General features: G+C 42.3%; 1 protein-coding gene, 1 long non-coding RNA gene, 1 other non-coding gene and 2 pseudogenes across 5 annotated transcripts; 2 read left to right on the top strand and 3 right to left on the bottom strand.

Annotated features, from left to right (window-relative positions):
• Window positions 1–59,281: 59,281 nt before the first annotated feature.
• Window positions 59,282–77,422, bottom strand: LOC142456938 (uncharacterized). Its single transcript, XR_012786118.1, has 4 exons — window positions 77,108–77,422; window positions 70,445–70,637; window positions 70,248–70,318; window positions 59,282–61,845 (listed from the first exon to the last, which is right to left on the bottom strand). It is a non-coding gene; the product is annotated as an uncharacterized LOC142456938 (long non-coding RNA).
• Window positions 61,852–68,313, bottom strand: LOC142456937 (large neutral amino acids transporter small subunit 2 pseudogene; annotated as a pseudogene).
• KLHL7 (kelch like family member 7) lies at window positions 76,486–140,790 on the top strand. Of its 3 annotated transcripts, none has more exons than XM_075558306.1 (11): window positions 76,486–76,868; window positions 97,431–97,533; window positions 99,661–99,754; window positions 100,041–100,165; window positions 111,757–111,932; window positions 117,669–117,843; window positions 123,120–123,262; window positions 134,790–135,030; window positions 136,878–137,079; window positions 138,033–138,130; window positions 139,339–140,790. In XM_075558306.1, the coding sequence occupies exons 1-11, from the start codon at window positions 76,749–76,751 to the stop codon at window positions 139,620–139,622; spliced, it is 1,761 nt and encodes a 586-aa protein (XP_075414421.1). In that variant the 5' UTR covers window positions 76,486–76,748; the 3' UTR covers window positions 139,623–140,790. The 3 variants fall into 3 exon arrangements, with proteins under 3 accessions (XP_075414421.1, XP_075414422.1, XP_075414423.1); XM_075558307.1 differs by lacking the exon at window positions 76,486–76,868 and adding an exon at window positions 77,105–77,317; XM_075558308.1 differs by lacking the exon at window positions 76,486–76,868 and adding an exon at window positions 77,105–77,432.
• On the top strand, window positions 127,757–127,864 carry LOC142457479 (U6 spliceosomal RNA). The gene has a single exon (XR_012786207.1). It is a non-coding gene; the product is annotated as a U6 spliceosomal RNA (small nuclear RNA).
• A 2,764-nt stretch (window positions 140,791–143,554) lies between the features above and the next one.
• On the bottom strand, window positions 143,555–143,709 carry LOC142457392 (U1 spliceosomal RNA; annotated as a pseudogene).
• Window positions 143,710–144,179: the final 470 nt, after the last annotated feature.

The raw sequence follows: 144,179 nt of genomic DNA, 5'->3' as shown, positions 1-144,179 counted from the left end.
AAGGAAATCTTCTGAAGTTTATTGTGGGGTGATTGTGCAACTCTTCTTGATCTGAGTGCTTTAATGAAGTCTATGGTCTGTGGACTATGTGCCAATACAACTGTTCATGACGGGGAAAAGAACAGTTTCCAATTCCACCTGGTGAAGTGTTGGGGATTTTTTTATTAAAAGATTATTTTAAGGGGGAAAAATGAGAAGCTGATGCCAGGAGCTTAGGTGGGGAGCAAATGTTTTGAGAATGACGAGGGCAATGAATGTACAAATGTGCTTTGCACAATTGATGTATGTATGGATTGTGGTAAGACTTGTATAAGCCCCTAATAAAATGATTTTTTTTAATGTTAAAAAAAAAGATTATTTTATTGGGGGCTCTTACAACAATCCATACATCAATTGTATCAAGCATATCTGTACATATGTTGCCATCATTATTTTCCAGACATTTACTTTCTATTGAGCCCTTGGTATCAGCTCCTCTTCTTGCCCTCCCTCCCCTTCCCCCATCCTCATGACTCCTTGACAAATTATAAAATTTCTTATCTTACACCGACTGTTGTCTCCCTTCCCCCATGGTTTCTGTTGTTCGTCCCTCCTGGAGGTGTGTGTGTGTGTGTGTGTGTGTGTGTGTGTGTGTATCATTGCAATGGGTTCCCCCTCCTCCCCTCCCCTCCCTACTTTCCCCCTACCCTTCTGGTATAGTTACTTCCATTCCTGTTCCTGGATTCCGTGTGTCGTGAGCTCGTATCTCTTATCTGTACTGGAGCAAATGCTCCAGTCTAGCCCGCAGTGAAAGGCAGGACTGGGGTCATGATAGTGGGGGGTGAGGAAGCCTCAAGGAACCAGAGGAATATTGTGTGTTTCATTGGTGCTTTACTGCACCCTGGTTGACTCATCCCTTCCTAGTGACCCCTCTGTGAGGGGGTGTCCCATTGTCTGCAGATGGGCTTTGGGTCTCTCCTCTGCAGATGCTGGGGCTCTGCTCTGACCCCCCTCATTCTCAGCAAACCTGTCGAAGTTTTGACCGGAAGTAGTAAGAAGGTCGGATAAGTGTCTCTTTCTCTATTTTAGGAGGGAAAGCTGTAAATGACCTTTCTCTGCATCTCAACCAAACAGACCGTGCTGCTGGACCCTCCCCTACTGCCTCTGGCAGTCTTGAGTGCACATTCCCTCATAGGAACTATCATGTTGAGATACTGTAAATGTGCGCAGGGAGAGGAGAATCTGGGGAGAGTATATAGGAAAAATAACACCCTAATACATTGATATAACTAACTGTAACAGGTAGGCACACAGTTCTGGCAGATCTGCTGCTGCTGAAATCTCACTAAAACAAAAATCCTCCAGGACAATGGGTTCCTGGGTAGGGTAAATTGCTAATTGAAGGGAGGGTCATATCTACTTCCAAAACCCCATCTGTAGAAAACTACATACCACACAGCTCTACTGTGATACAACAGCAACTAGTTTTAAAAGACAAACAGGTCTCAACGGCACAAAGGGCTAAGGAAGGTTTGAAACGCTGGACCACCTTCAAGGAAGCCACATTTCAGGAAGAGGGAGCGGTAACGAGGTCTTGGAAACAGGTGATAAAGTGGGAAGAAGGTACCTGAGGAGGAGGAGTGGGCCATGAGGTAGCTTAAAACCACGACTACCCAATGGTAGTCAATGGGACACCCCTTACTGAAGGGATGTGGGGAAGAGATGACCAGGCAGGGTGCAGGGTAGCAACGAAGAAACATATAACTTTCCTCTAGTTCTTAAATACTCCCCCCTTCCCACTATCATGATCCCAATTCTACCTTACAAATCTGGCTAGACCACAGGATGTACATAGGCACAGATAGCAACTGGAAACACAGGGAATCCAGGACAGATGACTCCTCCAGGACCAGTGGTGAGAGTCGCGATGCCTGGAGGGTGGAGAGAATGTGGGGTAGAAAGGAGAACTGATTACAAGAATATACGTATAGCCCCCTCCCTGGGGGAGGAACAGCAGAGAAGAAGGTGGAGGAAGATGTCATATAGTATAATATATAACAAAATAATAATAAGTTATGAATAATGAAGGGTTCATGAAGTAGGGAGAATGGGGAGGGAGGGGAAAATGAGCAGCAGATATTAAGGGCTCAAGTAGAAGGCAAATGTTTTGAGAATGATGATGGCAACAAATGTACATATGTTCTTGACACAATAGATGTATGTATGAATTGTGATAAGAATTGTACGAGCCCCCCAATAAAATGATTTTTTTAAAAACCACGATTAGCCATTTCCCAAGTTGTCCCTAGGCTGACCCTGAAGCACTGAAACCTACAGTCCTGCATTCCTTAAGTGTCCAAAGCCACCATCAAACCCCAGAGAACCAATCACTCATGACCCATTCGGATTACCCCACGACACACCTACAGTGCATTTGGACAGGTCAATGAGACCTCTCCTGAGAAACTAAGTTTTCAAATTGCACCCAGCTTAACTGGAGAAATACAGTTGGGCCCTAACATATCGTATTTTCATTTCCATGAAAGGCCTGCTTCATTCTGTCTGCAAGAAGTTTCTTATTCAGAGAAATGTCCCAGTGTGGCTGGCACATGTCTGCCCCGAGGTTACAAATCTGACCAAGTAGTCCTGCTGAATCTCCACTTCCTCCCAGGTTCTTGCTTTTGCTCTGGTTCCCAAGAAGCTCTGACCACACGACATGACTCACCAGGCCTCCCCTGGGATGCTTGCTGGGTTTGGAGAGGGAGAGGCTGGCGTGTGCTGGGAGCTGAAGCCTGGAGGAGTGAAAAAGGGAGCAGGCGCTCCTTAAGGAGTAAATGTTGGGTTGCTATGTTGTAAGATTGGTGGTTTGAAGCCAGCAGGCATGCCTCGGGAGCAAGATGAGGCAGTTGACTTTTGTAAAGATTTATAGCAGTTCCACTCAGCCCTGTAGGGTTACAGTAAGTTAGAATGGATCAACAACTGTTTTCTTCTGTGGTGTCCTAGGACTACAAGTTTAACTTTGGACACGCGGTCCCTCCTCCGGTTAATGACAACTCTCCTCTCCTTCCCTCCTCTTCCATTGCCTCTATCCTGGGTGTGGCTCGATATCTTGGCTGGTGCCCTTAGTCCATAGTTCCTTTGTCAAAAATCTCTTTCAAAGTTTTATCAGCACTTAATCCACATCACACAATTCAATAGTTCACTCATATCAAGAAGAGATGTACGATCATTACCACAATCAATTTTAGAACACTTTCTCCCCTCCACCCCCTGCGCCATGGTTAAAACACTTCTAAAATGAGTTGTATAATCACCATCCATTCTAGTGCTCCCCACCCCCTCTCACTCCCTCTCTCCCACCCCCACCCCTATCTCCCTACAAACCCTCCCTATCCCCACCCCTACCTCCCCTACAAACCCTTGCATCAGTTCTTATCTCTAGGCATCTACTCTTTCTGTGCTTCACAAACTGGAAAACCCAACAGAAACCATTTTTAAAAGAAACAAAATAAAGTGGTAAGGATAAAATAATAATAATCCAAAGATAAAAATACAAATTGTGAGTAAGAAAGAAAAGCCCACTGTGAATATTTAAAAGTCCAGGGAAGAGATTTTTGCCACAGAACGGTCAAGAAATACTTGGCCTTTGGGTTCGATCAAGAGCACGGTCAACTGACCAAGTATCAAGTTCGATCCAGTATAACCAAGATTACAATGATCCCTATCTGATGGTAGAGCTATCTGAGACCCTTGTCTGTCCCCTACTGGGGACCTGCCGGTGGCTTATTCTGACTACATACTCTGTTGCTGGGTTTTGGGCCCCCACTCTCTTCCATAGCTATCTATAATTTGGGTGTTTGCAATTTAGGCTCAGATACTTTTCCCTTTGTCATATTTGAATTTTGTTATTGTCGGTTTGGGATCACACAAGCTTGTGTGCTCCTTCCATGTTGACTTAGTTGACTCCTCACTTAGATGGCTGCTTGTTTGAATATAAGCCTTTAAAACCCCAGACACTATTCTGATAGATAGCTGGGCACCATCTACTGCCTTCACCACACTTTGCTGTTGCACCCTTGTCTTCAGTGATCCTTTCATGTAGGTGAGTATCAAGCAGGGTGTAAAACTATTTTGAATGCAGAATTCTGTTTTGCCTGGAATCCTGGCTGATATAAAAATACTCTCTTCAAAATGGAAGCTGACAGTTACAGAGTTTGTGAGGTAGTTTATTGTGCAACCTGGCTGATAAACACATGTGGGGTTAATTGAAGGGCGGAGGGATAAATGGCTCAGTGAGCCTCACCTTTCTAGTTCTCAGGTCTCATGCTTTCTGATGGTCGGACCAGGGTGCAGCTGCCTTAGCCAGTTCCCTGCTTGAGCTGGCAAGGCTCACTCCCTGCAAGACATCCCTGAGGAGAAGCTAGATGGACCTACCCTGATGCAGCCCTGGGTGCTCGAGCAGCCGTGTAGAGACCCCTGCCAGCGCTGAGATGCTTACACATTCACTGACTCAGCTTTCTTCCTGCAGTAGGCGTCATAGTGTGTGTTTTGTGAGATGGAGGAGGACTTTGTGGATTGGTGTCGGACACATGGGTTAATGTTGGGCTTGTGGGCTTGGGCAGCACTGGGTTGGGATATTTTCTTGATGTGCACTTAACCTTGATATAAAACTCTCTCTTACACATGAGTTTCTATGATTTGTTTCTCTCGTGTACATTCACAAAATGGTAGGTTATATTTAGTGAGAACAAAGGCATGTAGAGTTGAAGGGTTTCCCTTTCTCTCGTTCCTTCTTTTTTCTTCCTTCCTTTGCTTCTCTTCTTTCTTTAACATTGCTTAAAACCAAAAGAAACCAGTTGCCATTGAGTTGTTTCTGAATGCTGGTAAATCCCTGTGTTTCCTTATAGGACTGTACTCGATAGAAGTTTCACGATGATGAAGCAGATCGCCAGGAATTTCTTCTGTGGCACGTCTAGGTGGGTCTGGATCACCAATCATTTGATGGGTACCTGTGTGCTTAGCCATATGCACTCCGCTGTCCTGTTTCTAACTAGACTTTCCCATTACAATAGCTCACACCAGTGTGCAGCTACAGACTGTACATACACAAAACTCCGGGTTTAGAGCAGTTATATGGTATTATCAATGGTAAAACCAATCATCCAGATTCCAAAGACCAGTTCCTCCCTCACCACACTTCCTCCAGATAAGATGATTTAATTTGGCTTTGAAACGTGACCAAGCTAAGCAGGCAGTGTCCAAGTTTCCTCTTTCACTTTGTATCCAGAACAGACATGATCCACGGCTGTAAATCCAATAAATTTCATTTCAGTCAGGAGCTGGCAACTTTTCGGAGTGACCATGCCAAGTTTTCATTTATTTACTGAAATTTGTGCATCCATTGCTGGCTATCACCTTCCTTCCTGTCTCCTCTTCTCCCTTCATCTCCCCTGCCTCTCCACCCCTAAAGGGTGAGCTGAAGACACTATATCATCCAAGAACTAGAAATACAAGGCACTAACCATCTACTATAGAAGTCCTGTTACAAAGGATTGTCTGTGAAGTCTGAAACTGGATGCATTGACAGGAAGACTGGCAGGCCAGGCAGGCTGCTATTGTCTGGAAGAAAATGCGGGCTTTCAGAGCACTAAAGAGTTTGGAAGTAGAAGGAAGACTAAAGACTCTTTTAAGAGCGAAGATGGTCAAAGTGTTTGTCATAGAATTCTAGCACTGTAAGCTCTCCGACATAGGTGAAAGGGGTTTATTCGTGGTTAAAAATTTTGGAGAAATAATTCTTCTTGTTGGAGAGTCCCGATGCATATTAAAGCCACTGAGAACTCCTGTGGGAAAAAGAATCCTACTGAATGGTTTAATTCCTTCCAAGTATTTAGCTGTGGGGGAAAAACTGGGATGGGTGGGGAATAGAAAAGATCAAAACTTGTTATTGGACCCTTACAAAACTGACTTATAGACTTTATAGTCTGCTGACTTACATTTTCTGAAAGAGAACCAAATGTTTCTGCCATAATAAAATGACCTTTGATACACCAAAGTCTTGCTTGGAAGTGTATCAGAATCACAGATCATGAATGTTGCTTGCAAACATTCGTAAACAACAAAGGCATGCTTCTGTGGCCAAGAGGTGAAGTGATCGTATTAGGGTGTATCTCAGAGGTGTTGTGTCATTGTAGGTCAGTTGCGGTACATGTTTTTCTGTTTTCTTGTATATGAAATTCAGGATTGGTGAACCTATAGGGACAGCTAGTAGAACAAGGGTTTTGGGGGCTAGGGGGCACAGTAGTGAGGGTGAGGGGGGGAAAGGGAGATGATGTCAGAGTCCAAGAAGAAAAAACGTGTTTGGAAACTGTGGTGACGATTGCACAGCTCTGATTGTCATGATTGAACTATGGAATGATATGATAGATGTATCAACTTCCATTTAATCATTTTTAAAGTTTTTAATTAACAATGTGAACTGAAATATATTGAAAGTAATTTCTTTCATTTCTGCTCTCACCTGGACTTATAAAAAAAGGTTGTAACACACTGTCAAATGTTAAAATTATGTGGATCGACTTCCTTAGAAGGAATTTATCTTGTCTAAGAATTTCAAGGTTTTTCTAATTGGAGTATGTTTTTCACTGTCAACTACTAACTAATCACATAAAATATTTTGAAAGAGGATTGTTATTCCTGCCCAAATCTGATTAAGAATAAGTTCAAAAACCTATAATACGGCCATGGTGTTCAAAACAACCTGGTATAGGTATGATGATAGACAGATAGTCCAATGGTACAGAATTGAGAATCAAGAAATAAATTCACTCATCTAAGAACAGCTGATCTTGGACAAAGGGTCAAAGTCTATTAAATAGGGGAGAAGAGATCTCTTTAACAAATGGTGCTGGCAAAATTGGATGAACATTTGCAAAACATCCAAACATGATACATACATTGTACCATCCACAAAAACTGACTTGAGACCTAAATGATCAGCCTAATACTTTAAAGTTCATGGTAGAAAATAGGGACAACCTCGAAGCCCTAATTCCTTGTCCAAGTAGACTATTAAACATAACTGAAAATGCACAAACAGCAGAATATAAACTAGATAACTGGAACCTCCTAAAATTAAATATTTATCCTCATCAAAAGACTTCACAAAGAGCATATAGACAGGAAAAAATGTGGGGTGACAACATAGCTCTGACAAGGGCCTCCTTTGAAAACTGTATAGAAAACTTCAGGCTTCAGCAACAAAAAGACAAACGATCCTTTTCTTTTTCTCTTAGTGGGCCAAGACCATGAGTGGGCAATTCACTGAAGAAGACAGTCAGGTGGCTAACGAGGACGTGAGAGATACTTTCCATTGACTCTGACTCCTAGTGACCCCATAACAGAGTAGCATTATCCTCTAGGGCAGTGGTTCTCAACCTTCCCAATACCACGACCCTTTAATACAGTTCCTTATGTGGTGATGGCCCCCCAACCATAAAATTATTTTGTTGCTACTTCATAACGGTCATTTTTCTACTTCTATTAATTGGGCAAAACCTTTGAAAGGATCATTTGACCCCCAAAGGGGTTCGACCCCCAGGTTGAGAACCGCTGCCCTAGGGCTTGGGAGGCAGCTGGAGGGTTTGAAGCATCAGCCTTGGGGTTAACAGCTCAATGTGGAATCTACTACTCACCAGAGGTCGGTCATTCATTAGCCACTAGAGAGTTGCCAATCAAGGCCACCATGTGTTATTATCTCACTTTGGCAATATTGGCATTGGTCAAGAACATTTAAAAAGGAAAATAACAAATGCTCACGCTGCTATGAAACATTGGAACACTGAGACATTGCTGAGGGGATCAGCAAAGTGGCTCAACCACTACAGACAACAGTGCGTTTCTTTGACATGCTGTAACTAGGAATCCCATGTGATCCAGCAATCCCTCGGTGTAGATCTTAAGGAAACAAAACTGCTACACCAACAGACATATACGCATCTGTACTAGAATCTGTGAAAAACGCAGAACAAAAATCAAGCTCCTAAAAGAAGACCAGGCTTACTGGTCTGACAGAAGTTGGTGGAACCCGCAATACTATTGCCCTAAGTCACTCTTCTCACCTGGAATTGAAGCCACTCCCAGATATCATCTCTCCACCATTTCCTGAACTGGTGGAGGTCTGTAAAATAAACAATAACATCCATGAGGACAAAGGAAACAGGGAGCACAGACACAATGCAGGGGTTCCAACCCATGTCAGGGAACCATTTGTGTATGAATTATTGAATGGACAATGAACTTGCTAATGCACAATAAAATGTTCAAAACCAATTTTTTAAAAAATCATTTTATTGGGGACTCATCCAGCTCTTATCACAATCCATACATACATCAATTGTGTCGAGCACATTTGTACATTCCTTGCCCTCATCATACTCAAAACATATGTTCTCCACTTAAGCCCTTGGCATCAGCTCATTTTCCCCTTCCCTCCCCACTCCCCCATGAACCCTTGATAATTTATAAATTATTATTTTGTCATATCGTACCAAAACCAATTTTTTTAAAGAACATTCAGGGTTTAGAAAGAACGGTTCACCCTGACGAACAGTAGCAGGTAAGGTTGGAAACAATTGTTGGATCAATTCCTGAAGAATCTTGAGGAGGATTTGGCACAAAGGAACGTTGTCGGTACTCTCTTTCTTTAACTACCCACTGCGGTGGAGTCATTGAGACCCTACAGGCAGAGTAGAATTGTCCCATAGAATTTCCAAAGCTTGTAAATCGTTACAAAAGTGGACTACCTCAACTTTCTCCTGCAGAGCTGCTAGTGGATTTGAACCACTGGTCCTTCAGTTAGCAGGCCCATGATTTACACCCTGCACCACCAGGGCTCCACGTTCTATACAGTGCTGTAGTGAATAAATGAACTTCATTTAACCCATCTTTTTTTCAGACTTACAAGCCCATGGAACCCCCCCTTTTCCTAATAGAACCTGACAGATTATCATTTGATTAGCATGTACTTTAATAAATCCCTGTCTTAATCCATTATCAAGAAACCTTTGTGGAGCAATGGGCTAGGTTAGGCTGTTCATTGAAAGTTTGGCAGTTTGAGCCCACCAGTCACTCTGACAGAGAAAGTTGAGGTTGTCTGCTCCTGTAAACATTTACAGTCTCGGAAACCCTATATAGGGTTAGGATGAGTCACAATTGGCAGGGGTTCGGGAGTTTCTCAGTCTATTATGTAATAAAATAATCTATTAAATAGAATAGGACTAGATGATGCCCAGTTACCACTACTAGCTGTTCTAATCAAGATCACAAATGATAGCCACTAGCCAGAAGTAACAGAGCCTCAAATTCTTAAAACAAACAAACACAAAATAGATCTATTAGACTGGTTGACACCAGAGGACACCCTGAAACTATCCTGGGTTGATCTTCAAATCTTGAAACAAAACTGACCTCTGAGGTCACCTGGTAGCTAGATTTCAAAAATTGGCTTAAAAAATACTATCACCTGTTAAGTTCTGCGCTCCTTTAGAGAATCACCTGTAAGAGGTCAGTCAACAATGATTTTAAAACAAAGATGAGGATGTAAAGAGGCAGGAAGCTAGATGGAGGGAAATGAGCATCCAGAAAGGAAATAATGAGGTGTTGACTCGTTGCGAAGGAAGTAAGCAACGTCACTGGAAGTCATCACTAGTACAAAGATGGGGGTGTAAGGGATTTTTGGAAACTACTCATTAGAAAGAATATAACCAATGGCACCGAACAATTTCTGTAGAAACTGCTCAATGGGAACCTCAACTGCTGGGTAAACCTCTATCAAAAACACAATAAAATATTATTTAAGAAAAATACAAGAATAGGGCCCTACAGTCTTATGGCTTAAAGTGCATAAATAGATTTTATTTATGTGCTGCATATATTACCCCACTGCTGAAAGGTAAAATTGTCAGGTTTTTATGGGATCTATGAGTGGATCATGGATCTCTATTCAGGCTGAATGGGTGAGGGAGTATACTCACAAAACACACAGGCTTGACAAAGGATCTTCTATATGTGTATTAACGATAGAATGTGGTGGTGCACACAGAGAAAAGTTATGAAACTTCTCAGACATGATCAAGCACCTTGAGGGAATGAATTGCTGTGTTCAAAGCCTACAAGTGCTTTGAACACTGCATTCGTTTGTTGAAACACTTCAATGGGTATTCTGGCCCTTCCTGGAGCGTTGTTTTCAACAGCGCAGCTTGAACTTTTTCATTCAGTGCCATTAGTTCGTGATCATCTGCTGCCTCTTAAAAGTGCTGGTTATCAGTCGGTTCTTTTCGGCAGGTACAGTGACTCTGTGTTCCTTTCATGTCCTTCTGGTGATTCCTGCATCATTCAATGTTAGGCTCATAAATCTTTCTATGTTAGATCTTGAGGCTTAAGATTTTTTTTTTCTTTTCATCTCTTTCAGCTTAAGTTATGCTGAGAGTGCGCTTCCCTTTTGGTTTTTAACTGCAGATCTTGGCATATTTCATTATAATGCTTTACTTTGTTTTCTTCAACTGTTCTTTGAAATGTTCTGTTCGGCTCTTTTACTTCATCATTTCTTCCATCAGGATAGCTACTCTGAATCTTAGGAGCATGTTTCAGCATCTCTTCTGACATGCAGTGTTTCCTTTCCTGCCTTCTTCATCACCGTTTGCGCGCTCCATGTATGATATACTTGATATCATCCCGTAACTTATCTAGCCTTTAGCCTTAAGTCTTCAAGGCAGCAAATCTGTTCTTGAGATGGTCTCTAAAGTCAGGAACATACACAAGATTCGATTGTATTTTGGTTCTTGTGGCCTTGTTTTCATTCTCTTTTGCTTCAACCTGAACTTGCATATGAGCAATTGTTGGTCTGTTCAGATTTGACCTTTGACCTTGTCCTGTCTGATGATACTGTGCTTCGTCATCATTTCTTCCCACAGATGTAGACAGTGTGATTCCTTTGTATTCCATCTGGTAAGATCCATGTGTAAAGTGGCCATTTGGGTTGTTGAGAAAGGTATTTGCAATGAAAAAGTCCTTGGTCTTGCAAAATTCTACCATACAATTGCCGACTTTGTTTCTATCACCAAGGCCATATTTTCTAACTACCAATTCTTCCTCTTTGTTTCACCTCTTGCATTACAATCACTAGCTGATGGCATGTTTGAATAAAGCCAGACTGAAGAAGTTGGCAAAATTCACCAATTTATTTATTATTGGCTTTATTGGTTGGTCCATAAATTTGAATAAATTACTCAGCAGGCTTCTGGTAATTAAAAACGTTTGTATCAGAGGCCATAATCCAGGATAAAGTACAGTTATCTAATTTTTCAGCCTTCTCCCTCCCCTCACCCCAGATCATTCCAGCATCCCCAGGGGACATTATCACCCAACTTGAGAAACACTGAAATAGGCATATAGATATAATATCCTATCACCAAAATTGTCCTTCAAGATAGATCTTGAACTGTTGTTTTTGATGATGAATGTGACATCATTCCTAGCACAGTAAACCACATGATTGTCAGATTCATTATGGCCCAGGTCAGTTCATTTCAGTTCACTATTAAAACCTAGGACAAAATTTTTTTTTTAATTTTTATTTAATAAATCTTTTTATTGGGACTCATACAACTCTTATCACAATCCATACATGCATCAATTGAGTAAAGCACCCTTATACACTCGGTGCCCTCGTCATTCTCAAAATTCGCCTTCCACTTAGGTTCCTGGAATCAGCTCATTTTCCTTTTTTTCCCCTCTCCCTCCCTCCCCACTCCCCCCTTCCCCTGAACTCTTAATAATTAATAAATAATTATTTTATCTTATCTTATACTGCCCGGCGTCTCCCCTCACCCACCTTCCCGTTGCCCATCCCCCAGAGAGGAGGTTACAGGTAGATCCCCAAGATCGGTTCTCCCTTTCTACACCCCCTTCCCTCCAGGTGTCGCCACTCTCACCTCTGGTCCTGAGGGGTTCATCCATCCTAGATTCCCTGTGGTTCCAGATCCCTACTGCACCTCTGTGCATCCTCTGGTCTAACCAGGTCCGCAAGGTAGAATTGGGATCATGATAACTGGTGGGGAGGAAGCGTTCAAGAACTAGAGGAAGGTTTTGAGTTTCATTGTTGCTACACTGACCCCTGAGTGACTCATCTCTTCCCCACTACCTCTCTGCAAGGGAAGCCTAAGACAAAATTTTAATGGCTTCTAATTTTCCTAGATTCAGACCTCATGCACGTCACATTCTGATGATTAATAGATATTTATAGCTGGTTTTTCTTATTTTGAGCCAGCCCACCAGTAAATGAGGGTAACCAAAAGCTTTGCCCCACCCACATCCTTAAGGTCAACACTACCTTAAAGAAGCAGTTCTTCCCATTCCCATTCTGAGTGCTTTCCAACCAGAGGGACTCTTCCAGCACTGTATCAGACAATGTTCTGCTGATATGTATAAAATAGTTATTAACTAATCCCTCAGAGGTGGGCCATCTCTTTCTTCTTCTCAGTCTATTCTTAGTCTGGAAGCTCTGCTGAAACATGTTCACTGTGGGTGACCTGAGTGGTATTTGAAATAATGGTGGAATAGATTCCAGCATCACAGCAACGTTCAGTCCACCACAGTACCACAGACTTACAGATGAGTGGGGCATGTAGTTACAAAAGTAAGAAAGCTCAAATTCTGTGGGTCAGGTTTCAGGTTGGAAGCTTATCCTGACACAGAGCTTCAGGAACTGAAAATCAGCAAGTCAGACTACTGGCTGCAGAGGTGAATGAATCCAAGGTTTGCAGGAAAGATGGCAGCGTGCTGAATCACAGGATACAAAATTAGTAGGCAATCTGGCAAGCTATTCGCTCCTCAAGGCCAAAGAACTAGAAGTCAGATGATAAGTCAGATGCAGGGTTCAGATCCAGTGAAAAGCAAGAAAATTTTGCCAGGACATCCTTGGCACATATATTAAAAGCAATCTACACCCCACAAGGACTACACCTTTCAATTGATTGGCTATTCTTAGCAGGTCTCATCACGACAGATAATGGCCCAGCCATGTTGACACACAACCTTAAACATCAACATGAATCGAATCCCTAAATATAGAGATTGATCCAATCCTGATTTTCACACTTCTCAAGCATTTCTGTTACTATCTTCCAACACTGCACACTCACTGGTACCCTAACCACCTATAGTTAGGGAAGTTCTCACATCCCTTAGAAAGATAATAGGCACATACCAACCATCAGTTTGGGAGTCCACACAACTTCCTCACTAACGGACCCCACTTCTCTTTTGGGCTCAATCATTAACTGGAACAACTTACCCAGCTCATAGGGTATGTGTGTGTATATATTTAAATTAAAAGATAATTTTATTGGGGGCAATCCACACATCAATTGTATCAAGCATATGTGTACATATGTTGCTATCATTAGTTTCTAAACATTTACTTTTTATTTGAGACCTTTGCACCAGCTCTTCTTTTTCCCCTCCTCCCCCATTATATATTTAGTATAGCATAAAGATACTAATGAAAAGGAAAAGGTGCACAAGCGAGGTCTGCATGGTGGGGTCCCCAGAGCAAAGCTTTCATGTCTCAAAGAGGGTGCATCACCCTTCCCTAAATGACCAAGAAGCTTTCTGAGCCTTTAGGCTCCAGTCTTTTATTGGCCAGTCTTGCATTATAGGCTGAAATATAACATCTGAGGCTAGTTAAACTCCTTAGTGAATCTTTCTTGGTCGGGATTGCCAGTACACATTCTGTAGTGTGGTCAAGAAGTCCCAGACCATGGTACCACAATTGCTCCAAGGGTTTCTCAGGAACCAAAGGCAAAGGCCCCTTTAAATGATTTACTCAACACTGTGGTTCCCAGGAAAATAATTATCCCTTTGAAGCAGTCACAAAAATTAGGAAGGAACGATTTCACTTTACAAGCTCAAAATGGTGTGTGTTCTGAATGTTTCATGACTCGCTGCGATGAGTTTTAAAGGATTGTTTAGGAAAATTGGTTTTATGACTCTATCCTCACATCATTTTTAATGCTAAAAATGCATAATATTAGGAAACAGTCCTTCAAAGTAAGAAATTCCTATGCTGGCTTTTAATTTAAGTGTTATATTTTAAAGATTTATGTTATAGTTGGTTGTCCACTATCTAATTTTGCTGTCTTGAAGAATAACAGAGTCTGTGGGGTACATTAGCAATAAATAGTTTCTGAAGTTGGTTTATGCTTGTCCTTTCTCACAACATGATTCAAGAGTGGACATTTATGGCCTTAGATTTTCCAAGGTTATGACCAATGTCCCTTACAGTCATATTTTAAAGCAAGTATCTGACATCAAATAATTCATCCAGAGAACAACCCTCTAAAATATCCTTTATTGGAGCCAGAAGGCAATAATAGATAAAAAAAGATGGATGTAAGTTACTATGCCTTTAGATGATACTAAAATAAAAGATAAAACCATGTTTTATGGCTTCTCTTTACCTAATACAAGGCCAAGAAGGCCCATGGGCATGTATCTTATGTCTTCGTGAGCAAAGGAGAATATTAAATTGAGGAAAAAATCCACAGGTATAATACTGGAAGTCACCCTTAAGAATTTAATTCTAAGTACCACCATAAGGTTGTCCTGAGTCAGAATTGACTCAATAGCACATAGCAGTGATTTGGAGGGTTGGGAGTGTTGGTACAACCATTGTGGAAAGTGATATGGCACTACCTAGAGCAACTGGGAATAGAAATTTGAAATATCCAGCAATATGTCTGCTGGGTAGATACCCAACAAAAGTAAGAGACTTAACATGAACAGACACATGCACTCCCATGGTCATCACAGGACTTTTCACCGTAGGAATAAGTTGAAAACAGCCCAAATGCCTATCAGTAGATGGATGATAAAGAAATTTTGGTACATACACACAGTGGAATACTTCACTTATAAAGAGTGGAATACTTCACTAAAAACAAGGATTAAACCATGAAGCACCTCATGACATGAATGGATCTGGAGCTATTTATGTTGAATTAAATTAGTTCATCACACAAGAATAAGTACTGTATCATACCAGTACTATGCGGATAAAAGTCAATATAGAGACTTGAATACCGAAAGGAAAGACTTTAGAGCTTACTAAGATTAAGCAGTGGACTAGAGCAGGCGTGTCAAACTGGTGGCCCACGGGCCGCATGCAGCCCCCAAGGTAATTTTTTGTGGTCCACAATGCTCTGAAATAAAATGTAGCAAGGGAATTGTGTGTATGGTATTGCCTCAATCTCCCCTAAGTGCTATTTTCTTCATAACAATTTTTTTATATTTTCATTTTATTTCAGAGCATCGTGTGCCACAAAAAAATTACCTGGGGGCCACATGCAGCCCGTGGGCCACCAGTTTGACACCCCTGGACTAGAGGGTTGACAAATGTTGACTTGGGTGAAAAGGAGAATGGAGGACCACAAGAGGGACAAAAGAAATCAGAGGCAGTAGGTAGAATACAAAGGGAGGTGTTGAGTGGTTTGAACAACTGAATGCAGAGTTGACGGTCTGAAATATAAACTCCCCACTCAATTCATAATTTTTAAAAGAATTTAACTCTATAATTGGACCAAGTTTCCTTATTCAATGATTTTTACTGTAATATATATTTTATATATGTAAAATACATTTTATATGTACTATATTACATATACATGTAATATATTATATAATATGTATATAACATATACAGTTCTATTGCTACTGTGTGGATATATGTTTTTAAATACTAACAAGAAAAGCTAGGTTAATAGTCATGGATCTTGAAACTCGTTGAGATGAAATTCAAGCATTAGCCCTATTTACAAGCTCCCTAGGTGATTACAATGTACAGGAAGAATTGAGAAATCCATGTACTCATCCAGTCGGCTGTACCAACTATATATGAACATGTTTTCTTGAGTTCACTGAGAGTACCTAATGGACTCCTACTAGTCCATTAGACGGTAATAATACCGTCTTCTAAATACAGAGAAATTCAAGGGCGTTGGTACCAGCTTCCTGTCTATTCTCGTCTCTACATTTTACTTCTTCAATTTCTAGGGGTGTGTGTGTGTGTGTGTGTGTGTGTGTGTGTGTGTGTGTGTGTGTGTTTTGCAGTAGTGGTAGTAGCAGAAGCAAAGATCTTTGCTCTTTTCCAATTGAAATATCCTTCAGACTCAACAAGTGAAATAGAAATGGAGTGATGAAGGCCTGAGCCCAACCTCTTCTCTTGCCCTTCTGTGATAGTTAGGTCTATTGTGCCAACTGGGCCAATGGGAACATGTGGGCAGAGTTTAAGCAGGTCACAGCTTGATTGAAGGCAACAAAATAAATGGCTTCCAAGGCCTGGTCCCCCTCTTTCTTTCTCTCTGGTGATCAGACCAGAGCTTTGCTGCCTGAGCTAGTCCTTTGTCTCAACAATGTTCTGTGCTACTGTGGGCCAAGCCAACCCGTGGATCCTGTTGCCTTGCTGTGCAATGCTGAGATTCCATCGAGACCTGCTTCGCCATGCTGCTAGTGTGTACATCGCTTGAGCTAGAGGCTGGTGGATCATATCACCATGCATATATCTTGAGACCCCATCGAGTCTGCTTCTAGTCCTGAGCATTGAGTCCTGCACTACTGACCATTGCTGCTCCAGCCTGCTGTCTGCTGCCTGTGGGCCAACTTTGCCTGTGTTGCACTAGGGCAGACTCCATTGTCTGTTTCCTTGACCTTGGACTGGCAGCCCGAGTGAGTTGAAGGACCTTCAGTATATTGACTGTTCCATAAAAGTGAGTTGAAATGAGCCCCCTGTACTGGCTGTGTGGACTAGCCCTTATATTCCTTCTCACTGTATAAACATATCCTTATATATACAATATATATAAACAATCCAGGTATCTGTGTGTGTATCTCCTGGGTTTTTGTTCTCCAGAGAACCCTAACACACCTTCCTTGCTCATCATTGGAAACCCAGAACTTCTCAGAACACCATTTTAAAATCTGTCTCTCAGGGACTCAAAACTATGTTGTCTCACTGAGTAGTAGACAAGAGATGACTTAATTCAAATGTGATGGGACAGTCCCCAGAACTACCTGCTCAGCTAGCACAATAAACACCTCCATTGAGGTGATCCTGGCTCTATTTCCACGTATCCATGGCTATGCTCTAAACAGCAATGCTTGCGGAAATCTAGAAGATTGGGCTCCTCCAAACCTGTTTGTGCTACACATAGTCTTTTCTAATGTCTTGTGGAATAGAGTACATCATAATGTCCGTCTCAAAGGACCTAAGAGAGGAAACCTGTCATGAAAGGGTAATGTATAAGCTGAAGGAGATGTGTGAAATAAGAGAGATCAATGCTGCCTGCTTTGCTTCGGTGATTTAGAGAAGGGGTTGTGGCTCGATGACACGACTCCTGGTCTTGGCTGAAAACAAAGCAAAGAAAGGCTGGTTGCGAGGCTGTCCTCCCTCTGGCCACCATTAGTCTTTCTACCATCAAGTGTTTCTCCCTCTCAGGGTTGGGGACCTGGGATTTGTGATTCGTCATCCAAAGGATGATGTCTGGAGCACACACCTACATCTGTCCCTTTCAACAATTCAATGATCAATCTCATTATGCTTCATAAGTCAATAAAATTAACCAACTCGGCCCAGTCAGTCAGAAAGTGGTGTAAATGGGATTCTAGTCCACACAGGGCAGATTCTTCCACTGGGAGTCTGTACAAGTAATGAAGAGCATTTTCACAAAAGACAGGCTTCTCCTTGGTTTACTCACGCACAGAAGTGAAATCACCTTCTCAGAGACAGGCATATCATACCCCGCCCCCTGCCTCCTGTGGTCATGAATTTCCATTAAAATGCACTGAACACCACTGTCGGAGTATCTATTAATGTGGGGTGACTGTGGGGGAAATGCTATGTGGCAGGAGCTAACTTTGTCTTGCCCCACCACCCTCAACCCCAAGTGAAAAACTGACCACAGCTGAGGTGAGGCCTTTTCTGAAGAAGTAGTTTTAAAGAAGTACAAACAAAAAGGAGAAACAAATGGGTCATAAGCATTAGGCAAACACACCACCATATTGCTTTGGAGATTGGATTAAAAGATTATGTGACCTGAGATCAAATGCCTGTTTTTGTCTTGGTGTTTATCCTTATAGTACAATATTTGTCTTTTGTGCTTGACTCATTCATTTAGCATAATGTTCTCCAGGTCTGTCTAGGTCATACGGTGTTTCATGGTCTCATCAGCACTTTTTAGCAACGCATATTATCCCAAAGCTTCCTTATCCATTTTTATATTGATGGGCTTTGGGCTGTTTCCAACTTGTGGCTATTGTGAACAGTGCTGTGAGGAACACGGGATTGCATGCATCAGTTCACGTTGTCTCTTACTTCCTTACGGTTTATACCCAGCAGAAGTATTGCTGGATTGTATGGGATTTCTATTCCCAGTTGTTTTAGTACCATATCACTTTCCACAAGGTTGTACATGTTTACAGTTCTGCCAGCAGTGTGTGAGAGTTCCAGTCTCTCTGCACTCTCTCCAGCATTTGTTTTTTAATCATTTTACTGGGGGCACATACAACTCATATCACAATCCATCCATCCATCCATTGTGTCAAGCACATTTGTATATTTGATGCCCTCATCATTCTCAAAGCATTTGTTTTCTACTTGAGCCCTTGGTCTCAGCTTCTCAGTTTTCCCATCCCTTCCCATACCCCTTCCCTCATGTACCCTTGATAATTTATAAATTATTATTATTTTGTCATGTCCTACACTGTCCGACATCTCCCTTCACCCACTTTTCTGTTGTCTGTCCCCAAAGGAGGGGGTTACATGCAGATCCTTGTTATCGGTTCCCCCTTTTTACCCCACCTTCCCTCCACCCTCCCAGTATCGTCACTCTAACCACTGGTCCTGAGGGGATCATCTGTCCTGGAGTCCCTGTGTTTCCAGTTCCTATCTGTACCAGTGTATATTCTCTGGTCTAGCCAAATTTGTAAGGCAGAATTGGGATCATGATAGTGTGGGGAAGGAAGCATTTAAGAACTAGAGGAAAGTTGTATGGTTTTTTTTTTTAAACAAACATTTTATTAGGGGCTCATATAACTTTTATCACAGTCCATACATACATCAATTGTGTAAAGCACATCTGAAAGTTGTATGTTTCATCATTGCTACACTGCACCTTGACTAGTTCGTCTCCTCCCTGAGACCCTTCTGTAAGGGGATGTCCAGTTGTTTACAGATGGGTTTTGGGTTCCGACTCGCACTGCCCCTCATTCACAGCGATATAATTTTTTGTTCTTTGATGCTTGATACCTGATCCCGTAGACACCTGATGATCACACAGGCTGGAGTACTTCTTCCATGTGGGCATTATTGCTTCTGAGTTAGATGGATGCTTTTTTATCTTCAAGCATTTAAGACCCCAGACACTATATCTTTTGATAGCCAGTCACCATCAGCTTTCTTCACCATATTTACTTATGCACCCGCTTTGTCTTCAGCAGTTGTGTCGTGAAGGTGAGCATAATGGAATGCCAGTTTAATAGAACAAAGTGTTCGTGTATTGAGGGAGTACTTGAGTGGAGACCCAATGTCCATCTGCTACCTTAACACTAAACCTATAAATAGATGCACATAGATATATTTCCCCATAATCATATATAAATATATTTACATATGTAGATGCCTGTATTTAGATATCTATAAATGCCCTTTGCCTCCTAGTTCCTTCCTCCATTTCCTTTCACTTTCCTCTTGTCCCACTATCATGCTCAGCCTTCATTTGAGTTTCAGTAATTTCTCTCAGTTACATTGCCCTTGATCAAGCCCTATCAGGCCTCTTACACCCTCTTCGTCGCCAATTTTGGATCACTTGTTGTTCCCTTGTCCCTTGGTTTATTAACACCATTTCCTTTCCCCCACTTCTTCCTCTCCCATGTCCCTCCGGAACAGTCGGTCCTGTTGTTTTCTCCTCCAGATTGCTTATCCCACCTATTTTATCTAGATGGAGCTGAAGAGACAATAATATGCACAAAAACAAGACAGTGCAAAATAAAGCAACAAAAGAAAACAAAAATGACCCAAAAAAGAAGTCTGTAAATAGTTCAAGGTCTGTTTGTTGACCTTTAGGAGTGTTTTCCCGTCCAGTCTAATGGGGTGCCATGCCCTGGCCCCAAAGTCTATTTTTGGTAGTCCCTTGGGATTTCCTTGCTCTGTTCCCCTTGCTATTCTGTTGCACACCCTTAGTGTTTTGATTCAGTGTGGTGGGGTCAGGTCTGGTGCAATTCCCACACTGAGTCTCCAGTGTTGTCCCCTATAGGGCTATGGGTCAGTGAGGGGTGTCATGTCTCATAGCGGGGCCGGCCATGTGGTCTTCTCTGTCGATTGGCTGCTCGGAGAGGGAATATCATCCTCAAGACTTGTTGGGCCAGAATGTGCTCCACTCTCTCTTCCTCCCCCTTCATTTGCTGCCGTGTGCTCTGATCAGACATGTCCCTCTCCCTGAGCTGCAGCTTCCGTGCTGTCCTCTGAAGTAAATTCTTTTGGGGGAGGGGCGACTGTCCACATAATTGGGACTGGGCCCGGCCCCTCAGACCTCTCTACTGTTTCCCTGCTTCATGCCGGTATGTTGCATTCACATCTTGGAGCACCAGGTTGAAGTCTGGTCCATCTTTCCCTGTGGAGATATTAAAAAATACCCTCCCTTTGGGTGGGTTAGTACCCTGTTTCCCCACTACCCATTCCTATTTTTTTTCTTTTTCTCCACGACTTTTTAGTTGGCTACCATATGTATCCCTCAATTTGGTCTGGCCCCTGTCATACTACCTGGACCTCACCCCAGAAAATTTGTATACATTAGCTTTTTCCCCATGCCCCTTTTGTATTTTTTTCAAGCTTACCTCAGCAGACTTATGTTGTGCTTGTCCTTTTGGGCTTGACTTACTTCGCTTAGCCTAATTCCCTCCAGTTCTTCCCATGCAGCGATGTGCTTTATGCATTCACCACTCCTTTTTAGCGATGCGTAGTACTACATTGCATGTATGAACCAGTTTTTTAATCCATTCATCTGCTGATGGAAATTTGGGTTGTTTCAACTCTTTGCAATTGTGAACTGTGCTGCGATGAGCATTGGAGCACAGATGTCTGGCTGTGGTTTGTTTCTTGCCTCTTCTGGGTATATGTGCAGTAGGTGGATTGCTGGGTCATATGGTAGCTAGTTTTCCATCTGTTTTAGATATCGCCAAATTGATTTCCATAATGGCTCTACATACCTACAGGTCCACTAGCAGTGGATGAGAGTTCCTATCTCACCACAGCTCCTCCAACACTTGTTGCTTTCTGATTTTTTGAATTGGACTATCTTTGAGGGTGTTAGGTGGTATCTCATTGTTGGTTTAATTTGTATTTCTCTTACGGCTTATGATCAGGAACATTTTCTCATATGTTTATTGGCCATTTGGATTTCTCCCCTTGTGAAACTTCTGTTCAGGTATTTCACCCACCTCTTCAGTGGGCAATTAGTTTTATGTTTTGTTTTGTTTTTTTGGAAGCTAGTATTGTAGATTTTAGTAATAAGGCCTTTGATGTGTCATTGCTAATGATGTTTTCCCAGTCCATGGGCTCTCTTTTTACTTTCTTGGTGAATTCTTTAGACATACATAGGTGTTTTATCTTCAGTATATACCACTTGTCAATTTGTGACTCCTCCGTATTTGTTTCCTTCCCTATTTCTGATATCCTATGTATATTCCCTGTGCCAAAGTTCTCAGGTTGGTCCCGAATTCCCCAATAGTTTAGGGTTTTACGTTGAGTTCTGTGCGTTTAGTCTTGTGCATGGAATGAGATAAGGGTCTTGGTCCATTTTTCTGCAGATAGATATCCGATTTTTCCAGCACCACTTGTAGAAGAGCGCATCTGCTTCCCATTGGATATTTTTGGGGCCTTTATCAAAGATCAGTAGTCTGTATGCTGATGATTTTACTTCTGGGTTTTCAGTTCTTTTCCATTGGTCTGAATATCTGTCATGATACCAATACCGTGTGGTTTTGACAACTGTGGCTGTATAGTATGTGGCTCTATAATATGTGCTAAAGTCAGGTAAAGCAAGCTCTCCCACTGTGTACTTCTTCTTGAGGAGGTCTCTGGGCTTCTTCCCTCTCCATATGAAGTTGATAATCAGTTTTTCTATTTCTCTGCAGAAAGATGAGCGTAATTGTATCAGGATTGCATTAAACTTATATAGTGCCTTTGATAGAACTGACATCTTTACTATAGTGAGTCTTCTAATCCATGAGCATGGGATATTCTTCCATTTGTTGAGGTAACTCTTGGTTTCTTATACTAGTGTTCTGTAGTTTTCCCAATATAGATCTTTTGTTCTTTTAGTCAGGTATATCCCTAGATATTTTCATTTGTGCTTGGCTATTTTGTAGGGTACCAACTTTTTTATCTCCTCTTCTATGGACTTACATGATGTGTATAGCAGTCTGATAGACATCTGTTTGTTGATATTGCATCCTGCCACTCTGCCATATTCCACTATTGCTTCCAATACTCCCCTTGTGGAGCTTTTGGGATTTTCCATATATAAAATCAAATCATCTGCATATACCTTTGTTTCACCTCTTCCTTCCCCAGGTGAATAACTTTGATGTATTTCCTTTGCCTTATGCTGTTAGCTAAAACCTCCTGTACTATGCTAAATAAGAGTGGGGACAAGAGATATCCTTGTCTGGTCCCCTTTTTCATTGGGATTGTGTTAAATTTTTCTCCATTGGCTGTTGGCTTTTCATTTGTAGCTTGTATTATCTTGAGGAATTTTCCTTCCATTCCTATCTTCTTGAGTGTCTTAAACAGGAATTAGTGTTGGATTTTGTCAAATGCTTTTTCCGCATCTATTGATATTATCATGTGGTTCTTATAGTTTTTCATGTCAATGTGGCGAATGATCCTAATGGTCTTTCGTATATTGAACCATCTCTGCATCCCCAGTATGAATCCCACTTGCATGGTGAATTATTTGTTTTATATACTTTTGTATTCTATGAGCAATATTTTGTTAAGGATTTTTGCATCGATGTTCATTAGGGGTATGGGTCTCAATTTCGTAGTTGTAGTTCTCAATTTCATAGGATCCTTACATGGTTTTGGTATCAGAGTTATATTAGTTTCATAGAAAGAATTTGGGAGTTTGCTGTTTTTTTCTATGTTCTGGAAGAATGTGTGTCGGATTGGTGTTAGTTCTTCCCTGAATGCTTGGTAGAATTCTGTGAAGCCATCTGGTCCAAGGGATGTTTTTGTTGGTAATCCCTTGATGACCTTGTCTATTTCTTCTTTTTTTTTCTTTTCTATTTCTTCTATTGCTATGGGTCTGTTGAGATTCTTGATGTCCTTTGGGGATAGTCTAGGGAGGGATTGGTTTTCCAAAAATTTGTCCATGTCTTCCAGGTTGTTGAATTCATTGGAGTACAGTCCTTCATGCAGTACTGTATAATTATTGTTTTGATTTCATTAGAGTCTGTTGTAATGCTCCCTCTTTCATCCCTCACCCTTGCTATTGATATTTGTTCGCTCCTTTCTTTGGTTAGATTTCCCATTGGTCTGTTGATTCTGTTTATCCTTTCAAAGAATCAACTTTTAGCAGCATTAATTTTTCCATAGTTTTCTTATTTCCCAGCCGTGATTTTTATTTCATTTCTTTTTATATTAGTAGGATTGTCCTGTTGACTCTGCTCTAGTTGCTGTAAATTTGTGCCTGCATATCAATTATAAGTCTCTCTTCCTTTTTCATGTGTGTATGTATTGCTATTAAACTTCCTCTGATAACTGCCTTTCCTGTTCCCCATAAGTTTTGTTATGTCATGTGCTCATTCTCATTGGTTTCTAGAAATTTCCTAATTTCATCTCTGATCTGTGCCAGTACACACTCCTTTTGCAATACAGAGTTATTAAACCTCCAATTGTTTGATCTTGAATTCTTCATCCTTCTTTTGTTGATTTCCAGCCTTATAACACAGTGGTCAGAGAGAGAGAGAGAGAGAGGTCTGTATGATATCAGTGTCCTTAAATTTATACCAATTCACCTTATGCCCCAACATGTGGTCTATCTTCAAATATGTGCCATGGGGGCTTAAAAAGAATGTGATTTTTTTTGGTATTTGGATGAAAAAGTCTGTAAGTATCTATCAGGTCAAATTGTCTAATTGTAGTGTTTAGATCTCTAGCCTCCTTGTTGAGTTTCTTTCCCTGTGATCTATCTTTCTCAGAGAGCGATGTATTAAAGTCACCTACTATAATTGTTGAGGCTGTTATTTCTTTTTTCATCTTTTGGAGTGTTCGGTTCACATATTTAGCAGGTTTGGGGAATATATGTTTACAATGCTTAGTGGTTCTTAGTCTACCGTTCTTTTGAGCATTATATAGTGTCCCTCCTTATCTCTTTTTATGGTTTGTACTTTGAGGTCAATTTTATCTGAGATTTGTATTGCAACTCCTGCTTTTTTTTTTTTAATTGCTGTTAGCGTGGTATGCTTTTCCCCAGCCTTTGAATCTCAGCCTATTTTTGTATGTAGTCTTGAGATGTGCCTCCTGCAGGCAGCAGATTGATGGGTTGGGTTTTCTAAGCCAGTCTGCTAGCCTCAGTATTTTAATGCCTGAGTTCAATGCATTGATATTCAGGGTTATTATCTCCATCCGTGGACTCTGTTATGTCATCTTATATATTTTATGTTGGGTGTTTTCCTACCTTCCTTTCTTATCAGTGTTTTGTGTGTGTGTGTGTAGTTCATTACTGACTTCTTTCCACCCTTAAAGTACTGCTATCTTGAATGCTGTTTTCTCTTTGTTGCCCTCTGGGTGGGGTTGTTCTATGTGGTGGTCTCTTGTTTATGCGTGGTGAGTGCTGTTCTTCTGCCCATACTGGGTGGGCAAGGATGTTTTGTAGGGCTGGGTTTCTTTTATAGTATTCTTTGAGCTTTTCCTTGTCTGGGAAGACTCTTACTTCTCCATCTATCTTGATCGATAATTTGGCTGGGTAGAGTATTCTTGGTTTCGTGTTATTTTCCTTCAATTGTGGGAATATATTAATCCACTCTCTCCACTACTTCATAGTGTCTGCTGATAGGTCTGAGCATACTCTTATCTGGGAAACTTTATATGTGATTGTTTGCTTTTCCCTAGCTGCTCTCATGATTTTCTCCTTTTCCTCAAAGATAGATAGTTCAACTATTATGTGCCTTGGTGATTTCTTCGTGTGATTAAGTCTAGCTGGTGTTCTTTCAGCCTCCTGCATGGTTGCCTGGTTTTCATTCATTAATCGGGGGGAAGTCTTCCTCCAAGAATTCTCTCACTATTGTTGCAGATGGCCTCTTTGTTGTGTCTTCCTTTGATAGTCCAATTACTCTTATGTTCCTCTTCATAGCATCAGACATAGCTCTTATGTTTTCTTCAGCTTATCTGATGATCTTATTAAATTTTTGTTCACATTTGTTAGTCTGCTTGGCTGTCCTCTAGGTCACTGGTACAGTTCTCTGTACCCTCCAGTCAATTGGCATATGAGTCTGCTACTAGTTTTTGTTATCTTGTCCCTATGCTCTTGTATTTCTCTTTGATGTATGGCCTTTATCTCCACTATCATTTCATCCTTTTTCTGTATTGTTTCCCTCATATCCTGCATGATTCCAAGCAGCTTTCTGAAAATTTTTTTCTGTGAAAGATCAATGTCTTCTTCTATGCACATAATTAGGTTCAGGACATCTTCTGCCATTGCCTTTTGTTTGTCCTTTTTCTTCATTGAGATCATTGGCGCTGTTTGCTCTTTCTGTTGCATTGTTTTAGAGGAGTCAGATGCCATCTTCCAGGGAGTCAAAGAACACTGGCTCTCTCTGGCATTCTCATAAGAATGCTTCTTCGAACTGACTGCAGCTAATTTCACTATGGAATTGGCCTACCACTTTATCCTCCTGTGCCTTCACTTTTCCTAGTTAACTAGTATTCTGTCATATGGAGGGCAATTTGGATGGTCCTCTCAGGGGATGCTGTTTAGGTTGTGCGTACCCATGAGGATGATGCTGTACTAGGTAATCTCACAAGAAGCCATGCTGGTGTGGCCCACGGCAGCTTGGGGTGCCACAGAGGGTGTGTAGGGGTTCCCACTGCAACTGGAGTGCCACAGAAGGGTGGTGGGTTGCCTGCTTTGGTGGAGATCACTGTGAATTGTGGGCGGACTTGCTCTGGTCAGGTAGATCACTGTGGAGGTAGGGCAGAGACTTCTGCAGCAGCATGGAATGTTTTCATGTGTTGGGTGAACAACCTTAGGCTGTGTGAGGCACTACAGCAGGCAGGAAGAAATTCCCTCAGTCATGTGGGACCACAGAGGATGGATAAGACCTCCCCCAGCCACGCAGGCAGGATTTCCCCTGAAGAAGGTGGACAGGTTTTCCCCAACCATGTGTTAAGCACTGCAAAGGGTGGCAGGAGGAATTTTCCTGGGAAGAAGTTGGACAGGATATCCCCTGGTGGAGTGTGGGTGGGCTTTTCCCAACCTTGGGTTATGCTGCAGAGGGTGGAGCTCTCCCAGCTGGGTGGAGGGCAGGAGTAAATGCCCTAGGCTAAGGAGAGTGGTCTGGAGATCAGCAGTGGCATGTAAGAGAAAAAGGAAGAGAAAAATAAAAATTAAGGAAAAAAATACTAAGCCTGCTGAGACTACGGGGGGATAGAGAGAAGAGAGGGAAACAAAAGTTAACAATATAGCTGAGCCCCGATCCCTGACCAAGGGGATGGAGAAGTTTAATCCCTGTCCCGAGGTGGTGGCCAGCTGTGACTGTGTTGAGATAAAGCCCATGTGTGGCTCCATATGATCTTGCTCCAGATGAGAAAATGGCGGGGCTAAGGTCAAACCCTAGCCAGCGTCCATTGAGGTAAGCCAAAAGCCCCCAACTCCTCAAAACCTCGTGGATCTGTGCCTACTTATATTTATGATGCTTCTCCTGTGACCTGAAAGCATGGAATTTCCCTCTCAGTTGCTCTACTGCACTGATTTCTGTGGAGTCCCTCTGGTATGTGCTTTCAGTCACCATCTTCTTGGAAGTCTCTGCATTTTTTATTTGAATTGACTACTTATTTCTGTACAATAATAGCATTGTGTTTAATTGTAATTTTTCTCAAGAATATGTATGTTTTAAATATACATATATCTATCAAGATGATTATAGATTAAGCAATATAATGTCTGGGATTTGCTGAAAATTAATGCAATGGTAGAGTAAGGGAGCAAAGAAAAAAATAGACGGGTAGAATTGGAATAAGATAGACCTAAACAAAATAAAACGAAGTGCCATCAAGTCAATGCTAATTCATAGAGACCCTAGAGCACAGGGTAGAATGCCCCAGGGTAAAGCTGCCCCATAAGAGTTTCCAAGACTGTAAACCCTAAGGTGTTAAACAAAATACATCTTTATCTCTGGGAGGAGCTAGGAGTTACCAACAGCTGACCTTGTGGTTAACAGCCCAATAAGTAACCACTATGCCACCAAGGCTCCTGGGAGATGAAGGAAACATGTTTATTATACTATGCCCTCTCCTTTTGAGTATTTTAAAATTTCTATTGAATATTATTTTTAAATATATATATATACACCTCTAATTGGTATCACATAATGGAAATTTCAAGGGCTTTGGAATCAGGTAGACCTGAGTATAAATACCATTTTACCCCCACTGATCAGTTATGAATTGAATTGTGCCCCCCACCCCCAAAAAAATATATGCTGTAAATACTAACCTCTCTCTGTTTGTAGTTATAATCCCACTTGGGAATGGGTTGTCTTTACTATGTTAATGAGGTAGAAGTGCTGTAGGATGTATTTTAAGGCAGTCTCTTTTAAATTATAAAAGGGATTAAATGGCAAGCAAAAGAAGCAGACCTGGGGGAAGAGATTCCAAGTCACTTGAAGGTCACTCAGTAACATTAGCCAACCAGGAAACTAACTAGTAAAAGAAGCCAAAGCAAGATTATTGAAGTCATGGAGAATTTAGTTTCTCATTTTTAAAATGGTGACAGCAATTTATACCCCACAGGGTGCTGAAAATTATAAGAAATAATATCTCTAAAGCATCTAGCACAGTCTCTGATGTTGCTATTTGCAGAAGATATTAAAGATATTGACACTTCAAAGAAATTTGAGACAGCACATTTTGAGAGTTCACTGAAAACCTCAGAGCAGAATGATGTGAGTGGCACCTTTTTATTGAGAGTTTGAAACTAGAACTTAGCATCCTAGGCAACAAGGCAATTATTTCAAACACAAAAGGAAACAACTTTCTATTTATCTAATTTCTAAGGTAACCATTGTGCTGGTAATGAAACAGCTGAGGGCCTGGATTGGCCATGATCTGCAAGATCGGAGACTCTACTCCATTTCAGGGTTTGAATGAGAAGCAAAGAAATATGCCCTCAGCTGGCAAAGTCGAGAAGAGAGTCAAGGTTGTATATCTATTTTCCCTAATTTAAATGTGTGCTGTTTTTATAGCCTTGTGATAGAACAGGTGGTTTCTTATTGGAGAAATAATCTGTTCTTTCCTCTATAATAACTTAATTCAGTTCATGGCTTTACCATCCAGTTACCAAAGCAAGACATTGACATATACCTTTACTTCTCTTTCTCCTAACATTTTTTTCAGTTAAACCATGTCCATCAGTTCCACTTCTGATTCCTCTTGAAAGTATCCCCTAGTCTATTTACTGTCATTACCTAAAATCAGTTCCCCAGCATCCCACACTTAAATTCCTGAAGCTATCAACATAATTGGTTTTCTTGTCTGTCATTTTCCTTCATCAAAACATATTCCAAAACGCTGATAAAACAATCACTGTATCTGAGTATCAGAAAGAATAGTGTCTGGGATCTTAAAGGCTTGTCTTCAAACAAGCAGCCATCTAAGTGAGGCATCAACTAAGTCCACATGGAAGAAGCACACCAACCTGTATGATCTAAGGACTGAAAAAAATTTCAAATCTGAAGGAGGAAATAGTATCAGAACTTAAATTGTAGCCACCCAATGTAGGAGACTGTGGAGGACAGTGGAAGCCCAAAATCCAAGTACACGGTCCCCACAGGGATTAAGCCTCCAGTGAGTCCCCTCTGACCACAGTAGAGGGGGCAGACAGCCTTGCTATCAGACAGAGGGCATTGTAAAGCCGACTGTGGCAGATGGAGTTAGCTTAAAATGCAATATTTTGTCACTGGATCTCACTTTTGGTCAATTTTAAAGTTGTTTTAGTGTTTAATATTTTCTCCTTTCTTTTTTATTGAAGTTTGCCTTCTGTTTCATTTAACTGTTCTTGTCGGGGTTTTGTTTGTTTGATTGCTTGCTTGCTTCCTGTTCATGCTTTGTATGATTTCCTGTATATGAAATCCAGAAAGAAGCAGACCTATATGGAGCAGTGGTTCTCAGCCTTCCTAAGGCTGCAACCCTTTAACACATACAGTTCCTCATGTGGTGGTGACCCCCAACCATAACATTTTTTGTTGCTACTTCATAACTGTCATTTTGCTACTGTTATGAATAGGGCAACCCCAGTGAAAGGGTCATTGAACCTCCAAAGTGGTTGTTACCCACAGGTTGAGAACCGCTGATATAGACAGCAACTAGATTGATAAGTGCCTAGAGATATGGTAGGGGAAGGGAGGGGGAATTGGAAAGCCAACAATTAGTATGAGAAGAAAATGTCCTGAAATTGATTGTGGTGTTGATTGTGCCAATCTTAATATGATCAAATGATCAAATTGTATGATATGTGAAGTATGTGCCAATAAAACTATTCAAAATAAATAAGTAAAGCTTTTAAAACAACAGCACTTTAAAATCTGATCACATCATTGTAGTGGGTGAAACATTTGAAGCGGTCCCAGTGTCTTTCATGCTCACGCTCACTGCCATCGAGTCACTGCCAACTCATACCCACCCTGTAAGAAAAGGTGGAAACCCCCTTCCCCCCCGTTTGTTCCTGAGACTAACTCTTCACAGGAGCGGAAGCTTTGTCTTTCTCCTGAGTCCCAATGTCCAGCAGCTGAGTTCTTTCAGCAGGCCTAAGATGGAAGCAAGGATGATGAGATTTCAGTTCCAGGGGAGACCGGGACCTGGAAAAGGAACCATGCTTGGCTAAGCAGAAGGTTGGCAAAAAGAAGACCATCACGGGGATGGACTGATGCAGTGGCTGCAACATAACATAAAACAAGGGCTTCAAACATAGCCACGATCGTGCGGAGGGTAAAGTACTGGGCAGTGTTTTGTTCTGTGGTGCTAGTTAGAACCAGCTTACAACACCTAACAACACTAGGCATGTTCCCCTTGTTCACTTTTTCTAACCTCATCTCTTCAACCATTCACTCCAGTGCACCTTGGGCCTTACTCTCTAGTCATGGTAAACCATTTGTCATTTTTCCCAAATGCCATGTGTTCTCCCCATGTTGTGGTTTTGCATATACTTGCTTAATGTTCTACCTTTGTCTATTTGATACTCTTAGTTCAAATGCCTTCTGTAAAATTAGACCTTTCACGGCCATAACTGCTATATGAGAATAAGAAAATATTCTTACTAGGGTTCAAATTCATATATGCATGAATGGGTTTATGATAACCAACAAAATATGTTTAGACATTATGTTAGGTCCTGTTGACTAGAGAAACAAATCCAGGGACACTCATATATGTGTAATGACGAGCTTCATATCAAGAGGTCATTGTATATCAAAAGAACATCCCACCCCAGTCCAACTCAAGTCCACATGTCCAATACTAGTCCCTAAGTCCAATACAAGTTCATAAACCCCTCTTCAGACTCATGAAGCCATGTGCAAGGATGCAAAAAGCAGGAACATAACTTGCCAGTGGGTGAAAAGTCCCATGAATCCAATGGCCGTGGCTCTGGCAGCTCTCTGAGTGACTCAATAGCAAGAAGATGAAGGCAGGGTGGTGGTGGTGGGGTGTGTGTTAGATTTCTAGGACCCTCTTTATGAGGAGGTCATGCCCACAGGAGGCACCATCAGGCTGTGACCTGATTGACAAGCTGGACTCCACCCCTACACTTCAAGTTGACACGAAAGTATGTAACTACCCTAGACATATCTCTGTGATAGGTGGATGACTGCAGATGAGTTCTTTCAGTAAGGCACTGCTCACTGTCTCGTTAAGGCACCTTCAGAAGAAAGGTCCAATCAAAACAGTGCCTTCTCCAGCTAAATTCAAGGCAGAGTGGTCAGCTCGAAAGGTTATGGAGACTTTTTTGTTCTTTTGAATTATAGATTTTCTAGAAAGACACAGATGGTCATAAAGACTTGTTATGAAGAAGTTTTCCAAAAAATGAAAACTGCATTGGTTAAAGAAAGCCCAGAAAAGTTGGGCTGAGGAATTGTTTTTTCCATTACGATGATGCACCTGCGCATTATCCAAGGGCCACTCGTACAGCAAGAGTTGTCCTGTGAGGATTACATTGGGAAATGTTACCCTATCCGTTCACACCCTGATTTTACCCCCTTAGACTTCTTTTTGTTCCTCAAACTCAAAGAACATTGAAAAACGGAACACGATTTGAGCCCCTCCAGAATGCCAAAACGGTTGCTTTGACGTGGTATAAATTCAATAGAGAATTATCTGAGGAAGGTTCAAAGCGATGGGAACACTTCCTTCAAAAGTGTATGGGCCTAGACTGAGGATACATGGGAAAACAGGAGCATCACACTTTGGTATTTTTGTTTAATACAGGTTTACATCCATGGCCATGCTTTTCAGCTTTCCCTCATATGTCATCATAAGGCTACACTTTAAGTCATTTACTGTTACTCAAAGCATTCCATTGTCTCTGTGTTGACTAGAGAAAAATCCAAAGAAACTCATGTGCATAAGGAAGAGCTTTATAGAAAGAGTAATTGTGTATATTAAGAAACCATTTCAGCCCAGTCCAGATCAAGCTCATAAGTGTGATATTAGTCCATATGTCCAGTACCAGTCTGTAAATTCCTCTTCCGACTCACATAACACATGAAATGATGCCAAGTGCAGGAAGATCACAGGCCAGTGGGTGGAAAGTCTTATGGGTCTAGTCTTATGGGTGGAAGTGTCATAGCACTGGCATGAGTCTCCATGTGGCTCCTCCAGCTCCAAGGCTCTGGCTGCCATCAGCATAACTCCATGCGGCTTGTCAGAGAGTGTGGGTCTGGACTCTAGTGAGCTGTCTATCTCTTTAGAGGCTCCAAATGAGATCATCAAGCTGTGAGCTGATTAGCAGGTTAAACTTCACCCCTTCCCTCTTAATAGTCTCGAGTTGACACCAGATTATGTAACTACCACAGTTTTACAGGAGAAAAATGAGATGATATTAAAAACAGGCAAGATTTTTATGTGTTTTTTTAATAGAGAGAGGTTTCGTTAAACCTCAAAGTCATTGCAAATGCTCAAAATCCAGTTGCCAGCTCCATGATCTATTGGGTTATAATACAGGAGCTGTCCATATTTATTTGGTAGAAATATTTTGAGTGAGGGTCAAAAGTTTCCCTCTACTTTAAAAATAACCACAATGTGATACTCCGGGCAGCCCTATATCTGAGACAGTGAGGGAATAAATAAATAAAACTACATGATCTCCTTTTAGCATGTAGTTCATGCACCAAGGCAAAACCAAACAAAAAGAAATATCTACCCCAAGCCCATCTGTAGACAACAGGACATCCCTTCACAGAAGGGTCACAGGGAAGGGATGAGTCAACCAGGGTGCAGTGTAGCACCAGTGAAACACAATATTCCTCTGGTTCTTTGAAGCTTCCTCACTTCCCACTATCCTGCCTTTTCGCTCTGGCTAGACTGGAGCATGTACACTGGTACAGATAAGAGCTCATGACACATGGAATCCAGGTCAGATAAACCCCTCAGGAACAGAAATGAGAGGAGCGATACCAGGAAGGGAGGGAGAAAGATGAGGGTCTGGTGCCAAGGGCTCATATAGAAAGTCCGTGTTTAGAAAATGATGATGGCAACATAAATGTACAAATATGCTCGATACAATTGATATATGGAATGTTCTAAGAGTTGTAAGAGCCCCAAAAAATTATTTTTAAGAAAGAAACAAGTGTCTAGATTCCATGTTTCTAGGCTCTCTGCTAGCATTAGCTGTCCTAGTGCAGGATGACATCACTGGTATACATAGGACAAACAGTCACGGGGAATCTTCAAATTGGCAGTGCGACATTTAGACCTTCCTCTTTAATTACTGGCTGATGATAGACATTTCATGAACCTCTTCACCTTGGTGTTTGATAAAACTCTTTTAAATTATAACAATAAAAGGAAACGCTCCTGTTTCCAGAAACATCCCCGTGTGTGCCCATGTGAAGGAAGACACCGTTTTACACAGAATTTCATAGCATCCCGAAGTTCATCTGTCAACTCCAGGTTAAGAATCATCCCCTCCCTACCCTCAGTCCAGGAGGCAGCCACTTTAATGTACATGTAGGCCCATCAGACACCAACGAGTTTACATTCAAGTCTGTGTCTCTGCTCCAATCTCAAAAGGCAGGTATTCTATGACAGGGGTTTATAAATGTCCGTGGAATCCAGTCATGTGAACAGAAGGGTATGTTGCTATTATGAGCCCAAAGGGGGAAAAGGCTTTTTACTTAATCCTTGGGTTGATGAAATTAAACACTTGATTTTGGTGTGCTTTTCATTTTGACGTCCCTTAGGACTGAGAATTGCCTGTCTCATAAAGCGCTGTAAATTGACTGTGAATTGCTAAGATGATAGAGGGAAAGAGGACAATTCTATTGCAGCCTCTGCCAGGAGCTTTCAGGCACATCCAGCCTACTGCTGCCAAGAAATGTAGAGTGTGGCGGGGAAGTCTACTCCCTGGGTCCTTGTGTGTGTGTGTGGGGGGGGGGGGGGGAATGCTTTTGGTTTGTCAGTTCAGTTGTAAAACTCTTAGGCTTTAAAATTGATTACCATTTTATCCCAGAAAGCAGAGCAACAGCCAGCAAATCAGGATCCCGATAGCTCCTCATCTGAACCCTCAGAGTTTACCAGTTCTGAACGTCTTTTTTTAGTTATCTCTGAATTGCTCAAAGGGGTAGGGACATTTGGACATGACTCTGAGAAATTTCACAATCCCAATTCGTCTTTCGGTTTGAGTTATTTAGAGATTGGATCTGTTATAATAAACCCCTCATAATCGGGACAATTTGCCTTCACTCCTGAGTACTGCTGGACAAGCTGAACCTTAGCTATCAGAAAGAACAACCTTAATAGTTGTAAACTATTCATGCTATCCAGGTCCAAAGACATTGTTTAGATTCAACGCAATGAAATGGGCTTGACGTGTGCCTAAGGAAAGGCTCTGGCCCCAAGTGAAGACAAGATGCCAAAGGAAGTGAATCTTAGCACCTAACCGGGCTTCTACCTTGTATCTGCTTTGCTGGGGGCATGACGTAGGCGTTCCTCAGTCCCTGGTAACCACTTTTGTCTGTATGCATTTATTTAGATTTGCTTTTTTTAATCATTAAACCAAGCTGTTCCAGACATTAGAAAACCCAACCTGTATATGAAGCACAGAGAGCCCAGCAGTTTAGCCCAGGTCACACAGTTGGTAGGAAGCAGAACCAACCCCCACTGGTCTACATCCTTCCAATGACTCATTAAATGCTAACCACTCACTTTAATTGCCTTATATTGTCATTTGTTCTTGACATTGGCTCTGTGGCATAGGTACCTACTCTCCCTATTTTACACATGAAAGCACTGAGGCAGGGAAGTTTAAATAATTTGCCCACATTCACACAGCTCCCTCGCTGCCAGGGAGTCAATATCAACTCTAAGACAGAGTAGGACTGGCGCCCTGTTGGTTTCAGAGGCTATCGATCTTTATGAGAGCAGATTTCTCCCTCATCTGTCTCCCTCTGAGCAGCAGGAGGGAGCTTATAATCAAGGACTGGAACAAAATGCGTATGAATTGTAGAATGGAAAACCAATTTGCTCTGTGAGATAGTTACAGTTGATTGCGCCAACCTGGCCAATAAACACACGTGGGATTAATAGAAGGGCAGAAAGATGAATGGCTCGGTGAGCCTCACCTTTCTAGATCTCTTGTCTCTTGCTCTCTGATGGTCGGACCAGTGTGCAGCTGCCTTAGCTAGTTCTCTGCCTCAGCTGGCAAGGCTCACTTCCTGTGAGGCAGCCCTGAAGAGAACCACATGGACCTACCCTGATGCAGCCCTGGGTGCTGGCAAAGCCGTGTGGAGACCCCTGGCAGTGCTGAGATGCTTACATCACCACTGAATTCAAAGACCCACTAGCCTGTGATCCTCCTGCATTTGGCATCATTGTGTGTGTTTTGTGAGTTTAAGGAGGACTTTGTAGATCATTGACAAATATATGGGCTAAGTGCGACTTATGGGCTTGGACTGGATGGGGTTAGATGCTTTCTGAATGTACACTTACCTTTTATATAAAACTCTCTTATACATAGGAGTTTCTGTGGATTTGTTTCCCTAGTTTACCCAGACTAACACACTCTGTGTATCTTCACTCAATTCACAACAAAAGTTATAGCACACACACACACACACACACGCACCGTGTACCAATGAATGACAGAGACTTCTCACACGTGGAAAGTCAAAAACTTGAACCCAACTTTTTGCATTATTCCATGAGGCAGGAGTGACAGGGAGGTAGCACAATTGAAGGAAGTCTGCTCCAGCTCTTAGGCGCAGTGACTCAGCCACCCAGGTCCAACGTGGTGAACCTCAGGCCCAGAATCCGGCAGTAGATTCTGGCTCCAGCTGCCATCCTTGCCCACTGTGTTACTATCAGAGAGTGCCAGATGTGTCCAGGTAACAGCAGAACTGCAAAGAGAACCCAGGCCCGCTCCTGGGGACTGCCCTCGTTGTTTCAATTGAAACATGGCACTCACAATACCTTTGTTAGTCATCAGTTTAAGGCGAAGAGTGTGACCCAGTCAAGACATTGGTCAGTGTAAGACATGGAAAAATAATAAAAATTTATAAATTATCAAGGGTTTATAAGGGAAGGAGGGATGGAGGGAGGGAGGAAGGGAGGGGAGAAATGAGGAGCTGATACCAAGGGCTCAAGTAAAAAGAAAGTGTTTTGAAAATGATGATGGCAAATGTAAAAATGTGCCTGATACAATGTGCTTGACACAATGGATGGATGGATTGATTGTGATAAGAGCTGTACTAGCCCCCGATAAAATGATTTTTTTAAAGAGTGTGGCTCAATCAATGTCAATTTACTATAAGGGAAAATATACTGGGCATTCCCGGTGAAAGTTCCCTTCATCCTTGCTGTTCAGTATTCTTCAGAGGTCTTGTGCAGCACATTACCCTAATGCAGCATGTCTTTTGATTTCCTGGCTGCTGCTTCCACGAGCACTGATTGGGGATCCAAGCAAGAAAATATCCTTGCCAACTTCCACCTTTTCTCCATCTATCATGATGTTACCTATTAGTCCAGTTGTGAGGATTTGGGTCTTCCTTATATTGAGTTGTAATCCACACTTGAAGATTACTATAATCCTTGATCTTTATCAGCGAGGGATTCAAGTCCTCCCTGTCAGCAAGCAAGATTGTGTTCGCTGCATATCACAGGGTGTTCACAAGTCTTCCTCCAGTCCTGATGCTGCGCTCTTCTCCATCTAAGCCAGCCTCTCTGACGACTCGCTCAGCGCACACATGGAACAAGGATGGTGACAGGATACAACCCTGGCGCACACCTTTCCTGATTTTAAACCACGCAGCATGCCCTGGTTCTGGTCACACAACTGCACAAGCACAAGGAACTGTTGTGGAATGTCCATGCTTCTCAGAGTTATCCACAGTTTCTTATGATCCGCACAGTCAAGTGGAACACGAGGAAACCTCTTTCTGCTACTTTTCGCAAGATCCATCTGACATCAGTATGATGTATATCACTTGTCATAGGGATTTCATCTCCTGGCTCTGGCCTGAACTTCTGGCAGTTTCCTGGACAGTCCTAAATAGAACAATCTTAAGCAAAAACATACTCGCGGGTGATATCGGTGATATTGTTCTATAGTTTGAACATTCTGTTCGGTTACCTTTCTTTGGAATGGGCACTAATATGGATCTCTTGCAGGAAGTTGGTCGAGTAGCTGTCTTCCTATCTCTTGATCATACTTACTTATAATAAATGTGAGAACCTCAATCATTTCTGAAGTTTTCTAAAGACAATAGGGTTTGTGTTTTCCAAATTAAAATTGTGATCAATTTACTGAACGACTTGACTCCAATAGGGAACAAGCAGAAAGCTATTTATTTACTTTCCCCCACTGCCTTTCCAAGTCCTGATTTATATATGTTATATGTGTGCATATAGTATATATTTGTATATTACATATATACTATATCAATATATTACATATGCTATATATATGTGTGTGTATATATATGTACATGTCCTTGGATAATATATTCTGCAGTTCCCATAGCTTTCGGGAGCCATTCTCAGATAATAAACAATGCTCTCTTTTTGCAAGTCTTCTATAATCCAGTTCAGTGAAATATCAAAATCCTGAGCACTCACCCAGTTGAAAGCGTCTCCCTTTCCTTTCACCTGGATAGAAGGAGGATTGGAGTGTGCTGCTCAGTTTCTTCTCTCTGTCTCCATCTACCCTTTCCCCTGCCCTTGAGGTATGGCTCCAATCATCTGCTTGCTTGTCTGGTGGCCAAGTTCAGCTAGCTGAGACGTTACTCATAGTAAAGGTGTGCGTTCTAGCCAAGATGAATACATGTGGAGGTTCCAGTACCTGACTGCTCTCACACAGAAGCCTGCCGAGAAAACAGGGCAGAAAGCAGGAATCTAGCAGTAGCAGTCCCGTGAATACTGCTTTGCTCTTGGCCCAAACTAATTCTAAACTGTTTGCCCCTCTCCTTTTGCCTGGATAGTCAGTCGGTTGTCAGGTGCTGTCAAGTTGCTATTCCACGCAGAGCGACCCCATGGAGCACGGCAGCACTAGTCCATGGGATTTCCTGGGCCGTAGCCTTCAGAGAGGACTGTCTTCTGGTCTTTCTCCCTTAGAGCAGCGGCTCTCAAACTGTGGGTCGCGACCCCTTTGGGAGTCAAACAACCCTTTCACAGGGGTCGTCTGGTTTATAACAGTAGCAAGATGACAGTGATGAAGCAGCAACAAAAATAATTTGATGGTTGGGGTCACCACCACATGAGGACCTGTATGAAAGGGTCGCGGCGTTAGGAAGGTTGAGAACCGCTGGACTCGCGTGTCTGGGGATGTTCGCTTGATGCTCTCAAAGGAATCTGTGATCCAGGTGTCTCCAGGTTCCAGCAGAGTAATTGAATAGAGGCCGTCGGTATGGCATTTCCCTCTCATGGGAGAACTCAGTCCCACTTCTAGATTTTAGCAAGTCCTGATGAAATTGGGGGTTGCTTGGGGGAAATTCTTTGGTGTGAAATCCTATTTTGGAGAGGATTTTACCAGCTGAACAGTATCTTTGAAGTGGGTTTTACTCCCGAAAGCCTTGAAAAGCAGTGGGCGCATTAATTCTGTGAGCTATGGCTCCTTCCGGGCTAGTGCTCCTGATCAGTGCGCTAATCTCCCCAAGTGACTGGCGTAGGCGGAAAGTAGCATCTCCTTCGTTGTGCCTGAGTCAGTCTGGAGTCTGGCCACAGAGCATGCACAGGGAACCATGATAATGCCGAAGGGACTCTTCTTTATGAAGGCGAGTGATAAACATGCCCAGGATCCCTCTGCCTAAGCCGTATGGTAGCAATTTGGAGGCGACGAGTGTATTTCGCTTCCTATTCTTGCACAATTCTCATGATCACTAGCTACTCCCAGCAATCCCTCAAAATACACACTTGCCTACAGTGAACATGGACTTCCGTGGCCCACATGTCCTTCGCTACACTGCCTAAGGAGGTTAAGGATATAAACGTGGAAACAAATTAGATTTTCTAAATTATTATTCACCTTGAGCCCCGACAAATACAAAACATCAGTGCAACAGGAGCAGTAAACTTCATGTGTTTCGCATTTTCATTTTTCCTAGCTGTGACCTTCCTTTGAAAGCATCCATCTGGGTGCCTGTTTCGGAGAGGGTGGTAATTAGGAATGAATGAGGATAATAGTCCATGAAGTAAATGAAGATTTTGCCATGAGCTAAATGTCAAGGTAAAAGAGATTTTCTTCCTCTATTTGTCTCCCACTTAGCATGCTAGCAGCCAGACTAATGTGGCTTCTAGAGGCTTGTCTCTGTTGCCAATGACACTATGCAAGAAACATCCCTGTCTGTGGAACAAAGATGTGATGGAAGAGAAGAGAAGAAAATCTTCCCCTCCTGGTCCAGGGAAAGGTGGGAGTGGAAATCAGAAACAGAAGAAGGGAAAAGTGAACCATAATTCATGCTCCAAAGTGCAGCTCTGTCGATTTGGGATTGGGGGATTTCCAGACTCCTTCCAATCCTGAGTGACTCCACCTCACGTTGGGGTGATCCAACATTGTTAGGAAGGAGAGTGGAATGCTAAGGTCTCTGGAAGATCATGAGAGATTGAGAGCCTAATCTGTAATCTGTACGTGACTGTTCCCATGTCACGTAAACAGAATTCAGAGTCAGAAACCTGGGTGGGCCTGCTGTGGCAAGAGTGATCCCACAGTAGAAGAATGTGAGGCGGACAGCTGGGCTGCGGGCGGCACAGAGGAGAGGTTCAGAAGAGTCTGTAGCCAGCGAGAACTACAGGAAGACCAAGCCAACAAGAAAGGGCAAGTGGCCCTAATTGAAATAAGAAGAAGAAGTAAAAAATAACCAGAAGACAACGTTTGCATCCCCTTTAGCTTTTGGTCAAAACCTGGGACAGCTTGGGTGGACTTCAACAGACATTAATCCCGGCGTACAATCAAAAGCCAAGGCATGACCCTGAGGACTTCCTTCCCTACTTCATTCACCAAGAATACAATACCTCAACCTCTGCCCCATGTACTTTGCAAATAAAAGGGCAGTGGGAAGTGGAAATTTGAGAATTCTGGGAATCTGAAAATCATGTCATAAAATAGCTTAAATTACTGAGATTAAACTACATCTTAAACCAGATTAAAGAAAGTTTATTTAGCGATGGCTTTTTGTTTTTAGTTTTTGTTTGTTTGATTTTTTTTTCTTTCCCACTTCCTACTAGGTAGAAAGACCAGATCACCTCTATTTTCTTAAAGGCACGAGGAAAATATCTGTCACCTAGCCCTCTCTATCAAGGACAATTGTGTAACCCTGCCAGGGACACACTAAGATGAAATGATATTGTGTTCACATCATATTGTCTGTGACCCCACAAAATAAATATTTTATTACTTGGAATTTATGATATATAAAGTCTTATTTCTGAGAGGCATTTGAATATGGAGAATGGTCACTACCACTTGTGTTTTGTTTAATATCCAATTTTTTATTTCATAGACTTATAAAGTATGATGCTTGCTCACAAATCTTCCTTCTCTCCCCTTCTCACGCAGGATTCACTGTGGTCTGAGCATTCTTCTCTCCCCACTTTGGTGTTGACATTGGCCATGTAGCTTGCTTTGGTTAATGAAATGTAGGCAGAAGAAGGGATTAAACCAGGGAATGAAGAGGCATTGCATGTTTCTACTCTCCTCTCTTATACTTCTGCCATTTTACATGAATAGAAACACATGGAACATATCGAAACCCAACTCACCGTCTGAAGGAAAGGCAGGTTAGCCTGAAATGCATAATTTGATGGCTGATCTTTGCTCATCTACACTGAAGGTTTCTGGCTGGTACATTAAGCAACTGACAGTTCTCCAAGTGTTAAATAATTAATACTATTCTATACATTCACATACGAGTCATACAATTAATGAATAACATCACAAAATTACCAAGTTAACGTTTCCCACATATTTAAGCAACAATTATACTATTGTTGGTCAACTCCCACTCATAGAGACAGTATGTACAACAAACAAAATACTGTCAGTCCTGGGCCATCATTACCCCTGTTATGCTTGAGCCCCTATTGCAGTCACTGTTTCCCTCTGTCTCGTTGCGCCCTTCTTCCTTTCCCACTGACCTGTCCTCGACTCAGCATGATGTGCTTTCCTAGGGGCTCGTCTCTCTTGGTACCTGTCCAAGGAACAGCTAAGGAAGTCACACCATCATCACTTTCAGGAGCAGTCCAGCTCGGCATCTTCCCACACAGATTTGTTTGTTCTTCTGGGAATCCACGGTAATTTAACGTCCTTCACCAACACCATAACTCACATGCCTCAATACTTTCTCTAGTCTTCCTTACTTATTGGCCAGCTTTCACGTGAATAGAGGGTGAATGAAAATGCTATACCTTGGGGCAGGCACACCTTAGTCCTCAAAGTGGCTCTGTCTACACTTTAAAGAGGTCTTGTGCAGCACATTTATCCAATGGAAGGTCCTTTGATAGCTTGACACCTGACTCTATGAAAAATGATTATAGATCCAAGTAAAATAAAATTCTTGGCAACATCAATAGTTCTCCATATGGCATGATGTTGTCTATTGGTCCAGTTGTGAGGATTTTTGGTTTCTTTACCTTGAGCTGCACTTCAGACTGAAGGCTGCAGTTTTTGATGTTCAACAGCAAATGCTTCGGCTGCTCTTTGCTTTCAGCAGGGTACGTTGTGTCAACTGCATGTTGCAGGTTGTTAACGAGCCTTCCTCCAATCCTGATGCTGTGTTGTTCATACTGTCCAGTTTCTCTAACTATTTGCTCACATGCAAACTAAATAAATATGGTGAAAAGATATAATCCGGATACACACACTTTTCCTGATTTTAAATCACCCCTTGTGCGGTTCATGTATCTGTCTCTTGGTCAATGTGTAGGTTCCACAACAGCACAATGAATTGATCTGGAATTTCCACTCTTTGCAGTGTTATCCATAGTTGATTATGATCCATGCAGTCAAATTGCCTTTACATAGTCAACAAGGCACAAGTAAATATATTTCTTGTATTCTCTCAATCTCAACCAATATCCATCTGACATCAGCAATAATAGCCCTTGTCCACATTCTGTTCTGAATCAGGCTTGAATTTCTGTCAGCTTTCTCTTGATATACTGCTTCAATCAAATCATTTCTGAATTGTCATAGGCAAAATTTTATTTGCATGTGATATGAATGGTAATTTTCAATACTTCTAAATTCTTTTGAGTCACCTTGCTTTGCCAAGGGTATAAGCATGTATCTCTTGCTGTCGGTTAGCCAGGTCTTCTAAATTTCTTGGCATAGTCTAGTGAGCACTTCCAATGCTGCATCAGTTTGTTGAAATACCTCCATTGCTATTTTATCAATACCTGGAGCCTTGGTTTTCACTAATGCCTTCAGTACAGCTTGGACTTCATCCCCTTCAATACCATCAATGCTTAATCATATGCTACCTCTTGAAATGATTAAATGTCAAATAGTTTTTTGGTATAGTAACTGTGTATTCTTTCCGTCTTCTTTTGAGACTTGTTTGGAGGTTCTACAAGGGGAGCGCAGGACAGTCCTCCTATCGGGGAAGGTTGTCCTCTTCAACAAAACACGCAGCTCCAGGAGTGATGTACATGGAGGAACGGGGCACCTGCCTAGCCAGCCAGATCAGCCAAATCAACCCTAGCGATCAATGGGGTGGCAGATGTCCCAGCCAGATCACTCTCAAATCCACCTTCCATCTTCCTTTGATACTTCCTGCATTGTTCAATATTTGCAAGACTTGAACTTTTCCCTCAGTTCTTCAGCATGAAGAACTTCACTCTCTAAAGAATTACCTAAAACCACAAACTCAATCAGATCTTGTATATGTTTTGTACAACCTATAAAAGAAACAAAATAGACACACTATTGTACTGATTACAAGCATTGCAGTATCTAGATGGCCAAATTATTATTTCTTAATTGGGTTAGGCATCTGATCACACAGTTCAAAATTATTCAATCCTAAATCACTGTCTATTAGATTGAAGCCTTGTTATAGTTGAAACACAATTTTACATATCATTCATTGCTTTTACCATAGATTTTAATATTTGGAAATTTTCCCTCTGCAAAATGATATATTCTTTCATGTTTCTATAACTGGCGGTACTTAATCAATAATCTATCTTTTCTCTCTTTTTAGGTTTATATGGATGAGAGAGCTTTTTATTCATAGTTGCTTTCTAGCTTTCTATTGTTAATCGGGTGAAAGTTTACAGAACAGATGATCGGTTTAATATCCAACAGTTCATCGATACATACTTTGGACATGTTATCAGGAGAGACCAGTCCCTAGAGAAGAACCTCCTGTTTGGTAGAGTAGAGGGGCAGGGACAAACAGGAAGGCTCTCACGGAGATGGAGTGACACGGTGGCTGCAACACTGGACTCAAGCACAGGAACAATTGTGAGGATGGCGCAGGACCCGGTAGTGTTTCATTCTCTGTGCAGGGGGTTGCTATGGGTCAGCACCGACTCAATAGCACCTAACAACAACAATCTTTACAGAAGCAGCTTGCCAGGTTTTACTGCCTTTGAACAGCCAAGTGCTTAACCAGTGTGCCACCAGGGCTTCTTGGTCGCCTCACTCAATTAGTATCTCACTCATTTAGTAGATTGGAATTTTTCAACTTTAAAGTATCAAACGTCACCTGGGAATCTTGCAAAAATAACAGTTTTGGTTTTGTAGGTCTGAGGCAGGAGTTGAGAGTCAACTAATCTCGCAGGTGATGCCGGTTCTCCTGATCCTTGAGACATACTTCGTCCGCTCCGGGTGGGATTGAACCAGTGCGTTCTAACGCTCCTCCTGGGAGATGTGACTCCTTTCATTTCTGGAACACATTCTCTTTTGGTGTGCCAGAATGTGCTGATTAACTATCAAGACCCCACCCTTCCTATCTGTTCATGTAACTGCTCGTATTGATGGGTTTTCTCATTCTTAGAAAAATACCTACTTCTTTCAAAGTTACTTGGCTTTCTCAGTTATCTGTGTTCATTCTTTTCAGACATAGAAATAAGAGCATACTTTGTAAACAAACTGCCAGGAAGAATTATGAAAAGCTTTGAAATAGGAAAAACACAAAACCAAGTGATTATTGGTTGTCTTATCTTTCATCTCTTCCCAGGCTTTTGCTGTCTTTGAGCTATTTCATAAGTGTAGAAAACTGATAATAGTGCAAAGACTTCGTAGCTATAGACCCGCAACTAAATTCTGCCCAGTGACCCTGTGGATAGACCTGTTTGTCTCTATTTGTAAATTCATCTCATCATTTCTTCTTGCCTACAAATGTGGAGTTCTTTGACGTTCTCTGGGGTCTGGTTCATTGTGGTGATGCCTGATTAATTAGCCAATTAAATACCTTTCACGTTGGATCACCTTATACTTAAATGAACAGAGCTATGTGGGTATAATATTATTTTTACAAGTTATTCTTTTTTTATTATCTAATGATCATTTTTATTTTATTGAAATCTGTTCAAATGTCCCTATTTTCATTTCTAATTTTGGATAATAGAATCTCTTCTCCTTTTCTTTTTGATAGTACATCTAAAATTTTGTGTTTTTTTTCCCCAGCCCCCTCCCTCCCCGATCCCACCCCTGGTCCCTTGATAGTTTCTAAATAATTATTATATCTTATCTTACACTCCCCGGCATCTCCCCTCACCCGCCTCCCCCTTGCCAATCTCCCAGAGAGGAGGTTACACATAGATCTCCGAGATCGGTTCTCCCTTTCTACACCCCCTTCCCTCCTGGTGTCGCCACTCCCACCGCTGGTGTTGAGAGATTCGTCTGTCCTAGATTCCCTGTGCCTCCAGATCCCCACTGCACCGCTGTACATCCTCTGGTACAACCAGGTCCGCAAGGCAAGGTAGGATTGGGGTAATGATGATTGGGAGGGGAGGAAGCGTTCAGGAACTAGAGGAAGGTTTTGAGTTTCATTGTTGTTACACTGAACCCTGAGTGGCCCATCTCCTCCTCACTACCCCTCTGGAAGGGGTGTCCAGCTGTCTACAGGTGGGCATTGGGTCCCCATCATGCACTCCCCCTCTTTCACGGTGATGTGATTCTCACCACCACCCCACCTTTGATGTTGGAGACCTGGTCTCCTCTGTCCTTCATGGTCACCTATGTTGGTGTGCTGCTTCCGTGTGGGCTCGGTTGCTTCTGGGCTAGATGGCCGCTTGTTTGCTTTCAAGCCTTTAAGTCCCCAGACGCTATATCTTTTTTTGATAGCCGGGCACCATCCGCCTTCTTCACCACACTTGCTTATGCACACTTTCGTCTTCAGCCATTATGTGAGGAAGGTGATCACACAATGATTGTTTTTGTTCCTTTGTATCTGCTACATGGTCCATTCAACACCTTGTATTCGCTTAGGCCGTGTGCTTCTTCTCTGTGGGCTTTGTTGCTTCTGAGCTAGATGGCCGCTTATTTGCCTTCAAGCCTTTAAGACCCCAGACACTATATCTTTTTTTGATAGCCGGGCACCATCAGCTTTCTTCACCACATTTGCTTACACACACGACTGTCTTCAGTGATCATGTCGGGAAGATGGGTATCCTGCAACGGCTGCTTAGCAGGGCGAGGTGCTATTGTATTGGGGGATTATGCATGAGGAGGCCCAATGTCCATCTGCTACCCTACTACTGAACCTATAAATATATGCATATAAATCTATTGCCCCCATGATCATAAATATATTTACATATGTACATGTCTGTATTTAGGCTTCTCTGTATGCACTTTGCCTCCTACTCCTTTCCTCTATTTCCTTTCGCTTTCCTCCCGACCCATTACCATGTTTAGCCTTCATTCTGGATTCAGTAGTTCCTCTCAGTTACCTTGCTCTTGGTCACTCCCTTCCAGTCCTCCCCTCCCCTCCCTCCTCTGGTTTTGAACCATTCGCTGTTCCCTTGTCCCTGTGTTGGGCGACACCTCCTCCCTCCCCCTACCTCCCATGCTCTCATGTCCCTCCAGGATCGTTGGTCCTGTTGTTTTCTTCTCACAAGTTATTCTTTAGTAAGACATAGAATTAACTAAAAAACACCCACTTTCTTTTCTTAGGGATAACTTTCACTCATAAATTAAAATCAAATAAATCCAAACCATCATGCTTTTATCTTACATCTGCCTTTTCTTCCACTTTATTCTAACTTTTCTCATTTGCACATCATCGTGAACTGAGGATAGCACACAAGCACTGGTTTGATTCTGAGCTTCCCAATGGTAGCCAATGAGCATGCCTTTAACTTGCCTTCTTTGACCTTTCAAAGCACAGCCCGGCATATATTTGGAAAGAATTCCTGTTTTCTCATAACAGAAAGATGTTCCCAGACTCATTTAGATTCTTCTTCCTTTTTCAAGTTTTGGAACAGCTACAGTTAAAGGAGTTCAGGCTCCTTCTAGTGGAGAAAAGTATCAAAGACCCAAATCTGGGCATTTTCAGTTTGCAGGAGAGTTGGCGGGGAGCAAGTGACATTGCTGCTGCTGAGCCAGGTGAGAAGCCCGGAGCTGGAACAAAAGTCTTTTTAAAGTCTTGAGTTCATATTGATTTTCCCAAGCATATCCAGTTGATCTGCCCTACTTTTCCTAAAGGCTGGAGTTTCACTGACCTCTCAGACTTTCTACTGTGCATAAGACAGAGGATGACAGGAAGCAAAACAGAAATAAAAACAGACATGCTGTTTTGCTACACAAACATTGAGGACGCTTGCACACTGGGCTACTAACCAGAAGGTCAGAAATTCAAAAGCACCAGCTGCTCATCAGGAGAAAGACTGGGCTTTCTACTCCCATAAAGGGTTAAAGCCTTGGAAACTCACAGGGACAGTTCTACCCTGTCTGATAGACTCATGATGAGTCAGCATCAACTTGATATTAGTGAATATTAATTTTTAAAAGCGCAGCAAACATTCATGTTTTAATTTGTCTCTTTGTTACCATCCTAAATATATAGTTATTTACCTAAAACCAGAAGGGAAGGCTGGAGTGGGGGGGAACCACAAGGTTATGGAAAAATCACTTTTTAAAAAGGAATTTTTTCATTGTGAATTACATGGAGGAGGTTACATTTCAGACCATCAACTCTGCATTTAACAGGCCAAGCTACTCATCACACACACACACACACACACAGACACACACACACACACACACACACACACACACACAGGATTCTATCTCACCCACCCACCCTGATTTCTCTTCTTCCCCTTTCAGATCTCTATCCTCCCTCTCACCCAAGTCCATGCCTGTCAACCTCCTAGATCAGGGGTTCTCAACCTTCCTAACGCCACGACCCTTTCATACAGTTCCTCATGTGGTGACCCCCAACCATAAAACTATTTTTGTTGCTACTTCATAACTGCCATTTTGCTGCTATTATGAATCGTCATATAAATATCTGATATGCACGATGTATTTTCATTGTTACAAATTGAACAGAATGAAGGCATAGTGACTAATCACAAAACAATATGTCATCGTAGATTGTGAAATATTTATTTCTAGTGACAAATAAATGAAATTTTGTCTTAAAGCATGGTGTAGCATGGGTAACAGTCTTCATGCCGGGTACTTGTATGTGGGCATATCTGCATGTGGGCGGACCCGCTGGAGATGGATAGAGGAGCAGTGTCTCAGTTCCTAAAACCATCAGAAATGTGTGTTTTATGATAGTCTTGGGCGACCCCTATAAAAGGGTCATTCGACCCCCAAAGGGGGTCCCTCCCGTGGGAACCTCCAAAGTCTGTTCTCGTTGGTGTGCAAGTCTTTGCCCTGGTTTTTATCCTTACAGTAGTGGTCTGATACACTACTTGTCCTTTGTCATGGACTAACTTCATCCAGCCCAGTGATCTCTAGATCCTTCCATATCACGAGTTGCGTCACAGTTGCAGCCTTTTTCAGTGGTGCATAGTATTTCATTGTGCATCTCTACCAAAGTGTCTCTATACAGTCTTCTGCTGATGGGCATTTGGACTGTTTCCAGCTTCTTGCTATTGTGAACAGAGCTGCACTGAACACGGAAGTAGATATGTCTGTTTATGTTATGTCTCTTACTTCTGTCAGGTATACACCCATCAGAGGTATTGCTGGATCATATGGGATTTCTATTCCCAGCGGTTTGAGGTTAGTGCCATATCGATTTCCTCCAGAACATTACTTTGGACTGAATGCCTTTGACCTAGAGAAATCCAACATCCTGTCCCAATCTCCCACTCCTCCTGGTTAAAACGAGACTCTGATTTTCCTGGGACAAGTAAAATATCTGCTTAATCCCCCACTTGGCAGCCTCAGAGAAGTCACATAACTGTGACCTATAATCCCCTGAGGCTACAGCAGGAAATGTCATTCTTCCCACGGAGTTTTTGGAGGTTGTTTTGGTTTTCCTATGCCTATGAGAATCAGCTAATACTTCAAAGGAGTTTGTTTTCCTCCCCCTCTGTGTAGGTTTTATCGTAAGGAAATTGCATGCTGCCACTCCCAGAGGCCTGGCACAATGACTAATGCCCAGGTTCAAGTTCAGCTGCTCCAGGCAGCGTTAACACAGTCGTGTCTGAGCTGGAGGGCTCAGGATTCCTCCTTGTCACTCACTAAGCAGCCAGAAGTCAGCGTGAGAGGACAGCTCCTGTCCCATGGATTGTCTGTGCCTGAGGGCAGAGCTCGTATATCATGGGCTCCAGTTCCCTCAAATCTAGATTGTTTCTTCTTTTTTTAATCATTTTACTTGGGGGCTCTTACAAATCTTATAACAATCCATCATTCAATTGGATTAAGCTCAGATGTTCGTATGTTGCCATCAGCATTTCCAAAACATTTTTTTTCTAATGGAGCCCTTGGTAACAGCTCCTTTTTTTCCCCTCTCCCTCCCCTCTAGATTGTTTCTTGAAGTCGATTAAACATTTATGATTTCATTCTTTGTGTGTTTCTGTTTCTCTTTCACACATTTAACATGTGAATGCATACACAAAGTAACCTAAGCTTGGCATGAGCATACAGAACCACTCAAACCAAACCACATTCACTGCCACCGAGTCAATTCTGACTCACAGCAAACCTATAGGATGGGGTAGAACTGCCCCTGTGACTCTTTATGGGAGTAGAAAGTCTCATCTCTCTCCCTTGATTGCTGGTGGGTTTTGAACTGCTGACCTCACAAAGCAGGCCAACATGCAGCCTCTAGGAAGGAGCCACTGGGCTCCATCAGGAGTCTGGGGGTGTAGTGGGGTAAAGAGAAAGAAGGGGAGGGGGAAATTTGTCCTCGAGGCTTCTCTTCATGTTGGTTTTACAAACAGTTCTCAGGGGAGCAGCAGGTAAGAATCAGCAGTTATGAAGACAGCTGGGGAAGTCAAAGGTCATTTTGTCTTAACAGAATTATAAACAAAAGAGGTTTCTGAGCAGCCAAAACAAATTTCACAAATTCCATGGCATAGTGGAGTATGCATTGGTCAGTAAGGTCAGAAGTTCAAACCCACAAGCTGCTCAGAGGGAGAAAGAGTTTGCTTTCTGCTCCCATAAAGATTTGCAATAGCACATGGGGAGCTGATATCAGGGGTTCAAGTGGGAAGAGAATGTTTAGAAAATGATGATGGTGACTTATGTGCAAATGTGCTTGGCACATTGGAAGAATGTATAGATTGTGATAAGAGATGTAAGAGCCCCCAATAAAGGTATTAAAAAATTTTACAATCTCAGAAATCCAAAAAGGAAGTTTTACTCGGTCCTTTGTGGTCACGATGAGGTGGAATGAACTTGGTGACAATGAGTTTGGTTTTGTTTCTTTGTGGATTTAATTCTGGGGGGTTTTGCTTGTTTGTTTGGTTTGGTTTGGTTTATGTTTTATTGTAGCCGGAAAACCCACTCAGATTTTAAATTGAGAATAGGACTGTATGCGAGGCTAAAATCAGAGACACTGGTTTGTAAATAGAACAGCCTGAAAACGGAGTCTAAACTTTATCTGACAGCCTTGACATGAGCCTAGAATCCACATTGAATGTTAAAGTAGTCTTTTCTAATAGTTCTCTAACCTTTGTCTTGACACAACCATATACCCTCAAGGAAATGGGTTTTGTTGTTGTTGTTGTTGTTTTTCTCTGTGGTCTGGCAGATGCAAGCCATCACAGGTTATTTCCAGGGAAGCCTTTCCACTATGGTTAAAAGATGCCGGATGTGATAGCCTATGCCCAAGGAGTCTTGACACATGGCATTGTCCATAAATCTTCTCCACAATTGACCCCCAGGACAGACATGCTTGAGGAAGCAATTTTAATAATAGATTCCCAGAAGACCCTGTCCTGCCATTGTCCTGTAACCATCCTGTAATTAACTAAAGAGCAGGCCCACTTTCAATTGTGTTCCCTTAACCAATAAATTAATCACACATACATGTTATCCACCTGTCCCTGCGCTCAGGCATCCTGCCGTCAATCCCGGTTACTATCTTTCACCTAATCAGGGAGGAGATTATATGTAGATCCTAGTAATCCATTCCCCCTTTCTACCCCACCTACCCTCCACCCTCCCGGTATCACTACTCTCACCACTGGTCCTGAAGGGATTATCTGTCCTGGATTCCCTTTGTTTCCAGTTCCCATCAGAACCAATGTACATCCTCTGGTCTAGCCAGATTTGTAAGGTAGAATTGGGATCATGATAGTGGGGGGAGGCAGCATTTAGGAACTAGAGGAAAGTTGTATGTTTCATCGTTGCTACCCTGCACCCTGACTGGCTCATCTCCTCCCCGAGACCCTTCTATAAGGGGATGTCCAGTTGCCTACAAATGGGCTTTGGGTCTCCACTCTGCACTCACCCACATTTACAATCATATGATTTTTTGTTCTTTGATGCCTGATACCTGATCCCTTCAGCTTTCTTCTTGATCCCTTCACCATCAGCTTTCTTCACCACATTTGCTTATGCACACATTTGTCTTCCGCGGTTGAATTCACAAATTTAAAAATAGTAATAATAATAAAAAGAATGCTGTTCTTTTGGCCCTGGTGATATAGTAGTTCTGAGTTGGGCTGCTAATAGCAAGGTCAGCAGTTCAAAACCACCTGCTGCTCTTTGGGAGTAAGATTGCGCTTTCTCCTCCGGTAAAGAGTTGCAGTCTCAGAAACTCACAGGGCAGTTCTACTCTGTCGTATAGGGTCGCTACCTATGAGTTGACATCAAGTTCATGGCAGTGAGTCTGGCCATGGGCACAGAAATAACTGGTGTAGCATTGGTAGTACTTATTAGCCATTTCTTTACTAGAGTGTTGTGTTGACTCAGCTGTCGTGCATGGCAACTAACTGAAAGCGTAGCACTTGTTAGGTTCCATTGAGTTTGTTCCAACTTAGGATGACCTTCTATACAACAGAAATAAACACTGCCCAGTCCTGAACCACATGTACAATCATTGCTATGTTTGATACCATTGACAATTTTTTAAAAATCATTTTATTAAGGGCTCTCACCTGGGGTCAAGACAGTGGGAGGCAGTGGAAAGAAGGAAGAAAAGGGTAGTGGGGTCATAGGGCATTAATCCACCCAAGGGGAGGGTATTGTTTATATCTCCACAGGGAAAGTGGGACCAGACTTCAACCCAGTGTCGCAAGGTGTGAACGCAATATCCCGGTGTGGAGGAGGGAACCGGTGGAGAGGTCTGGGAGGCTGGCCCCAGCACCATAAATTAAGTGGATTCCTGCCCCTCCCCCGAAAAGAATTTTTTCCAAAGGACGACATTGACTCTGCAGCTCTGGGAGATGGACATATTTGATCAGAGCACACGGGAGCAGATGAAGGGGCAGGAGGAGAGAGTGGAGCACAGCCTGGCCCACCAGGCCGTGATGATGATGTTCCAGAGTAGAGCAGCCAGTCCACAGAGAGAACAACATGGCTGGCCCCACTATGAGACATGATGCCCCTCAGTGACTAAGGGCGATACAGGGGACAGCACCGGAGACACAGTGTGGGAATTGCACCTGACCTGATCCCACCACACCGAGGCAAATCACTGGGGGAGTGCAGCGGAACAGCAAGGGAATGGAGTGGCAAGGTCCCCAGGGAATGCTGAAAGTGGACTTTGGGGCCAGGGCGTGGTGCCCCAACAGACTGGACTGGAAAACGCTCCTAAGGGCCAGCAAACCATCCCTGAACTAACTACAAGCTTTTCTCTTGTGAACTGTTTTGTTCTGTTCTTTGTCAGTGGTTTGTTTTTGTTGTTTTGTTGTCTGGTTGTATACTGTTGCTTTGTGTTCCTCTGTCTAGTTTTCGTGCATGTTAGTGACTCCACAGGTCTGTCTGAATAGGACAGGCTGGATGAACTATCTGGAGGAAAAACAACGGGACCGACAGTTTTGGGGGGACTTGGGGTGGGGGGGTAGGGGGGGTAAGGAAGTGGTGTTAACAAACCCAGGGACAAGGGAAAAACATGGGACCCCAAATGGTAGAGAAAGGGGAGTGGCAGGCCTGGTGGGAAATGATCAAGGGTAAGGTTGCTTAGAGAAGAGGTATACTCTAGCCCAGGTGGCGATGAAGCATGGTAGTAGGGCAGGAGGAAAGTCAAGGGAGATGGAGGAAAGAGCTAGGAGTCAAAGGGCATTCATGGAGGTCTAGACAAAGACATGTACATGCAAATATATATAGGAGGATGGGGAAATAGATCTATGTGTCTATATTTATAGGTCAAGTATTAAGGTGGCAGAAGGACCTTGGGCCTCTACTCAAACACTCCCTCAATGCATGAATACCTTCTTTTATTAAATTGGAACTCTATGATGCTCACTCTCCCGACACAACGGCTGGAGCCAAAGTGTGTGAACAAGTAAATGTGGTGAAGAAAGCTGATGGTGCCCGGCTATCAAAAGAGATAGTGACTGGGGTCTTAAAGGCTTGAAGATAAACAAGCGGCCATCTAGCTCAGAAGCAACAAAGTCCACATGGAAGAACACACCAGCCTGAGTGAGCGAGTGGTCCCAAAGGGATCAGTTACCAGGCATCAAAGAACAAAAAAATCATATCATTGACTGCACACTTCCATGATAGGATCGCTGAAGACAAATGGGTGCATAAGCAAATGTGGTGAAGAAAGCTGATGGTGCCCGGCTATCAAAAGAGATAGTGTCTGGGGTCTTAAAGGCTTGAAGGTGAACAAGCGGCCATCTAGCTCAGAAGCAAATAAGCCCACATGGAAGAAGCACACCGGCCAGTGCGATCACGAGGTGCCCAAGGGACCAGGTATAAGGCATCATGCAAAAAAAAAAAAAGATATAAGTGTGTGTATGTATGTGTATATATGTGTATATGTATATATGTATGTATATATATGTATATATATATCATATTAAATGAAGGGGGAAGTGCAGAGTGGAGACCCAAGGCCCAAGTGTCGACCAATGGAGATCCCCTCATAGAGGGGTTTAGAAGAGGAGATGGGTTAATTAGGGTGTGAGGTAGTATCGATGAAGAACACAGCTTTCCCCCGGATCCTGGATGCTTCCTCCCCCCAGCTACCATGATCCGAATTCTACCTTGCAGGGCTGGATAGGACAGAGGCTGTACACTGGTGCATATGAGGGTTGGAGGTACAGGGAATCCAGGGTGGATGATACCTTCAGGACCAAGGGTGTGAGGGACGATGCTGGGAGAGTGGAGGGTGAGTGGGTTGGAAAGGGGGAACTGATTACAAGGATCCACATGTGACCTCTTCCCTGGGAGAGGGACAGCAGAGAAGGGGGGAAGGGAGACTCCGGATAGGGCAAGATATGACAAAACAACGATGTATAAATTACCAAGGGCATATGAGGGAGGGGGGTATGGGGAGGGAGGAGGGGAAAAAAAAGAGGACCTGATGCAAGGGTCTTTAAGTGGAGAGCAAATGCCTTGAGAATGATTGGGGCAGGGAATGTATGGATGTGCTTTATACAATTGATGTATGTATATGTATGGATTGTGGTAAGAGTTGTATGAGTCCCTAATAAAATGTAAAAGAAGAAAAGAAAAAAAAAAAGAACTAGAGGAATGTTGTATGGTTTGCCAGTGCTATATTGCACCCTGCCTGGCTCGTCTCTTCCTTGTGAGCCTTCTGTGATAGATGTCCAATTGTTTACAGAAGGGCTTTGGGTCTCCAATCTGACCCCCTCATTCGCATCTATACGATTGTTTATTTTGGGTCTTCTGATGCCTGATACCTGATAAGGTCAACACCTCATGATCACACAGGTCAGTGTGCTTCTTCCATGTGGGTTTTGCTGCTTCTCTGCTAGATGGCTGCTTGTTTAGCTTCAAGCCTTTAAAACCCCAGACACTATATCTTGTAATAGCTGGGCACCAACTGAGCTTTCTTCATCACAATTGCTTATGTACCCATTTTGTCTTCAGTGATCATGTCGGGAAGGTGAGTTTCACAGAACGTCAGGTTATTAGAGCAAAGTGTTCTTGCATTGAGGGAGTACTTGAGTAGAGGCCCAATGTCTATCTGCTTTCTTAATACTTAACATATAAATATGTGTACATAGATCTATGCCCCTATCATTATATATAAATATATTTACATATGTACATGCCTGTATTTATACCTCTATAAATGTCCTTTGCCACCCAGTTCTTTCCTCTATTTCCTTTTACTTTCTGCCTGTCCCACTATCATGTTCAACCTTCATTCGGCTCTCAGTAATTCCTCTTTGCTACATTGCACTTGATCAAAACCTACCAGGCATTCTATGCCCTCCTTACCATTGATTTTAGATCATTTATGGTTCCTTTGTCCCTAGGTTTGTTGGCTTCCTCCTTCCTCCCCACCCTCCTCTCCTATGCCCCGCCCCCAACCATCAGTCCCATTGTTTTCTCCTCAGGATTGTAGACAATCTGCTTTTCTTATATAGATAGACATGAAAAGAAATAAGTTAAATTAATAAGCCTATAAATAGTTCCAGGTCTGTCTGCTGACCCTTATGAATGTTTTCCAATTGGGCCTGATGAGGTGCCAAGCCCTGCCCCCCAAGTCGGAAGTCTATTTGGGGGATTCCTTGGGGACTTTGTTGGTTTGCTCCCTTTGCTGCTCTGTTGCACTTCCTTCATGTTTTGCCCCAGTGTGGGGTGGTCAGACCGGGCACAATTTCCACACTTTGTCTCCAGTGCTGTCCCCCATAGCACTGTGGGTCAGTGAGGGGACATCAGGTCGCATGGTGGGGCCAGTGCTACAGTCCTCTCTGTGCATTGCCTGCTCTGAGCAGGAATGTCATCCTGGAGCACTGGTGTACCAGGATGTGGCTCTCTCTCTCTCTCTTTCTCTCTCTTACTTTGCTCCCCTGTGGTCTGGGCAGACCTCCCACTCTCCCGGGCTGTTGCTAAGAAGGACAAGCATAATATTTGTCTCCAGGGACTAGTCCATCGTGATAATATGTCTAAAGTATTTGCCATCCTCGATTTTTTTCAACTTATAAAACAATATTATTGATACACGTACAAGTAACACTTTTCTGAGGACCATCCAACATTGCAGCTGGGAGCTGCTAGAGGTTCAGGGCTGATTCAGAAGAAGAGAAACCTATTCAGATAATCTGTTACTTAGTTTTATTAGAATTTCGTAGGTTGTATGGTTCAGTGATTTGGCCCATTGAATTATGTTGTCCGTCTGTGTACCTATTTGAAATGTCCGTGGTATAAGTGATGACGGCTACCCTATCCTTGTCCCAGACAGATGTTGGTTGCTCTGGCAGTCCATGCTATATTCCGTAGTCCCCACCCACACCCAAATCACACTCATCAGTATTCTTTGGTCCTCCTTATTCACGCCCAGCTCTCCCATGACTGAGCCAATTGAAAATGCTGCAGCAGCTTGGGGCGGGCGCCTCTCGGCCCTCAAAGTGACATCTTTGCTTTTCACAGTGTAAAGAGGTCAGACATGACCTATTGCCATTTAAAACATCTCAAGATTTAACAGGTGTGAGGACCACAGATGGTTCTAAAGATATTTTTTTCAAATCTAACATGTGCCGAGTGCTTACGTTGTGCCAAGAACTGAACTTGTAATCTCCCATTTTAAGGGTGGGATGATAAGGTCCCGCTCACAGAGCTAGAAGAAGCAGCTCTGTGATTTGAGACCAATTCTAATTCCAGAGCTCAGTCCCTTGGCACCTGCCCGCCCCTCTCAATTATATTTATGTTGAATTGTTGATATTGCTTAAAACACGTGGAAGGTAAGCAAGAGACAGCAGACATGTACCTAGCATTTCTGATGTGAGAAGTGCTATAGGGAAAGTCAAGAAATAGGCTATGTTTCCTGCTCACCTCCCTTCCCCAAAGAAAGCTGAGATTCTCATCAGCAACGCCAGGCCTTGGCCTGGGAGCCAAGGGAGCCAGTGGGGGTAGTCTGTGAGTGGCAGAAACCCTCCGGTTTCTAAGAGGGTGTCTCTTCATCTGCTATCTGATCCTCCTCTTGGTGTGAATGAAAGAATGAATGAACAGGTAGAAGAAATCCGGTTGATTTTTGTCAAGCCCTGGTTCTTTGAGAGCTCTTCTAAAGGCCTGAATATCTCTTTTGTTACTTTTGCAAAGACAATTGATGAATGGAAGGTTCATTCACCTGGTGGGTGAATGCCCCAAGTGGATATAGGAAGCGGGTAATGAACCTGGAGACATTGGGATAACTCTTTTTAAGAGTTCTAGATGTGAGTTGATTGTGGAATTCTGGGTTTTGAAAATCTTTATCAATATGACAGACCAAAAAAATGATGTTTGAGGGTTAACTTAACATTGTGAACATCTTTTCATATATATCTTTTCTTTTAAATCTGGCCTCAGGTTCCAACTTCACTCCCCAGCCCCTTCCTTTTGTGAATTGCCTATGGATGTCTTTTGTTAATTTTTCATTTGGATTTTTGTGGGGTTTTGCTTGTGGATTTGTAGGTGCTCTTTATTGAGGTAGGTTTTCGGCAAAGTAAGTCTGAAGTAATGTCTCGTAAGTCACGGAGATGTAGGATGAGGTATCCATGGAAAATGCACGAGAGCAGAAGAATAGAGCAACCAAAGCTCACAGAGGAAAGGGACCCAATGGCGGCACAGAAGACATAGTCAGAAAAGCGTCCTCATAGGACCCCGACTGGTCACACTTCCTTTTCATGTGACACACTTGAGTTCGTTTTTAGTTCCCTTTGCCAAGTACGCTCTGGAAGTCTAAGCCGGCGGACTCGTATTTCTCAGGGTCGACTTGCCTCGCTCTTCTTATGACGTTTATTGTAGCGAAGCCTGAACTCAGTTCCTCTTCTGGAGGCCAAAGTATTCCACAGAGCCCTCTGATGCTAGCCCTCCAGGATGGGCAGCTGAAGCAGTCAGTGTGGACAAAGAGACCTGGTGACTTCTGCTCCCACTGCCCAGCAGCCAGCTGCCACTGCTGCTGCTGCTGCTGAGGTTGACTCTCAGCGCTGCTGTCTGCCCACCCAGGGCAGACGACAGAGCTGTGGCTCAAGTTGGGCCACCTGCTCTAATTATTGCCCTGAGGAATGTTGTGGATTTCCGTCCAGGCTTACTGGTTCATATTGTGCAGAGAATTCAGACATCTCAGTCAAACGGCCCAGCCCCTGATGATTCACACGGGTGCTTCCCGGAGGCCGTCGGGTTGTCTGGGCCATGTGGACCCAGATCTATGGATGCATTCAGACTCGAAGCTCACTTTTCCTGGATGGTCCTTCCCCTAAGCCAGTGGTTCTCAACCTTCCTAATTCCACAACTCTTTCATACAGTTCCTCATGTTGTGGTGACCCCCACAACCATAAAATTATTTTCATTGCTACTTCATAACTGTAATTTTGCTACTGTGATGAATCATAATGTAAATATCTGATCTGCAGGATATATTTTCATTGTTACAAATTGAACATCATTAAAACATAATGATTAATCACAAAAAAATATGTGATTATAGATTGTGAAATATTTATTTCTAAGGACAAATCAAATGAAGTTTTGTCTAGAAGCAGGGTGTAACATGGGTAATGGTCTTCACGCAGGGTACACCTAGGTGGGCATTGCCTGGTCTTGGCACAAGGGACTCCATTTTGAGATTGGTGCTTCCACCTTAGCTCTCAGAACTCACCCCTCGCTGGCCTCCCCACCCCTCGCTGAAAACCCACAAGTTCTGAGAACCAAACATCCCCAGAGCCAGGACGTTCTTTGAAGATATGGTCACTCCACCCGTCTCTGACATATAGATAAGATTAACGACCTTCTCCCTTCTGAAGCACCTGTGTGCGCAGACCCTCCCCAGCTTTGATCCTCCCCAGCTGTGCCTGCCAGCAGTGGGCATAAAAACGCCGCCAGGATTTTTTTCCCCGGTGCGGCTTCAATAGCTCAATACCCTGAGTTGCTGAACCCGCCCGCAAGCTTCTCAACAAAGCCTGCTTCTAAAACTTTGCCAATTGGATCTTTGGTTCTGTTTCGTGCCCCAATAAACCTTACAGGTATATCTGCATGTGGGTGGACTCCCGCCTGGAGACGGATAGAGGGGCAGTGTCTCAGTTCCCAAGATCATCAGAAGCATGTCTTCCAGTGGTATTAAGCGACCCCTGTCAAAGGGTCCTTCGACCCCCAAAGGGGTCATGACTCACAGGTTGAGAACCACTGCCCTAGGACATCTATCTTCATAGTAAATTACTTCCTGGGATCTTGTTGCTTTTTCATGGTGTCTAGCTGGGACTGGCTCATATAGTCTATCAAGTAACTGATTCATTTGAACTTCAGAGGAAAACTGACAAATTCTTATTTCCATGTCTCCCAAGAAGAGCCTGATGCATTAAGGCTCTGACCATGGCACCCTTCTTCCCAGTAGCATGCAAATTTACCGCAGCAATGAATGGAGGGGTGGAGTGGGGTGGTGGTGGGGTATCTGCTATTGCTCCATCACGAGAGCACCTTCTGCCACTCTCTGAGCCAGAGTTGACCTTAACTGCTGAGCGCTGAGGCACAGGTGGATCTATTCAAAGTAGACGAGTTCAGAGTTAAATAATATAATTTATGTTTTTATTAATAAATCTTTTTATTGGGGCTCATACAACTCTTATCACAATCCATACATACATCAATTGAGCAAAGCACCCTTATAAATTCGTTGCCCTCGCCATTCTCAAAATTCGCCTTCCACTTGGGTTCCTGGAATCAGCTCAGTTTCCTTTTTTCCCTCCCCCTCCCTCCCCGCTCCCCACTTCCCCCTTAATAGTTTATAAATAATTATTTTATCTTATCTTACACTGCCCGGCATCTCCCCTCACCCACCTTCCCATTGCCCTTCTCCCAGAGAGAAGGTTACACATAGATCCCCAAGATCGGTTCTCCCTTTCTACACCCCTTTCCCTCCCAGTGTCACCACTCCCACCGCTGGTCCTGAGGGGTTCGTCTGTCCTAGATTCCCTGTGTTTCCAGATCCCTACTGCACCGCTGTGCATCCTCTGGTCTAACCAGGTCCGCAAGGTAGAATTGGGGTCATGATAATTGGGAGGGGAGGAAGCGTTCAAGAACTAGAGGAAGGTTTTGAGTTTCATTGTTGCTACACTGAACCCTGAGTGACTCATCTCCTCCCCACTACCCCTCTGGAAGGGATGTCCAGCTGTCTACAGATGGGCATTGGGTCCCCATCATGCACTCCCCCTTATTCACAGTGATGTGATTTCCCCACCCTCCTGCCTTTGTTGTTTTGCACCCAGGCAAGAAATAAACGTTGGTGTTTGCAAACCACCAGGACTGAATTGAGTCTTCTCTCGACCTTACACTTCCATGGAGCTGCTGCTGGTTCGAACTGCCAACCCTGGAGTCACAGCTCAATACATAACCCCTATACCACCAGGGCTCCATGGACTGCTAAAGGACCAAACTGATCTGTTTTGGAAGAAGCACAGGCAAGGGTGGTTAGATTTTTTTCTTACATATTTTGGACATATTGTCAGGAGAGCCCAGTCCTTGGAGAAGGACATCATGCTTGGTGAAGTGGAGGGTCAGCGTAATGACGCCGTGGCTGCCACAGTGGACTCAGGCGCAGGAACATGCAGTGTTCCCTTCTGTTGTGCACAGGGTCGCTGGGGGTCAGAGCTGACCCAATGGCACTTAACGACAACAGAGACCATCATTCAGGAGACAGTTAGGTTTCTGCTTTTGCACACCAGAACACCACCAACAACAAAACCCAAACCCAAACTTCACAGCCATCCAGTGGGTTCCATCTCATAGTGACCAAGAACTCTCCTGAGAGTTTCCAAGACTCTTCACAGGAACAGAAAGCCTCGTCTTTCTCCCACCGACTGCTGGTGCTTTCGAACTGCTCACCTTGATGTGGGTCACGCATGGAGCGGCTAACCACAAGGTCAGCAGTTTAAACCCCCGGCCGGTCTGCAGGGGAGAGACGAGGCTTTTGGCTCAAGTAAAGAGTGACAGACTCTGAAACCCACAGGGCCAGTTCTCCCCTGGCCAGTGGGGCGCTGCGAGTGGGAACCGACTGGACTGCAGTGAGCTTGGTTTTGGAGTTTTGACCTTGATGTTTTGTTGTTGTTTTTAAAATTCACAAATAGCATAATTCTAGCTCATTGATTCTCTTAGGTCTTCCTCGTTCACTGTCTTGCTCTGCTGTGGACAATGAGGCTGTTGAAATTTCGGGGTTCATTTAGTTCTCAAACAGATATCTTTTCCTTCTTTTTTTTTCTAAATACAAACAAAAGTTTTATTTTTCTCCCCAAGACCTGCAGTTGTTTTTTTTCTTTTTCTTTTTTAAAAATCATTTTATTGGGGGCTCTTACATCTCATAACATTCCATACATCAATTGTATCAAGCATATTTGTGCATATGTTGCCATCATCATCATTTCCAGAACATTTTCTATTTGAGCCCTTGTTATCAGCTCCTCTTTTTTCCCCTCCCTCCCCCATCCTCCCACCTCATGAATCTTGATCAATTATATATTGTTCTTATTATTCTGTATCCTACACCGTTGTCTCCATTCACCCACATCTCTGTTATTCGTCCCCTTGGGCTAAGGGGCGTTTGGGGGGTGGGGGCAGCAGTGGGCGATATTGCCCAGTCTGGGAAACACCAATCTTGGAAAGCTGGTTTAGCCAGTTTGGACACAGCAGCTGGCAGGGCAAAGCTGAATGGCCCAGGACGGTTCCCAAGGCTATAAAATCTTTTCTTCTAAATTTTATTTATTACATTGTTTGTTGAGAATATACAGAGCAAAAAAAAAACCCACCAATTCACAGGGTCTCCATGTACCATGGAGTGGCCCTGATGACTCGCTCCCAGCTGTGCAACCGTTCTTGCTCCCCACCCTTGCTCTGTTCCTCCCCCGTTCACAGAAACCCGTTGTTCCCTAATATTCCCGTGTCATCTTTTTAGGTTGCTGTTATCAAGACACACAGTTCCTACAAGGGCATAGTGCCCAAGGCAGACCTCGTTTACTAGTCAAAAATACTGTTACTTGGTTCTAACATAACTTCAGGGGATAGTTTGAATTTAAAGATTATCTTAGGGCGTTGCGCCCTCCTGTGTGGCTCCAGATGTCTAGAGTTCCTGAGGACTTGAAATTCTGTTCTGCATCGACTCCCCTTTTTGGTGATGGAGTCTTTATCAGAATCCTCGGTGGTTGTTCCCATGCTGCAGGAAACACAGCCCGGAGCCAGCCTGGGAGGAACGCGTGCATGGGCTCCTCCTGCTCTGCCTGGGTCGCCGTCCTCTGCTCTGGGTGAAGCGGGACCTCCTGGTGTAACTTTGAAAGCTGCTCACAAGCTTTCAAAGCCCCATGTCCGACACAGCAAGCTGGAAGGGAGAGCCAAAACGTGAAATGTGGCCTTATTGAGTCAATGAACAGGAACATTCACGAAATCATGACTCTAAACCTGCAAATCCTATGTGAGATGTTTGGTCCTGCATAAGTGGGCTCGGCAGCTGCTCCGTTGTTGTTGCTGCGCTGTATCCATCACACAACGTTTACCAATGTAATGTTTTGCAGTTGTACAACTGATTGACAGCAATCACAATCGTCAAATGTGCAACCCAACCCAAAATCAATGAGAGTTTTTTTGTTGAAGACTATAAATGTGTACTGAAGCAGACTACCATATCAGCCTCTCCAGGAGAGGCTGGTGGGCCTCAACCAGCCAGAAGGCTCATGGTTAACAGATGAGCGCTTTAACCACTGCACTACCAAGACTCCTCTACACAGAAGATGCACTCAATGGTTGCTGAGTCTAGTAAAAGGGAAGCAATGGTTTCAACACTTAAATCCTTATTTATCAGCTTAAAACCCATCTCTTAACCATAAGTGAATGTGAGCCAGACGCTTGTGCATTTCTTTCCACACACACACATTTATAGCTATGGGTAACTTTCTTTTGTTGACTAGGATGAAGTCTTGTTAGGCAGATAAATGCAAGTACTGAATCATTTCAAAGCATTTTAGTTATGGAAACCTTGACAGCAATTTAATATTAATCTAAATGATATTGAGAGAGAGGGAGCTGACTAAATGATCACTTTCTATTGTTTGATGTTGTGATTAAACTCAATGCATTATTTATACAAAGGAAATCGCTGAGTGCTTGTTATAAATATGTGTGTGTATATATCCAGAAACATTTAACTTCCATTGGTTATTTTGTGTCACATAAAATCTCTTTTTTCCTTTATCAGATTCATTTTTTGACAGTTATATGGACAGTGATGGGTAATAGAGATGTAGTAGCTGATGAAATAGAGCAGGAGAAGGGCCACTGGACAAAGCACTCTATTTTACCCTTGGCTCCGGTAGAATAAGGAGAATGTTCATTTCCTGTCAGCCCAAGGGCAAATGGGACTAGCAGTCACTTGTTTTTCCTGAAGAAGAAGAAGGCATTGCTAAGTGATATGTGCTGATTTGTGTGCCAAATAGTGTGAGAGAGTCAGAGGGAAGTGAGGAAGCCGTGAAATGGTAGCAGTAATTACAGTAACAGCATGAGAATTTGTCTAATGCAAACGGAGATCAGCCCGAGGCTGACCATTATGCAGCAGAGGTCAAACAAACCTACCCTCTCTGACCTTCCTACCAACGGTGACACCAGGAATCCCCCTGATGACACTCTCCACTTCTCTTGTGGGTTCAATAACCCATTGCAATGGCCACGTAGAACTCACAATAGTTACGTGATTGTGAAAGGCTTTTTGTGTGTGTGCCAACATGGCACCTGTGAGAAGATCTAGGTGGAGCTTAGACTGTCAATCAATCAGGCTGCAGCTTGATGACCTCCTTTGGAGGTGTGACCGAGACAGAGTCGTGGAGATGTGTCCACCACCACTGGATCCACAAGACTTTGCACCCACTGGCCTGTGATCTTCCTGCAGTCTGCATCATTGCATGTGGCTGCGTGAGTCTGAAGGACTTATGGACTAGTATCAGACATGTGGACTAGTTTCAGACTTGGGGACTTGAGTTGGACTGGGCTGGGATGTTTGCTTGGTATATAACTACTTCTTGATATAAAGCTCTCTCTTACACATACACGAGTGTCACTGGGTTGTTTCTCTAGTCTGCCCAGCCTAGCACCGTGATTCATTAAGGAATAGAGTACAACTTGGAATCAAGATCCATAGACTCCAACTCAGAATCAGGATCAAGGTCAGGAAGCATGTAGGCGAAGTCTCCTGTCTAAAAGACAGTGCTCTCAGCTCCTGTCCGCTCTGCAGACTTCCTTTGAGCCTCCCGAGACCAGACTCCTCTCAGTCCCCTCAGGACAGGCTTCCCTGGACCGACTTCTGTCACGGCCAGCTGTGCACAGGAGCCCCTTTGGAGCTGCTTGTGGTCTTCAGGGCTGCAGTCCTTGAATGTGCTACAGAACTTTGAGGAGGTTCCTTGACAGTTCTTTCACCACTTCTTCACTCTTCCTGCTTCTTTTGCCAGGAATGACTGCTTAAATATTCAAATTCCTTGTCAAGATCATGGCATTGTATTCACCCACACCAGGGCCACAAGCTGACCAATAACTTCTTGGCAGACCATAAACACTTTATTTGCATAGTAGACCACCACTTACCTCATTTGCATAATCTATTGACCAATCCCAGCAAGGGACCTATCAATCACGGGGTAGTTTGCAGTTCAGAGCCAAGTAAAAAGTATAAACCAGTCTGTGCACAGCTAACCAGGACAAAATCAACGTGGACAAACGTTTCTAACCCTCTGGGGTGGAAGAATAGGGGGGCAGTGCCATCTCAGGATCTGGGGATAGGAGCCCCTCTCATACTGTTTTTCCAAAGCACCCAGGCCAATGGCCTGGTCAAAGCACTCATTTCACCACAGACACCTTACCACTACCCTCCTCCCTTAAAACGTCCCCAGAAAACGCTCCAGGTCTCCACGGTCCTGTGAGTGCAGTTGCCGTCCGTCTTCACAAATGTCTGCTCGCAAAATGTTCAGGATCAAAAGAAGCAAAAGCAGAACCACCCAATCCCCCAACGGATTCCAGGGAAAGGCTCAGGCCCACTCCACGAGAAGAGCCTGGAGGAGACCCGCGCCACTCTGTAAGGAGTCGCCACACTTGCCATTCGCTGTCACTATTTACCGTTTATTCCTTAGCATTCTCTCAGACCAAGGTGAACACTCGCCTCCTGCTGATCAGTTGGATCTGTATTGGCAAACATCTGGGTTTTCCCTTGGCTTTTAGGCTTTCACATGAAAACGTTGACAACTAATAAATATGTGAGAACTTTGGTTTGGGGCAGGGGAAGCTCCCTTGATAAGCCCTATTTGCATGAGGAGCAAAAATCAAAAGGGAAAAACATCCCTTTCTGAATTACTGGGCAAGAACTCAACAGACATTCAATGTAGAACTCTGGTAGAGTCATACTACAGAATGGGACAGACCAAAAAGCTAGACTCTCTGCCTTCCTCAAATCACAAATGGCTATATTAGAAGAACTTAGCTAAACATACACAACCAATGGAAGAAGCTGAACTAGATCTCCCCAACAGATCCAGGCCCTGCCAGGCATCCTTGCCTTTGTACAGAATCACACTAAGTGTGGATATTGATTTCCAAATGCATAGTGGTCCTACCCACTAGTAAACGGGCCCAGTGACTGTTGGAAACTCCTCTGTGTTACTCTGGGTTGACTAGAGAAACAAATTCATAGACACTCATATGTGTATAAGAAAGAACTTTATATCAAAGAGTAACTGCGTATTAAGAAAACATCCCAGCCTGGTCCTTATCATGTCCATAAGTCTGATATTAGCCCATATGTCTGATACCAGTCTATAAATTCCTCTTCAGACTCATGCAACACATGCAATGACACTGAATGCAGGAAGATCACAGGCCAGTAGGTGGAAAGTCTTGTGGATGCAGCGGCAGTGGAAGCATCTCAGTGCTGGAGGTGGCTCCTCCAGCTTCAGGGCTCTGGCTCCATCTGTGTAACTCATGTGTCTTGTCAACAGCAACACAAAGCAGAGAGAGTGTGTCCCACCTCCAGGGAGGAAGACAGGAGTTCTCAAAATCCTCAGGAGAAGGTCGTGCCCACACAGAGGCCTCATTGGCTATGGCTCGATTCCGCTTCACAAGGTGACAGGAGATTATGTAACTGCCACCCTCCTCCATCCTAGGGGCAAAGTTACTTCTGGAGTGAAGGGAAGGAGAATGTTTTTGAGAAAAGAACAAAAGAAACTCAATGTGCGTGCCCCAAAAGAATGGTAAGCAAAAGCATAAGCTGCAACCTGCATGCCGATGTCCATGCAGCAAATTTCACAGTAACCAACGGATGGCAACAACACAAGTCCTTCGGCAGATGAATGGACAGAAAATGTGGTTACAGACACACGATAGGATACTCGTTAGCCTTAAAGAGGAATGGAGTGGAGTCCTGATGCTTGCATGCCACATGAAACCAGTCTGCGGAGCAAAATAAGTTAGCTGCAGAAAGGCAAATTCCGTATGGTCTCACTTATACAAAATAAGCCAATATCCAGAAACCGAAGATTACTAGCAGTTAGCAGCAGTGGGAGAGAGGAGAGGAAGGGATGCTTTAATTTGGTGGGCTCCACTGAGTTTATGTTGAGGGGTGCAATATTTTGGGAAAGGGTGGCTGTGGCAGTGACACATGAAGAGTCATCAATGCCGTTGAATTCAAATGCGGAAGTTCTGCGGGTAAATGCTTAGGTGTGTATGTTTTCACCACAATAACTACAAAGCATTTTTAAAGACGCGTGTTGTATATAGACAGCACACATAGACAGCACCAATGCAGGTGAGTAAATGTTAATCTGTGATACATGAAGGGAGGAGAATAAAAAATATAGAAAATCTGGGACCATGCAGTTTGCACTGAAGTCTGATAGCACAAGTGTGAACAAACAAAAAAATAATAACTGGGAGAAGATTCTAGGTTCTGGTTTATATGTTACCCTTACAGAGTCATAAATCTAACGGGACCCAGAAGGAAAGAAGTGGGGAGAGTACCTGGATGGGATCATAACCAATAGCAAAAAACGAAACACCAATGAATGGTTGAATAGAAACCCAATTTCTAAATAAGGTGACATAAGTGATGGTGTTTTTATTCTTTCAGAGCAGTCAGAATGTATATAATCTTTCCTAATCTGTTTATTACCCTATTTTGGCCATGATTGTGGGGCTTGGTTTTCTTATGTAGCTCTTTTTACATTACACAATGAAACATTTTAGATATATAAAAAGATATATATATATAATAGATAAAACAAGTACCATGTACTTAGCAATCTACTTAAGGACAACAAAACAAATGTACGCACACAGAGGGCAGCGTTCCCACTGATTTCTTAGGTCCCAGTACCAGCTGCCAGGCCTCTCAGTGGAGTTCTTCCCTTGGACCTTGGAATGGGCAGAAAGGCGGCACTGAAGTCCAGTGCCCCCAGGAGGCAACTGGAGGGGGGCGGCGGTCAGTGTCCAGGCACTGCCCTCTAACAGCTCTGAGCAGCCCCGGTGTGGGGACCTAGGGGTAAGAGGCTGATTCTTTGGGTACAAATGTTAGTGTCTTTACCTTGTCTCCCCACGCACACCCAGACCCTTCCCGATTTGACAGGCGTGTGTGTGTGTGTGTGTGTGTGTGTGTGTGTGTGTTGGGGGAACCCCAGACAAGGAAGTAGACCAGAAAAGAGGGCACAGGCGGGAAGAGTCAGATGGGAGGGGGAATGTCCCTCAGGCCTAGAGCTGGCCCTGCTCCTCGTGGCGGCACATGGGCTGCTGCAGCTCGTGCACCTCCTCACTCAGCTCCTCTGAGGTTGAGTCCCCATCCATCTTGGGGTACACGACCACACACAGCTTCTGGCTCAGCAGGGTGAGCGACTCAATGAAACCAGTTAAGCACTTGGGCTCCTGCTGCCAGTAAACACCCAGAAAGTAGACGGGCACACCTGTCAGCATGATGGCCAGGCCGATGCCACACAACACGGGCTCCAACCACAGGCTGAAGATCAGCAGGGAGGCCCAAAACAGCAAGTAGATGATGGGGAAGATCAGGTTGATCTTGACTGGGCGGGGGATGTCAGGCTTTGTCCAGCGCAGGACGATCTGCCCAGCGATTGTGACGCCATGGAAGAGGTAGTTGATGAAGCCCACGTAGTTGATGAGTGTGTATGTGTCACTGGTGACCAGCATCAGCAGGGTGGACAAGCGTGTGGACAGCAGGGCTTGGATTGGGGTGCAGCACTTCACATGGATCATGGCCAGCAGCCTGGAAAGGTGGCCCTCCGTGGCTCCAGCGAAGAACAGCTGGGACGAGGTGAAGAGAAACCCGTTAACGCCTCCAAACGTGGACAGGGCCACCGAGCTGGGCATGATCCAGGCCATGACGCCCAGGAGCTTCTCGCCAAAGGTCACTGCAACTGTGTTGGACGCCAGCAGCTCCCGAGGGGACATTGCAGTGACGTGAGCAATATCAGCAAAGACATACACGAACGTGACCAGCGGGACCGCGATGTAGATGGCTCTGGGCAGGTTCTTGTGGGGATCCACAAGCTCCTCAGTCACGTAGTTGAGGAAATTCCAGCCTCCATAGGCAAAGGAGCCCTGGAGGAAAGCGAGGGCCACCAGGCCTAGGTCAGGCTCCTGGAAATTTTCAAAGGCATTCTTTGGCTCCAGCCAGAAGTGCTTTCCTTTGCAGATCTGCACGATGTCCATGACAATGATCAGGGCCAGGGCCAGCAGCTTCCCGGCGGTGATGATGTCCTGCACCCGGGTGGCCCATCGCACGCTGGAGCAGTTGATCCACGTGAGGAGAAACAAGCAGATGGCAGCCAGGATCCGAAGGCCGTTCTCTGGGGAAAAGCAGGTGGGGAAGAGCGGGGTAGCACGTAGTTGGAGAAGGTGAGGGCGATGACAGCCTGGTTGGTGGGGTAGATCACCAGCAGGGCAATCCACAGCCTCAGGAACCCAGCCAGTCCTCCGAAGAGATTCTTGACATAGGAGTATCACCACCGGATTCGGGGATGGTGACCCCAAGCTCGGCACAGCACAGGGCTCCCACCGCTGTGATGAGGCCCGTCACAAACCAGACAATGAGCGAGAGCCCCACGGAGCCGGCATTCTCCAGCACACCCTTTGGCGAGACGAAGATCCCAGAGCCGATGATATTCCCTTTAGAATGGGCAAACCATCTTGAGACGGAGTGTCCAAGAATCCTCTTAGAAGTACGCTAGGGAGCAGAAAGAGCTGCACACGTTTAGCCAGGAGACTTGACATGTCCCGTTTGGTCTTCTGTTGTTAGGGATTTAAATTTACTCGTATCCACGGGACACTCACGGAGGCAGCAGGCAAGATCCAAAGTATCTCATCGCAGCCTTTTCTTTTTTTTCAAACATTCTTTCTACCCCACCCCTCTCCTCCTGCTCAGACTCCCATGAGGCACACATCGGCATGCTGGACAGGGCCTCGGGGACTTCTGAGGCTCTCTCACTCTCCCCCTCCTTCGGTTTTTCTACTTCTAAAGTGGAATCATCTCAACGGATCTAACTTTGCTGTTCTTTTTTCCTTCCAGTTCAAGTCACATGTTGAGGCCATCTAGAGAAATGTTCCATTGCAGCTACTGAACTTTTCAACTTCAAAATGGTTTTTGATTTTATTTTAATTTCTAATCTCAGGATGCCCTGATGGCACGACAGTCGGTCACTAACCAAAATGTTAAGTGGTTTGAATCCACTCAACTTCTCTGTAAGAGACAGAACTGAAGCTTTACTCCTATGAAGATTACAGCCTGGAAAGCCCTATGGGGAAGTTATTCTCTGCACCTGGGGTTACTATGGGTAAAAAAAATGACTCAGCAGCATCGAATTATAATAGTCTTATCTTTTTGTGATAGTCCCTAGTTGGTAAGACATAATTCACACACTTCCTTTAATTCTTTAGTTACAGCTCCTCTCATTTTCCTTTGTTTTATTGTAGAATATGGGCTGGGATTGCTGGGAGGGGTGGATGCAGCAGGCAACCATTGTAGTGTAGTGGCTAGCATTGGATGCCCACCCACTTGAACATGCCCAAAGTGCTGCCACTCTGCTTCATGAATTTCCCAAGGACCTCTTCAACTCCTGGTCCTACATTCTTATCCAAGAAACAGAAAAATGTACCAAAGAGTAACCTGACCACCACGCCCACAGCACAACACATCACAAACCAGCGTGGTGGGACTGCCCACGGGGACCCAGGGCCACCAGCATCTCACTCATGGCGACAGTGACTCAGGTCTCCCTTGTTTGTAGGACACACCTGTGATCGTGCTGACTGAGGCCTCATCTAACAGGTCCAATGTCTGGGGCTCATCAGGCGCACTTCCAGTGGCTGCTTTTCTTCCCATGTTTGAGCCACTCTTTCCTGCTTCTTTTTGTTGAAAACTGAACACTGTAAATATGCCAACTTTAGAAATAAAGTTCTGCCTGCTCCCAGGGTTTATGTTTATTTATATGGGTTTTGTTATTATTTCTTTTGTTTACTGGACTTTCCCAGACTGACAGTGTAAAATCTGTATTCTTTATCATGTTTGGTTACTGAAATGTCTGTTCAGTTCTCTTCCAAAATCACACTCATTGCCACTGAGTCAATGTCGACTCAGAGTGACCTTAGAACTGCCTCTCTGGGTTTTTAAAACTATAACCCTCTTTAGAAATAGAAAAGCGTGTCTTTCTCCAGAGGAGTGGCTGGTGGTTTTGAAATGCTGACCTTGCAGTTGGCAGTCCAAGGTGTGCGTCACCAGCTACACCACCGGGCTTCTCAGGTTTCTTCATGATCATCTAATGAATGGACAGAGACATCCTGAAAGTATTTAAGGCAGCAATTCTCCCAGACTTTATGAAGAATCTATGCAAATGTTAGGCCATTTTCAATGCTCCAGCAGGCAGTTTCCCCCTTCACCTTACCTGTCAATACCTGGCAGGCTCTCAAAAGTCAAATAGAGGTGAGAACTCAGGGTCTTTGCAGGTTTTTCCTGGATATGAATACAGTCTGGAGACACACAAGGTCTTTTGAATTGCCAGGATTGATTATAGCAGGGATTTTTATGTCCCACTTCCCAGTTTTCCTTTGAGGTGTTTTAGTACATCTGTTCCTTATCTGAAACCAGAAAAAGGAAATAGATCCAACGCTGTCAAGTGGATAATGACTCATAAGGACCTTGCAGAACAGAGTGAGGTTTCTAAACCCATAAGGTTTCTAAGACCATCAATCTTTATGGAAGCAGACTACTGCGTCTTTCTCCTGTGCAGTGGCTAATGGGTTTGAACTGCTTCTGGTCGAGCACTTGAGCCATTGAGTCACCAGGACAGCTTAATGCTGCCTCAGTATTAAACAAATTGCTGTTGTTTCTCATAAACACCTGCTAATCGTGCTGTTCTCTGAAGACAGCTTCACCATAAGCTGCCACGCTGCTCAAACTGTGAGGACTCTCTGGGAAGGGAGGGGCTGGGGGCTTCACACCTGTTCTGTCCCCTGGCTGCCATATTTGCAAAGCTATGCACTTTCAAGGGTGCACGGAGCTTGGGAAAGGGATAGAGACTTTGGGAAAGCTAAAATGCCACGCCTTTTAGTGTTTTTATTTTAATTTTTAAACTCACTGCCATTGAGTCAATGCTGACTCATAGCGCCCCCCACCAACCCCAAGGGTTTCTGAGACTGTAACTGTTTCAGGAGTAGAAAGTCTAGTCTTTCTCTTGCAGACCTGCTGCTGGTTTTGAACTGCTGACCATACAGATGACAGCTCAACAGTCCTGGCTGTTTTTATAGACTTTCAGAGGCCCTTGCTCTACCACCCTGGAAGTTAAGGTTGCATTTATGATTTAATTCCTCTGTGATGTATTTAAATGAGAATCACAGCCTTAACTCCTAGACTGGCATTAGAAAGGGCAGAGCCCCTGAGTGGCACAAATGGTTAAGTGTTAGTCTGACTAAGAATTGAAAGGCTGGCAGGTCAGCCTCACAGGGGCACCTCTGAAGACAGCCTGGGTCCCCTGTATTCAAAAGTTGTCACAGGCTTGAAAATCCTCTGCAGCAATTCAGCTCTGTAGCTAGGGGGCGTGTGAGTTCAGATCAACTCAACAGCAAGTAAATATCCCAACATGAAACACACAATGACACAGTATGCCATTCGCATGTGACAAGTATGTTCCCTCAGTTTTGTTCTCTTTTAACTTTTTATTATCATTTGGGTGAAAGTGTACAGAACAAATTGGTTTTACATTGAACAATTTATACACATTCTGTGTCATGACATTGCAATTTCCACCACAATAACGCTCTTCCCATTCCCTCCTGGTGTACACTGCTTTCATTGGTCTTAGTTTCCTGTCCCTTCCTGCCTTCTGAGCTTGATCCTTGGGAAAATAATGCCCTTTTGGTCTCATTCAGTTGATTGCTTTAAGACATGCAGAGCTCCCTGGCGTGTCTTTTGGGTGAAAGATGAGCCACTGGGGTGAGTTCAAGTTCAGGCTTGGAAGGTCACTAAGGGCCAAAGATTCAGCAGTTCCACCAGTCTCTATCAGACAAGAAATCCAGATCTTTTTAAGTTTTGTGGATATTTTTCTCTCACTCTCTGCAGGACCCTCTATTGTAATCCTGTCCAGAGAGATCAGTAGTAGAAGCCGGGCACCACCTAGTTCCTCTAGTCTCAAGGGTTTTTCAATGTCTGACTAAGTGTCTATGAGTATGAAATCCTTCGCTTATAATTTTTCATTTCTGAGGATTGAAATAATTTCCCACAGACCAACTTCTGGCTCTCTATGTGTTTCAAGCTTGCTTCTAACCCACCGTTCATACTTCCAGTGTGGGGCACCCAAGGACATGCTATTAGAACATCTCCGGCTCTACAGCTTTGCATTACCACTACAGAGTTGGCACGGGGGGCCTAGGGGGCATTCCTGAAGCCACTCTTAGATCAGAATAGTTTCAAAATACTATATATGAAACTGTGTGCTACAAAAATAGCTTATCTATTTATTTTGATATATTTTTAATCATTTTATTAGGGGCTCATACAACTCTTATCACAATCCATACATACATCAATTGTGTAAAGCACATCTGTACATTCACTCCCTTCATCATTCTCAAAATATTTGCTCTCCACTTAAGTCCCCAGCATCAGGTCCTCCTTTTTTCCCCTCCTTACCTGCTCCCTCATGAGCCCTTGATAATTTTTTTAAATTATTATTTTGTCATATCTTGCCCTGTCCAACATCTCCCCTTCACCCACTTTTCTGCTGTCCGTCCCCCAGGGAGGAGGTCACATTAGATCCTTGTAATCAGTTCCCCTACAAAAATATCTTACTAAACCCTATCACAAAGGAATCCTAAACTCAATTTGTCCTTAGCCAGTTCCCCAAAATACTCATTGACTATTGCAATATCACCTTTAAACGTTATCAGGGAAGAGAGCAGACTCAACCTATTTTTGCCAAAATGTCTTGTGATTAATTTAAGAAAAGCAAATGACCAGGTGGACATCTTGCTAGGCCCCCAACCTGGAAATGGCCTGTTCCAGTTACAGGCCCTGAGCTTGATGTTTAGTTTTCATTCCAAATCTGTTTCTCTGCCGCCCTGTTCTCTTTTCCCACCTGGTCTTTCATGGGACGTCTTTCTGGGTACCTGATTTTGCTCCCCTCTCTACAGACTACCTTTCTTTGTCTCTCTATAAGCCCGCTGTAGTCTTTATAGGAGCAGATAGGCTAATCCTTCTCCCTCCGAGCAATTGGCGAGTTTGAACCACCAACCTTGATATTTACTAGGCAACACCCCAAGAGCTCCTTGCTCATCTATGAAGACGGCACAGAGATGGTGGTCCGAGCGCATACTTCCAGAACTACCACACACCAGCTCATCAACACCCAAGTTCAGTCTACTGAGATTCTGATAGTCTTCATCCCAGTTTACCAATCAGCTTTCTTGGTTCAGGTATTCAGCCTTAACCCATAAACAACGATCAGTAGAGATGGGGTTCCAGAGAACAAGTACAGCTTTAGGGGCTCACCCTATGAGTAGATGGAAAAGTAAATCCATCATGGACTATGGGGATGGACTCAACATCTCAAAGAGCAGTCCGTGTGTTAATTTCCTAGGGATGTCATAACAAAGTATCACAGCGTTAATGCAACAGAAATCTCTTGTTTGAAGTCCACAGAAATCTTTTATTTGAAGTATTTAAACTTCAGATATGACCCTAATTTCTTGAGTGTCGTAATCTCACATCGAAGTCCATGGGCAGGGCAGATTGCTGAGCACCAGACTATAATAATAGTATTCTGTGGAGCACATTTTGAGAAATGCTGGGTTAAATGATAAGAGCTAATATTATTGAGTCAAGTGTTTTTCTTATGATTATATGAGTTCTCCCATAGTAAGCTCTGTTACCCATATTAGAGGAATGGAAACACAAGAGAAGTGAGGCTAGCTACTTGCCCAAAGTCCCACAACTGGAAAGTGGGGGTGCTTGGCTTTGCATCCAGGCAGTTGAACTCCTGAGCCAGCTGCTTGAGCTTTGTGCTTTGGTCTCCATGGTTTCTTCGAACTCTGAATTACTTTATGAAAAAAATGTATTCTGCATCATATGAAAGGACACCCAACATCATGTACTAAGGATGCTGCCCATGTTTCTTTTACTTTTGTGGTAGTTACATAGTTTCATGTCAACTTGAAGATATATAAAAGTGTAGGGGTGGACTTTTAGCCTGTCAACCCTTGTGGACATAGCCTCTTCATAGGCAGGGTCCTAGCAACCCCCCCACACACACACACACACTCTGTTCCTTCACCTTCCTGCTGGTGAGCAACTCTGAGATCTGCTAGAACCACCACCATTAGATACACACAACTTTGCACCCACCAGCCTGTGATTTCCTGCTTTCGGCACCATTGCATGTGGCTGTGTGAGCCTGAAGTATTGGACTTAGGGACTTGAGTTGGACTGGGCTGGGATGTTTTCCTAACATATAAAGCTTCTTGATAAAAAGCTCTTTTTTAAAAATCATTTTACTGGGGGCTCGTACAACTCTTATCACAATTCATACATCCATCCATTGCGTCAAGCACATTTGTACATTTGTTGTCATCATCATTCTCAAAACATTTGCTTTCTACTTGAGCCCTTGGTATCAGCTCCTCATTTTTCCCCTCCCTCCCCACTCCTCTCCCCCATGAAACCTTGATAATTTTAAAATTATTATTATTTTGTCATATCTTACAGGGTCCGACATCTCCCTTCACCCACTTTCCTGTTGTCCATCCCCCAGGGAGGAGGTTTTATGTAGATCCTTATAATCGGTTTACCCTTTCCACCCAACCCTCCCTCCACAAAAAGCTCTTACACATATATACATGTCATTGGATTTGTTTCTGTAGTCAACCCGCCTAACACATCTTGTTATAGAAGTAGATTTTATCTCTGAATTTCTGCCTTTGAATCATGAATCCATTCTGTCTCTCAAGGGTTCCGAGTTAGCAAAAGACAGATTTCTACTTCCTTCCCCTCTACAAAAATAAATATGCTTTTACTCTTCAGTGTCTGAAGTCATTTAATCGTGCAAACTTTCCTTGTATATGTATAAGTTCATTAGGAATATATATAATCATTTTATTAAGGAATACAAATATTTTTTCAAGATTCAAACTTTTAGCTGTTAATTTTGACCTCATGTCCCGATTCTACTTCAAATCCTCACATTAATGACTTATCAAAGTAGAGGTACATTCTGAGAAGATCTAGATCAAACTGTTGACATGGAAATGCCAATTTTGTTCCTCACAACCATTTAAAATATATATTGAAATATGTACAAATTTACATAAGTATATATTTTCAAACAAATGAAATCACCATTACCTGAATAATATCTTATAAAACTTTTAAATTTTATTTCAGAGCCACAGGGATGTATCAAAAGAGCTGCATATAGGACTCTGGAGCCGTAATCTGCCGACCAATGAAAGAGGTCCATTTTATTCTTTAACAGCAGATTTCATACGTACATTGTATTATAATCTAGGGGTCCTTCTGGCGTTCAGGGTGGTTGACTACAAACCCAAGGTTGGCAGTTTAAACCCACCAGTAGCACCGTCCAGGATCGACTCAATGGCAGTGGCTGAGTCTATTACAATCTATGCTACCGAAGCACTATACTTTATGCATCATACACTGTGCAATATAGTATATGGTTTAGATACAAAGTGCATAAAGCAGAAACCGCACTCTTGACATATTAAACTATATGCCCACGATATACTATGTTACATCATATGAGCCCTGGTGGTTATGCATTGGGCTGCTAACTGCAAGGTCAACCGATCACCAGTTTGACTCTCTATTCCTGAAGTCGTTATCGGTACACAAGGGAAGAGTTAGTTTCCGAAACCTACCCGGACAGGATCAAGCAGACCTCAGGGAGTTTGGGGTTGGTTTGCTTGTGTGTGTGGTTGTTTGTTTTTGTATAAATTTTTCAGAATGTAAAAATAATGTGTCATTTCAAACAATCCTAGACTAGGAAAACGAATGTTTACAAAAAGGATCGCGGAACCCTGGGGAAACCTAAGGGAAGGCTTAAGGAGCGGGCAGCCCCTGGTTTCATGTCAAACGTTGCAAGCCGACCCACAAATCAGGTATCTCACGCCCAGGGGGCCTCCGGGGAGGGGCGTGGAGTAACCTTCGCGCGCACGTTCAGCGTGGGCTATGGTTTCACTCCCGCCAGAGATGCCTGCTGGCAGCGGCGAACACGGCACACACCCTGTCTAACGGGAGGGCACTTCCGCGTGCCCGCCGCCCGTGGTCAGCGGTGGATTTGACGGAAAGGCTTCCCTTGCTTGGACCCAGGGCCCAGGCAGCCGGAGCCGCCAGGGACAAAGAGGGCGGCGGCGGCGGCGGCCTGAGGAGCGTCGCACGGCGGTGACGTCACGCCCGGCCTCGCCACGCCCCCGGCTCCCTGCTCAGACCCCGGTCGCTCGCCGGCGCCGAGGAGTCCCAGGCCGGCCCGCCGCCGTGCTCGGCTCCCCCCGGCGCGCAGCGAGCGCTCGACGTCGCCCGGGAGCCGCTGACGGGGCCGCTGGGCCCGGTGCTTCCGCAGCGGCCGAGCCGCCGCAGTCCGCCCGCCCCCGGCGTTGGGTGAACCGAGGCTCGCGCCCGCCGGGAGCACCTCACCCTCGCCCGGCCCGGCGAGCCCCGGGCGCGCACCCGGCTCCGAGAGGATGTCAGCCTCCGGCGTGGAGAAGAGCAGCAAGAAAAAGACCGAGAAGAAACTTGCCGCTCGGGAAGAAGCGAAGCTGTTGGCGAGCTTCATGGGTGTCATGAATAACATGCGAAAACAGGTACCGCCTCCGTGGGAGGGACGGGCGGGAGGGGGAGGGGTGCGGGCGCTCGGCTCCCTCACGCCGCGGGCCGGCGCGACCCCGGGGGCCCGCTGGCTGCGCCCGGCCCTTAGTCGCAGGTTCGCGCCGGCCGCGGAGCGGGGTCGCGGGAAGTGGCTCTCGAGCCCGAGCGCCCAGCCGCCTGCTGGCGAGGGGCCGCCGGGCGCCGGTTGTGTAACCGCGCCGCGTGTCCCAGTTACCTCTCGGGGAGGCGAGCATCCTGCCGCGGACGAGGCTGTCGTCAGCTCTGGCCGCGAAGAAGGGAGCAGCGCCGCTGACCGGGGAGCAGCTTTTAAAATAAGGGACCCCCCGCCCCCCGCGCGCCGTCTGTGGGGCCGGGGTGGAGCTAGCGGAAGACGGGTCCTCCCGTGCGTGTCAATTCCGAGCAGAAACGGTCGTCCGCAGGATCGGTAGGTGTCGCGCATCTTTTCGGGGACCCTGCGCGCCCCTGCTCTTTCCAGGAGCTCTTTGTTCTGCCTTTGATGCGTGGAGCATTCATGGAAGTCTTCAGTACGTCCCAGAAAGGTGGGTTATGGAAAGAGCAGATTCTCAACGCTGGGGAACGCAGCCCGGCGTTTTCTTCACCACCCCCCAGCCCCCACCCCCTCGTTCCGTAACAGCTAATATGCCAAACATGCGAGAAACAGAACTGCCATTTGGTTGCTTTTGGAAAACAGCCGTCTGTTAGCGCTATAGAAAATAAACGACTCAGGAGATCAATGGGCATGTCTTCATTTTGTGACTCTGATCCTGTTTATTTTCCAGGAGGACAAAAGCAGTGTGGCTAGTTTATCTGGCGGTTCTGACAGGAAACTGGACCTCAGTAAAGGAATTACGAGTCTTAGAAAGAGCCTAACTTCTGGTTTCTTACAGCAGACTCTCACTGCCTGACGCCAGCCTTTGTTCCTGCACAGCGGCTGCACAGGGGCTGGTGCGCAGCAGGAATGCAGCAGAGAGCTGCAGGGATGCCTAGAGCCTTCCTCGCCCTTGTACTACAGGGAGTGTCTAAAGGCATTATGTTACGTAGCTTTATTATTGTCACTCACGCACCTTCTAGAAAAACCTTGTTTAGTTTTGCTTGCTTGTTTGATTATAATACCGATGACTTCAGATTACTGGTTAATTTAACCGGTGTCTGTAAGGAGCCCTGGTGACAGGCATAGCAATTACGCATTGGGCAGCAAACCTTCAAGGTCAGCTGTTTGAAACCACCAGCTGCTCTGAGGGAGAAAGACTTTCTATTCCATGAAGAGTTACGCTCTCAGAAACCCATAGGGGGCAGTTCAACCCTGCCCTGTAGGGTCGCCCACTCCGACAGTGAGTTTGGTTTGGTATTTAGAGCACTGTACTTCCCAGTGCTTATGCTTATTAAGCAGGCTTGATGGCAGTGGTTCTCAACCTGTGGGTCACGACCCCTTTAGGACTCGACGACCCTTTTACAGGGGTTGCCCAATTCGTAACAGTAGCAAAATGACAGTGATGAAGTAGCAACAAAAATAATTTTATGGTTGGGGATCACCACAACCTGAGGAACTATATTAAAAGGTCGATGAAGGTTAATAACTGATTTATGGTATTCTCTCTCATCCAAATATACGTTTTCATTTCTGGTCTATAGCATTCTAAAGCATTGCCTCTTAGCTGCAGCATCAACTGTCTAATAGTAAGGGACCTACAAGTTTAGTCCTTTGGGCTTAAAAATGAATCCACATCCCTTCTTAAGCTTGGCTTTCCATTGTATGTTAACAGCTGTTCATTTATTAAGATATAAATAAAAGTATCACCGTTACTGGAAAATCAGTGGGAAGGGGAATGGATTCTTGATGAGCATCAAGGGCTGCTTGTCTGTCATGGCTAACTGACCTCCATCTACTGAATTCTCCCTTGCTTGTGATTCAAGCAGTTCTTTAGCAGCACTTTCACTGGCGCCATGGAATCTGATCACGTTTGGAAAATAGTTTTATTTCAGATTGGTCACACTGTGTTCATATTATATTGTTTGGTATCATACAAGAGCCTCGCCAAGAATGACCGACAAGGGTAGTATTGTTATTGTTGTAACTTGTGTACAGCAGAACAAATTAACATCATCCAAACAAGCATTGTTTGAAACCATTATTTTGGACACTGTGTCAGTGGATCTTGTTAAAAGTCTTCCCTCTGCTTTAACAAGCTAGATGCCTCTCTCCTGGGAGTAGTCCTTCCAGATAACATGCACACATTCTGAAACTTGAAATCTTTCCATCTTTGGTTCTAAAGAGTATCCTGGCTATACTTCTTTCAAGACAGTCATTCATTCTTCTGGTGATATCAAAACTGATATTAAAGATAGCATCTTTGTCTATTCAATATTCTTACCAACACCTTAAGTCAAATGTATCAAATTATCCTTGATGTTCTTTGATTATTATCCAGATTTCACATTCATATGAGGTGATTGAAAAGTACTCTGGCTTGGGCAATTTAACCCTTAAAGTGGACTTAAACTTGGCTTTTCGAAGGCTTTAAAGAAGTCTTTTGACTGCAGATTTCCCCAGTGTAATAGGTCACTTGATTTTCTGGCTGCTGCTTCCATGGGTATTAACTGTGAGTCCACAGAAAATGAAATAGCTGGCAGCTTTCATCTTTTCTCCATTTGTCATTATGTTGCTCTTTGGCTCAGTTGTGAGAATTTGTGCTTTCTCTATGTCGAAATGTAATCCATTCTGAAGTCACTGGGCTTCATCAGTAAGCTCCTGAACTCCTCTTCACTTTCAGCCACCAAGGTTGTATTATCTGTAGTTTGCAGGTTGTTAATAAGCCTTTCTCCAGTCCTGATGCCACTTAATTCTTCATACGACTCAGCTTTGGGATTATTTGTTCAGTTTACAAATTGAATACATGTGGCGAAAAGATACAGCCCGGACACACACCTCTCCTGAGTTTAAGCCATGCAGTATTGCCGTCTGTTTGACTGACTGCCTCTTGGTCTATGTATATGTTTGCGTAAGCACAGTCAGATGTTCTGGAATTCCTATTTTGCACAGTGTGATCCATAATCTATTATGTTCCACACAGTTGTAGAATGCCTTTGCATAGTCAATTAAATAAGTAAATATTTTCTTGATATTTTCTGCTTTCAGCTAGAATCCATCTGACACCGACAGATTGTTTCACGTTCTCTTCTGAATCTGGCATTAACTGCTGGCAGTTCTCTGTGGATGCAATAGTGTTATTCCTTTGAAATTATCTTCAGCAGACTCGTGTATGTTATTGATGGTGTTTGATAATTTGCACATTCTGTTGGGTCCCTTTCTTTAGAAGAGTCACAGATCTATCTCTTGCTGTTGGCCGACCAGGTAGCTATCTTTTAAAGTTCTTGGCATAGATGAGTGAGTGCTTTCAGCATTAGATTGGTTTGTTGAAACATCTCAATTGTCAGTAGTTGATAGGAATTGGCCAAAAGAGACATTGATCTGTGCCAGAGGAATATTTGAGAGAAGACCAAGTCTATGTGTTCTTGTTCCTTGATGAAAATTTTTATGTTATGACTATTTCTTTGCTTCCTGCTGTGACCTTACTTTGAGCATCAAGGTTAAGGAGTACCTAGATGACAAGAAACATTATTAGAAGGTTTGAGAACAGTTTGTTTTGAATACCTGCGCTCCAGTCCATTAACTGGTTTTGTGATCTTAGATAACATGATTTAATTAATTTCATCTCTTTACTGTAGTGTGGTGGTCATTCTAATCCAGAGGCATGGTTCTGCCGAGCCAGGCACCTCAAGTTTTTAAGGAGCCTTTTCCTCACTCCTTTCTGTCATCACTAGTCTTTTCTTTTTAAGTAACTTTTCAATGAAATATAGGGTACACATAAGATGATACAAACTCAGTGAATTATTACAGCATGCTCACATCACCCACATCAAGAAATAGAACATTGTGTGCATAAGCAAATGAGGTGAAGAAAGCCGATGGTGCCCAGCTATCAAAAGATAAAGCGTCTAGGGTTTTAAAGGCTTGAAGATAAACAAGCAGCCCTCTAGCTCAAAAGCAACAAGCCCACATGGAAGAAGCACACCAACCTGTGTGACCACAAGGTGTCAAAGGGATCAGGTATAAGGCATCAAAGAACAAAAAAATCATATCATTGTAAATAAGGGGGTGTGTAGAGTGGAGACCCAAAGCCCATCTTTAGGCAACTGGACACCCCCTTACTGAAGGGTCGTGGGGAGGAAACAAGCCAGTCAGGTTGTAGGGTAGCAACGATGAAACATACAACTTTCCTCTAGTTCCTAAATGCTTCCTTTTCCCTATCCTCCTGCTCCCCACCCCACCCCCCCACACACACTATCATGATCCCAATTCTACCTCACAAATCTGGCTAGACCAGAGGATGTATACTGGTACAGATAGGAACTGGAAACACAGGGAATCCAGGACAGATGACTCCTTCAGGACCAGTGGTGAGAGTGGCAATGCCTGGAGGGTAGAGGGAAGGTGGGGTGTAAAGGGGGGACCGATGACAAGGATCTACATATAACCTCTTCTTTGGGGAACAGACAACAGAAAAGTGGGTGAAGGGAGAACAGTGTAAGATATGACAAAATAATAATTTATAAATTATCAAGGGTTCATGAGGGAGGGGAAAACGAGCTGATATTAAGGGTTCAAGTAGAAAGCAAATGTTTTGAGAATGATGATGGCAACCTATGTACAAATGTGCTTGACACAATGGATATATGTATGGATTGTGATAAGAATTGTACGAGCCCCAATAAAATGTTTTTTTTTAAAAGAAAGAAATAGAACATGACCAGTACTCCAGTTAGATAGTGTGCACCTTTCCCCTTTCCCATTAGGTTCTAGGTTCCTGTCTTCCTTACAGAGCCTAAAATGTTGCTCCTATGGCTGAAACTCCTTCCAACTCATAGATGCTTTTGTTTTCACTGCAACTTCCTCAGGGATCCTTTCCCAAGTGTCCTGTTCTACTCCAAGCCCTCTGTTACATACATGGCAGCACCTTCTCTGTTCCCTCATGAATTTGTCTTTCTAAAAGCACTAATCACATTGTAGTTTCCATGTCTTTGCTACTAGACTCTAAGTTCCGTAAGAGCAGAGCCTGCCTGCCCTATTCTATTTGCCAACATCTAACACATAGAATGCCTGAATTACTGAACAATAGCATTAATGTCAGATGCCAGTAACATTTTGCTAAAGGTATTTTGTAAATGGGTGCGGCTGACCCAGGCTGTTTGCTATAGACAATTAGGACTGTAGACTGTCCTTTCAAGATGCACAACATCCTCCAAAGGCCACACCAGAAGAATTCAATTCGGAAATCCCACTAAGCGAATTGGATTTTACACACCTGTTAAGCAGACTAAAGGAACTGAAATACTCCTTTGGGTTAAGGCTGAAAAGCCCCAGTGTGAGAAGAAGCCGGTGACTACTATCCCAAGGTTATGGATTTGGAAACCATTGGACTTTGGTTCCAATCTCTTGCTTTGTCTAATAAATGGGAACTCAAGACTATATATTTGCTTTTTTCATATGCTCTTTGCTTTTAAATGACAGGTCTTGGGCCAGTAGGCATAGTTTTACCTTTGTAAGTGAGCAGTATTAAAAATTTTGCCCCATCTCCAACCTTTATTGTTTGCATAAATAGTGTTCAATCCCTTAAGTACAAATCAATAATCCATATATTTTAGTCCAAAAAGCTATCATGTACATGTATACTTTCTTTTTCTCAAATTTTAAATTGTTTATCAAATTTTAAATTGTTTATCATTGGCTAAATTAATGATAACTATTAATAGAATTACCATATGCCCCTTGGGAAGAATTTATAATGTTCCCCAATACAATGATACGGATGTCTCTAAAATGAACCAGGGATATATATAAACCATAGATATATGAATGGATTTTGGGCTTGCACTTAATCATAGCTCTAATCTGAAAAAATTTCGTTCTTGTGATGTGACCCTACTCAATCCTTACCTTCATGAAGAGCTCACTGAAGATGTGGGTGCAATAGCAAAGTGTGATATAGAAATCATGGTGCCCTGCTATCAGAAAGGACAGTGTTTGGGGTCTTAAAGGTCTGTCTTAAAACAGGTGAGGTGACAGCCAATTCCACACGGAAGAAGCACACCAGTTTGTGACTCAAGGGTTGTAAATAAAATCCAAGACTAGAGGAGGGAATGCATTGGAGCTTAAATTCTGAGCACTGAGATTTCAGAGGCTATGGATGGTAGGAGGAGCTCTGGTAGCATAGTGGTTATTCATTGGGCTGTTACCCATAAGGTCAGCAGCTTTTACACCAGCCACTCCAGAAAGACCAGTAAACAGTTACAGGCCTGAAACTCTGCCCTGTCTTATAGGTTCACTGTGAGGCAGCATTGTCTAATGACAGTGAGATGCATGGCCGGGAAAGCCCAAAGTCTATTTGCAGTGTCCTGTGTGGATTAAGGCTCCAGTGAGTCCCCTCTGATCATTGACCAGGGATGTGAATAGTCTTGCTATCAGACAGAGTGAACTGGCAAGTGGATTAATACAGGTGTTGTTAGTAAATTAAAATTTAACACATTATTTACCTTCCCCTTTTTGGGGGGGTTGTGGCTGCAAATTTTATTGATAAACAAATAGCACCAAGCCCCTGGGGCTGCTCCCGTGGAGGGGACCCCCAGGCCCCCTTTTAACCCATTTTAAATTTGTTTGAACTTTCAATTTCTGCTTACTTTTGATTGGGATTTTTGTTTTGTTACTTGTTTTTCTTTATATGAAATCCAGGATAGGTAAATATACAAAAATGCTAACTGGATGAATAGTTTCTTAGGGTTATGGTTGGGGGAAAGAGAGAAATGAGTGCAAGAAAGAAAATAATTTAAAATTGATTGTGGTGGTGATGGCACAACTCTTTTAAAATGCTAAAACACTTTAATTGTGTGATGTGAATTATATTCCAATAAAACTTTTTTTTAATGGGTGCAGCACTACATCAACTGGGAGCCAACAGAAAGTCTAGCTAGTTTCAGAAGAGAATGCAGCATAGGGATATCATTGCTAATATTAAATAGATGGATTTGGGCTGAAAGTAGAAAATACCAGAAAGGTGTTTGTTTTCTTGTATTTTATTGACTGTGCAGAATCTACACGTTGACCAAAAGTCAGTCTTTTTAACAGAACGAGGGAAAACTGCATGGTTTAAAATCAGGGAAGGTGTGCTTCAAGATGAATGCTTTCACCCTCCTTATTCGCTCTATGTGCTAGGCAGGTAGCCCAAGAAGCTGGACTGTGAAGAAGAAGGCAGCATCAGGATTGGAGGAAAGCTTATATAGTCACAATCTGATGTGCTGATGATACAACCTAGCTTGCTGAAAGCAAGGAGGACTTGAAGCCCTTGGTGATAGATCAAGGAAGGAAGCACTGCTTGTGCAGCCTTACGGTTGTTGTTTTGTTTGAGCCCATTGTCTCAGCCGCTGGCCAATCCATCTTGAGATTCAGGTACACCTAGCCAAATGTAACTCTTCTGTTCCTTTTGTTCTCTGGCAGGAGGAGGCTAAACTGCCCAGGTCCCAACATTCTTTGAGTGTCAGTGTGTTAGTCCGGTACACTAGAGAAACAAATCTATAGGCGCACATGTGTATAAGAGAGGGTTTTATATAAAGAGTAATTGTACATTAAGAAAACATCCCAACTCAGTCCAGTCCAAGCCCTTAAGTCCAGTATTAGCCCATATGTCCAATACCAATCTATAAAATCCCTTCAGACTCACGAAACATGTGCAGTGATGCCAGGTGCCGGAAGATCACAGGCCAGTGGGTGGGAAGTCTTGTAGATCCAGTGGCATTGTAAGCATCTCAGCACTGGCAAGGGGTCTCCACGTGGCTTTTCCAGGTCTAGGGTTCTGGCTGCATCAGGATAAGCCCATGGGTTCTTCTTTGGGATTTCTCGAAGGGAGTCAGCCTTGTCAGTGGAGTCTCCAAGGAAATCACTTCCCAGATTCTCAGGAGAAGGCCATGCTTACACAGAGGCCTCATTGGCTATGATCTGATTGACAGACAAGGCTCCACCCCTTCACTCTTAATCCTTTCAAGTTCCAAATTGACACAAGATTATGTAACTGCCACAATCAGTATATCTAAATAGAATCCACTGTTCCTGAAATAGAAGAAAAAATTTTAATAACTTTTTTTTTAAATTCACTTTTTAGTGAGTAACTTAAGTGAGATAGTGACAGGAACCTCTTCCATTCCTTGTTCCTAGACTAATTCTGACTGTAGAGAAACCATTCTCAATATGTAAATTATATAAAATCAGGAAAAAAAATGAAAACTCATTAATATAAATCTTAACCTGGAAGAAGCTCCAGTTGACCAAGGGGAGTGTGCCTGGAGGCAGAGCAAGGAGCTGAGGGAACTGGGAGAGGAGAACCTTGCTGGCTCTCTTGAGCTCCTATCCGTCTTTCCTCTGGCTTTGTCAATGAGATGACAGGTTGCTAATCTAATTTGGTTAGCGTTTAAGACATTGTAGTTTTATTAATGGTGAGATTACTTACTCTGGAGACCTACATTGTCCTGCAGAAGCAGGCCATGTGCTAAATAAGCAGGACAGGTCGGTAAGGCTGATGGTGGACTCCCCTGTAGGACGTATGAATATACAGATGAAGGATTTAGCTTATGCAAGGTTGAACTATGATTTTGATTATACGAGGCTGAATAGAAAGCCAACATGGGTGTAACAGGTAAAGCTTCATTTTTCACTTTATTTTGCCAGAGAAACACTGAATATGGGGGGAGAGGACTGTCAGTAATGTAGTTTATTAGGTCTCATTTGGCTGCTCATGTTTACACAGGCTCCCTGAGTTGAGAATCTCAGAGGATAGAGTAGTAACATTCAATTGTCAAAGCCCCACTGCAGGGGCAGTGAATGGGTCTGGTAAAAAGGTGGGGAAGATACTGGTAGGATTCACCTGTGAGTCACCATGAACAGGATTCCCCAGAATGCCATCCGGCTGTGTATAAAATGAGCGTATGAGAAGCAGGAGGGAGCATCTCATTACTGGGATAGCCAGGAGTGGAATGTGTGTCTTCTGAACCTGCGATCTCTGCAGTGAACCTCCTGGATCCAGAAGACAGCTATCACATCAGAGGAGCAGCAGCAGAACCAGGAGCCCCAGCATGGAACAGAGTAATGCACTTCCCAACCCACAAGGCAAGCTGAATGCTGGCTTGCAGATTGAGGCGCCTCTGTGCACTTAATTGGGGGGATTGGACTGACTGACCCTCAGAAGTGAGCTGAGTAACCTGGGTGTGAAGCTTATTGGATGGTGCCTGTGGGCACTTAATTCTGGGAGCTGGGTTTGCTGACTGACCCTTTGGACATTTATTAGTGAACCTGAAAGAACTTTATGACATCTCCTGATAAACATCTTAACCCTGAGCATTTCTTACTGGTATTACAGCTTATAACTTCCTTAATAAGCCCTTTAATCATGAATTTTGTCTGTGAATTCTGTAAAGCCATTGCAGTGCATATGAAAATATAGACATCAACGAAATAATATTAAGATATCACACCCACCTCCGATAGAAGTAGACTAAGTAGTTTTAAGGTGTTTTTTTTGTTTGTTTGTTTTTCCAAGTAGTTTTAAGTTTAAGACAAATTTGCCTTTTGGACTGTCTGGTTCTTACTGGCACCAGGAGTGATTTGCTATATCTTATATGCCATAACCCAATTGTAGACAAAATCTCTTCTTTTGGTTTCTGTTATTATGAGGAATTCAGGCAGGAATTCTCAGTAGACTGCTTAAAAAAAGGTGCTGGAACAAAATAAACACTATCAGAAAGAAGAGTGTTCTGGTTATAATTAGAATTTCAGCTCCATTTGAAGCTAACTATAAAAGCATTTAAAGCTCTGTCTTGTTCCTGAGTAATTAAAGAGATTATCACTCCAGTTCTCAGAGGACTTAAACATGGGCGTTTTGCTGGTATCTGTCTTGACATCTTAACATGCCTGGACTGTATGTGCCCTTCCACATGCCAGCTGTGTCCAGCATAGAATAGGGAAAGCCATCTTCTCATCAGTATTAATAATTCTTCCATAGGAGGGATCAAAAAAGGGTAAACACTTTTTCCTATCCTCTTGAAAATATTGAGAAAAATCTGAATGGGAGGAAGCCTCTAACTACCTGCCCCCAACTTTCAGCTCTCTAACTTAGCCCAAGAACAAGCTGGGGTGTTGCTGTTTCCTTGTGGGTAGGTCAGAGCAGTACTGTTTCTGCCTTTATGAGACTGCTCTCCCCCAACAATAACTCTTCTGTATATTCTCCTAAAACCAATGTAGGATATAATTCTTATTTCAGAAACGTCGTTACTCATAGCAACCCTGTGTTCAACAGAATGAGACACTGTCCATGAGGTCCTGCCCCATCCTCACACTTGCTATATTTGAGCCCATTATTGCAGCCACTGTGCCAAACCATCTCACCGAGGGGTGTCTTCTTTTCTGCCGACCCATCACTTTTAATGAGCACGGTGCTCTTTTCCAGGGATTTAGCTCTCCTAATAACACACCCCCAGTAGGTGAGACAAAGTCTTGCCATCCTTGCTTCTAAGGAGTTGCTTGGTTATATTTACTCCAAGAAAGATTTATCTATTGAAATGGATAGATACCTAATTAAGTTAACTCCAGGCCTTGAGTTACCCTTGCCAGAAAGTTTCTTTCCATATCCTATTTAAGTTTTCTCAAGTGATGTCATTCACAAAAACCCTGATGGCATAGTAGATTAAATGTTGCATCGCTAACTCCAAGGTCTGTGTTCAAATCCCCCGGCCACTCTTCAGGAGGAAGGAAAAGGAGATCTGCTGCTGTAAAGAGAAACAGTCTTCAAGACCCCAAGAGACTGCCCTGCTTTGACTGTTCGGGTCCTGCGGATGGGAATAGACTCTGCAGCAGTGTTTGGCTTAGAGATGCCATTCACAGTTCTCCAGCTGTACTGCAGTGGACACAAGTGATAGTTTAAAGCGCTTTATTATAATGCCATACTGGCAACATAAACTCCCTTACATTTGACTTGTTATGAACTTGCTCGTTATTAAACTTTCAAAGAAATTGTAGTCTCACATCCGTGATCATCTTAATTAAAATGAAAAGCTATTAAACCCCTCAGGACCAATAATGAGAGTAGTAATACCAGGAAGGTGGGAGACAAACAACAGAAAAGTGGGTGAAGGGAGAGAATGGTTGGTGTAAGATATGAAAAAAAAAAGTAATTTATAAATTATCAAGGGGTCATGAAGGGGGGAGGGGGTGGGGGTAATGAGCTGATACCAAGGGCTCAAGTAGAAAGAAAATGTTTTGAAAATGATGATGGCATCACATGTACAAATGTGCTTGACCCAATGGATGAATGGATTGTGATAAGAGCTGTAAGAGCCTCCAATAAAATGATTTTAAAAACAAACAGGTTATGGAAGTCCAAATACTTGCTCTCCTTGGTTTCTCACACTGCTCAATCTCTGCTTCAAGAGGTTATTGTTTGGACTCTCTCTCTCTCTCACTCTCTCTCTCACTCACTCACTCTCACTCACTAACTCTCTCACTGACTCACTGACTCACTCTCGCTCACTAACTCACTCTCACTGACTACCTCACTCACTCTCTCACTGACTCACTCTTTCACTCACTCTCACTGACTCACTAACTCACTCTCACTGACTCACTCTCACTCAATAACTCACTCTTTCACTCACTCTCTCACTGACTCACTAACTCACTCTCTCACTGACTCACTAACTCACTCTCACTATCTCACTCTCTCACTCTCATTGACTCACTCACTCTCACTCAATGGCTCACTCTCACTGACTCACTCACTTTCTCTCACTCACACTCACTAACTCACTCATTCTCTCACTAACTCTCTCACTAAGTCACTCACTCACTCACACACAAAAGATAAAAAAATAAGAAGAGGTTGTTGTTTGAACTTTATTGTGCATTACGTTAAGGATTGCAGAGCAGATTATCACCTCTACCCTCAACAATTTAGTTGCATTTTGTTCCTCTTCGTCCATTGCAGTCGCTTCAGTGTACAATCTCTTACCCCACTTCCTCCCTGTGTTTCCTGTTGTCCTCGCTCCTAACCCTCTGAGCGTCCTGCCTGGGTGAGTGCTGTCCGCTCTCATCTTCAGTGGAGCTCAGTCCCAGACCTCAAGCATAAGGGCCATGGTTTGGGGACCCCATCAATCTACTCTACCATCAGCCTGGTTTCTTTTATAATTTTGAGTTTTGTACCACACAAAAGACACTTATTTATGTGCTTGTGCAGTCAGGGGACATTACCAGCTGCAACCTGGGCCGTCTTCCTCGGGAAGGGATTTAATTAGTTTAGCACCTCCAAAAGCTAAATTTTTCAAGCTTCGAGGTAATTACAGCAGACCTTGAGTTGTTACCTACAACTTGCAGTTAGGAATTAACTCTGTAAAGCCTATTAAAGTAAAAATTTGAGGTACAGTGGGTCATAGTGCAAATGGGAACTACTCTGTGAAGTACATCAAAATGTTATGGTATTTTTATGTTACAGATGCTTTTAGTGTATCTGGATATATTCCTTTAATTTCTGTTTTAGACTTAGAAAGATACATACTAAACCATTTGACTCCATCAGATATGAATTGTACCCAACTATTGGGACTGAAGGGAGCCCTGGTGGCATAGAGAGTACACGTTGAGCTGCTGTCCTTGTAGCTGCAGCTTGGAACTACCAGTGACTCCAAGGGAGAAGGACGAGGCTTTCTCCTCCCATCCAGAGTTATCATCTCAGGAACGTGCAAGGGCCATTCTGCTCTGTTCTGTAGGGTCACTATGCTTCAGAATTCACTCGATGGCAGTGAGTTTGATTGAAGTCGAATTTACATACAAGTTCGACTTAAAGACTGATTTAGGAACAGACCTTGTGTGTAAGCACAGCAGCCTCCCCATACCCATCCTACACCCACACACCTAAAAAGATATGAGCACATCTCCTCGCTCTGTGTAAGCATTAGCCCGAATGCCAAGACATACAATCCTAACCCACATTTATATACTTGCCAGCCAAAACCAGATTCATAGATTTCTGGGAGGTAGAGGGCTTTCAAAGAAAACACGAGAGAAGAAAACCATGACTTTTGACTTGGACATGATCCCAGCTTTCATTGGCTGTCAAGAAGCTAATATAGCGGCACCATTTACCAAATATGGAAGGGACTCCATCCATAGTTAATGGTGCTTCTCTGGCATTCGGTATGCTGTTTTCCTTGGGTATTATTTGACATTTGCCAGGATGATGTACTCAGTCACCAGGTCTCCTATAGTTTTCCTTTCTTCCCCTTACTGTCCATCCTGTTCCTTTAAAACATAATTTCTCATTTTTGTTTGAACCTGGCACCCCAGTGTTGAAATGGCTGAGTTCTGCCCAGTAACATTCTTCCCACCCTTCCAGGTTCACCAGGGTTTCAATCCTCCCCATGACTTGCAGTTTATGTCCCCAGAATGTTCCTTTCTTGCTCTTGAATTCCTTATATGTAGAATTCTTGTCACTCAGTCAAGTCTTCCCTCTTTTCACCTACATCTGTGTCAGCTGAAGATGCCTAAGAGATTCCGCCAAGGCCTGGAGATGTTCTTATACAGCACGAACATCAGGATCTGCAATGCCTTTCCTGTCCTCCCCTCCCCTCCTCCCCTCTTCTCTCTTCAGTATTTGAATTCCAGGCCTTGGAGTCCAGGGAGCAAACGTGTTCTTTTCTGTTACCTGTTGTTAGTTGCCATCGAGAAGGAAGCACTGCCTGGTCACGTGCCATCCTCACAGTTGTGTTTGAGCACATTGTTGCGTCCACTGTCAGTCCATCCATGTCCTTTCTGTCTCATGCAGAGCTAATATTTACGTTAGAATACTTTTCTACCTTTGGATCTTGGGTTCAGGTGCTCATTTTACTAGCACCTGCCTTTCTCTAGCACAGTGGTTCTCAACCTTCCTAATACTGTGACCCTTTAATACAGTTCCTCATGTTGTGGTGACCCCAGCCATCAAGTTATTTTCGTTATTACTTCATCGCTGTAATTTTTTTTGCTACTGTTATGAATCGTGTGACATCTGTGAAAGGGCCGTTCAACCCCCACAGGTGGATAACTGCTGCTGCCGTGCCTTTCTTACAGAATCTCCCACACCACCACAGGAAACGTACGTGGCGTCTGTGTGTGTAGGGTTGATTAGGTACTGCTGGCTTCACTGCCCTCAGTAGGGCGATGGTAGTGATGGGGAAGCCCAGCGTCTACTTTAGGCCTGGATGACGTTTGGGTTATCTTAGGTTCCCTGGTGCCTTCCCTAGAGCCTTATTCCCACAAACTCACCCGATACGACCCACTGTGCTGTTGAGTCCATTCCCACTCAAAGCAACCCAGAAGGACAGACAGTAAACGTGCCTCCCAGCTTTCCCGGGCTTTCCACTCATGGAAGCAAACAGCCACATCCTTCTGCTTCAGAGCAGCTGGGTGGTGTGAAGCACAGACCTTTCAGAGAGCAGCTAAGTGCTTAACCACCGTGCTGCATGTACCTTTTCTGCCTTCCCACCCTATACTGCTGCTAAAAACAAAACCAAACTCACCACCTTTGAGGCCATTCTCACTCATGGCAACCCTGTAGAACAGGGTACAGACAAGTAGAAAGCCTTATCTTTCTCCAGAGGAGCGGCTAGTATTTTGAATCCTGATCTTGTGAATCACAGCCCAACACAAAACCAGTACACCCTCAGGGCGCCTGCTGTTAGTTGTGCTTTAGTGTGTGCAGTCAGACTGCTCCAGAGAGTTTTCAAGCCTGTGGTCTTTCAGAAGCAGATCTCTAGGCCCATCTTCCAAGGTGCCTGTCAGTGTGTTTGAACTGCCTGCCTTTTGGTTGGTAGCGCAGGACTTACTGTATATACTCGAGTATAAGCCGAGTTTTGTTTTGTTTTTCCTAAAGTTTGCAGTTTATTCATGCACTGAGCAAACAAAAGTTCACAGTGTTGGTGCCAGGCATAAGCACAGCCAATGCCAAGGCACCTGAGAGACTTGCACTGGCACACAATGCCCGTTGTGGGTCAGCTATCACCATGCCTTTTCTTTCCAGCACCAGAACCCTTCTGCAGAAGGCCCCCATGTAGAACCACTAAGGTGAGGTGGAGGTCTGGGAGGGCTATTTCCCAAGCCCCAATAACCTCCTCTCGTGGAGGCGAGCGTCCCCTCTTGTCCAGTCCTCTCATGTCTGACAGTCTGGAAGATGTGTCACATGGCTGGGACCACCACTGATAGTCTGCAGCTCCTCGGCGAGCCCCTGGGTCCTCTTCTGTGCAGTGTGGCTTCCCGGGGGCAGCATATGCCATGGTCGTCAAGCTCATTTGAAGGCTCCTGGTGGCTGCTAACTAAATCGACTGTGGTTCCACGGGAGGAAAGACCTTATAACCTTCCTCTGCAGGTGGCAGCACAGAGCCCTCTGGCGCAGCTCTCCCCGGACGTGGGGTGTGTGTGAATCAGAATCGACTCTCCGGCACACTGCAACAGTTGAAGCAGCCTGTCTGGCCCTCACTCGCTGCTTCATTAGGTTTCCTGGGGCAAAGGCTCTCCTCCGCTGTATGCAGATCCCCTTATTTTGACTAGCTTTCTTTTTTCCGAAGCATTGATCATTTTCTAATGTATTTTTTGGCGACTCTGAGTGATGCAAATGATTGATGTGCTACTCTGCTGAGTTTGGATGTTCGAGAAAGAATGACCTGGCAATCAGCCTCTAAATAAGCAGGCATTACATGCTGGGCAGCAGTCCACATGGTAGACAGATGAAGACCAGCAGCAGCTCCTCAGGGGAGAAGTCAGGGCTGTCTATGTGGGTCAACAGTTAACAGTCTTGGAAACACTGAGTCAGCACTGACTGATGGAGGTGAGGAGACCCACTGGGGGCTGTGAGTCAACACTGACTCCATGGAGGTGAGGAGACCCACAGGGGGCCATGAGTCAGCACTGACTGATGGAGGTGAGGAGACCCACTGGGGGCTGTGAGTCAACACGGATTCCATGGAGGTGAGGAGACTCACAGGGGGCCATGAGTCAGCACTGACTGGTGGAGGTGAGGAGACTCACAGGGTGCTGTGAGTCAGCACTGACTCCATGGAGGTAGGAGACCCACAGGGGGCCATGAGTCAGCACTGGCTCCATGGAGGTGAGGAGACCCACAGGGAGGGGGCGTTGTGAGTCAGCACTCACTCCATTAAGATGAATTTTTCAGCACATTTTTTTTAACATTTTATTAGGGGCTCATACAACTCTTATCACAATCCATGCATATATATACATCAATTGTATAAAGCACCTCCTAACATTCTTTGCCCTAATCACTCTCAAAGCATTTGCTCTCCACTTAAGCCCTCTGCATCAGGTCCTCTTTTTTTTCCCCCTCCCTCCCCGCTCCCCCCTTCCTCATGAGCCCCTGATAATCCACAGATTGTTATTTTGTCATATCTTTCCCTATCCGGAATCTCCCTCCCCCTTCTCTGCCGTCCATCTCCCAGGGAGGAGGTCACATGTGGATCCTTGTAATCGGTTCCCCCTTTCCAACCCACTCACCCTCCACTCTCCCAGCCTTGCCCCTCACATGCCTGGTCCTGAAGGTATCGTCCACCCTGGATTCCCTGTGCCTCCAGTTCCCATATGTACCAGTGTACAACCTCTGCCCTAGTATCCAGGATCTGGGGGAAAGCTGTCTTCTTCGTCGGTACTACATCACACCCTGACTGACCTGTCTCCTCTCCTAAACCCCTCTGTGAGGGGATCTCCAGTGGTCGACACTTGGGCCTCGGGTCTCCACTCTGCACTTGCCCCTTCATTCACTATGGTATGTTTGTATATGTATACACACACACACACACATATATATATATATATATATATATATATATATATATATATATATATATACTTTTTTTTTTACATGACGCCTTATACCTGGTCCCTTTGGCACCTCGTGATCGCACCGGCTGGTGTGCTTCTTCCATGTGGGCTTTATTGCTTCTGAGCTAGATGGCCGCTTGTTCGCCTTTAAGACCCCAGACACTCTCTTTCGATAGCCGGGCACCATCAGCTTTCTTCGCCACATTTTTTCAGCACATTCTTAATGCAGGTTTTTTTTTGTAAAATTGGGTGCCTCACCTGATATTCTTTTTGGCTTATACTCGAGTATATATGGTACCTGATTGTGCCTTTCTTACTACCTATGTAACCTGAGCTGCTTCCTCTTCCCTTTTCAAATCTGTTCTGTTATCAGGTGATTTAGCTATCCCCATCTTTAAGGCAGGTCCTTTAATTATTTTATTGATCCTGTTGAGCATTAAGAGAGAATCTTAAAAGGTTGCCTAGATACAGATACTTCCTAGGAAGTTGATTCAGGAGTTTTCACTTATCTTCCTTGAATCTCTTTGGTCCTTATAACAGTAACCACAAAAAATACCTCATCCCCACCCCCCTTCCCATCCTGTATTGAGTGTATCTGTTTCTTCTCTCAAAGCTTATTGGCCTGACTTGTCATATGTTTCCTTCAAAGGAGAAACTCTCTTTTCCCTCTAGCTCAATCTGGGCATCTTCCTTTGTTTTTTCCTTTTGTTTTTTCACTTCCTTACTCATATTGCTGTGTGCTTAAGTCCAGTCTGGTTTTTCTTGCTTTTCTGGACAAGCATGATTCCTTGAGAGGGCTTCAAAATTTTTAATTTTGAACTTTGGACTTACTATGTCTCTATTGAGACTTTTTTAGCATCTCATTCCAAGAAGATAGTTTACCTTCAACCTAATAAGTATTCTACTTCCATTTATGTCTTGAGTGATTTGAATTCACCAACCCAGATATAGTTTGTGTTAGACTAGAGAAACAAATCCATGGACACACATAGGTGTATAAGAGAGAAATTTATATACAAGAGCAATTGAACATTAAGAAAACATCCCAGTCCAGTCCAGATCAAGTCCATAAGTCCAATATTAGCCTATATATCCGACAGTAATTTATAAAGTCCTCTTCAGACTCAGGAAAACACATGCAATGATGCCAATTGTAGAAGATCACAGGCCAGTGGGTAGAAAGTCTTTGGATCCAGTGGCACTGGAAACGCCTCAGCACTGGCAGGGGTCTCTGCATGGCTTCTCCGGCACCCAGGACTGCATCAGGGTGGGTCCGTGGGTTCTGTCAGCTGCTATGTCTCTCAGAGTGTGAGCTGAGAGTCTCCCACCTCCAAGGAGGAAAATGCTGGAATTCCCCCAATCCTTAGGGGAAGACTGCCCACACAGAAGCCTCATTAGCTATGACCTGATTGATAGGCTAGACTCCACCCCTACACGCTTAATCCTTAAATTGACAATGAGGTAAATACCACATAGTTTAATCTAGTCAGCTCAGGGATTTACATCCAGAGCCATCCTGAAATCCGCCCTGGGAGGGACTGATTTAAGAACTGTGTTGGCAAGCCATTCCTCAGTTCCCTCATTGCAAAATAGAGTCCTGCCTGACCAACATGCTAAAGAGCACAGAAACACGCCACCAACAATTAACAGTTAAAGGAAAAAGAAGGCAGTGAAGAATAATAATAGATAGACCGAAAGAAGATGTCATATGTAAGAGGAAACATGAGTTGTCAGTAATAATTTTAAAACATTGAACTAGACTCTACCAAAACTAATCTTTGATGGTGAGATTAAAATAAGATTAAGTCACACTAAGTATTTACTTATTTAATATTTGCCTATAGATTTAAAGGTGAAAAGAACAAAAAGATACTTCTATTATATGTATGTGTCATATAAACAGGGGACAGAAATAAAATTTACAGGGCTTTCTTTCAAGTGTTACCCAGTAAACATGTATTGTTTAACAGTCTGACTTGGCGGACTGCACCCGGATGTACTGAGTCCACATTTACATCCGTTTGGGAAATGGACAGAAGTCCAGAACGAGGTTTGTCATCAATCAATCTTCCACCTCTTTTGAAATGAGAAAACCACACATACTCTTGGGTTTTTCACATAGTGCTGTCCTTCCTTGTAAGCTGTTTTCAATATCAGAACAGTTTCTGTAGCATTTTTCCTGAGCAGGAAGTAACATTTCACAGCCACATGCTGTTCTCTTAGGTTGGCCTAATGGCCAACAAAGAATGGGGTTCAAGAAAAACTGCTTGTACGAAAAAATTCACTGTGACCAGCGAGAACCTTCCCAGGAAACACCACTGGGTGCACTAACCCGAAGTTGAGTTGCTCCATGCTTGCCTACCAGGAAATATGCACACTACTCCAAAAACTCCACTCTGCTTAGTACAACTCCGGTTTCCTGGGGGTACTCCCTTGTATTCTCCAACTTATGTAGGTTTTTGCCCCTTCCCATTTCCTGCTATGAACCCACACCACCTCCCCAGAGAGAGAAAGAAGCAGGGTGTTCTCTTTCTTGGTCAGCTCCATTTCTTGTTAAAACCAAGCAACCTGTTAAAGTATGGTCAAGTTGAAAGATTGCTTCTGCTTCTCATGAATTCCCCTAACCACACACCGTTGATTGAACCAGCGCCATTCAAAAAGATCTTATTTCCCCAACTTTCTGTACATTTATTCTCCTAAAACTCCTTATTCCTGAGTATGCCTTTGGAAAAGTTTTGGTAAATTTAGTTTATATTTCTCTCTCTGGTCAACTTTTTCATTGGTCTGATTTGCTCGCCTTTCTGTCAGTTTTCCCTCCCTCTGTCTCCCTCCCTTTCTTTTAGCATCCCAATTGGCCTGTTTTGGTAGTAAGCAAATAGTTTGCTTACTTTTGGCATAGTAGGTGGCAAAGTCACCTGAGAGCTGTACCTATTCTGTACTCACTCCCTAAGTAAAAAATAGTAAACTTGGGAGGGAAAAACAAAGAAACATTTCCTCTCATGAGCCTAAAGGGCCGAGTATAACTACCACATAGGGCTTCCCAGGTGGTGATCCTCAAAGGAACAAACTGCTGACCTTTTAACTCAGAGCTGAGTGCTTAACCACCAGGGCTCCTTAAATAGCCTTCTCTGTAGTAATTTCCATTCACACCCTGAACATTTGTTTATAGGCTTTATAATAAAATCTTCAAGCAACCGTCAAGTAAAAGTGAACTCTTGTTCACTGATTTATCTGCCTTCTCATTCTAAACCTTGTTTTCTTAATCAGAGTTTTATTTGTGTAGTAATAAAGTAGGAAATAGGTACAATAATAGTCTCAGCAAAACACCTAAAATGTGTTTCCTTCGTTGTCCAATTATGTGAACTCAAGTGCCAAATTTTGATACTCCGTGATGGCACTTGTGACATGTGTAAGCCCTTCCTGCATATGCCGTATATTTTAAACAAACTCTGTGACAGAAAAAAGACTTGCTTTCTATAGGAAATAGGGGAAAAGCATTTGCTAAGCACCTGTTTTATATGTGTTATTTAGCAAGACCTAGTGAGCCCCTTTTAATTTTATGTGTTTCTCTTTTGATTAGAAAACTTTGTGTGATGTTATTCTCATGGTCCAGGAACGAAAGATACCTGCTCACCGTGTTGTCCTTGCTGCAGCCAGTCATTTTTTTAATTTAATGTTCACAAGTAAGTATCTTTAACTAAAACATGCCATGATTTTTGCTGTAGGGTCTTTTAAACCCACTGCTACAAAGTCAATTCCAACTTGTCGTGAACCCTCTTTAGAATTTTTGAGGCTTTTTAAGGCTTTATGGGAGCAGACAGCCTCATCTTTCTCTCTTGGAGCAACTGATGGGTTTGAACCTTTGTTTGAGAGTGCTACCATGCTTCCTTGGGTCTTCTCAGGCCCTTCAAAAAGTTCATGAATATATTGTACTATCTTTTCACTCCATGTTTCCATGAACTTTTTGAAGCCTCTCATATATGAAAATATGCCATTTCCCTAGTTTTAAAAAGCACTTAAGAACCTTTAGGCCCATAGAACAGTTAAAACGGGTTAAAAATAGCATCATGATAATTCATCAATGAAAACTGTACTTTAGCCTTTTCACGAATATGGCGCCGAAGGCAAAGAAGGAAGCTCCTGCCCCTCCCAAAACGGAAGCCAAAGCAAAGGTTTTAAAAGCCAAGAAGGCCGTGCTGAAAGGCGTCCACAGCCACAAAAAAAAGAAGATCCGCACGTCACCCACCTTCCGGCGGCCCAAGACCTTGAGACTAAGAAGGCAGCCCAAATACCCTCGGAAGAGCGCCCCCAGGAGAAATAAGCTGGACCATTATGCCATCATCAAGTTCCCCTTGACTACAGAGTCTGCCATGAAGAAGATTGAAGATAACAACACACTTGTGTTCATTGTGGATGTCAAAGCCAACAAACACCAGATCAAACAGGCTGTGAAGAAGCTCTATGACATTGACGTAGCCAAGGTCAATACCTTGATCAGGCCTGACGGGGAGAAGAAGGCATATGTTCGACTGGCTCCTGACTATGACGCTTTAGATGTTGCCAACAAAATTGGAATCATCTAAAGTGAGCCTAGCTGGCTAATGCTAAATATAAACATTTTCAATATATAAAAAAAAGAAAACTGTACTTTAATTGGATTTAAAGGACAAATGATAAAGATAAAGCATCTACTTGAATGCCCAGGTGTTATTTTTAACTTCAGGAAGAAAGGCAAATGAGCAGATAAGTCTCATGGCATTTTATTTAGCATATTAAGCTTAAAAAGGAAAGAAATAAATGAATTATAGCTTGTACTCAGTAACTTGTGAGAGTTGGAACTCAATAACATCTTACACGTTTTCCATCTTTGACAGAGGACAGGCTTACCATTTTTCTAAATCTTGTTTCAATGGAAAATACTTGGTTTCCTTATTTGACAGATTTTTTGCCTGATATAGTTGTCAACTTTCACATGTTTTACTGCACTCGAAAAACCCTAGGTTTGGAATTGACTACCGAGTTCCAAGTTGTGGGTCTTCTGCTCAGTGCTGTTTATAAATTTGATCAGGTTAAATCATTTACCTGCCTCAGGTATTCTCTTTGGGACACTGGTAACCTACCAAGGTTTGTAGGAGGTGTGAGGTCTTTGCAGGCTATAGATGACTTCCCTATCACTGTCATTGTGTCTTAGGTTTTTATACGTGCTATAATTAGGAAATAATAATGATATATCAGAAACTACATTAATAATTTCAGTAAAATACTTCATAGGCTTGTTCAAGCTACATCAAAAGAACATTGCTAATTACAATTTAAAAGAGTACTGCTAAATTACTTTACAAGATAAGGATAAAAAAAAGATAAGGATAAATTTAATCTAGTTTTAAGACTTTTCCCTGGAGCTTTAAAAGAAGAGGCCCCAGGTTAGGGTGCAGGGGTTGAACATGTGGTTGCTAACTGAAAAGGCCCACTATCCTAACACATTCCGTGACGGCACAACTGCCCGTCTCCTCCCACAAAAGAAAACGTAGGGCAGTTTTATGTTCTCACATGGGGTCACTATGAGTCAAAATGTATTCAGTAGCATACGACAACACACCAGTTTTTCAGATGGCGTTCATGTAAAGCACTTCTCATCTGTAGACAGTGAATTTGTATTTATTATAGGAATATTGACTTTCTAGGTATTTTCTTCCAGAGAAGTTAATCCTGTGAGTTTTCCCCATATGTCACGTGGCCTGTACTGCTCTGGTTCCTCAGTTCCCCTAGTGGTCGTACTGATGCTGTTCATGCTTCTATCTTTCCGTTAGCAAACATGCTTGAGTCAAAGTCCTTTGAAGTAGAACTCAAAGATGCCGAACCTGACATTATTGAACAACTTGTGGAATTTGCGTATACTGCTAGGTGAGTTAAAGCTTGTGATTTAGAGGATTAAAGTTGACATCTGTATTGGAAAACCATTTTGGTTTTTTTTATTTTGGCGAAGTGTTGTAACTGACATCCACCAAATTTTTCAGAAAAAAGAACCTTAAGGACAAAAAAGGGGCTTGGGAATTCTATAGCATATTAAGTATAGGAAGGAAAGCATTAATTTTAGTTTAAAAGTATGTGCTAGTGGAATATATTCTGTTGTAATATAATTTAAATCATGAAGAAATGGTGGGAAATTAATAGTCACTTTAATTTTCAGGATTTCTGTGAATAGCAACAATGTGCAGTCTTTGTTGGATGCAGCAAACCAGTACCAGATTGAACCTGTGAAGAAAATGTGTGTTGATTTTTTGAAAGAGCAAGTTGATGCTTCAAATTGTCTTGGTAAGAAATCAAATATGTGTTTTAATAAGGAAGAAAATAGTTTTAAGGATCCTCATCTTGATTGTTGATCCCCTAGTACATTTCCTAGTAATGAATTTTAAGAGAAGCTTGGGGAGGGAGATATTTTAACGTGGGCAGTAACTGGTCCATCAAGTGTAAACTTTTTCAAGAATAGAATATGACTTTAATCTTTTTTTTTTTTAGTGTATACGCTATGGAGTAAAAGTTGCATTTTATGGTGGTGTGGTATATAACAAATATGAATATTAGCTTTTGCTTAAGACTTGGGTTTGCCAAAGTCTGTGCTACATATTTTACTTGCATTAACTCATTTAATCCTTCGCAGATGAGAAAACTGAGGTTACGCAAATTGCTTGAGGTCCCATAGCTAGTCTATGGAGGAGCCAGGCTTAGTATTCATGGCAAAGGGCTCAAATAAAAGGAATTGGGCTGGATGGAAGAAGGAAGGGGAGCAGCTATGCAGATGAATGTACTGATGAAAAATTTAAAAAGATAGCCATGCATTCACATCAGGGTTGGGGAGCTTTTTTCTGCCATAGGCTGTTTAGAAATGTGACAGCATTCACAAGACACGGTGGTCAAACATTTAACTAACTCATCCCTAATGTGATGGCTGGGACTGCCTCTCTTAGGTCAGGGGTCTGTGTGTAGAGCTGTTTTTGATGATGTCATGGGCAGGACACTCCCCACCCCGGTAAAGATCCCTGTATGGGACCTAAATGCCTACAATCAGTCCCCCATTGCTTCGGGACATAGTCTGGACTCAATTCATCAATAAGTATATGTAATCCTGATTCTTAAGTTTATGTCCCCCTTTATAAACAAATATAAAACATGATAATGTAATTACTTTAAGGGAAATCATGGAAGATGATGATTTGTGTTTATTTTTCTAACTTCCTAGTGCTTTAAATTTCTTACTTATTTGATTCAACTGGAAGGAAAATCAGATGGAGTAGGGAGCAGATGTGGAGGTAGAAAGCCTCTGGAGTGAGTTGGTGCTAAGCATATCTGAAGCCTTCTGAAGAAACCCGTTAGGAGTTTTACCTGGGGACAGCTTCTGTCATCCTTGTTGACAATGCTCGGAGGGAGGATCGCTCAGCTACCCCAAACCTGGTGAAGACAGTGACCGGCCAGCTGAGCTGCTGCCTGTTTTCTATTTAGCCTTGGCTGTGACTCTTGGAGATTCAGTTGGAGTAGAATTCTATCTTAGATTTCACTACTTGAGAATTAACTACTGTCTAGGAGATCACAACAACCTGTCTTTCACAAGTGCTAAAGGCACTAGGGCAGCTTACGGAATTGGAAGAAGATCATATAAAGTTAAAGGAAACCTAGTAGTTTCAAGAAGAGGAAATTAGCTATTTTGTTTCATAACATTTTGAAGCTTTTATTGAGAATTAAGTGAAGGTTTACAGAACAAATCATCATTTTTAGAGATTAACCTCTTGCCTGATATGTGATTGATAACTTGTTTCCTCAATCTGTGACTTCTCTGTTTACTCTTTTGGTGAGGTCTTTGGTGCACTTAAGTGTCTTTATTTTTAGGGGGTCTCGATCATCTGTTTTTACCTGTGTATTTTTTCATTATATTTATTGGTCTTTTTATGCCACATATTAGGGCCCCTAAGCCTGTCCCTATTATTTCATTGATGACCTTTCTAGTTCTAGGGTTTATATTTAGGCCTTTAATCTGTCTAGAATTCTTTTTTGTATATGGTGTGAGGTAGGTCCCATTTTTCATTCTTCTGCAGATGGAGATCCAATTTTCCCATCACTATTTGTTCCATTTAATGTGTTTTGCCCCTTTATGGGAGATCAGTCATCTGTAGATGAATGGATTATTTCTGAGTTCTGTGTTCTGTTCCATTTGTGTATGTATCTAGCATATTCCCAGTACCATACAGTTTGACCATCATGGCTGTATATCATGTATAAGCCAAATTTTTCAGCACTTTTTTTTTAATGCTGAATTCACACGTTTATTCATCAAAGGGATGGCACATTTTAGTCAGTACATATGCTAACAACATTTTGGCATACACAGTCACACATCAGGCAGTACATCAAAGGTGGCTTACCTTACTGGTGGAGAGCTCAGAGTGGCGTGGTGTCCTCTCTGTGGCTGCCACCAGTAGGGTTTTTATACATTAAGGTAAACAACTTTGCTTAGTCACACGTTACGCAATTGCCTCGTCTGGTAGGTTTTTTTCAGCACCTTTTTAATTGCCATTTTTGTGATAAAATTAGGTGCCTCGACTGATATTTGAGTCAGCTTATACTCGAGTATATATGGTAGAAGGTTTTGAGGTTGGGAAGTGAGAGGTCTCCTGTTTTGTTCTTATTTTTCTGGGCTTTCTAGTCTATACCTGCTTCTTATGGGAAAGAAAGAAATTTGTTATTGTTCTTATATATAGACCTCAAGTTACACATGTTCTCTTTAAGATGACGAACCCTAGTAGTGTAATTAATGGGTTACAAGTTGACTGAAAACCACAAGGTGCCCCACAGGAGAAAGACAAGGATTTCTATAAAGAGTTATAGTCTTGAACCCCCAGGGGCAGTTCTAGTCTGATCTTTAGGGTCACTGTGAGTCAGAAGTCAATGAATAGCAGTGTGCTTTTTCTTAAGTAGTACTTTGCTTATCCTAGGTCTCTTTCTTTTCCATATAAAATTGGTGATTAGTTTTTCTTTCTTTAAAGAATGATGCTGGAATCTGTATCAGAATTGCGTTGTATTTATAGATTTCTTTGGGTCATATTAAGGAGCCCTGGTGGCATAGTGGTTCCATGTTTGGGTGCCATCAGCAAGGCCTGTAGTGTCAAACCATCAGCTGCTCTGCAGAAGGAAGATGGGACTTTCTACGTCCATAAGCAGTTACAGTCTCAAAAATTCACAGGCACAGTTCTACCCTGTCCTATAGAGTCACTGTGTGTCAGTATTGACTCAATGGCAGTGAGGTTTGGGGGTAGTATTAAAAGGAGCACTGGTGACATAGTGGGTTACTCATTGGGCTGCTAACCACCAGTTCAGCAGTAAAAAACCCATCAACTGCTGTGAGGGAGAAAGATGAGGCTTTCTACTCCCATAAAGCTTTAAATCCTCAGGGTGTGAATCTGCTCTGTCCTGTAGGGTCGCTATGAGTCAGAATTAACTCAGTGATAGTTTAGTTTGTTGGGTGTTGTGGGTTTTTTTGTGGGTTGAGGGTAGAGGGAGGTGTAGCTTGGGTAGTATTGACATTTTCACAATATTACGTCTTCTTTTCCATGAATATAGTATCTTCCATTTATGTAGGTCTCTTTTTTGTAGTAATGTTTTATAGGGTTGTTTTGGTTTTTTTTTTAAGTCTTGTTTTTCTGGTTGTTTAATCCTATGTATTTCATCTTTTAGGGGCTATTGTAAATGGTATTGTTTTCTTGATTTCCTGTTAAAAGCTTTCTTTGTTAGCATATAGGAATTTGATTGATTTTTGTATGTTAATCATGTACCAGAATCAATTAGTTGAATCAATTAATTTCAACAATTTTCTTACCAAGTTTTTTGTGTGTAGAATTATATACGTAAGTAGAGTGTTTCACTTCTTTGCCAATTTGAAGCCTTTGTTTTCCTTTTGCTGCCAAATACCTCGACAAGATGTACAGTACATTGTTGAGTAGGCGTGGTAATAAACGGCATCATTATCCGATTCTTATTTGCAAAGGGAATACTTTGTTTTCGGGGGGAAAAATTTTAAACCGTCAAAGTGATGGTTCAAGTAGTCAAGTTTAATGTATAAAAGGAAGGTTATTTAAAAGTAGAAAAGAACCATCTTGGAACCTACAGAGGCCTACTGGTCTGTGTTCGTCTGGGTAGACTAGAAAAACAAATCCATAGACACTCATGTGTATAGGAAAGAGCTTTATATATAAGAGCAGTTGAATATTGAGAAAAATCCCAGCCCAGTCCATAAGTCCAATATTAACCCATATGTCCAATACCAATCTATAAAGTCCTCTCACAAAACACATGCTTTGACATCGAATGCAGGATGAACACAGGCCAGTGGGTAGAAAAGTCTTTGGATCCAGTGGTGTTATAAGCATTTCAGCATTAGCAGGGGTCTCCACGTGGCTTCTCCAGTTCCCAAGAGATGGGGTCTATCAGCATAGTGCCATGTATCTTGTCAGTAGAGGGTCTGTCAGGAAGTGAACGTTGTCAGTAGAGTCTCCAAGGGAGTGAACTGAGAGAGAGAAAGGGTATCAGTCTTGTCTCTGGCCTTCAAGGAGGAAATCCAGGAATTCCCAGAATTCTCAGGCAAAGGCCATGCCCACACAGAAACCTCATTGGCTGTGATCTGATTGATAGACTAGATTCCACCCCTTCACTCTTAATCCTCTCAAGTCCCAGATTGTCACCTGATAATGTAACTACCACATGGTCCAAAGCCATTATGCTGGCTATAAATGGGGGATCCCCAGAACCAGAGGGAACACACAATTCTAATGCAAATTGTAGGTTTTATGCCTAAAATGAAACCAAAGTCAGGTATGAGGAGTGCTTATGTGTATAAAGCAAAGAATAAGACATGACTCCTAGCAGCAAACCCAGCAAAACCAGAGTAATCTGGGGAAAGCTACCTCATGCCCACGGTAACAGTGACCTGATTCATACCAGGTTCCAAAGCAGCCTTCCTACGAAGGCCATTGGACATGGAATCTGGTGATGTTACAGCCTTTGAGGATTTCAATTTACTGAGTGGTAAATAAAAGTAAATTTTGAAAGGGGAGGAAAAACACCTTTTGGTTTTCAGTTTTTAAATGAAAATGTAATTGAAAAGTAAAAAAGAATACTTGTAAAATACTTCTTAAAGTAGCTAAAACAGGTTAAACTGCCTTATGATTTTAAAAAAGCTCAAACTCACTGCTGTGTAGTCGAGGCCAGTGCATAGCGACACTAGAAGAGAGTAGAACTGTCCGTTTGAGTTTCCCAGAGTGGAACTATTTACAGTAGTAGAAAGCCCCATCTTTCTCCCTACCTTATTCTACAAAACAGTAATACAAAGAGATAGAAACCATTAGTGAAAAGAGCAAAGACATGAAGAAAAATTGTTGTTCTTGTTGTCATCAAGTAGACCCCAGTTCCTGACAATCTCATATACAACAGGCGAAACATTGCCTGGGCCCGAGTCATTCTGACAATTCCCAGATGTTGAAGTCGTTGCAGCTCCTCCATTTTACAGAAAGTCCCCACACCCTTGGTGTGCTCTAGTGAGTGATCCCTTCTATGACATTTCCTAAATGAGTGGATATTGTGATACTGTTCTGTTGTGATTCATAAGACTTTCATTGGCTAATTTTTAGAAGTAGATCACCAAACCTTTCTTCCTAGTCTAACCATCTGTCAGTTTCCCGTATTGAGTTGGTTTACATGTTGCTCTGCCGCTGAAGCTGTGCCAGCAGAGTCGCTCATAGTGGACAAGCTAGTGGAGCGTCCACCCTAAGAACAGACTAGGAGAGAAGAGCCAAGAGCATTACTGTGAAGTAAGAGTTCAAGGCATAACAGAAGAAAACCTATTAGGGCCTTAAAAAACTAAGTTATGATGAGTACTTGGTCTAATCAATGAACTGTGATATACCTCCTTCAAATACACTAACTAACCAAACCACTACTATCAAGTCGACTCCAACTAATAGAGACCCAGTAGCGGCAAACAGAACTGCTCCCTGGGAATTCCGAGGCTCAATCTTTATGGGAACGAAAAGCCTCATCTTGCACCCATAGAGCAGCTGGTGGGTTTGAACTGCTTACTCTGGTTACCAGTCCAGTACTTATTTGACAGTGCCACTAGAGTGTCTTTCCTCTAGATATAACTTAATGATATTTTTCACTTCCAAAGATCAAGAGAGATTAATGACATAAAACAAAATGTGTATGAAGTATTGAATAGAAAATGGATTTGCTCTGTAAACCTTCACACAAATCAACATTAAAAAGTTTAACACAATGACAAAAAGATCAAGAGAGAACGTAAATCGGAGCTGCTGATAATTAGGTAGTAGTGATGGAGGGAGGAACAAGACTGGGGGGATGTACTAAGGATCACTTGTTGGTAAATTTTATGTTATATGCATTTTACTGCAGTAAAAAAGGAAAAAGAATTTCTAAACTTTGAAAGAGAAGAGGTATGGTATATTACCCCAAAAAGGATGACAAATTCATGTTTCTCTTTGTAATGTGACTTAGTGGTTTCTCTTATTAAGAGGGGCCTCATCATTTTTCTCCTCTGAAGAGGGAATCTGGACACTGTGTCAGCCCACTGGGCATTAGCAAATGTGGCATTCACATAGGCTTGAAAGGTGCTTGTGGATTCGACCTTGGGCACCTTTGCGGCTGGGAGCACTTGAAAAGAAAGGTAAAGGTAGAGATCATTGGGAACAGAGATGAACTGACTCGCCTCAGACTTCCTGGACCAACCAGTACACCCATTATCCGAGATGTGCTTAAGACCATTCTAAACCGTCCAACCCAGCCTAGCAACTAACTTGACTGCCTTGAACACCAAGCCAACCGAGACTAGAATCACTCACTTGGCCTGTAGAATTGTGAGAAACTAGATATTTTTGTTAGTTTAAACCATTGAATTCTTCAGTTGTTTGTCCTGAGGTAAGAGGTAACTTATAAAGCTGGTTACTTAGAAAAAATAATCAAAATGGCAATATTTTGTTGTCGTTTATCTATAACAAAGTTAGACAATAGTAACACAAGGTTTGAAAATGATGTGGGGGTGAGGGATTGTGTTTTAAGGTATCATTTATTTGGAATATTTCAAGGACACTTTATAATCGCCTAAATCTTTTTTGAGAAAAGTAAGGCAGGCAGGAGTGGGTGTGGTGTTACTTACCTCAAGGAATGGGGTATTCATCTCAAGGAAGGAATGTACTGGTCCAGCTTTATAGCAAGAAGTAAAACAAATAGACTTGGTGGCTTAACCAAAGAGGAATTTATGGAGAGGCCATTGAGTAACTCATAGAATTACCTGGAATTGTCAAACATCAGATTTGGGAAAAATATAAAGATATTTAATATGAGCTTGTTCAGACAGGTATCACAGAAAGGAGAATACAAATCAATTTCCTGTAATCGGGAAATACAAATTGCTATCAGTCACTTTTTGAGAGGTTATAATTATCACTAGCCACCGAAAACCTATGAGTAGTTAAGGGACAGAAACCACAGTCACTGATTGTTGTTATTGACAGGCGCCATCAGGTCAGTTCCAATTCTTAGCGACCCTGTACACAACGGAAGGAGATGCCTCCCAGCCTGACCATCCTCACCACTGTTCCTATGTTTGAGCCCGTTTTTACAACCCTGTGTCCGTCTGTGTCACTGAGACCTTCTTCATAGCCCTTCCACTCTACCAAACATCATGTCTTTTTCCATGGTCTGGTCTCTCCTGATAAGATGCCCAAAGTCAAATGCTTTGAAAATGATTAGGGCAAAGAATGTACAGATATGCTTTATACAATTTATGTATGTATATGTATGGATTGTGATAAGAGGTGTATGAGCCCCTAATAAAATGTAAAAAAAAAAAAAAAAATAGATGCCCAAAGTATGTGAGAGGAAGCCTCGCTATCCTTGCCTAGATCTAAGGAAAATTCTGGATGTACTTACTTTTTTTTTTTAAACATTTTATTGGGGACACGTACAATTCCTGTCACAATGCATACATCCATACATTGTCAAGCACATATGTATACTTGTTGCCATCATCATTCTCAAAACATTTTTTTTCTACTTGAGCCCTTGGTATCAGTTCCTCATTTTTCCCCTCCCACCCCACTCCCCCTTCCTCACGAACACTTGATTATTTTGTCATGTCTTAACTGTCTGATGTCTTCCTTCACCCACTTTTCTGTTGTTCTTCCCCCAGGGAGGGGGTTATATGTAAATCCTTTGGATCGGTTCCCCCTTTCTACCCCACCTTCCCTTACCTTACACTCCTGGTATCACTACTCTCATTATTGGTCATGAGGGGTTTATCTGTCCTAGATTCCCTGTGTTTCCAGTTATTATCTGTACCAGTGTACATCATCTGGTCTAGTCGGATTTGTAAGTAGAACTGGGATCATGATAGTGTGGGGAGGAAGCACTAAAGAACTAGAGGAAAGCTGTATGTTTCATTGTTGCTATACTCTACCCTGACTGGCTCGTCTCCTCTTGGCAACCCTTGTGTAAGGGGATGTCCAGTTTCCTACAGATGGGTTTTGAGTCTCCACTCTGTACTCCCCCTCATTCACAATGATATGATTTTTTGACTCCTCATGATCACACAGGCTAGTGTGCTTCTTCCGTATGGGCTTTGTTGTTTCTCAGCTAGGTGGCCACTTGTGTATCTTCAAGCCTTTAAGACCCCAAACGCTGTAACTTTTGACAGCTGGACACCATCAACTTTCTTCACCATATTGCTTATGCACCCGCTTTGTCTTCAGCAATCGTGTCAGGAAGGTAAGCATGGAATCTGGCTGTACTTCTTCCAAGACAGATTTGTCTGTTCTTTTGGCAGTTCATGGTAGTTTCAATATTCTTCACCAACACCATAGTTCAAATTTATCAGTGTTTCTTTAGTCTTCCTTAATCAGTGTCCAATATTCACATGCACATGAGGCAATTGAAAATATCATGACTTGGGTTAGGCACACCTTAGTCCTAATTACAATGCAGTAAAACCAGAAATTGACTTCAGAAGATAATTATTTGCCCTACCCAATTCTGTACACTTAGAAATTTAACTGAATAAAAAAAAATTTAACCAAAGAGTTATTTAGAAAAATATTTGACATTGAAAATAATATTATTCCGTGTTTGTGTGTGTACGTACACACACACACACACACACACAGGAACACAGGACATTAAGTATACAATAAATTCAAACTTTTGGAACATTTCTTACAAGAAAATATGTGGTCCTAAGATGTTCTCAAAATTTATTTTACTTCCCCAATAAAATAATTTTTTTAAAAAAGAGAAGAAAGAAAAGCACTAATAAAGAAGAACAAAGCAGGAGGCTTTAAACTTCTCAATATTAAAATAAAATTATTTTACTCTTTTTTTTTACCTACATATAATGCTCATGAAGGTAGGAAAGATCATTTTTAAATACTTAAAATAAGAGAAAATATTATTTAAAGTTTAAATTAATGAAACTGAAAAATAAAACTAGTAAAACTAAAGACTTGGATAGAAAAATAAAGGCTAATTATTTCAAAGAGAAGTAAGATAGTTACAGATTGAACTAATCTCATTAACAAGAAAAGATTAAAGCGCAAACCTGAAGAATAGAACTATAGGTATGAAAGTAAAAGACAAATAATAAAGTTCTCTTTGAAAATAGAAAACCTAAAAGTAGTCACTTCAGAAACAATTGAAATAGTAAAGATCTTTTCCCAGTGAATGTTCTAGTCATGGTAGTTTTATGGGCTAATTCTACGAGACTTTCAAAGACTAGATTAATGCTTATAAAATTTAAACTTTTCTAAGTCATAGATATGAATAGAAAAACTTTCCAGCTCCTTTTATAAGAATAGTATTACCATGTGCTAACACTGCACAAAAGAAAGGTGTATGCAGACACTTACAACTTTAGACTAGTTTCACTCAGAAATACTGGTTTTTAAAAACATTTTAAAATCGAATTAAAATCAGTTATGAAGACATTCATAGAGGTCTAAATACAGGCGTGTACATATGTAAATATATATAATGATAGGAAAATAGATCTATGTACATATATTTATATGTTAAGTAGTAAGAAAGCAGACAGACATTGGGCCTCTACTCAAGTACTCCCTCAATGCAAGAACACCTGGCATTTCATGATGCTCACCTTCCGGACACAATTGCTGAAGACAAAATGGGTGCATAAGCAAATGTGGTAAAGAAATCTGATGATGCCCGGCTATCAAAAGATTTCGTGTGTGGAGTCTTAAAGGCTAAAAGATAAATAAGCGACCATCTAGCTGAGAAGCAACAAAGCCCACATGGATGAAGCACACCAGCCTGTGTGATCATGAAGTGTCGAAGGGATCGGGTATCAGGCATCAAAGACCCAGAACAAAAAATCATATCAACATGAATAAGAGGGAGCACGGAGTGGAGACCCAAAGCCCATCTGTAGACAATGGTCATCCCCTGACAGAGGGATAACAAGGAGATGAGCCAGTCAGTGCAGTATAGCCCCGATGAAACATGCAACTTTTTTTTAGTTCTTTAATGCTTCCTCACCACCCCAGTATTATAACCCCAATTCTGCCTTACAAATCCAGCTAGAGCAGAGCATATACACTGGTACAGAGAGAGCTCACAACACTGGGAATCCAGGACAGATAGACCCTTAGGGACCAATAGTGAGAGTAGTAAGGTGGGTTAGAAAGAGGAACCGATCACAATGATCTACATATAACACCTTCCCAGGTGGATGGACAACAGCACAATGAATGAAGGGAGACAGTGATCGGTGTAGGACATGAAAAAATACCTGTATAAATTATCAAGGGATCATGGGGGGAAGGGATGAATAGCTGATTCAAGGGCTCAAGTAGAAAGAAAATGTTTTGAAGGTGTTGATAGCAATATATGTACAAATGTGCTTGACACAATGGATATATGTATGGATATGATAACAGCTGTAAGAGCTCCCAATAAAATTATTTATAAATAAATAAAATCCGCTATGAATATATATATATTTTTAATTTTTAAAATTTATTTTAATGGGAATTTTTTTTAAGAGTTGTTCTTTATCCAGTAAGAGTTATTTCCAAACTTCCAGAATGGCTCTGTGTTAAGAAATATACTAGCCAAAAAAATACATAAATTTAAAAAAAAACTAAAAAAAAAGAAATATACTAGCAAGAAATGACAAAAATAATTTATAAATTATCAAGGGCTCATGAGGGAAGGGGAAGTGGGGAGGGAGAGGAAAAATGAGGACCTGATGCCAGGGCCTTGGGTGGAAAGCAAATGTTTTGAGAATGATGAGGGCAACGAATGTACAAATGTGCTTTACACAATTGATGTATGTATGGATTGTGATAAGAGTTGTATGAGTCCCTAATAAAATGATTTTTTTAAAAAAAGACCTTTGAGGAAAAAAAGAAAATGTTCTAAAATTGATTATTCGTTGATGATTGTGCAACTCTTCTTAATATGATTGAACTATTGAATTGTATGACATGTTAATTATATGCCAATAAAACTGTTTAAAAAACAAAGAAAGATATATTAATAAAAAGCAACTAACTTTTAAACTTGAAATAGAATGCTTCATTCACTTGAAAGAGTCAAAAGCCTACAACAAATACTCTTTACAGGAAGACATGCCACTATTCAACTGGGTGCCGGAAATTTTCATAAATGTAATCATTCAAGAATAAATAAGGTAATACTAAAAGTCTTATTAGGCATAATCTGTGATTTTTTAATAATTGTTCAGTGAAATATTCCTGAGATCATACGTTGTCTTCAAGATATTTTTCATTTTATAAAAGTAAATTTCTGTTCTTCCATCTTCTTTATGTGTTTAGGTATAAGCGTTCTAGCAGAGTGTCTAGATTGTCCTGAATTGAAAGCCACTGCAGATGACTTTATTCATCAGCATTTCACTGAAGTTTATAAAACTGATGAGTTTCTCCAACTGGATGTTAAGCGAGTAACTCACCTCCTCAACCAGGACACGCTGACTGTGAGGGCAGAGGACCAGGTGACTGCACTGCCTTCTCATATCGTCCTCTGTAAAAATGCCTTCTTATCTGGGTGGGTACATGACGAGGGGAAAAGTCACATTAGGAGAGCTTAGGTATTTTTGCACTAAATAAGAAATTCCAAAGTCTGCTTGGTAGGAAGCGTATGCTTTGGGTACTCGGATGAGTTGGTTCTGTGAGAGATGCCACTTGGTAGAGGTAAAGTTATTGGGTAAGTAGAAGAAACCTAACAAACACTACCTCAGCCAGATGGTCAAGAGTTAACATCAGTGTAAATGAGGGGGAGTGCGGAGTGGAGACCCAAAGCACATCAGTAACCAATTGGGCATCCCCTTACAGAACAGTCACGAAGAGACAAACCAGTCAGCGTGCAATATAGCACCAATGAAACATACAACTTTCCTCTAGTTTTTTTAATGTTTCCTCTCCCCACTAATATGACCCCAATTGGCCTTACAAATCTGGCTAGCGCAGAGCATGTGCACAGATACAGACAAGAGCTCGCAACACAGGGAATCCAGGACAGATCAACTCCTTAGGACCAGTAATGAGAGTGATGATACCAGGAGGGGAAGGGGAAGGTGGGGGAGAAAGGGGGAGCTGATCACAATAACCTACCGATAGCCCCCTCTCATCGGGAAAGACATAGAGAAGTTGGTGAAGGGAGGCATTGATCAGCATAAGACATGAAAAAAATTATAAATTATCAAGTGTTTGTGAGGGAAGGAGGGGAGGGGAGCAGGGAAATTATCTGATACCAAGGGCTCAAGTAGAAAGAAAATGTTTTGAAAATGATGATGGCATCATATGTACAAATGTGCTTGACACAATGGATGGATGGATGGATTGTGATGAGTTGTTTTTTTAAAGTTCACCAGTAATAAAATCATGCTAATGGCATGTACCCTTGATAATGTATGAGGAGAATGGCACTCTACCACTATAATCCTCCTCCAAAAAAAGAACATCGCCCTAGTCTAATCATGAAACAATATTAGCAAGCTGAAGAACATGCTATGAAATACCTGACCCAGGACCCTTCAAAACTGTCATACGAGGGAGGAATGCCCCCCCCCCTCCAAAAAAAATGGAGAAAAGCTCCACTAGGTGAACCTTTCATAGTAGGCATTTTTCCTGCTAGGTGAGCATCGAGCAGTTCCCTTTGAGTTAGTGCACCCAGTGGTGTCACCTGGGAAGGTTCTCTTGTCACAATGAAATTTTTCATAAAACCAGTTTCACTCGAACCTCTTTTTTTTGTGATGGCCAATTTAAGAGAACAGTATGCTGCTGTGAAATTTTGTTTCCTGCACAGGAAAAATGCCACAGAAACTGTTGTGATGTTGAACTCAGCTTACAAGGACAGCACTATGGGAAAACGTGAGTGTAAGAGTAGTGTAAGTGAAATGTCAGTTGATGACAAACCTCATTCTGGACATCGTCAGCTTCCCGTCAACGAAAATGTCAACAAAATTCATGCACTCATGGACGAAGGCCAATGAGGGACTATGGAAGGGATGGGGAAGTTATCTGGACTATCTTGGAGCTTGGTTCAGCGAATTTTAACAGAAGATTTCGGAATGACAAGGTTCACTACAAAAATGGTGCCTCAGATTCTGACTGACCAGGAAAAAAAGCGTGGAAACATTACATGCTCTGAAAGAACAGCACCGAAGTACCCCAGACTTATTTTCCAAGGTATTTACTGATGACAAGACACGGTACTATTCTTACGACCTCAAAAGCAAACATCAGTCTAGCGAGTGCAAAACCTCCATCACCTCACCCAATAATAAGCTCCGTCAAGTGAAATCCAAGAGCCAGACGATGCTCATTTGATTTTTGGTGTGAGGGGAATGATGCATTTAAAGTTCATTCCAAGTCAGACTGTTAAGCTTTCCATTTCGTGGTTGTGAAAAGATTGGTAACTGCGACAAAAAAGATTGATTTGTGGCAGATGGGACTGGTTTTGCCACCATGCAACGCACCTACTCATGTGTCCATCTCAGTGCGCCAGCTTTTAGCAAAAACAGCATGCCTCTTTTCCCATGTACCTGCTCACCTGACCTCGCTCTCTGCAAGTGTTTTGTGTTTCCACCAATGAAGAGGGACATTAAAGGACGGTGATTTGATGACCTAGAAGAGGTGAAGAAAAAAAATGAGGGAGGTGCCGTCAGCCATCCAAACATGAGTTTGAAAAATGTTTCCAAGAATGGGATGACAGATTTGACAAATGTATTAAGTGTAGTGGAGAGTGCTTTGAAGGTGGTAAGGTTTTGTTTAAAAAAACAACAACAAAAACATAGCTTTGTGGGGGGAAATTCCATTGGGTGGGGGTGGTCCCTTGTAGTTACTACCCAAACTGGAGAAACCTGGGTTGACATGACAGCTAGATGTAATATATCTGGAATGGGGCCCTGAGATAGGACTTCTTTAGTTAAAAACTAAAGTATTTGAAAAAGGTAGTGGCACTGGTGATTGACCGCATCGTCAATTTTTATCCATAGCAATCCCTTGTGCCCTGTGAGGCAGTCCTACTCTGTCACATGGGATCACTTAAGTATCTGACAGTTCTCTGTTGCTGCACTGCTGCACCCATTGTTGAACCATCCTCAGTAAAGTTTACTTTTGTGTGACAGTAGTGCTAATTGCTTAGATTACCCTTCTTTGGAAGAAGTACAAATCTGGACCTCTTCCAGTCTGTTGGTCTGGTAGCTCTTTTCCACATTTCTTGGCATAGGTGAGTTAGTGCTTGCATCACCGCACTAGTTTGTTGAAAAAACTCAGTTGGCATTTCATCAATTACTTGGGGTTTTTTACTAATAACTTCTTTGCAGCTTGAACTGTCTCTTTTCATTGTCATTGGTTCTTAATCATACCTCTTGAAATGAATGAGCAGAGACTAACTCTTTTTAGTATAGTGACTCTATTCCTCCCATCTTTTTAAAAATTTTAATTAATCTTTTTATTGGGGCTCATACAACTCTTATCACAATCCATGTATACATCATTTGAGCAAAACACCCTTATACATTTGTTGCCCCCTCCCATTTTTGAAGGCTTTCTGCATCATTCAATTATCTTTTTGCCCATAGAATTCTTCAATATCATAACTCAAGTCTTGACTTTTTCTTTTGTTCTTTCAGCTTGAGGAATACTGAACCATATTCTTCTCTTTTGGTTTTATAACCCCAGGTCTTTGCACATCTTATTATAGTAATTCATTTTGTCTTAATTTCAGCCCCTTTACATCATTGTTCCTTCATCCTTACCTTCAGCTACTCTGTATAGGAGAGCAAATTCCAAAGTCTTTCTGATAGCCACTTGCTCTTATTTTTCTTTCCTATATTGTTAATGCCCTTTTGCTTTCTTCATGTGTGATGTCCTTGATTTTATCCCACAACTTGTATGGTCTTTGGTCACTGGTGTTCAGTGTGTCAAATCTGTTCTCTGGATTTTCTCTAAATTTAAGTGGGTTTTCAAGATTGTGCTTTCTCATAGGCTTGTTTTAATTTACTTCAACTTTAAGGTAAACTTGCATATGAGCCATTGATGATCTGTTCCATAATTAGCCCCTATCCCTGTCTGACGACTCTTTTTTACTGAGTTTCTCCATTATCTTTTTCCACCATTGCAACTGACTTGACGTATGCTTTCCACCCAGTGAGCCCTCATGTATAGTCGCTGTTTTTCTTAGAAAAGGGTATTGCAATGAAGAAGTCATTGACTTTACAAAATTCTAACATGCGATGTCTAGTCTTGTTTCTATCATCAAAGCCATATTTTCCAGCCTCTGTCCCTTCCTCTTTGTTTCCAATTTTTATATTCCAGTCACCAGTAATTATCAATGCCTCTGGATTATAAGTTTGATCAATTTCAGACTGTAGAAGTTGGTAAAAATATGATTGTTTAATTCAAAATGACCAATTCCAGTCCATTTCAGTTCACTGTTGCCTAGGATTTTGCTTTCTGTTTTTATGTATTCAGGATTTATGTATTCTGTTTCATTTTTTTGTGACTTCCAATTTTCCTAGATGTGTACTTTGTACATTCAGCATTCTGATTATTAATGGATGTTTGCAGCTATTCTTATCTTCAGTGTTTCTCTTGTCTTCTCATGTCACTTCAGTAAATGAACGAGCCAAGAATTTGCTCAATTGATGTCATTAAGGTCAACTCTTAAGGAGGCAGCTCTTCCCCAGTTGTATTTTGAGTGCCTTCTAACCTGAGTTTCTCACCTCCCAGCACGCTATCAGACAATGTTCTGTTGCTATTTATAAAGTTTTCTTCTTTTTTTTTTTAAGTAGATCACCAGGCCCTTCCTTGTAGTGTGGAATTTTTTGCTGAAACCCGTCCACCATAAGTTACCCTGAAAGTCTGAAATACTTATTGTGGTAGTTACACAATTTCATGCCATTTGATAAAAGAATGAAGGGTTGTGAGTCTAGCCGATTGGTGAGGTCACAGCCTGATTGAGTCCTCCCTGGAGACGGGACACACTCTCTCTCTGCTTCACTTTCCTGTTGGCAAGTCATATGGAGCTGTGCTGGAGGAGCCATGTGGAGACCCATGCTGGCACTAAGATGCTTCCATTGCCACTGGATGCACAAGACTTTCCACCCACTGACCTGTGATCTTCCTGCATTCGGCATCATTGCTTGTGTTGCATAAATTTGAAGAGGAATTTATAGATTGACATCAGACATATGGGCTAATATCGGACTTATGGACTTGATCTGGACTGGGATGTTTTCTTAATGTACAATTACTCTTTGATATAAAGCTCTTTCTTATACATATATGAAGTTCCCTGGATTTGTTTCTCTAGTCACCCCAGACTAACACATTTGTGGTATAGCTTCCAATATCACAGCAATGCACAAGTCACCAAATTATGACAAGCTGAGAGATGAGTGATGGTCCTCTAAAGCTATTCTAAAATAAGTTTATTTTAAAAGTAGATCAGGCCCATAGAATTAACAAACTTACAAGGTCATCAGAAATGGAACCTTATTAATGTTTCCCCAAAATTAACTCTTTTAAATGGCTAATATATATATGATTGTGTGGCAGGTATATATTTATAATAGCTTTGTTTTTAATGTATTTAATACACTTTAAATCATACTATGTTGATGACCTTGGACTTGTTGGGTGCCATTAAATAGAATGCTGTAATATTATTTTGAAAGACAGTATCATGTCATTTATTTTTTAAGTATAGAATTTCTACTTCTAAAACTTTTTGGAATACAGCTATATCTGTCAATTCATGATTCAAGTATAAAAGATTGAAGTGAAATTTTGTGTCACTTTTATATCTACAGAATGAAAACTCTTGGGAAACTAGCCTATAATGTTGGTAACAAATGAACATGTAATGAAATTATTATTGAGCAAAAGATCTGTACTCGAGTCCTTCCAAAAATAAAGCTATATTTTGCTTTTTTTATATATATATTGTGTTTTTTAAAAGTAGTAGTCACAAATTCAATGTCCTTTCTATAATTATACAATACTATAGAAAACAAGTTACCTACAAAAATTACTAGAGCAAGATATAATCTGAATTACAGACAATCATTTGGGCATGGAAGCAAATATTTGAATAAAATGTTTGGAATAAGTGGTTGTCTTTTCATGAGCTTTCCCCCCTTCACGTGAAAGTGGACATAGGCAAGTGGGTATATTGCTGCTCTCCATGCCATGAAATTGACTGTGCTCTTTTCCTTCCTCAGGTTTATGATGCTGCAGTCAGGTGGCTGAAATACGATGAGCCCAATCGCCAGCCTTTTATGGTTGATATCCTTGCTAAAGTCAGATTTCCTCTTATATCAAAGAATTTCTTAAGTAAAACCGTACAAGCTGAACCACTTATTCAAGACAATCCTGAATGCCTTAAGATGGTGATAAGTAAGTTGACTTTATCTTTTTAGAACCTGATCATGTAACCCAATTCTCATGGGCTTTACCCCTCTTTAGAATGGGTCAGACAGGTAACCAGGAAGAAACACTCCAGCCTTTGCTTCTTAGGTACTTACTTACTTACCTCTTTGGCTTCTCAGCTGCACATATGGAGGGGGCTTTGTCTCAGGTCTTACTTTTGTAGGGTTGTACTTTGTTGTACCTGTCGACTTCAAAAAAAACAATTTTTTTTTATCCAGTTAGTTTACTGTGATGACATTTTCTTTCCGATTTTGGGGGGTTGGGGGCAGGGCGGAGGTTGTGGTTTTATTTTTGGTTTGGCTTTATTGTTTTCATTTCTTGTTTTTTCTTGACTTACAGATTAAGTCCCATCCTCTGTAAAATACCACTCGATATAATTATCCATACAATTAAACAAACGGTTGCTTTTATTTTATTCTTGGGAAACATTCGTTGGAGAGCCTTTGCCTTGTCAAATACAGACCATTAGTGAAGTGGGCCTGAAATACCTGGTCCTCCTGGGCCCCTCTTCTTATCCTGGGAACTCCTTTCACTCCTCTCATGTTTCAGAGACACTGATTTTCCTGGATTCCAAGTCTTTCTTGTTCTTCCCTTCTCCTATTTAATGGAACACATACTCTTAGTTTCCTGGAAAGAGTAAATACTGGGAGACTTGATAAATAGCATTTATTTACTGTCCAACAGTGAAAAGTATTTAAACAGGGCATAGAACTAGTTTAAAATTTATTTTAAGTTAGAACTTGAAAGGTCCCTCATGGATCCATTATCCTCTCCCTCCTAGTGTTACTGATGAGCCTGGTGCCAATCTTCTTTTTATGTGATTATTTAAAAATCTGTTTGTTGTTGTTGAATCCCTGGTATTTTGAAGATTCCCAGTCGTGAACCTTGGTGCGCAGCCTTTTTTTTAGTCATATAGGGCATTTTCACCATCTTCTCAAGTAATTTTCTCTGTCCTGAAATCAGGTCCCAGCTTAAGGATGCTTCCTTGAGGGTGTGGCCTTCTTAGGAGGGAGAAACAAGGAACTTCTTTCTCTCTGCCACTTTTTGCTTCCGTCTGTGCTGGAACCTTGCTGGGACTCATTGATTGCCTCCAGGGGTGGCCCCATGTAGGCCGGCCAACACAGAGCTGTGGCACCCTGCCCTGTATCCACCAGCTGTGGGTCCACATAACTGTGCCCTGGGATCTCCCTGCAGCTACATGAGTCTGAAGAGGGCTCTGGCCAGCATCGGACCTGTGGACTTGAATTGGACTGGACTGGGGGCCTTCTGGATTTCAAGTTGCTTCTTGAGAAAGCCTTCTTGTACATAGATGATGTCACTGGTTGGTTTCTCTAGACAACCCAGCCTAACATAGCCCACTGTGCCCTCGGGGCTCCATGTGCTTGTAAGCATCTGTTAAAATTATTACCTTTTCCTGAAAGTTTGAAGATTGTGCCAAACATTGCTATGATGGTGGTGATGGTATGTAATTTGGTGTGCATATTTAAGCCAAACACATGTATGAAGAATAGTACTGTAAATGCCCATGAACCGAGTTAGCCCCCTCAGAAATGAGTACAGGTGAAGTGTCTTTTTTTTTTTTTTTCTGAGCGTGCCCTCTGGAGCACCCCAGTTGAAGCATCTTAAGAACTGCTTTCCTCCCCCTTAATCACAACTCCTTCTCTTCTGCGTGGACGGAGTGTGGCATTTGATAACATAAATTTCTAGGGTAATTCAAAAAGTATTGCTACTAGAATCCCGTTCATACTTGCACAGGTTTATTCTAAACAAGATTTAAACATGTCTGTCTGGTCGGGATGGTTGCAGACAAGGTCTCTCAGGAACCCACTTTTCTTAGTCTTGGTTCTGTTAGGTGCTATCAAGTTGGTTCTGACTCATAGTGACCCTGTGTACAACAGAATGAAAACTCCACTGCTGCCCCATCTCTACAGTTGTTCTTGTTTGAACCAATTGCTATAGCTACTATGTCAGTCCATCTTGTCAAGTGCCTTCCTCTTTGTTGCTGACCCTCTTCTTTCCCTAGCATGATGGCCTTCTCCAGGGACTGGTCTCTCTTGACATGTCCAAAGTATGTGAGATGAAGTCTTGCCATTCTTGGTTCTAAGGAGAATTCTGGCTCTACTTCTTCCGAGGCAAATCTGTTAGTTCTTTTGTCAGACAGTTCTTTTGCTACTTTCTATAGTCTTCATGATTCAAATGTGTTGATTGTTCTTTGGTCTTCCTTATTCAATCCCCAACGTTCACATGCATATTATTGAAAACACCATGATTTGGATCAGGTGTACTTTACTCCTAACAATAACATCCTCACTTTTCAACATTCTAACAAGGTCTTGTACAGTAGCTTGGCCCAATACAATGCTTCATTGGAGGTCTTGACTTCTACTTCCATGAGCACTGATTACGGATCTAAGCAAGATGAAATCCTTAACAGCTTCAATCTTTTCTCCATTAATCATGATGTTACCTATTTAGTTCAGTTGTGAAGATCTTTGTTTTCTTTACATTAAGTTTTAATCCGTTCTATAAACTGCAATCCTTGATCTTCATCAGCAAGTGCTTCAAGTCCTCACTTTCAGCAAGCAAGGTTGTGCCATTTGCAAATTGCAGGTTGTTAACAGGCTTCCTCCAATCCCGATGCTGCACTCTTCTTCATGTAATCCGGCTTCTCCAATTATGCTCTTTAGTCTCACTAGGGTGCCTTAAAATGGATAATTTGGGGGCCATGAAAAAACAATTTCAAGATCAGGGTTAATACAGAATTTTTAACAAAACTCAAGTGGGCATCTTCCCAAATCACTGAAGCTTTGCAACAAGTCTGCGGGATTGCTGCCCCACATAAAATGATAGTTTTTAGATGGATTAATGTTTTGGCTTTTTTTTAGGGGCTCATACAACTCATCACAGTCCATACATCCATCCATTGTGTAAAGTAGAAAGAAAATGTTTTGAAAATGATAGCAACAAATATGCTTGACACATGGATGGATGGATGGATGGATTGTGATAAGATTTGTATAAGCCCCCAATAAAATGATTTTTTTTTTTTAAATAAAAACTACTCAAATCTGGCTAGATTAGAGGATGTATACTGGTACCGATAGGAACTGGAAACACAGGGAATCCAGGACGGATGATCCCTTCAGGACCAGTAGTGAGAGTGGCAATACTGAGAGGTTGGAGGGAGGGTGGATTGAAGGGAGACGTTGGACAGTGTAAATATTAACAAAATAATAATTTATAAATTATCAAGGATTCATGGGGGAGGGGGAAAATGAGCTGATGCCAGGGGCTTAAGTGGAGAGCAAATGTTTTGAGAATCATCAGGGCAACAAATGTACAGATGTGATTTACACAATTGATGTATGTATGGATTGTGATAATAGTTGTATGCGCCCCTATAGAATGATTTTAAAAACAGCTACCATCTTATGTGGTGTAGATAGTGGCACACGGAATTCCTCATGGGGAGGGTTAGAGAAACGGAAACACCATCTTCAGAAAACTTACATAAACCTAGAGAGCCGGAAGGGGTCTATGATTTTTTGTAGTAAAACTTTTTTTTTAGTTCCCCCTGAATTAAAAGAGTATTGTTTTACATGTTCTTAAATGTACAGAAGATGATGATATATTGTTTCATAATGTAGTCATTCTTCTATATCTTGCTTTTTTTATAACTTTTCTGGTGAATGCATCAAAGTTGACAGGACAGGTCAGTTTTCCATTCATAATTTACATGCATAATTTACATTGTAATAACGACAATGGAACATCATTTTCCCTCTTCTTCAGAATTAATTGAATCAAAGACTGATGTCTCAGAAGTGAATGAGTTTTAAGAGTCATTCACTAGTTTCTTAGGTGTAGACAGATGAAAGACTGTCGAGACCAAGAAATGGCTTGAGATTAGGGCTTTCCTCACATGCATCTCGTTTTCATACCAGTCTCATTATACCTCTGTTCCAGAACCAGGTGTTTTCCTGACCTTAGACTTTTACTGGACTGACACGATGGCAGAGTTTACTTTTATTTCTTCACACCTGGTGTGAAATTTTGAAGACACCTAGACAATCTCAGATACTCATAGAATAAAATCCATTATCTTTTCATTTTCCACACATTTCTGAAGCTGTTTCATAGTGCTCATTTTTTTAATAAATAATTTTATTGGGACATAGTGGGGTTTTTAAAATCATTTTATTAGGGGCTCATACAACTCTTCTCACCATCCATACATACGTCAGTTGTGTCAAGCACATTTGTACATTCGTTCATTCTTAATGCAGATTCTGAATTGGTTTAGAAACCAGATAGCAAGATTATTTCAAAAGTGTAATCAAGTATGAGGTTTAAGCTCTTATTAAGTAGCAAGTTTTGTAGTTTAGTTTCTTTGACTTGCCAGGTGTATTATAGGGTTTGGTTTGGTTTTGTATGTTGCATTTTTAAATGAAGAATAGCCTGTTTAGGGTCTGGCATTCCGCTTTTCTAACAAGTGCTCAATGTGCTGACCCTGAAAATGTTGGAATCCTGTCTAAAACGGTCACTTATTTAAAGAGCTCTTTAAATAAATAAGTAACCGAATAAATAAATAGATGCATCACTCTTAAAATAGCAGAAGGAGCCTTGGTGGCTTAAAGGATTCAGTAGTTAAGTGGTTAAAGGATTCAGCTGCTAACCAAAAGGTCAGTTTTTGAGCCCACCAGCTGTTCTGGGTGAGCAAGATAAGGCAGGTTGCTTCTGTAAAAGATTCACAGCCTTGGAAACCCTATGGGATTCAGCCTGGGAGGTTGATGAGTCATGATGCATTTAACTGGTGGTGGATGAAATAGCAGTGTCTGGGCCCTAAGGCCAGAAATACCATTTAGTGGGCCCATGATAAGATCCAGGTATAGATATTTTCTTAGATCTCTTAGGTGATAATAACCTAGAGTTGAGATAGGCACTTCCTGGGTTAGAAGGTCCAATTTTCAATAATTAATTTGGTAGCTGTTACTTGAGAAGCCAGGTAAGTGGGTTAAAATATAGTAAGCGGCTTAAAATATAGTAATTGTTGAGAATACTAAATTAAGACTCAATTATTTATACTCATCTCTTGCCTCTTTCTCCTAACTCTTTCCTCAGGGGTTATAGAGAGATGATGAAAGATAAGTACAGAAATCAGTGCGCTTTATGGCTAGGTAGTTTGCTTTCAAAGCATTAAAGTGCTGGAAGTTCTTAAAAACTTGCTGTGTGTTTTTCTGCAGGTGGGATGAGGTACCATCTACTGTCTCCTGAGGATCGGGAAGAACTGGTAGATGGAACAAGGCCTCGAAGAAAGAAGCACGATTACCGCATAGCTCTATTTGGAGGCTCCCAACCACAGTCTTGTAGATATTTTAACCCAAAGGTAACAAATTTTGCTCTTGCTTTTTTGTTTCTCAGAAGGTGCTACACACCTGCTGCCACCTGCAGTGATAACTCACAGCTCTTCTCCTTACTGCTGTGGAGTCCATTTTGGCTCCTAAGTACACTATAGTCCATACTGTAGGACAGAGAACTGCCCCTGTGGGTTTCTGGGTCTAAATCTTCACAGGAGCAGAAAGCCTCATCTTTCTCCTCTGGAGCACCTAGAGGATTCAATCTGCTGACCTGATTAGTGTCCTTTCCCATATCTTATAAGATACATCGTGTTCTCAGTTTCACAGATACAGAAATTGAGGCTTTAGATTTGATGTCGTCATTGGTGTCCTTGAGTCCACTCTGACGCACAGTGACCCTCTGTAGCACAGAGGGAACCACTGCCCAGGCCTGCACCGTCCTCACTGCCGAGGCTACGTTTGAGCCCATTGTTCTAGCCACAGTGCCGGTCCATCTTGTTGATAAGTCTTTATCTTTTGGGCTGACCATGTACCTTGCCAAGCATAGTGTTCTGATAGCATGTCCAAAGTGTGTCAGACAACGTCTAGAAGCCTCACCATTCTAGCCTCTAAGGATCCTGTAGTACTGAATAGTACCCATGATCCCAAAAAAAGGAAACGTAGCCTTCCTCGTGTGTGTCTCTTTATGTTTAACAACCCTTTGCTTCCCTCACACCTCCTCTTTTCATTAAGTGCCATTTCCAGAAGAAAACTGCTTTGAAAGGTAGATGGATCCCCTGCTATAGTAGTGTTTCCATGTACAATCACACAGCCATTCTGGAAATGTTTGAGAAATTCAAAAAAAACAAGGGGGAAAAAAAAAGATGAAAGGACCTTTAATTTCATGATAAGTATTTTCTTTTTCAAGCAAACTCTGAAATACTAAAAAATTATAATTGTACAAATCACTAGTGTCCGGATGTTGATGGTTATGCCTCATTATGTAGCGCAGTGTGGATTTTGGTAATGAAGCTAAGTTTTGGAGTAATCTCTTATTTTAAAGTAGATTACTTTTGTGATATGCAGAGTTAGGAGGCAGGGAGCACTGTCTCTAGAATAAGGTGATGTGAAATGACCCTTTGCTCTTTGTGTTTGGTCTTAACATGTCGTTCTAACACTTTCTTCGATTTTCTTTTTTTTTTCAATTGAACAGTTGACAAAGGTGCATATTCTACACCATCCTGGAAGTGAGACTGTAACCTCAGGAATCTTATTTGATGCTTCCTTTGCTCTTTAAAATAACGTGTATTGAATGCTACTTTGTATATTCAATCGTACGTTTTTGGTTTTCAAGTAGAACATTTCAAATAACTGAAGAATTGACTCCTGCTTTTCAAAAAAAAACTCACTCAGTAAAGTTAATTCCTGAAGCAAGCACTATTAGAATTCCATCACAATATTTATTAAATATTTATGTTAAATGTGCCTACCCCTCCCTTATTTTTGTTACAAAAATTTGTCTTGGAAATATTTTGCCATTTACTAAGACTTGTCTATAATTTTTCATATTAATCATTTATAATATAATTATTGCAGGGGCAGCTTTCATTAGAAATCATTTACCTTGCCTCATCCAAAGTGAACAATAGTTTATCATCTGATTTAAGTAGACTACTTACTAAACAGGATTGTATAGTAATTATTTTTAAATTCTTGTGCTTGCCATTTTTCGGAAATGTTTGAATGGTATTCGCTGTTATTCAATGAGACCCACCCATATGTGCCCTATACCTGCCAGGAATGGTGGTTTGTTTTTTTTTAATTGATTTCCTTCAAAGAACATTTTCGGTAGTAATGTATAATTATCCAGAATTAAGCCAATATACTTGTTTTTTGAGCCAATATACTTAGACACTATTATCTCTATGATGGCAGGAGGAAATGTATATTAATTACTGGCTAGAAATGATCAAAAAGAAAAATCTTAATCTTTTCTCTGAATATTGGCAGGAAACTACCTCTTGGCTCTCTATTTTAAAGGTAAATTATACCATTTCTGTTAATTCTTTCACACAGCCTGCTGAGCCTCTTCCCTCCCACTGCACCACACCTGTTTGACAGTTTCTAGTGCTCAGTGATTGATTACTCAAAGGGCTCTCTGTGTTCATTGTTCTATTTCTTTAAGTACTGGAGTTCTCAAATGGATGGATGGTAATGTCTTATGTTACCGATGCCTAAATTAAAGTTGGCTTAATTGACTGATTTTTCTTTAGCCTCCTCCTGTCTTCTGAAAAATGAGCTAGGACTGAGAGACTCCAGGTATTCTGCATATTCCCTGCCAAAAACAAAAATGAGAGCAGCGAGCAGAATGAGAGGGCAGTCTGTAAAGAAGGCACACAACAGTAGAGCATCATGTTTGTGGGTCCATGAGGATTGATGGCATACAGGGAGGACCTTTCCTTACAACTCTAAAGTCGATTTTAGTGCCTGTCGGTACTCAGTTTGCTGCAGCTTTATGTAGCATTTCATAGTAGCTTTTATAGGACTGAATCTTAAAAACATTTTTTAAGTAGCTTTCATAGCAGTTCCTACTCCTGGCAACCCAGTGTGTGTGTCAGTCTTGAGTTTGCTTCATAGGACTTTGAATGTCTGATTCTTTGGAAATAGATTTCCAAGCTACCACTGGGTGCTCTTTTACCTCCAACCTTTAAGTTAGCAGCACATCCACTGTTTGCAACAGCCAGTGGCTTCCATCCAAAGGTAGACAAGCTCTAAACCCAAAATGAAGTTACCTGCAACTCGGGACACGTCTTTCTGCCAGAAATAGTGTTTTTAAAGGTCTCACAGTACCTTTTCTCTTAAGATCAGAGCTACCTTCACCTCCTTACTTCCTTCTCTCAGTAAGAGATCTTCTCACCCTGAAATCCTGATGAAAACCGTCTATTATACATTGCATGAGTCAACCAAACATGGGATTTGAAAGGATCCTGTGCATAAAGCAAGCATGAGTATTAAAAAAAACGGTGTTACATTAAAAAAAATAGATAACTTTTATAAGAATGCGTGACTTGCACCCAGTGGAAGAGTTCTCTAGAAGTAGGAAACGGGGTGAGCACCTTGGGAATGATCAAGCGCTTCCATAGGATCCAAAATGAGCAGCAGGCAGTCCTCCCAGGTAGGCGGTCGATAGTTCTTTTTCCACGGGCTGGAATCCAGGTGTGGGTCATCAAGGGTCATCCATAAGCTTCCTTAGTTGTCAGCATAATAAGCATCAGGGGAGGAAATGGAATGGAACCAGTGTTCTTTGCAAGTTGTGCACAGTGAACTCATGTATAAGACGACAATGGAACACCCTCTAAAGTTAATTCTCGGTCAAGTGCTCCATCTTCCTAGAATGTTTTCCAAACGAGGACTAGTGAAATCTTTAGTCTATTTCTTGTCCCAACATCAGCCTCACAGCCCCTTCCATTCCACCTGCGTGCAGTGCTTGAAGTTTTCACCTTCAGAGACCTGTTTACTCTTGTGTTGTCAGCACATCTTCAAGAAACCTCTAGTACAATTATAACTAGCCCGTCATCAAATTCATTCTCCATTGGCCACAACAAGTCGTAGTTTTCAGACATGAACAGTCAGTCCCCCTAAAAGACGCAGCGTAGAAACAGAGCAGCCTGTATTCGATTGAGGACTCTAAGTTGGAAAGAATAAGGAATGCCGGTGCCGTGCAGTGGTTTGTTTTTGTTGTGTTTCTCAAGGGGTTCTAGCCACCCTGGCAGCGAAGCCCTGGTGGGATGGTAGGTTATGCCTGGAACGAAGTGCTGTTGGGCTGCCAAGGCTAGCAGGCTGAAACCACCAGTTGCTCCTGGGAAAACAACTGGGACTTTCTACTCATGGAAAGAGTTACAGGCTCAAAACCTCCACTGGCAGCTCTCCCTTGTCCTACAGGCTTACTGTGAGTCTACATAGACTCTGTCACACTGAATTTTGGGACATGGGTTAGAATTGACTAGCTGGCAGAGTTTAGTTTTTGATTCAGCTTGGCAGTAGCCCTGGGGGTAGTGTAGTGGTTACACATTGGGCTGCTAACCACGAGCTCAGCAGTTTGAAACCACCAGTCACACCGAGGAAGAAAGATGAAACATTCTACTCAGCAAAGAGTTACAGTCTCAGAAACCCACAAACTCAGAAAGTTCTACTCCGTTCTGTAGTGCCACTATCAGTTGGAATCGACCTGATGGCAGGAAATGAGGTAAGCCAGCCTGGCAGACAAGCTTTCCTGGGAGTAGCTGGAGGGAAATGGGTGCATGAATCCAAGATAATGGGAAAAGAATTACCTGAGGGCAATAAATTACCTCTGTTAACGATATTTCATCACCTGAAAATAATATTGGCAACCTCTGGTAATTGTTATTCATGAGGTAACCTAAAGACAGCAAGATCCCAAAAGTATTAAATTATGTTTAGTGTAATATTGTGTGTGGATTACTTTAGTAATTGATGATCCAGGTGTAAGAGAATTATCCTCAACTCTTACAGGCAACAATATAGTGCTCGCTTCAGCAGTACATATGCTAAAAATTGGAACGATACAGAGAAGATTAGCATGGCCCCTGTGCAAGGATGACACGCAAATTCGTGAAGCGTTCCATATTTTTAAAGGATAGCAAACGGGGGAAAAAAAACAACAGAAATACATTGTGTGGTTAGCTGGTTGGAGAAGTGCTTTTCAAACAAGTAATGTTTTAGCATATATGCCAGTATCCCAGCTCATCGGGAAGTTGGAGTTTGTGGGACTGGCAGTTGCACTGACCACTGATGGGATAGTGAAGACATGATACAAACCTGGCCTCCAACTTGCTGTGTGTGAGGTGATTTCCTAAAGATGGAGCGGATAGCATGCAGGCTGAGGGCAGCCAGGTACCCAAGAGCCTAACCAGTTAAATGTCCCAGTGCGTGAGAGGCCCCTTTGGGTTGGATTTGTCAGTGAAAGCTTCATGGACATTGTCTAGATGGAGATTTATTAGGAAGAAACCAAATCCACTACCTTTTGAGTCTATTCTGACTCAGAATGACCCTGTTGGACAGGGTAAGCCCCCTCCATAGGGTTTTCTGGACTGAATCTCTACAGAAGATTGTCCAGAGGTAGGTTTGAACCACTGACTTTTTGGTTAGCAACCCAGCACTTAACACACTGCACTGTCAGAGCTCCTTACCTTTGACTAGAAGAAAATAAGAGAAATATTGAATCCTAGGTGTGAATGTATCTTTTTGGCTTGATTTTTTTAAACTATTATTATAACTGTTCATAAGACTCTAAAAGTATTATAATAGTGAATTCAGTCATTAAATTATGTCTTTTTTTCTTTTGTTCTGCCTTGTTTTTTAAGACTGCTGTTTAGTAGAGTACTTCAAGTCTTGGTATGTGGTCTTACACAAGTCACAGCCTTTCAAAACTTCAGTTTTGGGTTCTACAAGAAAAAAATAATTAAGTTGGATTTGTGTGAATACTGAAGGAGAAAATGGTGTTCATCCAAACTGCTGTTTTTCTTTCTTTGCTCTTCACTCACTTTCCATTCAGTTCTTCCTTACTGCCTTTAGGTTTTCCAGTTTTCACTTATTTAATATATGAAAAGGCTTCTTATTCCACCCTTTCTTGTCCCCTCCTCTTCCCTGGCACCTGCCCTAGCTCTTCTCAGCCTGTTGGACAGCCACATTGTCTCATGTCCTTTGTGTGGCTGAGCCCAGAGTGAATGTTTGCCCCATTAATAAGAATATTCTCTAAAATATAGCCGTGCATTCTGGGATTTGAGATCATTGTTTAAAGTGTAATTTGCCTTAACTATATCAAGAGTAAAAATGAAATAACGTTCATTTAATGGCTTATCTTCTGTATTGGTAAACTGACAGGCTTATTTTCCTACTACCGCATTTCTTTTTTTTCCTCTCCCCCTCCAAGAGTGCTCTTGAGTGTATTTTAACTTCATTTTTTTTAACTTCATTTTATTCATTCTTGAGTTTCTAAATTGTGTAGTTGTGATTTTGCTTTTTGTTTTAGTAGTGTGGTTGGGGTTTGAAAGTAGAAAGGCACGTGCAGCCCCAAAACACCAAACCAAGCTCAGTGCCTTCTAGTCGCTTCCAACCCATAACAACCATGTAGGATCGGGAGACCGACCCTATGGGCTTCCCTAAGGGTTTCCGACACTGGGAAAAAGAAAAAAAACCTGCTTTTTTGTTTTGTTTTTTTAATGGCAGTGTTTATTTGTCTTCCCTCTGTTAAACCCTGAGCCAGTTACTTTGCCCAGGCTGCCCGGGGTGGTGCAGGGAAAGGAACATACATGACAGACACGAGGCAGTAAACTGCTGGAGGTGGAGACGGCTCCATCACATGGCGAAGAAAATGAGGAAGGCCGCCATTAGGTAAAAAAGCCCCGTGGCAAAGCCCAGACTGGCCTAGGACAAGAGCTGCTGCTTCAGAGAGGGGACCCAGCATAACCCATGACGAGGCTCCCAAACACAGTCCCAATGCCAGCTCCAGAGCCCGCCACTCCAGCTGTGGCAGCCCTGGCCCCAGTGAACTTGGTGGCTGTGTCAGTGTCCCCTGAGTTGCTGCTGGTTTGGATATAGCTGGGACTCGGGATAAGTGAGGTCAGGGAGTATGGGACCGTCCAGCTGCTGAAGCACTCATCCTTCAGTGTCTCAGACAGTGGCTGGCTCAGCCGGTGGGAGGTGTTTCGGTGGAGATGAATTTGGCACAAAGGCACATTTTTAGAGGATGACGGGCTGTAGCCGGAGAGCTGCTCCTAGTGCAGAGAAAACAGACTGTCACTCTTTAAAGGACTGGAAAGCCTACCTGGTCTTTCTGCCTCAGTGAAGTTGGTAGTTTCGAGCTGCTGACCTTGCTGTTACCACTACAATTTAGTAATAATAATGCAGTAATTAGGAGCCCTGGTGTAGAGGTCACGAGTTGGAATGTTATCCCCTTGGTTGGCAGTTCCAAACCACCAACAGCTCCTCAGGAGAAAGACTGGGCTTTCTACTCCCATACACCATTACAGCCTCAGAAACCCACAGTGGGTCGCCATGAGTCAGCAGTGACTCCATGGCAGTGAGAGAAAGAAAGAGAGTCCTTAATTAGTCATTCCTTTTGAGATGGTCTCCAAGGAACCCTGGCAGCACAGTGAGGAAAGCATCAGGGCTAAATGAAAGGCTGACAGTCCAAACCTACCAGCCACACCAGTTTGCATCTATAAAGATTTAGATTTAGTTTTGGAAATCTATGGAGCATTTCCCCATCCTATGGGTTTCTGTGAGTCGAAATCGACTTCGCGTGGATTGGAGCCTGTCTCTTAGCCTCACTTCCAACTCCTTTTTAATGTTAACTAATTCTTAATTGCTGAGAAATGCCCATTTATGTTGTTTGTTTCTAATTCAGACGAATGTACCCAGCCACCTGCAGCAACACGGATCATGTTTCCCGGGGTTTTGATGCGGAACCCTTTATTATCTAGCTACAATATATACTTGTTGAAGGATTTAAGTCACGGGATTATTTTCTCCTGATAACCAATGACTAAATCTGTCATGTCTGGACTCCAGCAAGTGACCGCGTTCCAGCACTATTGGTGAGACCCTGTGGAGTGGAGGCACTTTCCGAATGGGTGCCGCCTCTGAAATTACTTGGCACACACCAAGCGTTTGCTACAAGAAACCCGGATTGCCTTACTGAATGTGGGATTTAGAAGGAAGGAAGCAGTTATTTCTAATCTGTCCTGTAGTGAAATTCAGTCCCATAGTACAATAACCATATATGAATCTTAAGTATTAAAGAAAGCTCTTACATTACTTTTAATTTCACATATTTATTAAAGCTTTAACCGCCATTCTTTTTTTAAAAATCATTTTATTGGGGGCTCGTACAATTCTTTTTTTTTTAATCCTTTTATTAGGGGCTCATACATTCCTTGTCACAATCCATACATCCATCCATTGTGTCAAGAACATATGTACATTTGTTGCTATCATCATTCTCAAAACATTTGCCTTCTAAGCACCATTCTTAATCTCTGTTGTCAGAAACCTGTTTTTCTTTTCGGAATCACATGCCTGATACATCTTATTCTTGCTTTTGCTTTCAATAACAACTGCATAGCGTAGGAAATTCAAATAGAGCAAGATATGAAGAAGAAAGCCTACGTACTCCTAGTCCTCGGTAGTTTATGAACATCATTCCAGCCCCGTGTTTTTACAGGTAGAGGATCATGCTATACCGGCTAGTTTCTTTTTTTTTTTTCCAGGCTAATTTCTAAAATATGTTTTACATCCTCGTCATTATATTATAGAAATAATTCACCACTTTTTACTGATGTGACCTTTGTTAAGGTAGTTTACATCTCTCCAGTTTAGATTTCTTGTCTGTAAAATGAGAATATCGCTTCCTAAGCTATTGCGGAAATGAAATGTTTTCCTTTATTTCAGTTGTAGCTGAAGTGCTCAATAACTAATAAGTTGATAATAGCCATTTATTTAGTGATGCTCTCAATCAGTTAGATCCTAAAATCATTGGACTTGAGGGCTGAAAGCGAGGGTGGAGGCGCAGGAGAATCTTGAGATCATCTCGTTCAAGCTATTTTACAAGTAAGAAAACAGATGTCCCATAGAAGGGAAGTGACTTACTTGAGACCCCTTAAGAGAGAGCCTTCACAGTAATAGATTTTTTGTTATTTGATGCCTGATAACTGATCCTATCAACGCCTTATGATCACACAGGCTGGTATGCTTCTTCCATGTGGGATTTGTTGCTTCTGAGCCAGATGGCTACTTGTTTATCTTCAAGCCTTTAAGACCCCAGATGCTATATCTTTTGCTAGCCGAGCACCATCAGCTTTCTTCACATTTGCTTATGCACACACTTTGTCTTCAGCTATTATGTTGGGAAGGTGAGCATCATAGAATGCCAGCTTAATAGAAGAAAGTGTTCTTACATTAAGGGAGTACTTGAGTAGAGGCCCAATGTTCATCTGCTACCTTAATACCGAACCTATAAATATATGCACATATCTATTTTCCTATCATCATATATAAATATATTTACATATGTACATGTCTGTATTTAGAAATCTATAAATGCCCTTTGCTTCCTAATTTTTTATTTTTCCCTCTTGTCCCACTATCATGTTCAGCCGTTTTGGGGGTTTCAATAATTCCTCCCAGTTACAGTGCCCTTGATCAAGCCCTACCAGGCCTCCTACACCCTCCTCGCCATCAACTTTGGATCACTTGTTCCCTTGTCCCTGGATTTCTTAACACCCACTTCCTTTCCCCAAGTACCCTACTTCCATGTCTCCCCGGAACCGTTGGTTCCCTTGTTTTCTCCTCCAGATTGTTTAGCCCACCTAGATAGACCTGCAAAGATAATAATATGCACAAAAAAACAAGACAGAGCAAAACAAATCAACAAAAGAAAAAAAAACAACAAAAGAAAAGCCTGTCAATAGTTCAAGGTCTGTTTATTGACCTTTCGGAGTGTTTTCCAATCGAGTCTGATGGGGCGCCACGCCCTGACCCCAAGTTCTATTTTTGGTATTCTCTGGGAACTTCTTTGCTCTGTTCCCCTTGCTGTTCTGTTGCACACCCTTAGTGTTTCACCTCAGTGTGGTGGGGTCTGTTCTGTTGCACACCCTTAGTGTTTCACCTCAGTGTGGTGGGGTCAGATCGGGTGCAATTCCTGCGCTGTGTCTCCAATGTTGTCCCTGTAGGGCTATGGGTCAGTGAGGGACGTCGTGCCTCATAGTGGGGCCAGCCCTATGGTCATCTGTGCATATTTGTCTGGGCAGGAATAGTGTCCTCGAGGCTTGGTGGACCAGGATGTGCTCCACTCTCTTGTTCCCCCTTCATTTGCTCCCGTGTGCTCTGATTAGACATGTCCCTCTCCCTGAGCTGCAGATTAAGGGCTGTCCTCTGATGTGTTTTTCTGTTGGTAGGGGGGTACCGTCCACATAGTTTGGTTTGGGGCTGCCCCCTCAGACCTAAAGCCCCCTTGTATGACCAACTTCTTCATCCTAAAATTAAAGAAGAGCATAGAAATAATTTTCTCAAGGTTATTTTTAGAAATTACAAAGATGCTCCGTCTTGCTCTCTAATACCTTCAGTAAATTGGGTGTGAGGATGCCGAGAGCTGAGGCTCACTAGGTTAAACATGTCTGTCTCTGGTAATGAAGTTGGTCAGAAAGGAAGAGTTCCAGAGAACATGTAGAAATATTTCCCCGACTTCCAATATTCACTGTGTACAATGGAAGGTTCAGCAAGTTAACGCTGTAGTTCTGTGTGCCTGCCATGGGGCATCCCTCTGGGAGGTCCAGGGGACACAAGGCCCCCATTGGAGAAGTAGCACCCTAATCGGACTATGACTGGTTTCCTAGCCACCTAAAGCATCACCAGGACTCAAAATACCCTACGTTGTAGGGATTCGTTCAAGGTAGAGAAATGAAGGAATACTTAAGAAACTATCCCATGATATCTTGTGATACTTTAATGTACCGTATAAACTTGAGTATAAGGCAAGTTTTCTGGCTCATTTTCAATGCACTTTTGTGGTAAAATTAGGTGCCTCAGTGGATATTTGGTCAGCTTATACTTGGGTATATATGGTCACTGAATAATGGGTAGCTCATATAAGAGGATTTCCAAAAGTTCATGGAATAGAAAAATAGTAGAATTTTTCCATAAACTTTTTGGAATCTCAACATAATGTCACAGTTATAAAATTTTCTCAAAAGGCCAAGCTTTGCCATTTACTCAGTGAAATCGGGAATTATCTGGATTCTGTCTGACTCTTCAGCAATCTTCACAGAGCAGAAACTATCGATTTTGCTCCCAAAGGAGAGGGGGAGCTGCAGTGCTACAACTTCGGGAGTGGCTCTCTGTACGTGCACCCCTGGCAAAGGAGACAGGCGTGGGTCCTTGATGTCATCAAACGTGATACAGCAAGTGTGGGGCCAGAAAATAGTTGTTAGTATAAAAGAGTGAGCCTCAAGCAGATATCCAGACTACTCATAGCAGTTGACTCAACTGAATGTAACAGAATTAAGCTTCACCAAAATCCACAAAGTACTCTTAAAACTTTCAGGCTTTCTGCCTCAGACATGGGTAGGATAATGGCAGTTGGAACCTCGTATTATACAATGATTCTTTATAAGGTTATGCGCTGGTGGGTTGGGGGGAACACACATAGTTACATTGTCTCAAATGTAAACCTTGGTCAAGCTTTGAAAACAAACCCAGAGTTGGGTACCTAAAAACGTTGCTGTATCTTTACCCTCAATAAGAGAAGGAATAGAAGTCAGCCATTATCCAAATGCATTTAAGTTCATTTTGAAGCAAGATGGGACCCAAAGCAGTTCCATATCTCCTCTTGCCTGTGCCCCAGCTTTCTGAAGAAGGGATACAATGTAAATGAAATACTAGTCTCCAGCTAGTATTTCTGAGTACTCAAGTAAACTAACACATTCTTGTATTTTCCAGAAGATAATCTTAACATTAGATTTTTCCCTATTGAAAGCTCCCTGTCCTTTGCTGTTACAGGATTATAGCTGGACTGATATCCGATGCCCCTTTGAAAAGCGAAGAGATGCAGCTTGCGTGTTCTGGGACAACGTTGTGTACATTTTGGGTGGCTCCCAGCTTTTCCCTATAAAACGAATGGACTGCTACAATGTAGTGAAGGACAGCTGGTATTCTAAACTGGGCCCTCCCACCCCGCGGGACAGCCTTGCTGCCTGTGCTGCAGAAGGCAAGATCTATACTTCGGGAGGCTCTGAAGTAGGTAAGGACAACTTCACTCTTGGGCAGGGGCAAGGGTTTCACCGCCACAGATCCTGGGGCTCCCTTCCTGAAGTACACAGCTGGTGCTGTTTGTCCAAATACAATCCAGAAGTGCATCTGTCACATTTTTTTAGCCCATTCATCAAAAGCTTACCAGACTCCTTTATAAATCAGTAATTTATAATGATTTCATCTTCCTGCATTATGTTTATGACACCATCTAAATTTGGATGTTAGATTGTTTTGTGTACATGCCTTAGTTATCTAGCTGTCTCTAACAGAAATAGCATAGGTGAGGGGCTTCAACTAACCAAAATGTATCTTCTCACAGTTGAGGAAGCTGGGAGTTTGAATTCAGACTGGCAGCTAAGGAGAAGCGCTGGTGAAGTCCGTCGTTGCCCCTTTCTGCACCTGTAGCCCAGCATTCCTTAGCAAATTTCCACGTGTCTTGGCATCAGTCTTACTTTGGGTCTAGAAATTTCTCAGCGCAGGGACCCCAAGTGAAAAGAGACACTTCACTCTTGGCACTTTTTCATAGTGGTATCAGATCCAGCTGGGTTTCCTGACGTCTCTCTCCTTTAATCTCTTGGGAGTTCAAAGGTGCTGCAGGCCATACCCTCCACAGGAAAATTCCTGACTGTGAGACCAGAACCATCCCCGGGCTCTGGGGTGTTGCATCCCACTGGGAATCCTTTCACAGTGATGGACTTCTCGCACCTGTCACCCCTTCCCTAAGTTTACAGAACTGTCAAACCAGAGAATCATGGCACAGCCAGGTTGACACATAACGTGGGGGGACATGGTTCAATCCATGACAACGTGTGATACAGTGGAGCATGAGAGCCACAACTCCATGAGACTGCCTTTGTTCTTCCAGGTGGTGCACGTTTTCCATCTTTGACAGGGTGAAGTCTTCTCAATTTTTGTAGCTTGTTGTAGAGGAAACTATTCAAAATTTACTTGCTGGCAGGTTTCCACTTTACATGGGCACTGAAGTTCACCGGTTTTGCTATATTAGCTTAAAAGATTTCAGAGTTTGTTTTTATCATAGACCCTTTACAAATTCTTTATTACATTCAAGCTTTCAAATTATCCATCCTTTGTATCAAAAAAAAAAGCACGAATGATCTTTGTTATTTGCTTTATTAACTTTTGCCTCTGTTGACTGGCCAGGGGTATTTTGTCCTTCACAATCAGAACTGGGTGTTGGAGAAACAACCTTTCTCATTGATGGGTACTTTGTCAAGTGTCCAGTGGTATCTTTTCTCTAAGTGAGTATTGTGAAGACGAGACAAATACGAGCTTGACTATGCCTGCATCTTCTCAAGTCGTTTGCCATGAGTAAGTCATCCGTGTCGCAGCTGCACTCTCATTCTGCGACCAAGCCCTATTGTTGCATTCCAAAGGTCCCCAGACATTGGCAGTGCTTCTTGACTGCCAGCTCCATCAGTTTCAGACTGCAGACATTGGTAACGTTTCTGAAGTTCTTCAACTGGTAATGTTCTTGTTTTTCTTTTGAAAACAAACCAATTTCTTCTAAAGTTCAATTAATTACCAGTAAATCGATCTTTCCAATAAATCCTTCTTTGGAATTTTCATGGATCAAGACAAACGGTGCTAGCTTCTTCTTTGTAAGTGGAAAATAAGAATATTTACATTTTGAAAAACCATTCCTATGTGTTTCTGCTATTGTTGATTGAGGTTAAAGCTGATTGATTATACAACCTTAAATCCTTCCTTGCCACAATTGCTGGCTCAGTTCTATTTTCAGTTAACGCCAAACCACCCACCCACAGACACTAGCACATACCCACAAAGTTAAGCAACCTGGAGCCCTTTCTTTTCCAGGAAACTCTGCTCTGTATTTATTTGAGTGCTATGATACCAGAACGGAGAGCTGGCACACGAAGCCCAGCATGCTGACTCAGCGCTGCAGCCACGGGATGGTGGAAGCCAATGGCCTGATCTATGTTTGTGGTGGAAGTTTAGGGAACAATGTCTCTGGGAGAGTGCTGAACTCCTGTGAAGTTTATGATCCTGCCACAGAAACGTACGTGTCCATTTAAAATTCTTAGTTCACTGTTAACTGTTAGTTGAAGGGCGGGGGAGGGTGTCAAAAAGGCAGGAGGAACCCACCCACCAGAACATGTTCCTTCTTGGACTGAGAATGCTCATGTGCTTTTGAAGATGCCTGGGTCAGTGTCTGTTTCCAGTCTGGACCCCTACAGCAGGGTGTGTTTCCAAGGGGACCTCTCTTTCTGGTCCTTGTAGGGTACGAAGTGCCATGAGTAAAATAAGTCCGATTGGTCAGCCAAACACCAAAAATACCTTTGACAGGTCAAGAAACCTAGACAGGAAAGGTGGGGGGTGAGGTAGGCATGACTTCACGCTCAGTAGCCATTCTGCCTTCAAGTAGGAGTACTACTTACCGGATTGAAGCATTGCTAAGTCATGCCCCTGAAGAATATCTTTGTGTTCATGTACTTACAAAAGCATATTTGCAAATATGAGTCAACACGGAGAAGTAAATAACTGCTTTAAAAAGACAACACACTAGAGAAGTCACACATACTAAGTAAGCCAGGTTTTTTAAACACTGAACTTCAGGCTGGTGAAGAGCAGGATCCTAGAAGTACAGAGGCACTTTCTTTTGGTAAACTTATTTATTTGCGGGATTTTGGGGGGTGAACCCCTATTTTACAAATTATTGTGAATCACAGGATATGTATTTTCTCCAAAAACATGTTAATTATCTCTAGACCTTTTCTGTTTCTCATGTTCTCTTATATCCTGAGTTGAAAGAAATAAGTCCCTTTTTACTCCATCTATAAGTAAGTCACCATGCAACCATTGTTTTCTAGCTTTCCAGATATGTTTCTCGGTGGGGGGGGGGGTTGAGTGAGCACTTGATTGTGATAACAGACATTTCTAATAAATGAACCTAAGAATCCTCTAGCTCCCTGTGAGTGAGCACACTAAAGTACTTTGTTGGCTTTTTTTCAGGTGGACTGAACTGTGCCCAATGATTGAGGTCAGGAAGAACCATGGCCTAGTCTTTGTAAAGGACAAGATATTTGCTGTAGGAGGTCAGAACGGTTTAGGTATGTGTGAGTTCATGGTTCATCTTCCTATTAAGACTTGCCACACATTATTAAAGCATTTCTTAAAATCTAAAGTGTATGCCCCATACTTCATTATAGCAATGTTTCTTCTTTCTGGAAACCGAGTGCACTTTATGAAATGTTGCAGGACATTTATCATCCCTGTCCAGGAAGTGTCAGGAGGTATCTGGGAACAGGTGGCGAGCCCGCTGAGATTACCACATTGTCTGGAGGCCATTACTGACACTTCCTGGACAGGGACGATAAATGTCCTGCAACATTTCATAAAGTGCACTCGGGTTTCCAGAAAGGAGAAACATTGCTACAATGTTCCCAGATATCTCATCAGCTTTAAGAACTTTTGAGTAATAAATAATTGATTTACACCATTTTTTAATTTCCTAATACAGGCTTTAGGACTTGTATCCAGGCACTGAATAGCAGTTTCCTAAATATCTTCCAACATTGAATTAAAGCATCAATATTCTTATTTATCAAAATGAGTAAATTTGACCTGCTCTTGGGTAGATGTTGGATGACTAACTGAAAGTTCGGCGATTCTCGCAGCTCCTCAGGAGAAAGAAGAGGCTGTCAGCTCCCTTGGTTGTTTACAATCTCAGAACCCCTTTATTGGGTCACGATGAGTCAGAATCAACTCTCTGGGTGTGGGTCTATTATATGCTGAAAAATTCTAAACACCTTAAATAATAGGGAGTCTAGACTTTATGTAGAGCTAGTCCACAAACTTCATTTTACCCAATTCCTGTAAGTTTTACTTTAGTTTAACAAAGAAATTGCTTATTTCCCTTCTGTTCTACCACATGGCTGTTTCCTATAAAAGATCAATGGTAGAAGAAAATTAAGGTATTTGAATAATTATAATCAAAGTTAATCACTTGGGGAAATTCACCCATTTCCTTTTCAGAATATTAAAAAATTCATTTATAGAATAAATATCAATATTTGAAAATTCTAAAGCAAAAAGTGGATATTACATTGGAGAATGGTAAAATGTTCATGGTAGAAGTTAGGTGGTGAATATATGAGCATGTGCTGTCTTAAAACTTTTCTATGTGGTTGAAAAATTGTTTTTTTTGGAAAAATTATTAATACGATGTTGGGAAAAAGTAAAAAATATCCCTTTACGAGTGCTTCATAGAATTGTACTTAGCACTTCTTATTGCTCATGATGTGTTAATCTTTTGAAGGTGGTCTGGATAATGTGGAGTATTATGATATTAAATTAAACGAATGGAAGATGGTCTCGCCAATGCCATGGAAGGGTGTAACCGTGAAGTGTGCAGCAGTGGGCTCCATCGTGTATGTCTTGGCTGGTTTTCAAGGTGTGGGTCGACTAGGACACATCCTTGAATATAATACTGAAACCGACAAATGGATCGCCAACTCCAAAGTCCGAGCCTTCCCTGTAACAAGCTGTTTGATTTGTGTTGTTGACACTTGTGGAGCAAATGAAGAGACCCTTGAAACATGAAGACAAGGAGGGGCCTTCAAGATTCATCAGAGACTCAAAATGTGGCCATCAGTGCTTTGTTTCAAGATTTTAGTTACAAAATTTTGGTTTGGAGTTTTCTTTTTTAAAGGAAGTTTGGAGTAAAATACACTCCTTATAAAATATGTTTGTTCTATATGGATTTTCTTACTTGAATAGAGCATTTTATTTTAGCTGGCCACATAGCCAGGACATATTTAGCAAGAGAACTTGAAAAATTATCAGCATCTGGTATAAATTTGAATTCTTAAATGAGTTTCACGTTTGTAACTATGATTGTGGGAGGTTGGCTCATTGGTGAAGCAGTCTCGTTCTTAGCTCTAGGTTCTGTTTTAGTACATCACAAAAGTGCTCTCTAGTTTGAGCTGTTGTTTCTGCTCAGTCAGCGACCAAGAAATAGTATAAATTTCAGGTCAAGGTGGGCAATTCTGGTAGAATAGCTGAGTCATAATTTTGCTTGCCTTTATATGCTTCATTTAGTACCAAACATGGTCCACTTTAAAAAAACAAACAAACCAAAGTGTGCCGAGGTACACATCAGATACTCATAATTCTTCATAAATAAATTTTTATGGAATTGAAAGTATACCCACTTCTTATGACATATATATTCAATTTACTTAAATATATCGTGTTTTTAACATGAAATACCCAGCTCAGCACCTGTCATTAATTCATTTCACCAGTCATTCTTATTCCGTGTTTAAAAAATGGTTCTGTGTCTTCAGTCTTTACTGTTGAGTCCCAATAAGAATTATTAAGATAAGTTATTTACAACAAATTTCTAGATCACTACTATAACACTGTTATACCAAATATCAGTGTTGACTTTGAACTTCTTAAAAGATTATATGGCTTTTTTTGTTTCACCCTAAGGACACATCAAACGTAAATATATATATATATATATATGTGTGTGTATATATATATATATATATAAATTCAAACCAGTGATTGCTGAAGGTTTTGTAAAAATTGCAGTTTTAGATATGCATCAAATCTCATTGGTGGTTCTTATGTGGTCACTAAACCCAGCTACTCTTTTCGTTCCTAGTAATGTTTCGCCTTTAACACAATGTTAGAACAAGCCATGTGTAAAGCTGTCACTATCGATGTTTGTATCTAATAATAAATATTTTTTAACTTAAAATAGACTGTCCAGTTTTTCATTCCTTGTTATAAATATGTTAGGTTGTAGATTTTAGATTTTGTGAAGCAATGCTTCTATTTTAATCTTCTTTGTGTCCTTTCTCTAGGTTTGAAGTAGTTTTGATCCCTTAAAAATGTTAAAATGAAAAGGAATTCTTGCCCACCACTCCCCACTTACCAAATATACCATGCTTGCCCTCCCAAACGGCAGGCACCCTGATCTTTGCTTCTTGAATTCCCTGCAAAGTCTAAACATGGGCATGGAGGAGAAGCCCGTGTTGCAGTGGGAGATCGATTAATACAAAAAGATTGACCAAACAAGGGAATAGATTAAGGACTGAGAAAACCAGATTTCTCATTCTCAAAAAAAAAAGGAATTAAAACTGTTGGAGAAAAATAAACATGAGTCTTATGATACTGGATTTGAACTGGAGGTTATCAGTGTGAACTCTGCGTGTGTGTGTGTGTGTGTGTGTGTGTGTGTGTAGAGAGAAAGAGAATATAATGGGCAATGGGCTTTAAAAAGTTTGTGGGGAAAATGAAATGAAAAGCTAATGGAATGTTGTCTATAGACTTGTATGTATGTATATATATTATGTATAGAAATATATCTTGTTTTAGTACATGCATTATATTTACAAGCATTCCCTGGCAATGTTCATGAAAGCATATGGGCTCAAAAAGACCCCAGTAGCAGAGATCACACTTAGCCCAGATCTTGGCTCTCAGTATCACCCAAAGGAATCACAGCTCTCTCCGTGATAGAGAAAGTCTCTGGGCCAGAAGTAATCACTGAAGAAAGGGGAGGCCTTGGGGTGCAGTGGTTGCAGGTGGGGCTGCTAACTGCAAGCAGTTGAAAGCCACCAGCGGCTCTCAGGGAGCAAAACCGGGTGTTCTCCTCCTGTAAGGAGTTCAAAGTCTCAGAACCGCACAGGGGCAGTTTTACTCTGCCCTTTAGGGCTGCTACAGATTAGAATTGGAGATTTTTTTTTAAAGGAGCCAGCATAAAGGAGTTCTCACTGTCTTAACTGGGGGACAACGGAAGCATCAAAATGAATAACTGCCTTTGAGTTGATGCCAACTCAGCAGTGACAAGGACAGTCTGATGAGTCACCACATACCAGAAATGGGGAGGCCTGAGGCCATGAGCCTGACCACCCAGGACTTTGCCATATAAGGACGTAGTTGCTTCCTAGCCAACCAGGGACCACCGCCTCTTTTCCTTTTTTTTGAAAACAGCTTTGGGCTCAATAGCTTCTGCCAGACTCAAAAAGCCTGCAAACTCTGGGCTAGCGCTCACTGCTTTCTCCTTTTGGGTAGTTTAAGCCCGCTGGGGCTGACCCCCGTGCATCCTGACTTCACTGCTCAGTAACCCTGCTGTGCTGCCTTCTACCTGTTTGTTCAGTCTCTGCATTGCCATCACACCACTGCCCCTTTCCGAAGGCCGGCGGTGGCTGTTTCTGCCCGGAAAAGGGGTCCCCCTACTGTAATAGTGACCCTATAGCATGGGGTAGACCTGCCCGTGAGCGTCCCAGGCTGTAAATGTTTACGGGAATAGGAAGCCCCATCTTCTGAAAATGAATGATAGCAACAGATTATAATCCACTGAATAACATTGAAATGAATGTGTATGTACTGATCAGAATAAACACATGAATAAAAGTTTAATGAAAAAAAAAAGAAAAGTTTAATGAAAAAAATGTAGTTTCAAAGCATCTCCCCACAAAATGCTGATAAATAACAGGAAAAAGGAGTGTGGTACCTTCGGGAAGTCCGTTGACCTCGTGAAAATGCTGTGACACTGAAAGGTAAGATTTTTGTGGAATCAATTTGAAATGGGAGCTCATACAGATATTCATGCAGTATGTGCATTGTCCCAAATCTCTCCCGGGGCAAGGGGACAGAGGGCCTGGCAGGCATGGGCGTTCGGTGAAGTAAAGGACTTGTGCTTGAGGTCTGAGGACAAGGAATCCGTGGCAGCAGACACAAGGGTGAAATAGGCTGAAGCATTAGCAGTGAATGAGTGGCATTCTGAGGTGGTTAACAAAGTGCTTTGTCAGGGGCTGATTTTCTCTTACACTTCCAGTTTTTCTTCTTGCCAACAGCTCCTCCAACTTTGCTACAAATTTACGAAGGGCCGTTCATGGGAAATGCTAGTGTGAGACATTTTGGGAATCAGGATGTGAATTAAGATTTAATATACATTTGTTTTACATGTGTTGTAGGGGACAAAAGAAACCCCCAATTCAGATTTAATTTATAGAGACAGGAAAATCATCCATCATGAGGGAGACCATTGGCACAAGGCCACAGTGGTGCCCGAGCACAGTGGTGTCCGAGCATCGGCTGCTTAAATAGCGCACGGGAGTACAGGATACTTGGCTGCAGATGAATACATTACAGTAGCAGATGGAACTACAGAAGCGGGAATGAGGCCATGATTGGTGCACATGCATACATTATGTTAGATCAATGGTTCTCAACCTTCCTAATGCCATGACCCTTTAATATAGTTTCTCGTGTTGTGACCCCCAGACATAAAATTATTTTCATTGCTACTTCATAACTGTAATTCTGCTACTGTTATGAATTGTCATGTAAATATCTGATATACAAGGATGCATTTTCATTGTTACAAATAGAACATAACGGAACTTTAGTGATTAATCACAAAACATTATGTAATTATAGATTGTGAAATATTTCTAATTAAATAAATAAAATTTTGTCTTGAAGCATGGGTAACAGTCTTTTTTCTCTCTTATCAGGAGAGCGTGCAAATGCAGTCCCCCACTACCACAAATTATGCAGTCAAGTTTCCCACATTTGGGGAAATTGCAGGGGTCTGTATATCCGGAGTGCAATGAATAAGCCTCGAACCACCTTCGTGATCATGGTATCTCCCCTGCCAAGTAAGTATTGGGTAACAGTCTTAATGTAACAACAGTAAACTTCATTGCTACATTTTGTGACAGCATGTGTAAAAAGCCAACGTCAGTGGGAAGGTTGAGATAGCTTCTTTCTCATCAGATCAGAAATTCTGGGGCAGTCTGCAAGAACATAACGAAGATCACCTCCCACAACACGTCCGCTACTGTACTTAGACTTGATAACCAACAAGCTGGAAAACCCTGTTTCAGAAAGATAACGTTGTTGGAAATGGAAAAAGGCACAACACAGTCTCAGAACAGGATATGACTGAAAACACTTGATCCAGAATTTTATAACTGGTATTGTAGAGAAATCAGTTCTCACTGCATCGCTATTGATAAGTTCAATGAACTCCTCTTGTGTTATCTCAGGAACATCCTCAACTGTAACTGTGAATGGGCTTCTGGCAAGTGCAAATGGGGTGTCAGGTAGATTTAGAAAGTATGATGAAATATTGTC

Source organism: Tenrec ecaudatus, chromosome 9, assembly GCF_050624435.1.
Source record: "Tenrec ecaudatus isolate mTenEca1 chromosome 9, mTenEca1.hap1, whole genome shotgun sequence".
In the NCBI taxonomy this organism is placed as follows: Eukaryota; Metazoa; Chordata; class Mammalia; order Afrosoricida; family Tenrecidae; genus Tenrec; species Tenrec ecaudatus.
This window is presented reverse-complemented; position numbering and strand designations above follow the sequence as displayed.

Bases quoted from the DNA above. Each gene is read 5' to 3' on its own strand.
- KLHL7 (XM_075558306.1), top strand. From the start codon at position 76,749: ATGTCAGCCTCCGGCGTGGAGAAGAGCAGCAAGAAAAAGACCGAGAAG. The intron at 123,263-134,789 runs GTAACAAATTTT...TTGCTGTTACAG, and splicing joins GTAGATATTTTAACCCAAAG to GATTATAGCTGGACTGATAT. The intron at 137,080-138,032 runs GTACGTGTCCAT...GCTTTTTTTCAG, and splicing joins TATGATCCTGCCACAGAAAC to GTGGACTGAACTGTGCCCAA.